Raw genomic sequence first — 144,179 nt, 5'->3', positions numbered from 1 at the left:
TAAGCAACTTAAAAAAATAAATCAATTAATTTACCTGCACGTGTTCACGGAGATGATTTGCTGCATCTAATTTTGCCGCCTCTGTCACAGCATCTACAACCTTGTGGCGTAAAAGTTCACACTTATGACAAACATCATCTTTTGGAGTCATTATTCTTATGTGCGGCACAACATTACTCCAAACGTTCTTAAACGATGACAATCCAATCTTTCTAACCTGAGACTCTATACAGGCTTGAGAATATAATGTGTGCAGACTACATTTTGTGAGATTAGATGGCAGCAATATAGGAGCTTCTCCGTCATGTCCTCTCGGAGCTGCAGGCATGGGTAAACCATGTATGTCGGCATACCATATCAACCAGTCAACACAAAACCTGATCTCATTGTATCCAAGAGCATGATGCGGTCTTCGTCCGGTGTTGCCATGGGTACGTGGTACTGCCCCATTCATACTAAAATGGTCAACGATGTTCCTCAACGATTTCTTTCCTATATCGTTTATATATAAAAACACGTCCTTGCACACCTTTTTTCCCTGAAACACGTACCTAAATCTTGTCCTTTTTCTACGTTTACCTTTCAAAGTTTCATCAGCACTTACTTGTTGAAGGCTTCCCATAATGAACATTTCCTTCTCACCCCTGTCCATTTCTCTAAGTGACAATATATGGTTATTAATTGTGTCTTCTTCAAAGCTATCCATGCAGTTAGATTTGCATTTACACAGTTTTATATTCTCACAGTTAGATGTATCGTTATCATTGGTGTTATTGTCGTCAAGCTCTGACCCTGATTGTTCAGAATAACAAGAGTGTGTGTTGCTCATATAGTCATGGACTCTTGACGAAATACTATTTTCTACATTTTCTAACGCATTTTCTAAATCTTCTTCTTCTTCTTCACTGTCCCACTCCTGACTAAGATTTCCGATCGCCTCATGATCATCGCTTTGTGACATAATTTCTGAAGCAACGCCAAATTCCTGAAACAACCCATCCAGCTCCTGAAAGTAAAAAAAAAAAAAATAAGCAATAAAAAAAAAAAATACTTCCCGGCCGAGGATTGAACCCTGACCGCGAGCATGCTACGCAAGGAGCTTAACCCCACGGCCACCACATCAACATTCAGAAAATTGTGTAAATTTTCTAGTGTATCTTGAACTCACCCAAAAAAATCGATAACAAGGGAGACTACCTAGTTGCTTAGCAGTATGACAACAAACAACTGTCAATAACATAATTTTCAAAGATCGATCAATAAAGGCTTCTAGGAGCATAAAAAAATAACTGAAGTTTATATCCGTACAAATCAATTGATTTGCTCGTTTTAAATACATTGATTTTTGTTTTAAATACAATCTTTTATGATGTTAAAAAAAATTCTCTGCGCACGGCAGACGAGTGGTTTAAAAGCAAGTTTTCTTCATTATATAAATTTATTTGTAACAATAACTGCATGTAATATATATATTACCTCAAATTCATCCATTTCTGATGGTAAAATACCCTCTAGGTTTAAAAATCACGACTTAAATCACCATTTAGCAACCTGTTGTAATGTTTACGGAAATAACGAAGCGGTCGTACTATTCCCGGACTTTTTCACGGTGCGTCAAAATTGCCCGAGTGCCCCTTTTCTCATGGCGGCGGTCAAATTATATTGATGATTTTTGGGGTTTTGAGTTTTTTTGTTGTTGTTTTATTTTTTCAAGTTCATTAAATTCAGTGTTGGACATATACGAACATAATATTCATGATATTTCTTGCCTACATCGGGCCTACATCAAAACAATAGCGGTGCGATGTCAGCCAACAGTAGAAAGAAATCGGCCCTACATCAATGATCCTTATGCTAGCATGTTGATGACATCTAGCAACAAGCATTTGGCATAACCTGCAATAACAAAAAAGAACCAATTATTTTACAAAATAAGATAATAAAGGCGAACATTTGAGTTTGATGTGCAAATGACTATCACTACTTTGATAATACATGTCGCGAAATCATGTGACAAATATTTTCAAACATAATTCTACATTTAAAAAAGAGACATACAAATAAATTGTATTTTTTCCAATCACTTAAAGCGTTAAAATCAAATTATTAACAGTGTTTATACATTTTTTGAATCAAAATTACATTTTTTTAAAAAAAGCATGCCTTTCTGTTAGCTTTGTTTGGCGCTTAATCTGTTAATTGTTGGACTGCAGAGAATATTTGCAAGTTGTTCATTTAAAATATAAAAGAGTGATTTTTATGTAGTCCAAAACATAAATATTGAATTTAATTACAAACCACATATCGGTTCAAAACTCAACTATAATTATTTTAGAAATTCATTTGCTGCATGATAATCAATTCAACAGAAATCGCAATATCATACCGATGTCAATCCGATAAACAAAATAATACACTGATAGATCATATTGGCGCGACGCAGACACGATTTATCGCTTTTGATGTAACACGAAATGTGGATAGTGTGGTTCTAGTAATTGGAATCATATATCGGACAATTTATTTACATTATTAAGTTAACAATGCCATTGCATTTAGAATTTATCAAAATAGTCAATATGTCCGCACTGCAACGGCTCGACATCGACCAAAGGTCGGCATAACTTGCCGACATGCCGACATTAATCATATGTCGGCCCGATATGGTCATGCTTGCTAGGTCATGTCTTCTTAAATTCTAACAAAAGACGAATCTGCATGTTCTGTTGCGAAATCTTTATGTTGTATCGCATTTCATAATTGACACAGGAACTCAGTAATTTTCTTTTCTTTCTGTTTTTGTCAACGAAAACTTGAGTCGATGTAAGTATTTGCCAGAATATTAGGATATTTGTTAAAAAACACACACACAACGTCAGTTAAGTACGGAGCCCCAAAGTTAATTTATCACACTTATTTCTTTATGTATTTTATTTAATAGGACAGACAGAAGAAAATTAAGTGTTTGTCATGAAGCAGTTGTTGAATTTCTGTAAGATTCACTGTCTTTAGATTCTGATAATGTCTGAATTTAAATGAGCACAACTGATATATATGTTTGAACAATATCATTTGTGATAAGTTCCTCTCAAAATTAGCCCTGTAGTTAATATAATACAATCTTTTAATCGCAATAAGTGGAATACTAATCGTCATTTATGCTCTCCCATGTGAAGGCAATAAAAACGTTTATCTACTGAAATAATGAAAGGCTATCAATATTATGTTAGATGAAAAATATAGAAGTTGTTTTCTTTTAGTTTTCAAGTTTTCATTTTGTAAGTGATGTCTCAATAAAAATTTATTACAAGTGAAACCTCTTCACATAATTGTTTTGTACTGAAATGTATCAATAAAATGAGATAAGAGAGTAGTTTAAGGCTTATATGATATCATATAATATAATATGATTTTTACACTGATACATTTGAATTCAGTACATTTATGCCTTGACTTTTTAATAGCATATCATGATTTCGTAAGATATACAGACAACTTTATGAAGTTTTATAAAGACATACTCAAGCGAACAAAAAGGTGTAATTATATTAACTATTGTCTATGCATATATGTTTTTAAATGTCTTTTAAAATCACAATTTAATCAATATTTTAGTCTTCATCAGTATCAGATTTTATAAGTGTAAATAAGCGCATTGGAATATGCATGCGTGTACCGACCAACATTACGTGAAGCAAAACAAAAACTATTTCCTAATAATTTTTACTATTTTTAGTTTAAAAGTTTCAATAAAGTATCGAATATAACAGATATACAATTGTAGGTTATTACAATCTGTTGTTTTGTGGTTATTACAATCTTTTGTTTTGTACATTTTCAAAATTCTACTAATTATCAAATTTCGCCCACTTCTTTGTAATCTATCTGTAATACTATTAATTTCCATTATGGAGATCATTGTTGTCTTTTTGTTTTGTTTTGTTTTTGTTTTCATTTTTAGCATAGAATTGTTATGTCTTTTTAAAATACTGATCGAAAATAACATATTTATGTTATGTACAAGTGTGAGGCGCATGCTATAGTAAAGTAGAAAATAAATACTTGCGAGATTAGTTCTACTTTCAGAAAATATTTTGAGTTTCACTTCTGGACATAACTCACAGTTTTGCTGATTATGACTTGATATTGACAGGTGGACAATATTTACCATCAGTGTTTAGCTAGTTAAACCTTTCAAATATGCATCTGTTTGTCTTCAACGCATTTTTTAAATAAACTGGGTTATTTTTAATTAAATGAATTCAGACAAACGCGTTTTAGGTGCAAAATTAATTACGATATTATGCTCCTTCACAACATTTTAATGCATGTTTTAATCGTTAAAACACATTTTCATTAGACACACCATGTAAGAATTAGTTCATACGACTGTTTTATGTGCAAACATATGCACCATTAACGTGTCAGAAATAATACAACGTTACTGCTTTGAACATAAAATGTATACATAGTTCTGTGCTCGTTGATAATTCTTAGAACTCACTCCTTGAATATTTTCCCGCTAAATATCTTCAATGATTTTTTTTCTAACCCAGATACATTTTGTGTATGTATGTTAGGGATATATAAATATTTATTAAAATAAATCATGAATCACAGATAGACTGAATAGCGAACAGTGCAGATCATGTTTAGTCGGCACGGATGTGCAGGCTGATCTTGGTCTGCATTAGCCGTAAATTACTCATATTTAATCAAAATGTAGTTACTTTAAACGAGAAAAAGTACTGAATTTTATTAGGTTTTATCTGTAAAAGAAATTTTCAATTTCTACAATGAAATCACAATCTTTTATAAATAATTAATTCATTTGACAAAAACAATAAGCATCTAAAATAGACACAGGCGCCTTGACTATATGCAAAATAGTTCTGTCTGGTTTATTAGTTACCCGAGTTAATAATTGCATCCGTTTGAAATATGTTGAAATCATTCAATTTATTAGTAAGGAAACAACAAAAACATGCAATGATTTGATGTTTTTCTGATGCATAAATCTAAAAAGTGCCAAAAACAGAAAGCGTACAAATACATTTTACAGCTCAATGAATCAATAAAAAAAGCTGACAGTTAAAAATATAAGATCCAAAATAATTATTTCCGCCAGCGAACATGTTTATAATCTGTTCGATTTGTGGTACGAAACAACTTTAAACATAATGATGTAGGCGCTATTGTTTAACATGTTCTTGCCACATGCTTCCTTGAAATCTAAGAAAAAATAATTTTAATATAGCATATTTGCTTAAGCTCAGAAGAAACAACAGCGATACACATTCATTTGTAGTCATTTTGCAAAAGTTATTTTATGTTTTCTTAAATGATTATCTTTTAATGATATGTTTAATAATTACGTTAATCGCTGTCCTTCTTTTTCTTACAACGAGAAGGCCTTTAATTTAGTATTTCTGAAACTCTGTTTCGGAACAACTATCTCAACTGTTGTTTTTTTAATACGTAAACGCCGCGTCTTATTGAAATAACGCACATGGAAATTTTTATTATCGACGCCGTTATTATATCCATATTTTTTTATAAATGATCTCATTTGTCCATTCTATTTTTTATTTTTTTTTGTGACTATCTTAAAAATGGCATCACGTTTCTTGTCTTCTTGATAATAAGCTGTTTGCTTTCCTAAACATTCGCATTTAAAATAGACGTTGCAAAATGTAGACAAAATGTAAAGGAATGTTCTATAATTTTTATTTTCTTTATGTATACATGTTTACAACATTGCCATAGTTCCACTTGATTATGTTGTCATGTTATTTTTTTTCACAATTCCAGTTGGCCAAAGTTATCAATAAAACCTTTATGAGTATTTTTGTTGTTGTTTGATTGTTTGTTTGTTGATGTTGTTGTTGTTGTTGTTTTTGGTGAGATATTAAAAAGTGGCATCACGTTTAATTTTCTTCTTGATAATAAGATGTTTGCTTTCCTAGACATTCGCATTCAAGAGAGACGTTGCAAAATGTAGCAAAAATGTAAAGGAAGCAATATAATGTTCTATATCTAGAAACTCTTTTTCTAGGAAGGATATAAAGATTACTTTTGTTATATCTTTCTGCAACACAAAAGCCTTCCCTATCAAGTTAAACATTTTAATGAAAGTTGTGAACATACGTATGTCACTTATTAGAAATGCGTTCAGGAGTAAATAAAAATTTGAGTCTTATAGTGTGACGTAGTCATTTGTTTTCCGAAAAGTAATTGAGAAATATCATCTGGATGACTGCATGAGCAAAGATGTAAACAAAAATCACTAGTTTGACACTGGCTTCTAGTAAAACATTATCTTAACAGACGGAATAGTGAAGAAAACATAAATGTTACACTGACTATGAATGAACAGCTTTGCTCGTGATGCTAAGTAATATTCATGTTGCTTAAAAAGTGATTAACAGTAAAATATATAGTTTGTTGATTTACACATCGGTGATGACATCACGAATCATTAAGCATGATACAAAATATAATATTTGGCTTGTATCCTTAATTCACGACTACCGAATGATGAGACTTTTCATCTCTGACGGCCTCTAGAATAGAGTTAATTTGTATTCAAAGTAACAATCTTGTATTTGAATGTCCCAACGGACATGAAATTAAAATAAAATAACCTGGTGAAAACAAGAGCAAACATTTTATCAACTTCAAGCAGAAAAATGAATTGATTGTATGAACTGCTAAGCATTATAAAAACACACACACACACGCACACACACATGCGCATGCACGCACGTACAGTCACGTTCTCTGCATTATTGTAGAAAAGTCTCGCCTGCATTATTCGTTATCCTTATTTATTAATGCATTCATAGAGGATACATTCTTGTAAAATAATGTTGAAAGTACTCAAAAAAGGCCATCATTCATCTAAAATGTTTCTGATGCATAAATCAAATTAGTTAGTGTCAAGTTTTTACAAACATTAACAACAAAAAACGATCAAGGATCTGTTTATATCATAACAGTATTTAGAACACCAGGAAACAAAATCAAATGGCTTGTGCATAGATATTGTAATCTCAATAAATTACTATGTACCAGACATTATAAAACACTAAATGTAAAAACACACTGCAAACTGATTGTTATGTGGAAATTTATATTTTCCATGTTATTCAGAATAGGTGTTTCACTTTCTTGATGCACAATCCGATATGTTACGATGGTCCTACAAAGAATTCTGCCATTGACATTTTAAACGCTTCGTTTTATCAATATTCAGAGTATTCCCTTGTTACCTTGTCCCAATACACTTTTTTTGATTTTTAATCGTTTAAAGGCATTGATAAACAGCACTGCAAATGGAACCTCTGGGCATAAATTCCTTTCCGAAACGCATTCCCTAAGCCGAGAAAATAAAAAGAATTCACAATGACTCGATTTATAGGTGTAAAGGTTGGTTTCCACCATTGTCAGAAATTATACAAGACGACAATTGCGCATTCTGATCGACCACAACTTTTACGACAGCGAAGTTTGTTTTAGTAATCATCTTCGTTCGGTAGTTTTAAAAGCCTGAACCTGTGTTCGCATTGAAATCAAACGTCATACATCTTATAGTGCGCCATTTCATGTCGCCCAGAATGTGAATTATTTTCAGCCGAAGCTTGGTCAGTTTTATGACTGCATGCATTTCAATTTGAAATAAATTTTCAACAATTGAAAGAAACTTGTAGATAAAAAGCAGCTATCGTTTGATGTTGGACACAATGTTCAAATGCACTGAAACATTTTAAAATGTTTTGGATGGGATTCTGGAAGCCAATTTATTACTTGAAAATATATGGTATGACTCTCGGTATATACTCTATTCTTGGGCAACCGAATTTCGTTTCGAATTTTTATTAAAACAACTTGTAATACAATGTAATCATAAAGGTCCCAAAAGGGGAATAAAAAACATTTACAAGATTGCAAATTGTCTTGTTCTTTATCAATTTAAAACTGAATGACCACCTGACTAGTACATATGGATAAACACAACACAATAGTGCATTTACCAATAATAGTTGAGATATAAGAATTGCAGCTTAATCGTAAAAGGCGACTAAATGCGTTTGAATAACTTGAGTCTATTCATATTTTTAGCTCCATGAGGTGATTATGTCCCCAGGCGTTGTTTTGAAGTTTCGGTGCCATATGATTTATGTTGTGTAAATGTACCGTAAACCCAAACATAACAAACATAATTTATATCATTGCAAGCATTTCTCCTTAATCCTCACACTGCTTAATATCTTAAATACGCTTATCCTTTTTTTCAAACTGAGCATTTTAGTGACAATTTGGAAACTGACTATATAGCGATCAGTGCAGGTCATGATTTAACGACACGGATGCGCTGTTTATTCTTGTCTCCATTCGGGGTATATATAATATCATTTTTTATTTCTTTTTTTAATATTATTATTATTTTTATTTTTTTATTATTTTTATTTATTTATTTATTTATTTATTTATTTATTTATTTATTTATTTATTTATTTATTCATATATTTATTTATTTATTAATTTATTTATTTATTTATTTATCTATTTGTTTCAAAATCCCATATCAAGTTGTTTTTGTTTTGTTTTTGTTATTTTTGTTGTTGATGTCTATCCCCGTTCCATTTTGACGTGAAACGCAAAAAGAAAACTGTGTACTATCAAAGTGGCGGGGATGAATAGAAATGAGGTTTTGCAAAGTACTGTTGCATATTCTTGGCATTGAAATATCTATACAAAACTTGTTTTAACAGACAGCTTAATCTTCCCTAAGAGCGTATTTAGTAAAGCAATTACAGCTGAGAAACATTTGATTGGTTTATGATGAGGAAGTAATTATAATGCCTTGTAAGTTAGGAGTGGAAAAGACAGGTTCTAGAGAAATAAATGACGGCAACACACCTATATTCTTTTTTAATTTTTTTACAAAATAGTTTCTATATTTAGAAACTCTATTCTCCTGATAAAATGAAAAATCACAAGAATCATATGCATAATTAAGGCAGCAGATGTGCTGAGTAAAATTGTTAGCAATTGTGTAATGTTTTGGAAACTATTGCGAAAATAGCATACAATATTACTTTCAAAGGTCTCAATTAATTTTCTTTACATTTTCATTCTTAAACATATAAAATGCATTTTATGATTAAAGATTCCTTGTAATTATTGATGTATATATGCTTTAAAATATTAAATTACGAAATGCGCAATAGATGCAATGCACGTAGCCTCTTATTATTACATATTTACCATTTTACATGTATATATACTTATCGCACTTAAAAATGTTTAATGGTAATTAAATTGAATTTCTTAGAGAAATAGCTATTTTGCATTTCTCCTCCACGCAGAACACGCATGCGCGAGATGTCTCATATATTGCTATGAAATAAGCGTATACATGTAGTAGAAAGGTACATCTAAATATTATTCCTTTCATCATTTTGCCGTTGAATAATGGACCGTTGATTCTAGTGCTTTCATGCGCTGCATTGGCCGGTACTAGAGGGTACTAAAAGATCACTTCCAAAATATCTAATTAATAAACTCATTGTAAACTATAATTATCAATTTTCATCTACAACAGTGTAATTTGTTTTGTTTGGATCAACCGCCATCATTTCCAAGCTCTATTATAGTCCACCTGAGGCATTGAAGGTACGGATCCCCAAAGGGATTGATCATTTCCATGGCTGAACCTCTTTCTCTATTAACATCTGTATCAATATATTTTAAAAAAACGTCATGACTTGTCGGTCTGTGGCATGACGTGTGACTAGTACTTGTGAATACATTAGCTGCCATCAATTTAAACTCCATAATAATTAGACTTTAATGTTGGAAAACAATCCTCGACTGAAACATGGATGTACAAATGTATTCTAAATACTGTTTCTGTTTTGCTTTAACCAGATTTTTTTACATTCGTCACATCATTTACGAGTTCCTCTTACTTGAACAACGAAATCTAACCAAGCTAAAGGAAATTGCGCATTTTTATGACAAGTACTTTGCGATAAGTATTTCACATGCATTTAAACTAGAATGATTCATTTATCTTTAAAATTAAACTAGCCTTACTAAACAAAACACGCACAGTTTCAGTATTTTACTAATGTTAAGGCTTACAAAATTGACGAAAACGTTTACACCGCAATTAACTAGCATTTCTAATGTAAACATTTGTGAAGACTGTTATAAGCTTATATCATTACAAGGTATTAAATCCTATCACGAGGAGTCGATAAGAACCTTATACCCAATCAACAATTATCTGTTTTACCCCAATTTAAAAAAAACGTTTCAGGGTGAATAAGTCTGGTCTGATTCTCAGATAAACTCAAAATCCAAATTATATAATTTTATGATTTTGCTATATCAAACTACGCTTTAACTGAAGTGAACGATTAACAAGGGGTTTTTGACACCAGGGAAACTGATTGTGGGTTTAGGATTTGTGTAGCATTTGACTTGTTAACAAACTTTCAGATAATTAGCTCTATCTGATTTTTCCAAATAATCATTTTTATTGCATGATATAAAGTTTGTAAACACAATTTGCCCAAAAATTGGCCATTAAGCGCAGAAGAAAAACTAGATTTCAATTTACTTGGAGTATATTTCTTTAATTACCTCTTACGTATTTTACGGTTTTAAGTGCCCCGGCCGTTCTTTGAGAGAATTTCAAATTACATTTTTAAGATTTTGGACCTCAGCAGAGCTGAGATGATCGTAGGCATCTGAAACCAACGCCCGAAACTGTGGAAGCATTCATCCCTTACATATTAATAGTTACGGCTAACTATTTCTTCTGTATAATTGTTTTGTTTTTAAGAGAGTATATAGGTACATTAAATCTTGTAGGCTTTGCAGATCGCAGTTTTTTAATTATACGAAATGTAAAGTATTTTAGTTCTACCTTTTTTAAATAATTCATTAAGAAGTCAAGCATTATTTGTGTTTTCTTATGAATTCCTATTTCATTGGAATTGATCCTCATCCAACATATCTGCCTTGGCAAAAGTTGTTTCTTATAGAGTATAATATTTGCATTATATATTTTACTAAATAAACAAAGAAAAAATGGTAAATTCAATTTTTTCTCTGCTTATTTTTTTAATTTCTCTTCCTTTCTGCACATGTGTTAAATGTTTCCGTGCGAACAGTTTTATAACTGCAATACCAGAAATATGCACAAATGTTTATGACTTTGTGTCAGGTGTTAAATTTCAAATAAGTAAGATTTATTGTCAAAAACCTACGAAATACAGTTCGTATCCATATTGAAGTGCTGCCGACGTTCCAGTTTATCTTTCATTTATTTTACATTTTAACGAAGATAGATAGAACTTTTGGCTTTTATATTTCAGCACATTCTATCGTATTTAACCTATAATTATAATTTAAATTACAGTATGCCTATCATTTAAGAAATGGAATGCAAGACGCAGACTGAAATAACTATATATTGATATAATCATTAATGCACAGGCATTCCAACTATCATAAAGCGGCTTTTTGTCAGTTTTTTTGAAAGGTATTGAACTGTACAAATAGAACTTTCTTGTCTGATCTATTGAGAAGGTTTAACACAGTTGTAGCATAACACATAAATTAAATTGTAAACTTGAAAATACTCTTCAATGGTTATAAATAAATAAATTAAACAGCAATGTTTTGTTCTTAAAAACATCTTCGAGAATATGATATTTGTTGGTATTTTGATTACTCTTTAAAGATATTGCTCCTTATCACCATACCTTAGTGGATATTGATCGAGTGTAGATTAAGCACTGAATTTAATGAACGAGTGGAATAAAATTATACTGTTGATTTTTTCATTTCCAAGAAGTTCATTAAATTCAGTGATGAGCATCAACGAACATAATATTCTATTAATCACAAACCCCAAAAAAGACTGTTTAAGGTAAAAATAATGTTGTTTTTTTTTATTGATGCGCCTCTAGTGTAACGCAAACATTAAGCGCGTCTTAACACTATGTTATGTACCACAAATGACCTTACGTCAGAATATATGCACAGTCAAACAATACCATTTCTTACGGAGTCGCGAAAGCGCCAAGGGTATGTAACTGATGTAGAAGATGTAATATAATACAATAATTTCGTTGTTTTTTCTTTTGTTGTTGTTTTTTTGTTGTTTCTTTTATGTTTTTTTTTGTTGTTTGTTTTGTTGTTGTTTTTTTTTCATAACAATAATTTCTTCTTTATTTCCTTAGTTCATAAAAAAGACGAATCTGCATGTTTTGCGAATTAAATCTTTATGTTGTATCCGTTTCAAAATTAAGACAACAACACATCTTTCTTTCTGCTTCTGTCAAAGAGTCGATATAAGTATTTGCCAGCATATTATTTATTAAAAGCGCACACACAGCATCAGGTAAGTACGGATCGAGCCCAAAAGTTATATTTGTCACAATTATTTAAATTTATAGGTAAATAAACGCATTGGAATATGCATGCGTGTATCGACGAAGTAAAACAAAAACTATTTCCTCTTTTCATTAAAACAGGTATACAAAAAGTAGGATATTACAATTTTTTGTTTTGTATATTTTCAAAATTCAACTGATAATATGATTTCGTCCACTTCTTTATATGGATTCTATCTGCAATACTATCTAATTTCTATTATGGAGTTATGATTGTGTTTCATTGTTGACTTTTTGTTTTGTGTTGTTACTGTTTTTACTTTTAAGCATAGCAATGTTATGTCTTTTTAAAATACTGATCGAAAGTAACATATGTATGTTATGTACTAGTGTAAGGTACATTTTATAGAAAAGAAGTAAAAAGACGATTGACAGGTGGAAGACATTTACGATCAGTGTTTAGCTAGTTAAACCTTTCAAAAATGCATCTGTTTCTCTTCAAAGCATTTTCTAATATACTTCATTATTCTAAATTATAAATTCAGACAATATCGGTTAAGTTGCAAAATTAATAACGGTACTTTTTTCCGTCACAACATTTTAATGCATGTTTAACCGTTAGACACATTTCCGTTACACCTACCATTCATACATCTGTTTTATGTGCAAACATATGTACCATTAACGTATCAGAAATAATTGCTGGTTTGAACATTAAATGTGTAAATAGTTCTTGGCTCGTTGATACTTCATAGTACACCCGCTAAATATCTTAAACTAGAACTATCACTAAATGTGATTAATACCCCCAAAAGACTGATTCAGAAATGAGGATGTTACTAGTAACAGAATACCTTGTAAAAGAATTGAAATATAGAGTTATGGTTGTGGGCAATTAAAGATAGTTGTGGTTCTTTTCCTTTCAATGTGGTTGGCCATTGATGAAGTTTTATTGAATTACTCTGTAATAAGTCCAGAAAGACAAGGAAAAGAAACAAAGGGCAATAACTCTATAAATACTGAAGATGGAGTTATAGTTCTTGTGCACTGCACTTCCTCTTATTGTGCTTGACCATTGTATGAAGTTGTTTTGAATTCCAACCAGTAGTTTTCATGTCATGCTCTGGACAAGGAAAAGTAACAAAGGGCAGTAACTCTGTAATAAGTCAAGATGGAGTTATGGTTCTTGTGCACTGCACTTCCTCTCAATGTGCTTGACCATTGTATGAAGTTATAATGAATTCCAACAATTAGTCTTCAAGTTATGGTCCGGACAAAAGAAAGCAATGGAAAAGTAACAAAGGGCAATAACTCTGTAATTACTTTAGATAGAGTTATGGTTCTTGTGCACTGCACTTCCCCTTATTGTGTTTGACAATTGTATGAAGTTGTTTTGAATTCCATCCAGTAGTTTTCAAGTTATGCCCCGGACAAGGAAAAGAAACAAAGGGCAATAACTCTATAATTAGTCAAGATAGAGTTATGGTTCTTGTGCACTGCACTTCCTCTCAATGTGCTTGACCATTGTATGTAGTTATATTGAATTCCAACCACTAGTCTTCAAGTTATGGTCGGGACAAAAGAAAGGAACGGAAAAGTAACAAAGGACAATAACTCTGTAATTACTTTAGATAAAGTTATGGTTCTTGTGCACTGCACTTTCCGTAATTGTGTTTGACAATTGTATGAAGTTGTTTTGAATTCCAACCAGTAGTTTTCAAGTTATGTCCCGGACACAGAAAAGTAACAAAGGGCAATAACTCTGTAATAAGTCAAGATGGAGTTATGGTTCTTGTGCACTGCACTTCCTCTCAATGTGCTTGACCATTGTGTTAAGTTATAATGAATTCCAACAATTAGTCTTTAAGTTATGGTCCGGACAAAAGAAAGCAATGGAAAAGTAACAAAGGACAATAACTCTGTAATTACTCTAGATAGAGTTATGGTTCTTGTGCACTGCACTTCCCCTTATTGTGTTTGACAATTGTATGAAGTTGTTTTGAATTCCATCCAGTAGTTTTCAAGTTATGCCCCGGACAAGGAAAAGAAACAAAGGGCAATAACTCTATAATTAGTCAAGATAGAGTTATGGTTCTTGTGCATTGCACTTTCTCTCAATGTGCTTGACCATTGTATGTAGTTATATTGAATTCCAACCATTAGTCTTCAAGTTATGGTCGGGACAAAAGAAAGGAACGGAAAAGTAACAAAGGGCAATTACTCTGTAATTACTTTAGATAGAGTTATGGTTCTTGTGCACTGCACTTCCCCTTATTGTGTTTGACAATTGTATGAAGTTGTTTTGAATTCCAACCAGTAGTTTTCAAGTTATGTCCCGGACTCAGAAAAGTAACAAAGGGCAATAACTCTGTAATAAGTCAAGATGTAGTTATGGTTCTTGTGCACTTCACTTCCTCTCAATGTGCTTGACCATTGTGTTAAGTTATAATGAATTCCAACAATTAGTCTTCAAGTTATGGTCCGGACAAAAGAAAGCAATGGAAAAGTAACAAAGGGCAATAACTCTGTAATTACTTTAGATAGAGTTATGGTTCTTGTGCACTGCACTTTCCCTTATTATGTTTGACAATTGTATGAAGTTGTTTTGAATTCCGTCTAGTAGTTTTCAAGTTATGCCCCGGACAAGGAAAAGAAACAAAGGGCAATAACTCTGTAATTAGTCAAGATGGAGTTATGGTTCTTGTGCACTTCACTTCCTCTCAATGTGCTTGACCATTGTATGTAGTTATATTGAATTCCAATAATTAGTCTTCAAGTTATGGTCCGGACAAAAGAAAACAATGGAAAAGTAACAAAGGGCAATAACTCTGTAATTACTTTAGATAGAGTTATGGTTCTTGTGCACTGCACGTTCCCTTATTGTGTTTGACAATTGAATGAAGTTGTTTTGAATTCCAACCAGTAGTTTTCAAGTTATGCCCCGGACAAGGAAAAGTAACAAAGGGCAATAACTCTGTAATTAGTCAAGATAGAGTTATGGTTCTTGTGCACTGCACTTCCTCTCAATGTGCTTGACCATTGTGTATAGTTATATTGAATTCCAATCATTAGTCTTCAAGTTATGCTCCGGACAAAGAAAATGCAACGGACGTCTGGACCGACCGACCGACCGACCGCCCGACCCACCATCCGACCGACCGACCACCGGGTGACACCTATATACCCCCCAAACTTTGTTTTTGGGGGTATAATGACTTTTTTCTTATTCGGATAACAACATCATTTTATCATTTTGTGTATGTATGTTAGCGATATATTTCAAAATATGTACTCACAGTCTGACGGAATAGCGAAAAGTGTTGACCATGTTTAGACGGCACGGATGTGCAGGCTGATCTTAGTCTTTTAGGGTTAAATTATCCAATTTTTTCTTATACTCCCTGCTTTTTCTGAAAATTTACCCCAACATTTAAGCCTTCTTAAGTACAAAAAGTACATATTGCTTTCAAACTGACTAGCTGTAATATGTAAATTTAATCACGAAGAATATAATAATAATAATGCACAAGCCATGTGTCAGAAATAACCTATGTTGCCGGATGGTTTATAATATCTAAATAAATGACTTAAACTGTACGTTTTGATCCAAAATTGCATACCGGAAATATTTCAATTGAAAAAGGTAATAAATGTAGTTACTTAATTAAAATTAGAAAGAGCACCGATTATATTAGTTTTTGTCTGTAAAGGTAATTTTGAATTTCTATAATGAAATATTTTATAAATAATTCATTGGACAAAACAATAAGCACTAAAATAGACACAGGCGCCTTGACTATATGCAAAATAGTTCTGTCTGGTTTATTCGTTACCCGAGTTAATAATTGCATCCGTTGTCAATACAACCTGTGAAATATGTTGAAAGCACTCAATTTATTAGGTAGGAAACAACAAAAACATGCAATCATTCAATGTTTTTCTGATGCATAAATCTAAAAAGTGCCACGTAGTCAAGAATCACCAATAAAAATCACGAAACTGTTTATATCATTACATTATTTATAACGACCGACAGGGAACAAAAACATAAGACATGCGATTACATTTTGCAGCTCAATGAATCATTAAACAAGCTGACATTTAAAAATGAAACTCCAAAATAATTATTTCCCCCGCAAACATGATTGTAATCTGTTCGATTTGTGGTACGTAATTACTTTAAACATAATGATGTTGGCGCGATTGTTTAACATGTTCTTGCAACATATATCGATCATATTCGAGTCTGTTTCATTGAAAACATATTAAAAATGATATTCATATAGCATATTTGCTTAAGCTGAGAAGATACCACAGCGATACACGTTCATTTGTAGCCATTTTGCATAAGTTATTTTAGGTATTCTTAAATAATTATCTTTTAATAATATATTATAATAATTTACGTTGATCGTTGACCTTCTTTTTCTTGCAATGAGAAGGTCTATATTTGAAGATTTCTGAAAGTCTATTTCGCAACAACTGTCTATTTTTCCATACGTTAACGCAGCGCACATGGAAATTTTGTTGCCGACTCCGTAATTATATCCATGGTAAGTATGATAAGTTTATTTAAATATTCCATTGGACCAAATGGTCCATGACTTACTTACTTAATGACTTACTAATTATTTGTGTATAATCTTTCTTTTCTTAGTGCAAAAGCATTGTTTACAAATATTCCTAATTTACGTAATGTGCATACATTTTCAGAATTTAATAATTCAATGAATTTTGGCATATAAGGACGTCTCCAGTAATATTGCGGTATCAGTTTTTTTCTTAAATTATTATATACATTGCATTCTAATATGAAATGGTATTCGTCTTTTAAAACATTACATGAAAAACATTTTCTATCATTTAAAGGTGTACTATTTGGTTTAATCTATGTGCAATCTATGAGATGATACTCTTAACCTAGAGAGATCTTTACAAAACCGTTCAACATTGATAATATTTAGATATGGTTGAAACTTAAAAACAGAAATATGTCTATAAAATAGAGCTCTACTAGAGTTATCTAATCTACTTGACAAGTGTTTTACAAATTGGTCTTTCAAACGTTGTTTCACATAATATAAAAAAGGTTAGTATTACCAACACTTTGCATGAACCAAGCATCATAAAAACCTAATGTACATAAAAGATTTTTCACTAATGAACACCAATTTGTTTTATTTGGGTAATTTTCACAATCAGTTTTTTAATTAATTATAAACTTTGTTGACCAACTTATTCTTATTTGTATATAATATTTTAACCCAGTATCTAATTATGTTATAGTATCGTTTTGTCTTGAAAGATAATCTACCGAGTTCACCATGTATAAAATCATTGTTTTTTTAACACCTAAACCTAACGTACGTTTACAAAATTGCATATGTACTCTTTCAATTGCATTACCATATATAAAACCCCAGACTTCGCTGCTATAATTGAGTATAGGAATAACTAGTTTATCAGAAAGATCAAATCTGTGTAAAGTAGAAATATTAACAAATTTATATAGGTACGGTATTTGTTCATTTTAAATGTTGCTTTCAACGCTTGTCCAGCAATGGTATCTTGAGCTTCTGCAAAGGACTCTCTGATGTGAAAACAATCCCTAAATACGTATATATGAATACAATTTTCTTTGTAATAAAAATTCAAATTTCTAGGCAATATCCGCCCTTTCTAAATATCATTATTTTCGTCAAAAATGTGTTCACTGAAACTTTCCATCTATCACAATAATCTGCTAAAACATTTAAACCTTTTTGTAGTTCGTCTTTACTTTTTGCAAGAACAACAATATCATCAGCATATAAGATTAAGAACATTTTAAACATATCAACATCAATACCTTCAATATCACTTTTTATAAATTCATCTTCAAGGTCATTCAGAAACATGGAAAAGAGAAAGGAAGATAAACACTCTCCTTGTTTTACACCAAGTAAACATTTGTATGGGCCACTTAATCTATTTTACCCTTGCTTTAACTGTTGTGTACATAGATTTTATAATATTTAGAATGTTTCCACGTAGTCCCAGTTTTATCAACTTATACCATAAATTATCATGAACAATATAGTCAAACGCTTTAGTAAAGTCTATGAAAGCACAAAAGAGTTGTCTGTCCTGATTAAGCATGTGAGAAATTAGGCCGTGCAGAACAAAAATAGTATCCGTAGTTCCAATATTTTGCCTAAAGCCTGCTTGCGCTTCTTCATATACACCATACATCTCAGCCCAACTATTCAACGTATTATTTAGTACACGAGTAAAATTTTACTTAAAACATTGAGTAAAGTTATACCTCTATAATTACAAACTTCGTTTACACTCCCTTTTTATGTAATGGTATAACGTATCCTTCAGACCAACTTTCCGGAAAATATCCCTGAGAGAAAATTTTATTGAATAGTGAAACTAAAGATGGCAAACGAATGTGTTTACCGTGTATAAAAAAATCATTCAGTAGTGCATCTTGACCGCCACTACGACCAGTCCTCAATTGCTTGATAGCTTTTAAAATTTCAAAATCAATAATAGGGGTATTCAGTTAACCAAACATAACTCTAAATTCATTATTTTCATATCGTTCTATAAATTATACAACATCTTTGTCTGGTGTGTAAAAATGACTTTGAGGATTATTAACAGCTTTATAATATTGTGCAAAAGTGTCTATGTGTACATTTGATTTTTTAATGCCAGCGCTAGCGCACTTTGTTTTAACATATTCCAATATTGTTTTGCATTATTATGTCTAGATTGAACAAGTTTAAAAGATTCCATTTTATCAAATTCAATTCTACTTTTTCTGATACATGTTTTATAAGTGGACCTTGCACGAATCAAATTAACTCTATTTTTATCGCATTTGTCCTGTCTATAAATATTCAGCATTTGATAAAAAATAGCTCTCTTTTCAAAACATTCTTCACTGAACCATTTGTTAGCGTTATTATTATCAGGAAAGATCTCATTATGTAATTTGTCATTCATTTGCTTCCTAAATAAAGGCGATGCAACATCTTCAATTAAATTAGAAAATTGACTGATACATTCGTCAATATCCTGTTTATTTTCCGCATGATGTACTTATTCAGAAAATATATTCAATTTCTCTAACATACAATTTGTTTGTAAACCCTCTATATAATCATCTTTCATATCATACCATACATACTTATATTTTACATAATCATAATCATTATCTATATCATTAATACATGGAAGAAAAATACAAAAATAAATACAAAAGAAAAAGAGACAATACAATGATCCGATAAAATATTTGGATCTGAAACGTCAAAACATTCAATATATTGAAACATATTTTGTGTACCAATTTCATAATCTACAAGAATGGAACTCTTGCTCCCAAATAAAGTGTATTTACCTGTATACATTGATGTTAATGAATAATCTTATTTGTCCATTCAAAAAGTGTTTAGGTTCTATCGTTTTAATTTTCTTTATGTGCACATGTTTACACCATCGCCATAGTTCCATTTAATTATGTTGTTATGTTGTTTTCGCACATTCCCAGTTGGCCAAAGTTATCAATAAACCTTTCTTGAATCTTTTGTGTTGTTGTTGTTATTTGTTGTTGTTGTTGTTGTTGTTGTTGTTATTCTTTTATGTGACTACCTTAAAAACGGCATTTCATTTTTTCTCTTCTTGATAATAAACTGTTTGCTTTCTTAGACATTCGCATTTACAAAAGACGCAAAATGTAGAAAAAAAACTTCAATGGAAACAATATTAGGTTCTTAGCTAGATTGCTGTACAAACATTTCTGTCTATATTTCTTAATCATTATTTTCTAGGAAGGATGTAAACATTTCTTTTTTATAAGTTTTTGCAACACAAAAGGCTGGCCTATCAAGTTGTACAAATTTAATGATCGTTGTGAACATATGTATGCCACATTTTAGAAATGTGTTTAGGAGTAAATAACAATATGGGTTTAAAGTGTGACGTATATAGTCATTTATTTGTTGTTTTGTTTTTCGAAAAGATATTGAGAACTATCGTTTGGATGAGCAAAGATGTAGTTTAAAATTAAAATCAGTAGTTTGACACTGATGTAAAGCAAAAAGAATGGATAACGCCATGTGGTGGCACGAAACCTATGTGATTTGTTTGGCAATATATAATTAAAACAGATTCAGCAAAAGAGACGTTGTTTGTGCAAACATAATTGCAAGAAATATGATCGTACATAATAATGAATTCAATTCTTTATCAAATGAGAACAATATTTGTTACATGAAACGGGTTGTTACAAATATTATGGTTTATACACAAACATATGGTATATAAACATGTCAAAAATAAAACAACATTGCTGCTTCGAACATTATCTGACAGACGGAATAGTAAAGAAAACATAAATTTTGCACTGACTATGAATGAGCAGCTTTGCTCGTTATGCGAGGTAATATTCATGTTGCTTGAAAAGTGATTAACAGTAAAATATATAGTTTGTTGATTTACACATCGGTGATGAAATCACGAATTATTTAGCATTATACAAAATATAATATTTGGCTTGTATCGTTAATTCACGACTACCGAATGATTAGACTTTTCATCTCTGACGGCCTCTAGAATAGAATTAATTTGTATTCAAAATAACAATCTTGTATTGAATATCCCAAAGGACCTGAAATTAAAATAAAATAACCTGGTGAAAACAAGAGCGAACATTTTATCAACTATAGGCACAAGAATTAATTGATTGTATGAACTGCTAAGCATTATAAAAACACACGCACACATGCACATGCACATACGCACGCACAGTCACGTTCTCTGCATTAGTGTAGGAAAGTCTCGCCTGCATTATTCGTTATCCTTATTTATTAATGCATTCATAGAGGATACATTCTTGTAAAATAATGTTGAAAGTACTCAATTTATTACAAAGAAAATACAAAAAAGGCCATCATTCATCTAAAATGTTTCTGATGCATAAATCAAATTAGTGTCAAGTTTTTACAAACATTAACAGCAAAAAAAGATCAAGGATCTGTTTATATCATAACAGTATTTATAACACCAGGAAACAAATCAAATGGGGTATGCAGCTATATTGTAATCTCAATAAATAACTATGTACCAGACATGATGAAACACTAAATGTAAAAAAACACTGCAAACTGATTGTTATGTGGAAATTTATATTGTCCATGTTATTCAGAATAGGCCGGTGTTACACTTTTTTATGCAAATCCGAAAGATTACGATGGTTCTACAAAGAATTCTGCCATTGGCATTTTAAACGCTTCGTTTTATCAATATTCAGAATATGCCCTTGTTACCTTGTCCTAATACAGATTTATAATCTTTTAGATGTATTTATAAACAGCACTGCAAATGGAACTTCTGGGCATCAATTCTTTTCCGAAACGCATTATTTCCTAAGAGAATTCCCAATGACTTGATTTATAGGTGTAAAGGGCGAATTGGTTAACACCATTGTTAGAATTATACAAGACGACAATTGTGCATTTTGATCGACCACAACTTTTAAGACAGCAAAGTTTGTTTTAGTAATCATCTTCGTTCGGTAGTTTTAAACTGAACCCATGTGCGCATTGAAATCAAACGTTATACATCTTAGTGCGCCATTTCATGTCGCTCAGAATGTGAATTATTTTTCAGCCATATCTTGGTCAATTTTATGACTGCATGTATTTCCATTTTGGAAGAAACTTGCAGGTAAAAAGCAGGTATCGTTGGCTGTTGGACACAATTTTCAAATGCACTGAAACATTTTAAAATGTTTTGGATGGGGTTCTGGAAGCCAGTTTATTACTGACAAAACTTTTGGCATGACTCTCGATATATACTCCCAAAAAGGGGAATAAAAAACATTTACAAGATTGCAAATTGTCTTGTTCTTTATCAATTTAAAACTAAATGACCACCTGACTAGTAAATTTGTACCATATGATTTAACAAAACACAATAGATCATGTATCCCTTGTGGCTGACGGCTTGCGCCGTTAATTCTTGCTCTGTGTTGGGGTTATATATAGTATCATGTTTTTTTCATTATTTTTATTATTATTATTTATTTCAAAATCTCATATTAAATTGTTTTTGTTTTGTTTTTGTTGTTTTTGTTGTTGATGTTTTTCCCCATTCCATTTTGATGTGAAACGCAAAAAGAATACTGTGTACTATCGATGTTGCTGGGATAAACAGAACTGAAGTTTTGCAAAGTACTGTTGCATATTCTTGGCATTGAAAATTCTGTACAACAGACACCTTAATCTTCCCTAAGAGCGTATTTAGTAAAGTAATTACAGCTGAGCAACATTTGATTGGTTTATAATGATGAAGTAATTATAATGCCTTGTATATTGGGAGTGGAAAAGACAGGTTCTAGAGAAATAAATGACGACATCACACCCATATTCTTTTTCTACTTCTTTACAAAAATAGTTTCTATATTTAGAAACTCTATTCTCCTGGTAAAATGAAAAACCACAAGAATCACATGCTTAATTAAGGCAGCAGATGTGCTGAGTTAAATTGTTAGCAATTGTGTGATGTTTTTGAAACTATTGCGAAAATTTCATACAATATTACTTTCAAAGGTTTCAATTAATTTTCTTAACATTTTCATTTTTAAAGATATAAAATACATTTTATGATTAAAGATTCCTTGTAATTATTAATGTATATATGCTTTAAATTACGGAATGCGCAATAGACGCAATGCACGTAGCGAGTTATTATTACATATTTACCATTTTACATGCATATATACTTATCGCACTTAGAAAATGTTTAATGCTAATTAAATTGAATTTCTGAGAGAAATAACTATTTTGCATTTCTCCTCCACGCAGAACATGCATGCGCGAGATGTCTCATATATTGCTATGAAATAAGCGTATAGTAGAAAGGTACATTTAAATATAAACGTTTATCTACTTGAATAATAAAAGGCTATCAATATATGTAAGATAAAATTTATAGAAGTTTTGTTTTTGTTTTCAAGTTTTCAATTTGTATGTGATATCTCAATAAAATTTTATTACAAGTAAATAAATTACTATGTACCAGACATTATAAAACACTGAATATAAAAACAACTAACGGATCGTTATGCGGAAATTTATATTTTCCACGTAATCAGAATAAGTGTTTCACTTTCTTGATGCACACTCCTTCAGATTACGATGCTTCTACAAAGATTTCTTCCATTGACATTTTAAACGCTTCTTTTTATCAAAATAGTTTCTGTTACAAATATTCAAAATAGTTTCATGTAACCTTGTCCTAAAACAGATATTCTTCTAATTGTATCTGGTGGAGGAATCTTTCAAACGTTATACATCTTAATGCGCCAGTTCATGTAGCTCAGAATGTAAATCCTCCTCAGTCTATCTATGACAGTAACTTGGTCGGTTTTATGACTACATGTATAATAAATTTTCAATAATTGAAAGAAACTTGCAGGTAATAAGCAAATATCTTTGGCTGCTGGAACCAATGTTCAAATGCTCAGAAACATTTTAAAATGTTTTGTATGGGAATCTGGAAGCTAATTTATTACTGACAAAACTTTTTACATGACTCTCGAAATATGATAGTAATCATAGTCTATACTTAGGCAATCGAAATTCGTTTCATTTTCTTATTACAACAACTTGTAATACATTGTTATCATAAAGGTCCCAATAACGGAATAAGACTGCAAATTCTCGTTCACGTTCTTTATCAATTTAAAAATGAATGGCCACCTGACTACTAGAAAGTTTGTACCATACGGTTTATCACAACACAAGAGCGCATTTTTCCCTTGTGGCTGAAGGGTTGCCAGTAATAGTTGTGGCATAAGAATTACAGCCACCGTTTATTTCTGCTTTAAGAGGTGACTTAAAAGGTTTGAATAATTGGAGTCTTTGCATCTCTTAGCTCCATTTAGTGAGAAGTGTATGACCCAAGGTGTTGCTTTGAAGTTTCGGCGCTATATGATTTTTGCTGTGTGGCGCGCCGTAAAATCAAACGTAACGAACAATATTTATATTTTATTAATAATATTACTCCTTATCCATAACAATGTTAAATATCTTAAATGCTCTTGTGTATTTTTTAATCTGATCTAAATCATTCATCAGTTTAGGGACAATTTGGAAACTGACTATATAGGGAGCAGTGCATGCCATGATTTTACACGGATACTCTTGGTCCTTACTTGGGTTAAATATAGTACCTATAGCTGCCAGCAGCCTTCTTGTTCCTTTTTTATTTAAAAATAAAAGACCACCTACCTTTTTTTTTTTGGTTTCAAAACCCCATTATTTTTATTTCACACCCACATATCAAGTTGCTTTTTATTTGTTTATGGTGTTGTTGTTGTTTTGTTGTGGATGTTTTTCCCACATTCTAATTAGATCACCCAATAATTGTATATTCAACGCAAAACGCCAACAAAATACTTTGTACTACCAAAGTGGCGGGGATGAATAGAACTGAGGTTTTGGAAAATATTGTTACATATTCTTGGCATTGAAATATCTATACAAAACTTGTTTTAACAGACAGCTTAATCTTCCCAAAGAGCGTATTTAGTAAAGCAATTACAGCTGAGAAACATTTGATTGGTTTATGATGAGGAAGTAATTATAATGCCTTGTAAGTTAGGAGTGGAAAAGACAGGTTCTAGAGAAATAAATGACGGCAACACACTATATTCTTTTTAAATTCTTTACAAAAAAATGTTTCTATATCTATAAACTCTATTTTCTTGATAAAATGCAAAAACAATCATGTGTATAATTATGGAAGCAGATGTGCTGAGTTAAATTGTTAGCAATTGTGTGATGTTTTGGAAACAATTGCGAAATTTGCATAAACAGATTACTTTTATGATTCTTATTAATTTTCATTTTGTAGATGTAAAATACATACATTTTATAATTAAAGATTCCTTGTAATAATTAATGTATTGACTAAAATAACGAAGTGCGCAATAGAGGCAATGCATGTAGCCTGTCGTTATTACATATTGAACTTTTTACATGTTTATATACTTATCGAACTTAGAAAACTTTTAATTCTAATTGAATTGACTCCACTCAGAACGCGCATGCGCGAGAGGTACTTGTCTTCTATATTGCTATGAAATAAGCCTATTGTAAAAATGGTACATTTAAATATCATTCCTTTCATCATTTTGTCGGTGCATAATGGACCATTGATTCTAACTCATTGTCAACTTATTATCAATTTTCAACTACAACAGTGTAGTTTGCATTGTATTATTGCTTTCGAGGGATCAACCATAATCTTTTCTAAGCTCTATGGTCCACCTCACGCATTGAAAGTACGGATTGCAAAGGGATCTATCATTTCCGTAGCAGAACCTGTCTCTATAAAAATCTGTATCAATAAATTAAAAAAAAAACGTCTGTGGCATGATGTGTGACTAGTATATTTGTGAATACATTTCGCTACGATCAATATTAAACTCCATAATGTTTCAGACTTGAATGTTGGAAAACTCGACTGAAACATTTATATAAAAATGTATTCTAAATGCTGTATCTGTTTTGCTTTAACAAGATCTTTTGCATTCGTTACATTATTTACTTTGTTACTTTAACAACGAACTCCAATCAAGCTAATGAAAATTGCGCATTTTCATGACAAGTACTTTGTGAAAAAGCATTTCACATACATTTAAACTAGAATGAATTATTTATCTCTAAAAACAAACTAGCCTAAACAGTTAAAGTTTCAGTATTTTACTTATGTAAAAGATTACAAAATTGATTAAATGTTTACACCTCAGTTACATTTGTTAAAATGATACGCCAGCAGTAGAATCAGGCAATAGCTTAGAAATATCTAAGGGATTTCTCGAATGCCCTGAAACAATTTTAACCAGCATTTCTAATGTAAACATTAACATACGATTGTGAAGACAGCTATAAGCTTATATGACTACAAGGCATTTTCATCCTATCACCCGGAGCCGATACATGGCCCATTCCAAATCTAAAATTGTCTCTTTTGCCCCTATTTCAAAAACTTGTGCAAAGTAGATAAGTGGTATCTGATTCTCTGATAAATTCAAATTTTAGATTGTATAACTTTATGATTTTGCTTAACTGAAGTGAATGATAATAAGGTTTTTTTTCTTCTTATTTTTTGACATAAGGATAATTGATTGTTTGTTTAAGATGTGTGTAGCGTTTGACCTGTTTTCAAAATTTCAGGTCATTCGCTCAATCTGATTATTCCAAAACAATCATTTTAATTTGCAAAATGACCTGATAATATAAAACTTGTATACACATTTTGCCCAAAATAGGCCATTAAGCGCACACAGAACTGTATTTCAATTTACTTGGAAGTATATTTCTTTATTACCTATTGCATATTTTACCGTCTTAAGTGCCCCAGCCGTTCTAAGTGAGAATTTCAGATTTCATTTTTAAGATTTTTGGACCTGGTGGAGCTTTTTAAAGTATGACAGCACAAGATGATCGCAGGCATCTTGAACCCAATGCATGAATCTGCGGATGCATTCATCCCTTACTGATTACTAGTTATGGCTAACTATTGCTTCTGTAATTTTTTTTATTTTTTTAAGAGAGTTTATAGGTACATTGTAGGCTTTGCAGATCGCAGTATAATAATTATACGCAATGTGATGTCTTTTAGAATTACCTTTATTAAATAATTCATTAAGAAGTCAAGCATTATTTGTGCTTTCTTATGAATTTCAATTTCATTGGAATAGATCATCATCCAACATATCTGCCTTGGCAAAAATTGTTTCTTATAGTGTATAGAGTATAGAGTATAATATTTGCAATATATATTTTCTTAGAATAAACCAGAGATGATAAATTCATTTTTTCCTCCTTCCTGCACATGTGCTAAATGGTTTCGTGTGAACAGTTTTATATTTTCCATTTATTTTACATTTTTAGCGAAGATAGATAAAACTTTTGGCACATTCTATCGTATTTTACCAATAATTATAATTTAAATTACAGCATGCCTATCAATTAAGAAATGGAATGTAAGACGCAGGCTGAAATAACCATACATTGTAAATTAATATAATCATTAACGCGCTGACATTCCAACTAGCAAAAAGGCGACTTTTTGCCAGTCTTTTTAAAAGGTATGTGACTGTACAAATAGAACTTTCTTGTCTGATCAATTAAGAAGGTTTAACACAGTTGTAGTGTAACACATACATTTAATTGTAAACTTGAAAATACTCTATAATTTTTCTAAATAAACAAATTAAATAAGTTTTGTTCTTAGAAACATCTTAGAGAATATTATATTTGTTGGTATTTTGATTTCTCTTAAAGATACTGCACCAAAAAATACATAGTGGATATTGATCGACAGTAGATTAAACACTGAATTTAATGAACGAGTGAAATAAAAATATTGTTGATTTTTTGTGTTTGTTGTTTTTTCCACAAGAAGTTCATTAAATTCAGCGATGAAAATATACGGACATAATATTCTATTTATCACACATCCAAATACACACTGTTTAAAGTGAAAAAAGAATCCTTTTTTCAATGACGTACCTCGAGTTGAACGCAAACATTATGTGCATCTTAACACTATGTATCACAAATGACTTCTCGTCAGAATATATGCACAGTCGTACAATACCATTTTAAGGAGTGCAAAAGCACCACGATCGAGTATCTGGTAAATTCATATATTGCAAAATGATAACTGTTGTAAAAACATGTCAGGTAATACACTCATTTCGTTTATTTACAATAATGTCTTCTTTATTTCATACAAAAGATGAATGCATGTTTTGCGAAATCTTTATGTTGTATTGACTTCAAAATTAACACAGAAACACATTGATCTTCTTTTCTTTCTTTCTGTTTTTGTCAACGAAAACTTGAGTCGATTTTAGTATTTGCCAGAATATTATTTATTAAAAGCACAAACACAGCATCAGGTAAGTACGGAGCCCAAACAATTATTTAATTAAGCGCATTGGAATATGTATGAAGTAGAATAAAAACTATTTCCTAATAACTTTTACTGCTTTTCAATATAACAGGTATACAAAAAATATGTTATTACAATCTTTTGTTTTTTTATATTTTCAAAATTCAACTGATAATAAGATTTCGTCCACTTCTATATATGAGTTCTATCTGCAATAATATTAATTTCTATGGAGTAGATTAATGCTTGTGTTTCATTGTTGACTTTTTTGTTTTGTGTTGTTGATGTTTTTACTTTTAAGCATAGCAATGTTATGCGTTTTACAATACTGATCGAAAATAAGATATTTATGTTATGTACAAGTGTAAGGTACATTTTATAGTAAAGAAGTAAAAAAGACGTTGGAGTTCAGAGAACTTTTTGAGTTTCACTTCTAGACATTATTCACAATTTTGCTGATTAGGACTAGATATTGACAGGTGGAAGACATTTACGATCAGTGTTTAGCTACTTAAACCTTTCAAATATGCATCTGTTTTTCGTAAAAGCATTTTCTAATATACTGCGCTATTCTAAATTATAAATTCAGACAATAGCGGTTTAGTACAAAATTAATAACGGTACTTTGTTCCGTCACAAAATTTTAATGCATGTTTTAACCGTTAGACACATTTTCATTACACCTACCATGTTACAGGTTATTCATACGACTGTTTTATGTGCAAACACATGTACCATTAACGTATCAGAAATAATATAACATTGCTGGTTTGAACATTAAATGTGTAAATAGTTCTTGGCTCGTTGATACTTTATAGTACACCCGCTAAATATCTTAAATGACTTTTTTCTTTTTCTGATAAAACCATCATTTTATCATTTTGTGTATGCATGTAAGCGATATATTTCAAAATTAGTACTCACAGTCTGACGGAATAGCGAACAGTGTTGACCATGTTTAGACGGTACGGATGTGCAGGCTGATCTTAGTCTGCAACAGAAGGCTTCATGTTAGGGTTAAATTATCCAGTTTTTTCTTATACTCCCTGCTTTTTCTGAAAATTTACCCCAACATTTAAGCCTTCTTAAGTACAAAAAGTACATATTGCTTTCAAACTGACTAGCTGTAATATGTAAATTTAATCACGAAGTATATAATAATAATAATGCACAAGCCATGTGTCAGAAATAACCTATGTTGCCGGATGATTTATAATATCTAAATAAATGACTTAAACTGTACGTTTTGCTCCCATATTGCATACCGGAAATATTTCAATTGAAAAAGGTAATAAATGTAGTTACTTAAAGTTAGAAAGAGCACCGATTATATTAGTTTCTGTCTGTAAAAGTAATTTTGAATTTCTACAATGAAATCTTGATACATAATTAATTTGACAAAAACAATAAGCACTGAAAAAGACAAAGGCGCCTTGACTATATGCAAAATAGTTTTGTCTGGTTAATTCGTTACCCGAGTTTATCATTACATCCGTTGTCAATACAACCTGTAATATATGTTGAAAGCACTCAATTTATTAGGTAGGAAACAACAAAAACATGCAATCATTCAATGTTTTTCTGATGCATAAATCTAAAAAGTGCCACATATGCAAGAATCACCAATAAATATTCACGAAGCTGTTTATATCATTACATTATTTAGAATGACCCACAGAGAACAAAAACAGAAAGCGTGCAAATACATTTTACAGCTCAATGAATCAATAAAAAAAGCTGACAGTTAAAAATATAAAATCCAAAATAATTATTTCCGCCAGCGAACATGATGATAATCTATTCGATTTGTGGTACGTAATTACTTGAAACATAATGATGTAGGCGCGATTATTGAACATGTTCTTGCCACATGCTTCCCTGAAAAGGTATGAAAAATAATATTCATATAGCATATTTGCTTAAGCTTAGAAGATACAACAGCGATACACATTCATTTGTAGTCATTTTGCAAAAGTTATTTTATGTATTCTTAAATGATTATCTTTTAATAATATGTTTAATAATTACGTTAATCGTTGTCCTTCTTTTTCATACAACGAGAAGGCCTTTAATTTAATATTTCTGAAAGTCTGTTTCGGAACAGCTGTCTATGTTTTCAATGCGTAAACGCCGCGTCTTTTTGAAATAACGCACATGGAAATTTTATTGTCGACTCCGTAATTTATTGTCGACTCCGTAATCTAGCTTTTTATACATTTTTGTTAATGAATGATCTTATTTGTCCATTTTAAAATTGTTAATGTTCTATCGTTTTATTTACTTGTTTTCTTTTTACAACATCGCTATAGTTCCACTTAATTATGTTGTTTTCTCACAATCCCAGTTGGCCAAAGTTATCAGTGAAACCTTTTTTGAGTGGTTTTTTGTGACTATCTTAAAATGACATCACGTTTCTTTTGTTCTTGATAATAAGCTATTTAGAAACTCTTCTTTCTAGGAAGGATATAAATATTAGTTTTGTTATAACTTTCTGCAACACAAAATCCTTCCCTATCAAGTTGTACATATTTTAATGAAAGTTGTGAACATACGTATGTCACATATTAGAAATGCGTTCAAGAGTAAATAACAATTTGAGTCTTTGGGGTGACGTATTTTCCATTTAAATTCCCGAAAATTTTTTTAAAATAAATTTAAAAATCATCTGGAGACTGCTTTTAAAAACCAGAGTAAAAAAAAATTCACATTTAGACACGGCTTCTATTTCCAAACTTTATCTTTACAGACGGAATAGTGAAAAAACCTTTGTTTCACTACTGATAAAAGCTTTCTCATGAGGGCTAGGTAAAAATTTCCGTTGTTAAAAAGTTTCTTAAAATATATAGTTTTTTGGGATTTCCCAAATGGGTGATGAAACAAAATTTTCTTTGAAAGGGGGAAAAAAATTATACAAAAATATTTTGGGCTTGAAATCTTTAAAATTCACGACTCCCCGGAATGAAAAAGACTTTTCATCTTGACGCCTCTAGAAAGAGTTAATTTATATTCAAAATAACAATCTTGTATTTGAATGTACCAACGGACATGAAATTAAAATACATTAACTTGGTAAAAACAAGAGCAAACATTTTATCATCTTCAGGCAGAAGAATTAATTAATTGTATGAACTGCTAAGCATTATAAAAACACACGCACACATGCACGCACGCACATTCACGTTTTCTGCATTATTGTAGGAAAGTCTCGCCTGCATTATTCGTTATCCTTATTTATGAATGCATTCATAGAGGATACATTCTTGTAAAATATTGTTGAAAGTACTCAATTTATTACATACAAAATACAAAAAGGCCATCATTCATCTAAAATGTTTCTTATGCATAAATCAAATTAGTGTCTAGTGTCAAGTTTTTACAAACATTAACAACAAAAAAACGATCAAGGATCTGTTTATATCATAACAGTATTTAGAACACCAGGAAACAAAATCAAATGGCTTGTGCATAGATATTGTAATCTCAATAAATAACTATGTAGCAGACATGATGAAACACTTAATGTAAAAAAAACAACTGCAAACTGATTGTTATGTGGGAATTTATAATTTCCATGTTATTCAGAATAGGTGTTTCACTTTCTTGAGATTACGATGGTCCTACATAGAATTCTGCCATTGACATTTTAAACGCTTCGTTTATCAATATTCAGAGTATTCCCTTGTTACCTTGTCCGAATACAGCTTTAAAGTCTTTTAGAGGCATTTATAAACAGCACTGCAAATGGAACATCTGGGCATAAATTCCTTCCGAAACTCATTTCCTAAGCCGAGAAAATAAAAAGAATTCACAATGACTCGATTTATATGTGAAAAGGGTGAAAAGGTTTACACCATTGTCAGAAATAATACAAGACGGCAACTGCGCATTCTGATTGACCACAACTTTTACGACAGCGAAGTTTGTTTAGTAATCATCTTCTTTCGGTAGTTTTTAACTGAATCTGTGTGCGCATTGAAATCAAACGTCATCCATGTTAGTGCGCCATTTCATGTCGCTCAGAATGTGAATTACTTTCAGCCGTATCTTGGTCAGTTTTATGACTGCATGTATTTCAATTTGACAATTGGAAGAAACTTGCAGGTAAAAAACAGGTATCGCTGGCTGTTGAACACAATGTTCAAATGCACTGAAACATTTTAAAATGTTTTGGGTGGGTTCTGGAAGCCAATTTATTACTGACAAAACTTTTGGCATGACTCTCGATATATACTATATTCTTAGGCAACAGAATTTTGTTTCGAATTTTTATTAAAACAACTTGTAATACAATGTAAGCATAAAGGTCCCAAAAGGGGAATAAAAAACATTTACAAGATTGCAAATTATCTTGTTCTTTATCAATCTAAAACTAAATGACCACCTGACTAGAAAATTTGTACACAACACAATAGTGTTTTTACCCCTTGTGGCTGAGGGCTTGCCAGTAATAGTTGAGATATAAGAATTGCAGCCACTATTTATCCCTGCTTGATCGTAAAAGGCGACTAAATGGGGTTGAATAACTGGAGTCTATTCATCTCTTAGCTCCATGTTATGCTTATGACCTCAGGCGTTGTTTTGAAGCTTCGGTGCCATATGATTTATGCTATGTAAATGTGCCGTAAACCCAAACCTAACAAGCACAATTTATATCAAGCATTACTTCTTAATCCTCAGACTGCTTAATATCTTAAAGGCGCTTATCCATTTTTCAAACTGAGCATTTTAGTGACAATTTGGAAACTGACTATATAGCGAGCAGTGCAGGTCATGATTTAACGACACGGATGCGCCGTTTATTCTTGTCTGTATTGGGGTTATATATAATATCATTTTTATTTCTTTTTTTTAATATTATTACAAATGTATTATTATTATTTATTTCAAAATCCCATATCAAGTTGTTTTTTTTTATGTTGTTGTTGTTTATGTTGTTGATGTTTATCCCCATTCCAATTTGACGTGAAACACAAAAAGAATACTGTGTACTATCGAAGTGGCTGGGATGAATAGAACAGAGGTTTTGCAAAGTACTGTTGCATATTCTTGGCATTGAAAATTCTGTACAACAGACACCTTAATCTTCCCTGAGAGCATATTTAGTAAAGCAATTACAGCTGAGAAACATTTGATTGGTTTATGATGAGGAAGTAATTATAATGACTTGTAAGTTAGGAGTGGAAAAGACAGGTTCTAGAGAAATAAATGACGGCAACACACCTATATTCTTTTTTTTTTCTTTTTTTTTACAAAAATTTGTTTCTGTATTTAGAAACAATTTTTCTTGATAAAATGCAAAAACAATCATGTGCATAGTTATCGCAGCAGATGTGCTGGGTTAACTTGTTAGCAATTGTGTAATGTTTTGAAAACTATTGCGACTTTGGAATACAAAATTATTTTTTAGATTTCAATTAATTTTCTTGCCACTTTCCTTTAATAGATGTAATATACATACATTTTATAATTAAAGATTCCTTGTAATAATTAATGTACATGTATTGCCTAAAATTACGAAGTGCGCAATAAATGCAATGCATGTGTAGCCTGTCATTATTGCATATTTACCACTTTACATGCCTATATACTTATCGTGGAACGCGCATGCGCGATATGTTATATATTGCTATGAACTAAGCGTATTGTTTTCATTGCTTTCGGGGATCAACCATTATCATTCCTAAGCTCTATTATGATCCACCTCAGGCACTGAAAGTACGGATCCCCAAAATGATCTATCATTTTCATGACTGAACCTCGTTCTGTATAAACATCTGTATCAATATATTTTAAACAACGTCATGACTTGTCGGTCTGTGACTGGTACTTGTGAATACATTAGCTGCCATCAATTTTAAACTCCATAATCTTCAGACTTTAATGTTGGAAAACATTTCTAGACTGAAACATTTATATAAAAATGTATTCTAAATACTGTATCTGTTTTGCTTTAACCAGATTCTTCGAATTCGTTACATCATTTATGAGTTCATGTTACTTAAACAACGAAATCCAATCAAGCTAATGGAAATTGCGCATTTACATGACAAGTACTTTGTGAAGAGCATTTCACATACATTTAAACTAGAATGATTTATTTGTCTCTAGAAACAAACTAGCCTAAACAAAACACGTTCAGTATTTTACTTATGTAAGGAGTTGCAAAATTGATTAAAAAGTTTATATTGTTGAAATGATACTCCAGTAGTAGAAACAGGCAATAGCTTAGAAATAACTTATTGGCATTTCCCGAATGCCCTGAAACAGTTTTAGCCGGTATTTGTAATGTAACCATTGTAAACATTTACACACGATTGTATATGATTACAGGGTGATGAATTTCACTACTTATTTGAATGTTCGTACTTTAATGACATAAGACGTAAATCTCTTCCTCCCCGGTTTTATATTCATCCCAATATTTTTAAACTTGACAGATTATTGAATAGTTGTGATAAAAAGATTCTACTAAAATTATCTTTATTTTGTAAAACAATTATGTTAAAATTTAGATAATTAATACTTCTCATTCTACGTTCCCATTTGTTAAAATGTAAAATACATGTTGTATTGAATTGAGTACTTGAAATGAAAAATATATGATCTCCCTTTTTTTGGTTTATTCAGCTAGTCATAATTGTATTCTTATATTGTGATATTAGTGATTTTTAACTGTTATTTTTCTGTTTGTTTGTTATAACCAGTTGCATATTATATGCCTTGGTTTAATAAAAACTGAAACTGAAACAAAATTAAGATACGATCATTTATCTGGCAGCAACACCTTATTTTTCTCCATGATGCATATAATGGTCTTATTGGCCTCCCGTGCATCAAAATAGTTAATATCACAAAATTCGACATGCATATATATTTATCATTCATTGAACAATTGAAATTCAAAATTTATAGGCTAATAATTACCTTTTACATACATACATACATACATACATACATACATACATACATACATGCATACATGCATGCATGCATGCATGCATGCATATGCATGCATACATACATACATACATACAGACAGACAGACAGACAGACAGACAGACAGACAGACAGACAGACAGACATACATACATACATACATACATACATACATACATACATACATACATACATACATACATACATACATACATACATACATACATACATACATACATACATACATACATACATAGCTTTATCCATTTCTTTTACAACATTTCAGTATAGGAAAGTACTTTAATAATTATATATATATATATATTGACTTTTGAAAGGTTACAGGGAGCAAGAGCGGTTAAATTAAGATATGCTGTGAGATATATACCGTTATAAGGGAAGATGACAACGATTACCTGAAAGAGGATTTAGACATGACCTAATTTAGGAAACCTAAACAAGTTTAACAAAATTTAGATAATTAAAAATGAGACGGAGAGGAGCTGGTATTGCTGCTATTAAAAACAAAAATTTAGCTCAGGTGCGTATTTTTAATCACTTAACGTCTTTTTCTATTCTACAAGTAACCACGTAATAAAATCTCCATGCAAGTAATTGATTTCGGATATGAATTTATTTCGGCTGGAAATGTTAAGATAGAAGCAGTGGATTTTATGTCAAAGATCTAAAGCTTGAAATTGATATAATAGAAAAACAGATGTTCATTAATAAGATATTGTAGTATTAAGACTCCAGATCTTAATTATATTTAAAATAAGATTGAAGTTCTTGACATGAGTACACTCATAACACTTGATTCCTATGAATGATATCACGAGTTCTATGGTATCACGGTATTTACATTTTCTGTGGCTGGTAGTAAAAGCAACACACAATGATGCTAATATTTTTTAAACTGGCACACTAAATTCATTTTCATCTGCCAATAAATTTAATTTTGTTTAATAATGAATGTATTCGTGGCAAGAAAACTATTTTATAAAATCTTCATATTTGACTATTCTAAGGCTTTTGATAAAGTGTCACATCAGAGACTCTCTGTGAAAATGCAATATTATGGTATACGTAATGAAACAAATTTGTGGATTGATGAATTTCTAATCGGTCGTTATCAACGAGTGGTAGTAGACGGAGAATCATCAAGACCGTCACTGGTAACATCTGATGTGCCTCAGGGAACCGTGCTTGGTCCTGCATTGTTTTTACTATATATTAATGACATAGCTTTGGATATTAAGTCATCAATTCGTCTATTTGCTGACGATTGTGTAATTTATAGACCCATACTCACCAGTGATGATCACAATATTTTACAAAAAGACCTGGACACTTTAGTTGATTGGAGTAATATCTGGCAAATGGAATTTAAAGTCGATAAATGTGCGACCATGTCAATAACAAATAAACGTAACAAATCTATGTTTGACTACAAAATGAAAAACCAATCACTACATGTTGTTAAAAACCATCCATATCTGGGAGTTGAACTAGCAGATACTCTGAAATATAACTTACACAACGATTCAATCACATCAAAAGCTTCTAGAACGGAACTTAAAACACTGTCCGACCACAGTAAAAGAAAGAGCTTATCAAACTTTGGTTTGACCTAAACTGGAATATGCGTCGCGATTTTGAAATCCTCAACAACTAAATTCATCAAAGAAAATCGAACAAATACAACGGAACGCGGCAAGATTCGTCATGAATAAGCCATACAACCGTAATAATCCGTCTAGCGTAACATCAATGCTACACAAACTAAAATTGCCAACACTTGAACAGTGTCGTCAGTGTGCAGACTAAATTCTCATGTATAAAGTGTTAAATAACCTGGTGGCTGTACCAGCTGAATACCATCCACAACTTTCAACAAGAAACACAAATTCGGTAAAGTTTGTCACTTACCACTGCAGACTTAATGCGAACAAACATTCATTCATTCCAAGAACTGTGCCTTATTGGAACAACCTACCAGCTAACATCACAACTGTGACAACCTGGGCAGTTTTAAGACTGCTGTTCAGTCTTACGTATTGGTGTAAATTAATAAACATCGTGTATAGTGTACATACATGTTTGGATTTTACTTCACGTCACGATTTTCATTATTTTAACTCCAACGCCTGGTGCCGCACATGGGGGACAGGTTTTAGCCCACGTTTTTAATGGAGCACATTTCACATCATCACTCGTTGCTGATGTCTGCACAGCGGATTTACAGATGAGACCAACTTAGAAGTAGAAGTAGACTACTATTTCCTTTAATTATTTTTACACAATCAATTAAAATATGTTATAATAACATATACTGACATATCGTCTGTTCATATAGTTTGAATTTTATAGCAAGTTAACTGTTGGAAGTTTTTCACAACTTAACTTGAAGATTTTGAACCATCTATCTTTCCATACTTGCATTTTTGGGGATTACCATGATACCATAGTTGAAAATAGTTTAAAAATGACATTTTAATTGGATTTTCAGAAATAAATTTTTGATAGACAGTCTTAGAAAAGGATCACTTATTAAATAGAAGAAAAATCTCATTCATGTAATGTATGATATTTATTTTTGAATATTTTCTGATAAACTGGTGATATCATAGAACAGCGGGCTACATTCAGATAATGGACGCATTTTATCTTTAAATTTTATTTCCTTTAAAATTCATGTTAAAGATATGCATGTATTTGATCAATACAATGATCAACAATTTCTGAAGTAGCTGACCTTACCAGTTGTGTTTTGAATGAAGATAACAGACTGAATATCTCTTTGTATAAATCATATGTAAAATGCCCAACAGGTGGTAAGATTAACAGTTTATATAATAACAATGAAGTAACTTTGGTGTCAAAACATAATGTTGAAGTATACACTGATACAAAGCTGAGATCACAAGGTTTTCAATGGTGTAAGAATTTTGAAAATCCGACAATTAATTGCAATAAACTTGAAGTGGCATATTGATTGAAATATGTGATGGTCAGCTATTGAAATATCAACTTTTGGCTTAAAGGATTTCAATTTCAAAATATATAAAGTGTGCAGCCAACAGAACAGAACCTTGGTAAACACCAATTTGATTGTTGAGTTAGGCCATGCATTATTTCATTTTTTTTTCCAGCTCAACAGAAATCAGTAACTTTTTTCTTTTTTTTAAAATGACTATATAATAAAATTATTTTGTTTGGTGCTTTACAGGCAAAGTACAAAGACAAAGGAAATGAGATTGCAGAAGATCAGTTTGCTCAGGTATTATTTTATTATTTAATTTTGTAAACTAGTTCAACATATAAAATAATGTAAATTTATTCACCAACTGCAAACTGCATGTAGACTGATGCTACCTTAGGCGGAAGGTATTAGAAAATTCCAACTGAACAAAAAACAAAACAAAACTTAACAGGATCATTTGAGCTCTTCAATTTATTAGACAAGAAATCAGTTCATTGTGAAAACTATCAGATTCAAGCCATAACACTAAATATTTAAAATGTTCTATATGTATATGTACTTGCACTTACATTAATTACAATTAATTTTAAAATATTGTTGCAGTCACATTCCAGTTACAAATGTCATTAATGAAGATGCCATTTTAAATCATTATTTTGTTATAAAAATACTATTTAAATTATAAAGATGAAAAACGTTTATAATAATATTTCATTGCTGTATATACCAGATGTCAAAACAGATGGAAACATTTAAAGGACATCTAGAAGATTTCACAGCTAAACATAAGGATGAGATCAGGAAAAGTCCAGAGTTCCGAGCTCAGTTCCAGGAAATGTGTGCATCAGTGGGTGTCGATCCTCTAGCTTGTATGTTATTGTTGTTTTAGTCTGCTCTTCCAAATATCACAAATTTAATTGTTACACTGACTCCATAACTAGATTAATTTTTCTTGTATATAAATTTGATGCCCCTGCTACATATGGAAAAGGCATATAGAATTTCCATTGTACATTCATCGTGTTGCCCAGCATCTACAGACTGACAAAACAGTGGATTTTGGGAGCACTTGTATGTTTGTACTATGGACACATTTCTAGTTTTTCCTGCTTCTCCATATTATGAAGAAAAACAAGAAAAAGTCAGAAAACTCAGTAGAACAATAAAAAACTCTTTATTGCTAGAAATGATAAAAAATAAATTTATAGTCAAACTTGTCATATGTGACTTTCCAGCAGAATACCATCCAAAAAATGTCACATCATTATGACACAGATAAAAATGTGTTTGTGAAATTTAGTTTTTCATTTGATTATGTTTAATTTTGTAATGTAAATCTAGATATATTTCTAACATTGAATTGACTGTAAAATATACAAGGGAAGACTAGAATATAATAGTAATTATCCTGTCGTTTCAGCAAGCAAAGGTTTCTGGGCAGAGATGCTGGGTGTAGGAGATTTCTACTATGAACTTGGGGTACAGATTATAGAAGTATGTCTAGCAACTAGCCACAGGAATGGGGGTATGATTGAATCAATTCCATCTGTTATATGAATAGTACACTGTTATATGAAGAGTACATCTGTTATATGAAGAGTACATCTGTTATATGAATAGTACATTTATTATAGGAATAGTACATCTGTTGTATGAATAATACATTGTTGTAATTATGTCTTGGATTATTAGATTAATGAGTTATTACATCTTTATTTAATAGCGAAACAAAAAAGTTGTCATGTCAGTGTCAGCCTATTTGTTAGTCTTAAGGACCCATTCTAAGACTTTAATGACTCATAATAAAAAAATAAGCTAGATTACCTTAGTATGCTACTTTCTGTTATAGTATACTATGCAGTTATTTTACTGAAACACAGTTAAACAAGAGCACCGCTAGGCGGAGCATTTATGCCCGAAAGTGTTTTTTTTTTAGTAAGGATGAAGCATTTGTAAGACATTACATAAATTAAATAAAGTATTACCTCCTCAAATAGCAATCCACCTATAAAGTTTAAATATTGTGGGCCAAATGGAACTTAAGTTATGCTCTGGAAACTGTTTTCAGTTTTAAGGTAATGGTGACCTTGACCTTTGAACTTCTGACCCCAAAATCAATAGGGGTCTTCTACCCAATATGGACAATCATCCTATGAAGTTTTAATAATGTGGGATACATGGAAGTGAAGTTATGCTCAGGCAACTGTTTTCAGTTTTAAAGTAATAATGACCTTGACCTTTGACTTTTTGACCCCAAAATCAATAGGGGTCTTCTACCCAATATGGACAATCATCCTATGAAGTTTGAACACTGTGGGACAAATGGAACTTAAGTTATGCTCCGGAAACCAAATTGCTAACGGACGGACAGACAGACAGACGTTCCAACATTTTGGTTTTAGGGGCTATTTTCTTTGTTATTTTCTTTGTTTTGTTAAGGGCTACTAGCCCATAAACCCTTTGATCATGGAATGTACCTATTGTTCTCTTTTGTTCTCTTTGCTGTTATATAGCCCCTAAACCCAAAATGTTTGCTCGGATAGACAGACAGACAGACGGACGGACGGGCATATAAAAAATTAAGATTAAAGAAAGTTTAAGCAAACAGAACAAAATACAATTTCTTAAATTCTCATTGCAACTAAAACAATGTTAACACAATAACCCCTTGTGACTGAGGGGTTGCCTGAGTAATGGTTGAGGCTGAGACTTGCAGTCACTATTTATCCCCTGTGTGATCATAATAGGCGACTAAATGGGTTTTAATATCTTGAGTCAATGCATCTCTAGGTGGTTTTGACACCTGGTGTTGCTTTGAAGTTTGTAATACCCCAGGTTAGCCAAGATCATCTTTCCTGTTTCAACGCCATACAACCTATACTTTGTTGGTATCGTAAAAAAAAAACCACAAACTAAATAGTAGTATTTAAGCATTACATAGCAAAATTTTGTGTGCCTTTAGGTATAAAATAATGCTGAATTTGTATAATAATCTTATTCCTCAGTTATGAATCAGAAACAGTCTTTTAGTAGTTTATGGATTTCAAAAATAACACATACAAAAATTAGGTATTCATCAGTTGAGAGTCTGGTTTGATTTTATGGAGGTGCAGGCTGTCTTGACTGTGAACACATTGGATCTGTCATTGTAGTCAAAATGGTTCAAATAGGCAATAAATCTAAATCTAGTTGTGGGCCTAAACTAATTCCACGGTTATAAATTTACTTAAATATTTTAGGTTTAATTAGTATAGAAGAATTGAAGGACAGATTAAAGAAATCTAGAAGCAAGAAAAGCCAGGATGTTAGTTTGTAAGTATAATTGTGTCATTTTGAGACTAGTACCAACAATGGTGGGATTGGGAACAGAGCCCTCAATTCATGATTTTCTATTTCTTTATCAATTCCCCTAAACAGAAAAAAAATTATCTGCCTAAAACAGGAGCTGTTAACAATTTTTCTGTTGATTTTGTTTTTTCTTAAAGAGATATAATAAATGATATTTGAAAATAAATTTGTTTTGGTGTGGAAAAAATTAACAGCCTTTGTGGTCAATTTCTACCCATCAAAACTCTAAACTGGTTTTAAATAGCAAATAAACACCACTGAGACCAATTTTATTCCTTAAATAACATTTGAGGATAATTGTTGGCAGACAAAAGGTAACTTTTTCTTCAAAACAATACAAAATTTAGAAAGTGCATGCATTTTGGTGATGTAAATGCCTACTTTTATCATAGTTATGTCTATGGGAAAGTTTGGGGAGGCTGTGAGATAACAATATTACCATAAAATGTGATATTAATTGTTATAAAAAGTACAAAGTCATTTTTCACCCAGGCATTTGTTACTTGAATCATTTCCTACAATATCAGGGAAATTTAGTGACTTTCTTTTTGCTGCTAAATAAATGAGATCATATGAAGCTTTTTGCAGATGAATGCTTCTACATCCTCACTCAAAGAACTTTGACAGTGGGATAGATTTTTTATACTATGTATTAAAATATATATATATTTATCTAATTTTACCATGAAATATGGTGCTATATCAGTCAAATATATTTCATATTTTTTAAAAATAAATATGAAATATAAATATGAAAGTGAGCGGAGTCAAGTTTTGTTTGAAAAATCTGATAAAAACAAAACTACTTTTTCTTGCATGATAGAAAATGGTCTAAGAAAATTAATCCGAACGCCAATATGTTTAATTCAGTATTTAACGCTGTACAGACGTTTAAAGAGTTGTTTACATGACGTCACAATGTAGCGCCAAACAGCGCGTGCTTATGCATAAATTACTGCGCGCTGTACAATTGCAGTTGGTAGCAAGCAAGGGGATTCGTTACCATTTTCTTTGATAATGAAATTAAATAAAAAGGTTATTTTTTCGTTTTTTTCGTGAAATATGGTATATATTTTCACTCAGCATGATAAAATGCCACATATTTTCACTCGCCGTACCGGCTTGTGAAAATATGTTGCATTTTATCATGTTTCGTGAAAATATATTTCATATTTCACGCAAACGAAAAAATATCCTCTTAGTATTAATATGTATATAATTAAGAAATAATATATCCCAAACAGTCATTTTATCGCTCAATAAAATCACTGTTTGGCGTTCTGATGTGAGGAATTTCATCACGAGGGCTACGCCCTTGTGATATAATGATGCCCAGCTGAATGACAAACAGTGATGTTATCAAGCGATAAAATCACCAATTGGATATATTATTTCGATTCTAACACAACATCAACAAATGAATGCTGTCGTACTTGATATTAAGCTAAATTGCGCTTGATTTGTTTCCGTACTTATTTTCAGCGTGTCACATTTTAAGTGGTTACATTACATGTTTAATGATCACGTCATATGTCTAAATATAGAACATCAACTGTGATTTTATTGCATAATAACACACACTTTCGGTTCTATGATCAATAGGGAAAAATGAGGGTCGTGCTAGAATCATGTATAATATATGTTGTGCTAAATTGTCATTTGACTTATATGCTGTTGTGCTTTAAGCTCACTACTAACACCTACCACTACTACTCTGATAAAAAAGACTATTAAGTCGATGATTGTATTAACAAGTATTTTCTGATTCAAACATTTATGCTTCTGTTATTTGGTCATATTAAAGTAATTTGGTCTTGTTTAAATAATTTAGTCTTGTTAAAGATTTAAACTTCTATGTATTTCAGAGATGATTTGTTGAGGGCTATAAAGAAACTTAAAGCATTAGGTAATGGTTTTACGGTGATACCTGTGGGAGGTACATACATGATACAGTCAGTGCCGGGAGAACTGAGTCTTGATCATACCGCAGTTATACAGGCTGCACAGGTATGTTTAGTGTGTCAAAATGAATTTACTACACTGTGAAGTTACCCTTGTGGATGAGGGGTGAGGCAAAAGAATTGCAACCACGGTTTAACCCTGTGTGATCATAACAGGCAATTAAATGGGTTCAAATAACTTGAGTCTATGCATCATTCTCTTAGCTCCAGCAGGTGAGGTGGTTTAACACCCAAGGTTAGCCATCTTTCCTGCAACATCATATGACCTATACTGTCTTGTGCACCGTAAAACCAAACAAAACAAACACTGTAAAGTAGTTCTATAAAAATTGTTACACTGTAAAGTATTTCCAAACCACTTGTTTTACCCATTGTAAATATTACAAAGAGATTATTTTTTTATGAAACTAAGTAGATTAAAGTATTTAAGAAACATTTCACATTGTGAAATGTCATCTCACTATTTCAGCCAGGTCAATTCTAGAACTCTTAATGCTCAAAATACAGAGAACATTAAATTGCACAGTTTCCTATCAAGCACTGTTCTAATTTTGGCAATATTTTTACAGAGTTCCTCTCATGTAACAAAGAGTTCCCTAATTAAAGAGCTGAAATGGGAAGAGGAGAGGGCTGCCAGAGCGTTGGTAAGATTTAACTTTTCTAATTTCACAATGTTTTGTATGGCCACCTTTAAACGCATCTTTGCAAATAAGAAACTATAAATGTAGTTCCTGAAATACAATGGTGATATGGCAATTGAAGTATATAATAATGTTTCTGACACTTCAGATGCACAGATAGAATTAGCCTTCCTATGCGATATATGTAAATGGACTGGTCCATCGTTCAATATGACAGCAATCTGACAATTGTGCAGATATTGTTATGCTTACATGCAGTTTTGATCATCAGTAACCCTGTTGCCTTCCAGTTGATTTGGATTTTCTGGTAAAGCTATTTTAGCCAACCAATCAAATAATCAGTTACAGAGAATCATTTACATTTTCAAGCCTCTTTATACTTAAAATTCAGTCATGGCTATTAAACTGAGGGTTAGCCTACACCTTTACATTTTCAAGCCTCATGACGATACTGACTATAATTTCCTTTATTTACAGATTTAAGATAGGGTTGTTTGTGCTCAAGTATTAAGGTAGTCTTACTGTAATGCTTTCCTGCCAAAAAAATCTAACATCCGCCAATATTGTAGCAAATTAGTTATTTCTGGAACGTTATTTTTTTCAAAATCTCGGGCATAAGGTTATTTACAATCACTCAACATTTATTGCTATGTACTAAATTCTGGTTATAAACAGTTAAGAAATTATTGAATTTTGAAGATTGTGCAAAATAATGTTCCAGAAATGACCGAATTATTATGATATTGGCTGATGTTAGAATTTTTTTGGGGGAAAAGCATTACAGTAGACTACCTGAACACAACTCTTTTGTTCGGTGTTAAATTTAGTTTAGTTATGGAGTTTTTGTTTTTCATTTCAGAATTACCTTGTTAAAGAAGGCCTAGTATGGGTTGATGACCAGGCTGGGTCAGAGAGAGAATACTGGTTCCCTAGTTTATTTACTGCCAATTTATCAGCTGGTTCCTGAACAAACTAGTGATTGATTTGACTGGTTCCTTAATTCCTTAAAGATGTACAGACTACAGTCCAGACAGTGCTGGTTCCTAAATTATATAACTTTTAATGTTTTGCACGGTTCCTGGTAAATCCAAATATGGAAGGCCCGATATCAGAGTTAAACCAGAGTTTACTTAGTTTTTGTACCTGTAAACAAAAAAATTTTATTTTTGATATTTAAATATTGGCAGACTCAAATAAAATTTGCTTGTCAACAAAATAATGGTGTTGATTTATAGTGTTGTTTGTCATAGTTTAGTAAAAAAAAATCTAAATAAAATATTTTATGTTATTTATGAGTGTCAAAACAGCTCTTTGTTCTTGTTACTATTCCATTGCTACTATTTCAAATCTATATAAACAAAATGATATGTCCGTGCTGGCTGATCATGGTGTGCACTGTTTGCATGGGCACAACCTGTTGCTGCCAGCAGGCTAAAAATTAATGAAAAAGCAAACAAGGATAGAGACAAAGTAAATAAAGCTACTGTACATGAGATAAGAAAGTAAAACTATTTTCAAGTACAAACTTTACAATGGTATAATGATTCTACACCTAAATGAATAGATTAAATGAACCAACACAATGCCAAAGTGAGATTAGTTTTAATATTCTATGTTTCTAATAACTATTATAATATCTGTCTAATTCTAATTATCAGATGAGTGGGTTACAGTAAGAATTTCATCACAACATATTTGTTAACAAATAGCACATGTCAATGTTTGTGGTTAAACTACAGTATTTTTAAATCAAATAATAGGCTCTTGTTTTATTATCATGCACTGAGAATAGTCTAAATCATCCTGTCCTACTGACAGCTCTTGTTAGCTCACCTGTCACAAAGTGACATGGTGACCTGTCACAAAGTGACAGGGTGAGCTTTTGTGATCGCTTTTCGTCTGGCGTACGTCCGCCTTTAAACTTTTACTTTAAATGACATCTCCTCATAAACCACTAAGCCAATTTAATCCAAACTTCACAGAAATGTTCCTTTGGTGGTCACCTTTTAAAATTGTTCAAAGAATTTAATTCCATGCAGAACATGGGTTGCCACACCAACCGAAAGAAAAAACTTTAAATATCTTCTTTTAATAAACCCTGAGAGCTAGAGGTTAGATATTTGGCATGAAACATCGTCTAGTGATTGTCTACCAAGTTTGTTCAAATAAAAGCCCTGGGGTCAAAATTGGCCCCGCCCCAGGGGGTCATTGATTTTCCCTATATGCATATAGTAAAAACTTAAAAGATCTTCTTTTAAAGAACTCAAAGCGCTAGAGCTAAGATATTAAGCATGAAACATGTTTCTAATGGGTGTCTACAAAGTTTGTTCAAATAAAAGCCCTGGGTCAAAATTGGCCCCGCCCCGGGGTCATTGATTTTCCTTATATGTGTATAGCAAAAACTTAAAAATCTTCTTTGAAAAAACCCAAATAGCTAGAGTTTAAATATTAAGCATGAAACATCTTTTAGTGAGTGTCTACAAAGTTTGTTCAAATTAAAGCCCTGGGGTCAAAATTGGCCCCGCCCCGGAGGTCATTGATTTTCCTTGTATGTGTATAGCAAAAACTTAAAAATCTTCTTTGAAAAAACCAAAATAGCTAGAGTTTAGATATTGAGCATGAAACATCTTCTAGTAAGTGTCTACAAAGTTTGTTCAAATAAAAGCCCTGGGGTCAAAACTGGCTCCGCCCCAGGGGTGTCATTGTTTTTAACTACTGTATATGTGTATAGTAAAAACTTAAAAAATCTTCTAATAAAAGCCCTTGGGTTAAAATTGGCCCTGCCGGGGCGGGGCGGGAAGCCTATCTACAGGTGAGCGACCTCAGGGCCATCATGGCCCTCTTGTTTTTACTATTAATTTTGTTTTTTTGTTTCTGGATGATCCTTTTATGATATTATCCTTTTATGATATTCAACTGTAAAATTAATGTAATTTCTGTCAAACTATATGTACTATGTTTAACTTTGTGTAATGTTTAGCTTTCATGTTCTACAGTTCTATTATCTTAATAAAATAAATGTTTTTAATTAGTTAAGTTTGTTTTGTTTTCATGTATTAAAGCAGCATGACTCCAGATTCATGCTAATTTTCATGAAAATTTTGAAAATGTATTTAAAAGTAAAATATTGTGAAGTGAATAAAGAAAGTAATTTACATATGGCAAACAGCACTTGCAATTCACATAAATTATCGCAAATTCACCAAAATATGCATAAATACTGCAAAATAAGTCATTAATCAAAGAAAACAAGTAAATTATCACTTTAATCTTGAATCATTTTTCTTTTCTTAAAATTTTAGTACATTTTTCTGAAGTTTGATATTCTTGAAATATCTGGCTCATCTGGAGGCATGTAGATTTAAAGTACCTGAGGTAATTGAAGGTGGAATGTCTGTATCAGAACTTCAAGAACATGGTCCCAAACCCAGGAAAATTTCCAAAAATTCTTTTTTTCCAGTAGTTTCCAATTTATTGTTGAAGGTCTGCTTTTAGTTGTGACAAATATTTTTTTTTTTTCAAGTGCAATTTGTTTTCCTTGACCCTTAAAGGCAACTTCTTGGCCACGATGTCGGGTCATAGAAAAACACCAAAAATAACATTTTGACTTATTAATAAAGTTTTCTTTTCCTACACTACATAGGAAGAAGGAAACATGTTTCTTATCTAGGTGCAAGAGAACCTACCTGTTGTATTACTGCATTAAATTTTAATTATGTCTGATGAAAAACGTCATAAAACTTTCTTACATAAACTGATGTATCTTAATTATCCTTGCATAACATCCTATTTCTTAAAAAATTAATCTGGCAGGTGCTTTTCTATTGAGTTCATTAGCGCAATTTTTGGCATGCTAGTAGTAATAATCATTAGTGTGGTCTAGAATTTTTAAAAAGTTAATTAAATTAATAATAAAAGTTCATTCAACTTCCAGTAATTGCTACATAGAATTAACACTTGATTGTTAATTAACTAGAGATAACCCATTTCATGTAAACAATTATATTTCGGAAAATTACAATTATCGAAAAATAATAAAACAAGTTATTTTGTCTAATTGAAATTAATAAAAAACTGTAGATGAAGTAAAATACAAAGGTTTAATGCAAAACTAACTTAATTGACTTAGTTTTTGTTGCTTCATTATCTCATAGAGGGTATTCCTGAGAACCGTTTTCATTTTAATAGAATAGACCAAGTTCCTGATGATAGTGTAATAAACCTGAATAAAACAGTATAATAAACCTGAATAAAACTTTTTAATAACTAATTAACATACTTCTATGCAGTAAAAATATGTTTATATATTTTGCTCATTTTGTATTATAAATGTTGTAAAATTATAAAAAGTTTCTTTTTCTCAGCCTCCAAGGAAGTGATTAACATATTTGAATGTTCTGGATTCAATTTATAGGCAATGATAAATTTACATAATAGTAATAAAAGCACTAATGAAGATTTTAAATCTTGTTTTTCAAACTATAAAACTACTTTTCTTGCCTTTTTTTTATTTGAAATGTGAGGCCCTAGAAGGTGGTCTCACTAATTTTTAAGAGGAACTTCTGAGATTCATGGTAGAGTAAGACCTTTGTTATCCCCTATACACAGAAATGCAGTCAAGAAAAATTTCCTATGTAGACTCATGAACCTTTATGTAAGCTTGAGTGGTTTGCCAAATGGTAGCATTAAACATCTCTGGCAAGTTTCTTACCTAGAATAAATATAGCTTTAGGCATTTGATTTTTTATTCTGAACAAAATATATATTGCATGTTATTATTATGTAAAGTTACTAGTATATTAAAATGATAGCTACATTAATGTTTTTTTCTCAATTACATAAGTTACTGGCAGATTTATAGGATTCATCATAGAAGTTATCAGAGCAAATTAACAATGTTGTACATGATTGTATGCTATGGTTAATTTGCCCTGATGATTAATAGAAACCAGTCAGAAAACTCAACTAATGTCAGTTACCCTTTTTTATGTATAATTTTCTCGTTCCAGCACTTTTTAGCTCACCTGTCACAAAGTGACAGGATGAGCTTTTGTGATCGCTTTTCGTCCGGCGTCCGTCCGTCCGTAAACTTTTACTTTAAATGACATCTCCTCATAAACCACTAAGGCCGCTATTCCATTTATACGTGATCAGTGGTCCGCGTCCGTCATCCGCATCTGTAACCGATTCGCTAATCAAAGAATACGTTGAATCTATTCCTTTTGTCCGTTTACCATCCGCTTCTGCGACGGCATCCGGGACGTTTCGCAGGATGAGCGATTTTTTACGGACGCGGACAGTCACTGACATGTCTCATCCCTACAAAATGCCTCGAACGAAATTAAATATTTTATCGATTTCGAAAGAAAATACTAAAGAAGTCATCAAAATAGTGTAGGAGAACTTATAAGTTTATGATGCAGCAATGACAGATTAAAAAAAAACAACATCTGGTCATCGGTTGCTAAAGAGATGTTATTTGAAAACCTAACTGATATTCAATGTTTGTTACCTAATTCTTTGATGTTACAACTGTTTTTGGTATTAGAATGAAATTATATCATATTCTACAAATAATTATCCTCTGTTCGCTATACTTTAATTAAAAGTATATAGAAAATAACGTACCTATGGAATAATACCCACGGACATGCCCGGACACGGATCACTGACGCGGACCACTGATCACGTATAAATGGAATAACGGCCTAAGCCAATTTCATCCAAACTTCACAGGTATGTTCCTTTGGTGGTCACTTTTAAAAATTGTTCAAAGAATTTAATTCCATGCAGAACTCTGGTTGCCATGGCAACCGAAAGAAAAAACTTTAAATATCTTCTTTTAAAAAACCGTAAGAGCTAGAGCTTAGATATTTGGCATGAAACATCTTCTAGTGAGTGTCTACCAAGATTGTTCAAATAAAAGCCCTGGGGTCAAAATTGGCCCCGCCCCAGGGGGTCATTCATTTTCCCTATATGCATTTAGTTAAAACTTAAAAATCTTCTTTTAAAGAACCCAAAGATCTAGAGCTAAGATATTTAGCATGAAATATCTTCTAATGAGTGTCTACCAAGTTTGTCCAAATAAAAGCCCCTGGGTCAAAATTGGGCCCGCCCCAGGGGGTCATTGATTTTCCCTATATGCATATAGTAAAAACTTAAAAAATCTTCTTTTAAAGAACTCAAACAGCTACAGCTAAGATATTTAGCATGAAACATGTTCTAATGGGTGTCTACCAAGTATGTTCAAATAAAAGCCCTGGGGTCAAAATTTGGACCGGCCCAGGGGTCATTGATTTTCCTTATATGTGTTTAGTAAAAACTTAAAAAATCTTCTTTGAAAAAACCCAAATAGCTAGAGTTTAGATATTAAGCATGAAACATCTTCTAGTAAGTGTCTACAAAGTTTGTTCAAATAAAAGCCTCGGGGTCAAAATTGGCCCTGCCCAGGGGGTCATTGATTTTCCTTATATGCATATAGTAAAAACTTAAAAAATCTTCTTTTAAAGAACTCAAAGAGCTTAGCATGAAAAATGTTCTAATGGGTGTCTACCAAGTATGTTTAAATAAAAGCCCTGGGGTCAAAATTGGCCCCACCCTGGGGGTCATTGATTTTCCTTATATGTGTAAAGCAAAAACTTAAAAATCTTCTTTGAAAAAACCCAAATAGCTAGAGTTTAGATATTAAGCATGAAACATCTTCTAGTAAGTGTCTACAAAGTTTGTTCAAATAAAAGCCCTGAAGTCAAAACTGGCCCAGCCCCAGGGTTGTCATTTATTAACTTTATGTGTATAGTAAAAAACTTAAAAAATCAACTTTTAAGAAACCCAATGAGCTAGAGCTTAGATGTTTAGCATGAAACATCTTCTTATGGGTGTCTACCAAGTTTGTTCATATAAAAGCCCTTGGGCTAAAATCAGCCCTGCCGGTGGAAGGGGGGGATGTGTGGGCGGTGAGGTGCTATATACAGGTGAGCGACTTCAGGGCCATCATGGCCCTCTTGTTCTATTGATTATACAGTTATGTATGTAATTGTATTTTGAGCTTATTATATACTGCATAGTTTATCTTCTGATGACTTTCAATTAATCAATGAAACTCCATAGGCCATTGTAATTGTATCACTGCATCCAAACAAGTAATGTGCAATTTTATCTGACAGTGCACTAAGCTTTTATCACACAATATATATGTTTACACTTAATGGCTAGAAAATAAATAAATAAGCAATAGCACCACCTGCGGTGTTAAAAAGGGGCATAACTCAAAAAGTAAAGCTTTCTGAGTTATGCCCTTGCTCCTTGTCCAGATAAGCAAGTATTCCAAGTTTCATGTTTGAATAACTGGCTACATTATTTATATCTGTCAAATATGTTTTAGGTCATATTCCATCATATTTTCAATAGTTTACCTTAATAAAACAATTTTTGTATGGAAATGTTTGTCATTACACCCGATACTATTTTCTTACAACAGCGTATGAAATTACAACTTCATTCATAAAGGCAAAATTACGTCATCCTAAACATGCAATTTTATAGCATGTGACTGATCTGGCACCCCCATGCCAGATGAAATTTCAGGCATGGGTAAAACTAACGGAAAACACAAATCTGATATGCCAGAATAAAGTCTTTGCATGATGACGACCAAGCAATCATACATGCTCCATTTTTTCTTTGAAACAGCATCTTATAATGACAACAGAACGCAATTTGCTGATCCCTTTTACTCATTAATAGACATAGCATTTATAATTGACACTGTAAGTTAAGTCTATGTGCAAATAAAATATATATATAACATTCATTCAAAAACAACTTTTACAAACTTTACCAACAACAACGAAAATATCTGCGGTAGGCAACAGAAAAAAAACAACTTCTATGTTAACATATTGAGGAAGAGATATAGATAACATGCCATCTTCATTTCACGTGTGTATAGTGATCTATCAATACAAACATTGATTCAGCTGGAAATTTTACATCTGTTTCCATTCCTTTAATACACCCCCAAAAAACTATACAAAATTTGTTGGCAGTTACTTTTTACATGCTACACATTGTATACAAAAAAAAAAATATTTTTTCTCACTTTGACAAACCAGCCTAAAATAAGTATTTTCTACCTTCAAAAATTATAGTTGAGAAATTATCTTTTGAGATGTTTCTTCAATGGTTAAAGAAAAAAAATCGAAAGTAAAATAAATTACAGATGTAAAACTGAATAAAAGGTAAAGATAATAAATAGTTTCTGTCACTGTTTTGAAGATAAAGATTGGTTTACCAATATACAAAGGCAAGAAAAATAATGTTCACATTCACAGCCTCGTCATTCTTTATCAAGAAGTACATTTGTCAAGTTAACAGTACAAGAATTTTTTTTACATTCAATGATAATTTTAGACCAGGAATTTCCAACTAAGCAACAGCTGCTAACCTAACTGATTCTTTTAAAATGTTTTTTTTTAGTTTTTGTTATATCGCTTGTACTTTTAAGGGTTTTAAGAATAACTTCTCGTCTTGTCCTGACCTCTGGTTGAATTATCTTTTTTAAATGTCCTTAAATTTTTATTTTCTTTATTTTAGCCTAATAATCAAATTTTTTAAAACTGCAAAGTTGATCTCAAAAAATCTATGACCTTAATGGCCTACAATTATTATTATCATTTTGTTGAGGTGTGTGTATCTAATGTATAATTTGTCTTAAAATCTTTCTTTTAAATAATCTTTGTACATGGTTACAAGTATAGTTCATGTTAATATTATTTATGTCACCTCTGTATTAAGGGTATTGAAAAAGAAATCCATTTTATATAATTGAGTTATTTTGCCATCACAACAGGTAGATTCTATCTCTATACACTACTATACATTCACACTTTTTTACTTTCTCCAAAGATAGGATAAAATTGCACATGGGGGTTATATCTATATTGTATACATAAAATAAACAAGTAAATAAAACACTAAATAATCTCTAACAATAATGAAATAAATGAAGCAAACACATTACAATGTATTGTAAATCTATCGGCACTCAGCACTCAATCAATACCTATATTAAGCCAACTCTCAGGGACTAAAGGGATTTGCTTGTGCAACTGTAAACTATTTTGTCTCTTAACTACTATATAATTATTCACTCTTACAGTGACAGGGCTACTTTAATGCAAGGGATGTAATCAAACATATTAACTAAAATATTTTCACTATTAATGTATGGAGAGCTGCTTTAATGCAAGGGAGATAATCATTTATCCTACTTTTTAACTATTGTTTTAAGAGAACTGCTTTAATGCAAAGGGAGGTAATCTTTAGTCCTTCATTTCAGCTCTTGCTTTAAGACTTATAGAGCTGCTTCAATGCAAAGGGAGATAATCATTATCCAAAATTATAACATATTGATTTTGTTATGAGAGAGCTGCTTTAATGCAATGGGAAAATCATTCATAATAAATTTAATCAGAACAAAAAATCTTATGCACATTGTATTTTTTACATCAGCAAACTGTCAAACAGAATGAATACAACATTTACATATATTACAACATACAACAAGACAAAAATGCCAAAATAATATGAATAACATATACAACTCCAGTCTGGAATTCTTGGAACAAATTTTTTTGTTACTGAATACATATCACAAAAAAAGAAGATATAAATAAGTTAAAGCAAGGTCAGTCATGCGGTGAAGGTATATGTGTATACCATTATAACAGTACAGAATTCAGAGAGAGAAAAAAATAAAATAAAAACAAGAAGTCTGAATGAACACAGCATAAAAAACCATTAAAACCCAATAGCAAAGTCCTTCAAAAACATAAGCAACTTACAATGTAACTGATTGGGCTTTAGTGTAAAATAAGTCCCTTTGAAGATAAAGAGTTGGGAACTTTATAAAACAGAGTTGATTGGGAACTTTATAAAACAGAGTTGTTTTTTAAAATACACTATTTTGTCTCTGTTGTTTATGTACATGTATCTTACAATTGTATTTTTTATTTATAAGGTCTCACAAAGTTATTATTACCAAAATTATTGTCTAAGGGAAACAACTCTTATAAGTCTTAAATACAACAGTAAATCATAGTAGTCTAACTTAATTAAAATAGACTGTATGCTAAGAACTGCATTCCACGTTTTAATTGTCAAAATTGTTATCTAAGGGAAACAAGTCTTACATGCATTAAATACATTAGTAAATCATAGTAGTTTAACTTTACTGTATGCTAAGAACATTAATTTTTCTCATATAAATTGTGTAATAACTTAAGCCAAATACATTCATATAAACACTTAGTTTAAAGCACAATTTCGTTCTTTGGAGCTGTTACTATAAAATACATATTTTAATAATTTTGCCTCATTATTTTTTTCAGTTTTAGATAACAGAGTATAAATAAATTAAGGAATACATAAACTTGTTTATACACAATGAACTTATAAAGTAAAACTTGAAATTTTGACTTCTAAACATGCTTTTTTCAAATACCAATATTACATAATGATGAATGGGAAAATATTTTTATGATAATGTACAACAGATTTTACAGATAAAAAACACTGTTTTAAGGTTGCTATAATTACCAATTTTATCAAAAGATGGTCTATAGTGTTCTGAAGTTTTACACATGAAATAATGATGTCATAAGAAAATGTGTAATACACACATGCTGAATGTGGAAAGGCGTTACTTTTAGCACATAAAAAGCTCAAATTTCAGAGCAAGAATTTCTTGAATATTTTTTTTCAACGCTTAATTATTTCACAGTTCATAAAACTCATTAGTACATTGACCATTACCTATAATATTAGTTGTTCAAATGGTCACTACAGTATGTGCATATATTTATTTCATTTACAATAACAATAGCCTTTCTCTGAGGCAGAGTTAAAACTATATCTACGCACAACCCAAAACAACTTCTATAATAAATGTCAAAACTCTAAAAATGGACTAAAAGACCTTCTTGTGGAAAGATCTTCATCAGACACTTCAAAAACCAGACTGTGTCATTTTGTTCTAACACTCATTGGACTTAAAAGTCCAAAAACATTTTGGACACAGTCTGCATGATTGCTCAGATTTTTACTCCAGTTAATTAGAATATAACTACAACACAACAATGTTCATTTTTTGTTTGTTTTCTCCAGTATATTTTTTTTCTATCTTTAACATCCTTCCCTGTTACACTTGTGACCATTTTTTGTACGACCATTATACGTAATGAGGTTAGCTACGAGGAAATGAAATGGAACGAAAAAGAAATGCACAAAATGTCTTAACAACACCCGCCGCTTTGACCTGCTGCCCCACCACCAGAGGGCATGCTGGGATTGCTTGGCGAGTGCTGTGGTCCTATCTTTATACCGTTTGCCTGAAAAATACAAAAAACACAGTGTTAAAAAAACTTAAATTAACACAATATTGAGGGTTGACCATGACAGTGACATCTTGCTTGGTTGTTATTTAATGTCTATTGAGATGAAATTGTGCAATGCTTAAATTTTTTTTTTTGGCAGGATATTACATTGCACCAACACAGTATAGGTCATATGCCGATTTCCCAGCTTTACTGGTGAAGGAAGACCTCAGGTGCCCCTCTGTGCATTATTTCAAGCATGTGAGACACCTGACTACAACCATTGAATCTGTAAGCTAGCTGGATAGCTTCTTCATATGAATGAATCCAAAGTTCCTGGCAGAATTCAAACCTACAGCAGTAAGGTGCAAAAGGTTTAAAGTCAACAACCTTAACCACTGACGCCCATGGAAATACTTTATACCACATCATCTAAACCAGTTTGTAACTATAAACAGCAATACAGAGGGTAAATATTACACATCTTAAATGCATAATGAAAAAAATAAGGTGACTGAACGTGCAAGATCAAAGTTTAAGCTTGAGTTACTTATGACTAAATTAGCAAAAAAAATTTGCTTTAGAAAATTACAATGGCGAGTAGTTAGAAACGACGATGACTTGAAAATCCTCAAATCTTTATGATATAATTTCCCATAGGATATGGATATCTCCCACATCCCACTGTTTTGTCAGAGAAAGTCAAATCCACACGCTTAGTAGTGGGGGCATAAAAATGTAAATTACTAAGTTTCAAAGTAACTAAATATTCTTTTAAATAAAAACAATATAGAAAATATATTGACAGTCTTTTACCTCATTGTTAATATCAAATACACCATCTTGTATCTTCTGGTAGATTTCCTTTGCTGTATTTATAAAAGCCTGTTTAAAAAAAACAACAAAATATTAAATAATAACATGCTATTTCAAAGCTAAATACTTCAAAATTTTGTTTTGGATGCGTTTTAGTAACCCATCCAGTTTGTATTGTTCTAATGGAAGAGGGGGCCCCTCCTTGACCATTCTACTCACTTTCCAACTCCCCTTATGCCTTAAATAATGTATGGAGGGGTAAAGCAGAAAATCTAAGCCATATGAAATTAATCTTTTATCACCTCATTTCTACCTGCAACAACACTAATAGATACGGTTATTTATATCTGTAGAATTTCTTTTTTGATTGTCTGTATGATAATTATAGTAGTAATTCTGTAAAATAAGTCTGTACAGGCCAAGAGACAACCTGAGCAATACAGTTAATTTGATTTTACGGCCACTGTTATACTTGTGCTTAATTTTCATTAAATTTATAAAGCATGAATCCACAGGCCTGCTGCTTTAAACATGATATTAAAATAATAACTACCTCTTCTACATTGGCCGCAGTTTTAGCCGAGGTTTCCATGAAAATAAGACCATGTTCACGGGCAAATGCCTCACCTTCTTCCTTCTTCACATCTCTTCTTGCCTCCAGATCACTAAAATTAGAGATTATAAACTGTTCATACATGCAGGTGTCTCATTAAGTTTGAAAGAAGTGGATAAAAATACAAGTACCAGCAAGAATATCATGTAAACTTAAGATTGAATAAACATAAATAGCAATTGGTAAAGTTTGTTAATGAAATCTGTACGCAAAAAAACAAACAACAATGAAAGAATTGTAACCAATTGATTCTCATTATTTGTTTCCGCATTCAACATAATTAGTCTGACAAATGTACATTTCTTATAAATATATGCTTTTACTTAAATTTTGTAACCAAGATTTTCTAAATGATCAAAATTTGTAGCGGAGATTTTATTTTCATCGTCAAACTTTTACATTGACATTGGCATACATTAATCTATCCTGTCTATATGTCTTATTCTTATCTGAAACCAGTAGCTGTTTTTCCAACAAAAAATCTTCAGTAAAGATGTTCATACTCAATATGTGATGAATTTAAAGGAATTGCAAGAATCCTTCAGAATCCAAGTAAATAAATTGTTACAGTAATAAATCAATAAGTAATGTGAAAACATCAGTCCTTTATATGTGTCAGTTCACAAGTTAATTATTAGTTCTAACAGGCTTTCATTCAGACACCAATGAAGAAAAAATTTGGACGTATTCAATGGAATTGTTCATATGGCAATATCTTTGTTCATATGGCAATATCTTAGAGAACAAAATACAACACTTGCAACAAATACCAAGTTTTTCTATACAGACACCACAAAATTTTGTAAAATGGATTTTCCCTTCTTTACATATTGATCAGTACCATATCAATTTATTTGGTGGAAATAATCAAAACACTGATCAGAATAGCCAAAAGAACAACACAATATTTATTAAAATATAAGATCAATAAGTACCTACCTTTTGTTACCTATTAACATTATAACCATATTAGAGTTGGAATGTTGCCTGGCATCTTCTAGCCATGTGGTCAAATGATTGAATGTGTCACGTCTGTCAAATAAAACAATAACAGTGTGTGCAAGGGTATAAACATACACAAATTTGAATTTTATTCATCAATAAACACAAGAGTATTTGAATACAAAGCTGATGTATGTGGCTCGAACAAGAAAACTCCTTACTAATAATTAAATAAAATTGTGCAAAGTTTACAAGAAATTGTATTAAACTTAATTTATCCAGCTTTGTATTGATTTTAGATCATAGTCCAATTAGTAATTCAGGTTTAAGAAAAAAACTTTTGTTTTATTTTTTGAAATTTAGGGAGAAATGATTTTAGCATGTCATAACATATCAAATCCAACTTATGATAAGTGTTTGGCTATAGACATGTTTCGGAGCATTTGCATTTATTCGGTTCACATAGCTTAATCTGCCTTCAGTGGAAGATCTTAGTCTTCTGCCAAAAGTTTTAGCCTAATTTCCCTGTATTAAGTATAATTATCTCTTTAACTTTGGTACTAAATACAAACATAAGCAAATGCACCCACCTTGTGATGTCGTACACTAAAAGTGCCCCAGCTGCTCCTCTGTAGTAAGACCTTGTGATAGAACGAAATGATTCTTGTCCAGCCTAGAAATAAAAAATTTTGATGAATGAATGAATGACCTCAGTTTCGCCACAATTTACAATTTTATACAACTAGGATCAATCAAACTAAATCGAAACATATCATAACTATGTTTTAAGCAATAACCTTAGATTACTAGACTTTTCAAGTTTAAAATGTATTAATTTCAAAAGAAGGGAACTGCCTAGAAAATCAATGACTTTAGATATCGTGGTCATATTTCAATAATGCAAAGTCATGAAACTTTCTTCAGAAGTAAATACAATGTACACAAGAATGTCTAAATATGACAGCTCTTGCTGATATACTGAGAATGCTTCAGCTAATTTATAAGTAGTCTAAAGCTAAGTTTTAAGTAGTCTGCAGACATACAAGACAAAATATCATACTCCAGTCTACAATCTATAAAATTAATGCAGAGGTATTCAAATCATGGATTTTCAACATCAAATATATACTTTTGCGAAACAGTTCGTCAGGAAACTGCACAATATCCCTTCCCATTTAGAACTTTAAAGTCAGTAAACCGATCACTATCTCTAACAGGCTTAATTCTCTTTGTGATGTTATTTATCAGAAATCATAAAATGCTCTTTCATTCTTAAATAATATAATGAAGCTCTGGCATTAAAACCCTTATCACTCTAAATATCTTAAATAAACTTGTCCATCTTTCTGGGCAAAAACCTTTTTTTATCATTTTAATGGAAGATTTTAAAATACATGCTGACTGAAGAGCAAACAGGGCAGACCATAATCAGAGGGCAAGGACATACCCTCTAATCTTGGTCTGCACTGGTGGTATGCATAGAATCTGTAGCTACAAGCAGAGTAACTAAGGGTTTAAAAAATATTCATTTTTTATATCCATTTGCCATAGAATTTTATAGAAAATGTAAAATATTCATTTCTTTAAATACTGCTATTAAAAGAACTAAATTTTCATATAAGTATTTAAAGAAATGAATATTTCACATCTTCCCTAAAATTGCTATGGCAAATGACTATAAAATGAATAATTTTTTCAAGATGAAAATTTGGAAGTTAAAATATTATAGCATAAATTACTGTAAAAGAAAAGAGCATAAATTACTGTAAAAGAAAAGCTATCAAGTAGTAATTTAGAACTTAAACCTTATCCTTAATAAATAATATTATCTATAATGGATTTTCTTATAAAAAAAGAAAACAATACTTTTTGACTTGGTTTGTCCCAAATTCAGTTATATACCTGTATGCAATTACTTAACTTGTGCTCCTGGACTCTAGTCCGTGGAGCTGCTTGTGTCGTAAGACTCAAACCTACAGACCAAAATCCATGGAAGTAGCTCTCTTCCAAGTCATTTGGATAATTTTGCAAGTAAGATAATATCTACAACACAAATTTAAGATGGCATTAAAACATTACTTACAGTATCCCATATCTGTAGTTTGATTTGTTTACCATCTATAGAGATCATACGTGCTCCAAACTCCACACCTGTAATAAAAATACAACATAACTTCATTTAACTCTAACACTTTACCTGATACAAAAAGTCATAAATTAACCTATGCTGCAGGAAAAAATTTAAACCAACCTAAACATATATGCAGTCTGACTAGGCTCAATTTTATAAATGATAAATTAGTTTGTTTCTGGTAACAAAATCTGGCAGAAATTTAGGTAGAAAGTACACATTGACAAATATTAAGAATTTCTTTCCTTAATAACTATGGATTTTTTGTCTTACCTTATTTTATTTCTTCCTTGTAAAATGTAAAGAAGAAAGCAAAAGTAACAAGAACCGGTTGAACCGGGTGATGCTCCCCGAGAAGGTTCTGGACACAGGAAAGTATAAAAAAAATGAACAAAGGGCAAAAACTCCAAAATTAGGCAAAGCGGAGTTATGTTTTTTTGCACTGCACTTCTATTCAATGAGATCTATCTATCTATAAAGTTTCCTGATGATATCAGAATTATGTCCCAGGTAAAAGTCAAAGTGTAAAAATGAACAAAGGGCAATAACTCCAAAATTAGACCAGACTTTGTTTAGGTTCTTTAAGCATTGCAATTCTATCCAATTATATCTAGCTACCTACAAAGTTTCATGTTGATATCTCTAATAGTTTTAAAGTATTGTCCAGGACAAAGTCAAAAAGTAAAAATAAACAAAGGGCAATTACTTCAAAATAAGGCAAGGCAGAGTTACGGTTCTTGTGCACTGCACTTCCACCCAATGAGACCTATCTATCTACAAAGTTTCATGTTGATATCTCTTATAATTTTAGAGTAATGTCCCAGACAAAGTCAAAGTGTCAAAATGAACAAAGGGCAATAACTCCAAAAGTAGGCAAGGCAGAGTTACCGTTCTTGTGCACTGCACACCTACTCAATGAGATCTATCTACCTACAAAGTTACATGTTGATACCTCTTATACTTTTAGAGTTATGTCCCGGACAAAGATCAAAGTGTAAAATAAACAAAGGGGGATAATTCAAAAATAAGACAAGGCAGAGTTACGGTTCTTGTGCACTGCACACCTACTCACTGAGATCTATCTACCTACAAAGTTTCATGTTGATACCTCTTATACTTTTAGAGTTATGTCCGGACAAATTTCAAAGTGTAAAATAAACAAAGGGGGGTAATTCAAAAATTAGGCAAGGCAGAGTTACGGTTCTTGTGCACTGCACACCTACTCAATGAGATCTATCTACCTACAAAGTTTCATGTTGATACCTCTTATACTTTTAGAGTTATGTCCCGGACAAAGTTCAAAGTGTAAAATAAACAAAGGGGGATAATTCAAAAATTAGGCAAGGCAGAGTTATGGTTCTTGTGCACTGCACACCTACTCAATGAGATCTATCTACCTACAAAGTTTCATGTTGATACCTCTTATACTTTTCGAGTTATGTCCCGGACAAAGTTCAAAGTGTAAAAATAAACAAAGGGGAATAATTCAAAAATTAGGCAAGGCAGAGTTACGGTTCTTGTGCACTGCACACTTACTCAATGAGATCTATCTACCTACAAAGTTTCATGTTGATACCTCTTGTTGTTTCAAAGTTATGTCCCGGACAAGAAAAGGGGACGGACGGACGGACGGAAAGACGGACGGACGGATGGACGGACGGACGAGGCGGCGACTATATGCTCCCCCGAAATTTTTTCGGGGAGCATAAAAATGCTATAAGGAAATCTCTTTCAGCGCTTAAACTTTTTAAAGGATTAGGTTCATTTTTTTTTATGTGTACCTATATTTAGTTATAGGGATCACACTGGCAGGAGCCAGTTAAGTAACTGTTAAATCAAAAATCATTGGCCTGTGTGAGTGTCCAAAAACATATGAAAAATTCCTTTCGAAATACACATGTGTACTATGCAATTTCAGTAAATTAAAGAAAAGATGCCCACATTTATGTGTAATTCCAATTAATTCAGGACATGTATAAATACATGTATACAATCAATCTTACCTATAGTTAAGTCATGCACAGGTTGAAATCTTTTGTCTGTAAACTGTAGAAGAAGACATGATTTTCCTACACCTGTGAAATAGAAACATATAGCTTTACCAATTAAGTAAATTAAGATACATGTAGTCAAAATATGTATGCAAAGATATTAGACTGGCATTTAATTTCAAACAGATCTTTTAATAAGTACTTAAATGCCGACTATGACCCAGATTTTTTTTTCAATTCTTCAAATCCTTTTTATTGGTTGCCCTGTTATATATACAAGTTTCCAACAAGTTACTAAATGCCATAACCTGAGCCATCTTTTTGCTTCTGTTGCTTTTTTGGCAGTTATGACAGAAAACTGTTATAGAGATTTTATTTTTTATATGGATATCAAAATACTAATTTTTTTATACATTTTACAACTTTTGTAAACAAATCAGTTTATGTTCAGCTGTAACTACTTTTTTCAGCATTAAGCCATTTATTTAGAAAGTTATAAAACTCACAATACCTTTTATACAGAATTATATAATATTTGTTTCTGAGGCATAATGTGCCTCAAAATGACAGATATGATAGGGTTTTTTAAAGACAGTATAAGTTTAATACAGCACTCAGTAAATGCCTATTTGATATACATTTAACTATTTATTAATACTAATGGGGTCTTTGCTGGCATATTGACTCCTACAATACAATTATTACACACACACCTTAATACACACATTCATATACATGTGCGGGAAGTGAGTGGTTTAGGTCACTTGCCCCTCACCACATTGGGTTTGAATCCAACTTTAAACAAACTTTTTTATAACAACGAGAATTTGTTCAAAATTTCATTTCTTGCTAAAGCAAGTTATCAAATTTAACTTCAAATATATATTAACAAAATGAATGTATATCAGACAACAAAACCCTCATATTTGAGAATCATATATGGAAATATATAATCAACAAAATTAATCTACTACCACTGACTAAAATATCAAATCATCAATAAATATAAATTTTCTATTATTCAAACAAATACAATTGATTAAACACTATTGTCATTATTGCAACTGTGTGCTGACAGCCACAGTGTCCAATAAATCAATATTGTATAATCAATGACAGCTGATCGTAACATATTTCCCATTCAGTTACACAACACCTCAGAATTTTAATTTTCCTGTAAAAGGCCTGCAACATGCAACCATGTAACGTCCCACTTACACAGATACAAAACAAACAAAAAACACCCTAATAAAGGCTAGCTTTGACAGTCTTAAACAAAAAATTTCAAAAATTAATGGGCTATATTTTTTCATTTAACATACTTATAATGAAACAATTTTTTTTTTGAAAAGGACTTTAAACAGATATGACATAAAAAGACATGAATTACAATTTAAAATTCCCTATTGAAATTAAATATCAAATACAAACCCTTAATACAAGTACTTTATTTGTATTTATTTTAAAATTTAAAAATAATTATACTGTGCAGTATCCCCTAAAAAGGATTAATACTTTTAAATTTCAAAAAATTTAAAAAAAATTTGGAAAAACCAATAATAAACTTTCTTTAAATAAAAAACATGAAAAAATTTGTTTTAAATGCTGATTTTTAATACTATTACTGTGCAAGTTAAGGTCCTTTCATAGTTAAAAAAATACCCACAACAAACTGCCAGAAACTGGCAATAAATATTCAGATATGATTAAATACATAACTAATCCTGTATCTCAAAATGACCAAACTACAAATGAACATTTAAAATAGTTTTTAATACATGATTTTGAATACATCCATAATATTATCTCAAATATGTTTACACTGTAAAATCTCTCAAGTTGCTTTATTTTATAAAATTTCATTAAGCAAAATTAAAACAAATTGTTAATTTAGCTCTTTTATAAATAATTACTTCATATAATATTTTACGATGCTATCATATAGTGCTTTTTGAATGCTATAATATTTTACATCAATTTAACATAATATAAGGGGATTAAAATTGGTTGACAGTGACGGAAAAAGTCATAACTGGCAAAAAAAAACAACATTTCAGTGTGCCCATCAGGCCCAAGAAAAATTATTTGTCAGACAACCTGTTATCTTTCTTCTTAGAACTAATGAACAGACAGTCTTAAAAACAGCTTTGCATTAATTTTTTACTCTCTTTTTTCAGAATAATTGCATGACATTGATAATAGAAATTTCATGCCAGCCAACTTTCAATTGAGTATCAATTTTACAAAACCAACAACAAGCTTAACCTATTACAAGTTGACAATCTCTTTAAATGATTGCCATTTAATTTAAAAAAAAAAAAAAAAAAAAAAATTAAACCCTATAGGAAATATTCGTATTTATTAATCCGATATCTATTGTGTCGTTTTTATATTTTGATGCTTTGTTTGGTGCACTTATCTCTTTTATCATGAATTGGAATTGTTCGTATTTGTTCGTTTTTCCGCTAAAGTGGGCGTGACGTTAATTGTAAAATTACGACGTCACGTCCGTTGATATTATTATTATTTATTTACCTTGAAAAAGGCATACATTTGCCGAAACGTTGGAAAAATAAAAAATGATATTATACGTGTTATTGCTGTGACTTTATTATTTTCCATTTAATTTAATAATCATGAATTACCAATCAACAGCAACATTCTTGGTCACAAATATCTCAATCTGAGGTAAGCAATACTAATTTGGCCAAAGCTTAGTGCTGTGGAACACCTGAATTTGTGTGCCGACATATTAAATATAAGCTATAATGACTTAATGATATCCGATTGACTTTGATGTCGGGTTATGATTATAATCTAATGTTGGCAAATGTAGTTACATTTGTTTACCATTAATTGTGTCTAAACTTTCTTGGGCAAAATTAAGCGAGCTTTGAAATCTACACTTCTAGTACTAATGAATATTTATATGCATATCAGGATGCCTGATCATGCATCAAGTAGAACCCTGTGCACATTTGGAACCCTGTGCACATATTTCTTACCTCAAACAAAAATAATAAGAACATAGAAAAGAAATGCATCATCTTCTTTAGTTATCAATGTGCAAATATGCAATAATACATCAGTCAGAAGTACCCCTCCTACATGTTTCAAAGTTCTGATACTTCAGCATTACCTAGAGTGTTGAGTCCATGGCAACACCCGACTGTGTTAAAACCAGAAAGTGTCAGCATAACAAAAACAAAGAAACTAAGTACTGTAAATAACATCACATATTAAATTGTATTGAATAGTTTGAAAACTGTGTTGAATAATTGTAATTTAACTATGAATCAGAGTAGCGTATAAGAACCTTACCATTTTTTATTGGTTGGGAAATATGATTCATAGCCACAAGACCTAAAACCCAACGTCCCAAGTTAGTTTCTATGTTTGAATCCTAAACTAATGTCAAGTCTAGTGTATGTATGGTACCATTTTGTAATCGCGTTGGCTCCCAAGAGAATGCATAACTAAAGCATACTGTATCATTCACTCTTTATAGCACAATAAAAAAAAAAACATAAACTAGACTAGCCCAAAGTCCCCAACAACAACAAAATTATTTTTTATTAAAAAACTGGTCCCCATTTTTACATGTGTAAAAAAAAAACAAAAATTTTTTTCAGCAGAAAAGTTGCAAACAACGATAGAAAATATAAAGGGTATGTTTTAAATTTTAAAATAAAAAAATTATAAAGTTCTAAAAAATTATACTTGTGTTTTCCACATTATGATATATTTAAACAAATAAGCGTACGACATCTTTTTACTGAATCTTCTCTTCTATTTGGTGATGTCAAACGATGAACCGGATATTAAACCAAAAGGTCGATTTTGGATAAACGCCACCTGCTGGTTCCCGAAGCGAACGGTAACTCTTCAGAGAAAACGAAAACGCCGAAAACGAAAGTAGCATTGACGAAACTATAGTCAGTGTACCGGGTTTCCGCAGAGACCCGGGTTCCGCACAACTTTCCCATTTTTTTTCATTTTTTCCCTTGAAAATTCAAATGGAATTTATTTCAGTTTCATTTGGTTTTACTGAACTGGGCAATTTTCAACCAGGATATGAACATAATCTGGGATCTTGCACCCCGCCTTTCCCTAAAAGAGTGCAGAGCAAAAAAATGTAAATACATGTACATGGCTGTGTAGGTCACACCATAAAAACATCTTTTTCAGCAATTAAACCATTGCTAATTTTCCTATTTCAATGTTAAGATATTTAAATAAAAAATAATATATTTGAAAATAAATGTATGTTTTTGTTTTGGCAAATTTGCTGTTAGTTATGAAATATATGCAACATGATTTAACTTCTCCCAATAACCAAACGTCAAGTTCATTTCACTTTGATTCTTTTGTTTAAAATGATACCAAACTCTTAATCGAACAAGTCATAACTAAACAGATGAAAAAAACCTTCAATAATAATGTTTTATGTCTGTGTTACTACCCTACAAGTGGTAAAAAAGTATCTTTCAATTGCTGTTACAAGATGTTTCCTATGTGCTACTATGCTTGGAAATAAATTTTGTATTACTGTAGTAAGATGTGCTTTAAATTTTATTTTAAACTCCTGAAAATTTGCAAAACAATATAACTTATCTGGACTTAGAGATGTTAAATAATTTATAAAACATGTTTTAAGATGTCATACAATAACCTTTCAGTATAAAAGTGGCCTTGTGTGCGGAACCGAGTCCACTATTTATCATATTTGGCCAATACCTGTTGCTATAAAATCAAGTGCGCCTAGAAAAGTATGACCTACATAAAGATAGAAACGTTTTTGGTCATCAGTTTTTATGGGCAAAGGATGTAATTTTCAAAATAAGTATCAATTAAAGAAGAATTTTTAAACTATAAGATAATTTTTATTCCTTAAAAAAGTGTACGACTCCGGTACACGATCTAGACGAGTGAGAAGAATGCTTTTCCGACACATGCAAGAAACATGCGGGTTTTTATCAATCGATTGTCTATAGATAAGGTTTTATAGAAGCGGTAAAGAGTGGGTTAAGGTAAAGTAATAATCAATAATCTTGACAATGGCTAATAATGGCGAATTACGGTTTCAAGATCCATTTCGTATTTCTGAATGGAATGAATTAGTTGGCTGGTTGTACGAAAATTTCACTGAGGAACAACTTACAAACGTGGTGTTTCATCTTAAAGATGATGAGTCAATGGAAGTGGATGATGAAGATAATGCAAAAACTTTCGACAAAGTCTTCTATGATACTGTTGATGGAGGTAAATTGTAGATTTATTCAGTATGTACACATTCAAATTTCAAAGGTTGCAAATGATGGGAGTACAGGCATACTGTATATATAATAAAATTATACTGTAAATTTATACACAAACACTTGTACGTCAGAATCTTAGATATGTCCTAAAAACAACCCTTGTATCCCTGTATCCCATGTGATGAGGGGGTGAAAAAGAATTGTGTTTTTGTGCCATATATGCAGAATCTTGCCCCCAAAGTGATACACCCCTGTAAACACTATCAACAATATTTTAGTATTTTAACCCTTTACTTCATATACAGTTGAGTGAGTTCACACTAAAGGTTACACAAAGTGCACTAGTTAAGTGCACTTCATAAGTGCACTTTGTAGTGCACCAGACCTTTTTATATGTATTAAGCAGGGGCCGGTCTAAAACGCAGACGCTTATGCAGACAATATAGAATATATAGTAAAACGTAGACAATATAGATATAGAGTGTTTTTCACAAAACGCAGACGATATAGAAATAGAAGGTGTGAATTAGACTCTTAACAGCTTGTCACCACTTTTTTTTTTCAGATTAACTTTATAAAATAAGAGATTTATAAGAATTATTTATTTGATACAAAAATAACATTTTAATTAGAGATTAGAAATGTTTTTTATTTAAATGTTTTATTAGTATTCATAATATCAACAATAAATATATAAATAGAAAATATAAGAAAGGGTTTTTTTATTCTATGTTAGATTTTAATTAAATTAATTTGAAATAAAATATTTAATACTAGCTTTTGCATAATTTGTAACAATAAAAAGAAATGTGGAACAAGAAAGTAATATATTAATGGCTACAGTAATGCTTTTTGGCTGTCTCCTCCTATACTGTACTATATATCTATAGTGTCCCTGCATTTTACTATATATCTATATTGTCTGCGTTTTACTATATATTTCATATTGTCTGCATTTATCAAAAGTTGTACTATATATCTATAGTGTCTGCATTTTACTATATATCTATATTGTCTGCGTTTTACTATATGTTTCATATTGTCTGCATTTATCCAAAAGTTGTACTATATATCTATAGTGTCTGCATTTTACTATATATCTAATATTGTCTGCGTTTTACTATATGTTTCATATTGTCTGCATTTATCAAAAGTTGTACTATATATCTATAGTGTCTGCCTCATTTTAACAAAATGAATTTAATCTTAAACAAATATGTTCTCTATTATATCTATAGTGTCTGCATTTTACTATATGTTTCATATTGGGCTGCATTTACTATATATCTATATTGTCTGCCTTTTTGGTATATGTTTCATATTGTCTGCAATTATCAAAAAGTTGTACTATATATCTATAGTGTCTGCATTTTACAAAATGAATTTAATCTTAAACAAATATGTTCTCTATTATATCTATAGTGTCTGCATTTTACTATATGTTTCATATTGGCTGCATTTACTATATATCTATAGTGTCTGCATTTTACTATATATCTATATTGTCTGTGTTTTACTAATGTGTTTCATATTGTCTGCATTTATCAAAAGTTGTACCTATATATCTATAGTGTCTGCATTTTAACAAAATGAAATTTAATCTTAAACAAAATATGTTCTCTATTATATCTATAGTGTCTGCATTTTACTATATGTTTTCATATTGGCTGCATTTAACTATATATCTATATTGTCTGCCTTTTACTATATGGTTTCATATTGGTCTGCATTTACTATATATCTATAGTGTCTGCATTTTACTATATATCTATATTGTCTGCGTTTTACTATATATTTCATATTGTCTGCATTTATCAAAAGTTGTACTATATACAGTCAGGACTCAATACATCGGAATCCATTAAACTGACAAATTCAAATAACGACAGTGGATTGGTGGGAACCAATTTTTTGCAACGTTATTATAATCCTTTATAACGGAAAATTCGTATTCCGACTCCAACACAATAAAAATTGGAAACCAAACATGTTATTTTCTATACAATCAGTACCCGTTAAACTGACACTTGGTTTAGTCAAGCTCGCATATAAAACAAAAAGCCGCAAGGTGTTAAAACAGGTAAATTGTAGCTTGGTCAGTTGATTGTTACACCCTTATTACAATACCAACATGTTGTTGTTAGCTGAATTCTGTTACACTTGCCAACTTATGACAACAAACAGTGTGCATTCAATTTTTAAATGTTTAATTTTTAAAACTCCTATCATTGTATGTGCTTTTTATTTTATAAAGTTTAATCATTTTCATAAAAATCTTTAACTATTTAAGCTGTTATTATTTTAATGAAGTAGTTGTATTATGTGTATGATATGTAATGTGTGTAATGAAGTGAAGAAATAAACAATTAGATGTTTATTATAGATCTAAATACATAATGTTCAGATACCAGTGAATAAGCATATCATTACATGATGAATGATGAAATTCAATATACTGACAAATTCGATATACTGACATATCCTTTGGGAACCAACAGTGTCGTTGTAATGAGTCCTGACTGTATCAATAGTGTCTGCATTTTACAAAATGAATTTAATCTTAAACAAATATGTTCTCTATTATATCTATAGTGTCTGCATTTTACTATATGTTTCATATTGTCTGCATTTACTATAATTATATCTATAGTGTCTGCATTTTACTATAGGTTTCATATTGTCTGCATTTACTATATATCTATAGTGTCTGCATTTTACTGTTTTACTTTTAACAAAATGAATTTTTTTTTTCTTTATTATATCTATAGTGTCTGTGTTTTACTATAAGACTTTTTTTATATGCTACTGTAAATTAGATGTAAATTAAAAACCCTTTATTGTAGGATACATTTATAGGCCCCCATCATCGCTAGCTTCTTGGAATGACCAGATTGAAAATATTTTAGATACACTTTATGTTGAAAATAAAGAAATTATTCTATTAGGAGACTTAATCTACAATTTTATAAATTTAAGCCCACTTAATTCTAAATGGAAAAAAATAATCAATACTTTCAACTTACAACAACTTATAACACAAACCCACTAGAGTCACAAAAAAAAAACACAAACATCGTCCCTTCCCCCCCATTATATAGACCCACATATACACCAATCAAATCCACAGAATAATAAGCCTACACAGTTGTTCCAGTAATGTCTATTAGTGACCACTACCGGCTATTTTTTTTACAAGGAAAACTAATGCAAAAAATCAAAAAGGCCCATTACAATATAACTATAAACTACAGGTTATTTAAAAAAAAATTCAATGCAGGGAAACTTTTTTAGTTGACTTATCAAATTTCAACCATGGGTCATTAATTGATGTGTTTTTACAGAACCTGATGATCCCTTGACACTTTCTACGATTTATTTCTAAAAAGTTTTAGAATATACATGCTCCATATAAACAAAAAAGGGTAAAAACGGCAAAAACCAAAATGAAATGGTTCACAGATGAAATAGCTAATGCAATAAAAAGAACGAGAATTTTGCAAAAAAAGAAAATAACATTGAGGAATTTAAATACTGGAGATCGCAAGTCAAGGTGCTTTCTCAACAGATTCAAAAAAAGAAATTCTTTAATCAAGAGATATCTTCAAACAAAAAAAAAATCCTAAAAAGCTATGAAAAATCTAAAAGACTTGAGTGGAAAAGCTGAAAACCACCAAACCCTAATTACATTAATGACGACAGTGGAAAAATCCAGTCTATGACCCTAAACAGACAGCAGAAATTTTTAAATACATTTTTTTTCAAAATCTATTCAAAAAAACGCAAGAAAATATTACAAAACTAATAAGTGCAAATGAATACATACTCAAAGAAATGTTAAACACAGCAAAATTGACCAAATACACCAAAATTTGATATTCCACCTATAGATCCAAAGCCAAGTCAAACAAGGCATTAGATTCTCTTGATGTTACAAAAGGCTAACTGGACTTGAGGCATTAGTGCTAAATTTCTAAAAACTGCATCCCCTGTTTATATGTAAGATACCGATTTTTCTAACTATTATAATATGAGTATCACAACAGGTAAATTTCCTGAAAAAGTTAAAAACAGTCTAAGGTCACACCATTCTTTTCTTAAAAAAAAAAAAGGACACAATCAGATAAGAATAATTATAGACCTATATCTGTTCTTCCAATACTTTTCTAAAATATTTGGGAAAAACATGTGTCTGATCATTTAAAACAATTCCTAGAATTGTATAATTTCATTTTCAAACACCCAATCAGGATTTAGAACAAAACATTCATGTGAAACTGCATTGACAAATATTGTTTGACAACTGGATTAAGGCAATAAATGATGGGAAAGCTAATTGGCACAATCTTTCTTGACTTGTCAAAGGCAATTTGACCTTGTAAATCATAAGTTACTCATCCATAAACTTTTATTACTATCATATTTCTTCTGGTGCAATTACCTGGTTTACATCATATCTTTTGAAAATAGAACACAGAAGGTCACTGTATCTGGCAACCCTATCAAAATCAGCAACAGGTCATATCAAGGGGTAACCTCAAGGATCTGTCCTTGGACCTCTGCTTTTCATCAATGGTACATAAATGATCTACCACTCCATTTGAAAACCTCAGAGGCAGATCTTTTTTGCTGATGACACTAACTCAGCCAGCTTTAGGTCTCTCTTACACAAGATTTAACATAATAAACTTCAAACTGACCTTGACAATATTAATATTTGGTGCAAAACAAAATGCAAATGATGCTAAATGCCCAGAAAACAAAAGCCCAATGAAACCTGTCATCCAATAGAAATAAAAACAATTACAACCATTACATCTGCAAGGACATGAAATTTGAATTTTTCTGAGACAGAAAAGTTACTAGGTATTCATGTTGAAAATAATCTTAAGTGGAAAACCCAAGTATACAAGACATTAAAGAAATGCAATACCACAGTTGTACCTTCTTCTCCGAATTAACAATACCTTTGATGTAAATGCAAGAAAACTGTTCTTTAATGCTTATATCTTAACCACATTTAGATTATTGTTGTACAGTCTGGGTAATTGTAACAATGAACAGATATTATGGATATCATAAAATTTCAGAAAAGAGCTGCAAGAATCATTCTTGACAAAAGCTACGATGCTCCATCTGCTGAGTTATTTTAATGAATTAAATTGGATAAAATTTGATGAAAGAATAAGATACAAAAAAGCTGTCATTATGTATAAATCTTTAAACAATGCCTCATTTCCACAGTACATGAAAAACAAATTTCAATTTATTCATCAAAGACATGAGCATAAACCTTAGGTCAGCAAAAAACTCAGATTTATTTGTGCCACAACCTAAAAAAGAAATTTTTAGAAAATCTCTGACATATTCAGGCCCTAAACTATGGAACAATATCCCTCATTCTATTCGTAAATCTGAAACTATTGGAAAATTCCAAGCTTCCTATATCAGTTGGAATTTCACATAAGTACCTTGGTCTTGCATAGATTAAGTATTAAGTAATATATGTACATGCATTGTGTTTTGAATATGTATTTTGTTTGAATGTACATTGTTTTTGTTGTGTTTTTATTTATATATTATGCATTTTGTGTCTTCATGTATGTTATTTGAAAATTTGCTGTATAACCATTATGTAAATTATGTATATTTTATGTATATTTATGTTTTGAGGCCCACATGGAAGATTGGGAAACCAAATGTGTAGCCTCAGTAAATAAAGACTTTACTTACTTACTTACTTACTTACTTACTTACTAAATTAAGATATTTATACTTAAAGTGGTTGGAAGTTTTCAATAATCATACTTTTTTAACATAATTGTATCAAATTATGTGTTTCTCAGCAGAAACAAAGAGACACAAACATTTAAATTAAGTGGCAATATACTAATACACAGGATGTGGTCACACTTTCCTTATCAACAGGGGACAAACTGTGGGGGTAACTCTAATCCCTTTGGCTATAGGCAATTAATTATGCACATGTGAAGTGACACTAATCTAATCAATTTCAAACAATCATCAACAACTTTATGCAATCATGAAGCATGACATAATTAGGCCATGTCTGCAAAATTCATTTTACTACATGTTCTCCACTGTTAATTAAAGAAATATAACGAAGACGATATAGAGTATATAGTAATTGCAAAGAAACGCAAACAATATAGATTAGTAAAATGAATTTTGCAGATATGTTTTTCCTTTATTAACATTAAAGAACATGTAGTAAAATGCAGACGATATAGAGTATATAGTGATATGATATGATAAACAAGTGTTTTTTTTTAATTACATTTATAATTTTACATCACATTGTTTTTTTTTGTGTAATAATTATAAATGCTTTATAACATTGTTTTTTCTTTAACTATTTGATGATTACTTTGTAGATGGACTAAGTATAAAAATCAAATAAAATATGTTCTGTTCTTTAAATTTATTTTGACATTTACTTTATTGTCCCAATTAAGATTCTCCCCATTAAAGTTTACAAAACTTATATTAGACATTTAACTTACAATAATAAAAGTTTATTCAAATCAAGCATAGAATGTCAAAAAAGACAAAAACAACACCTTTTTATATCACTATTTATTATTTCTTACCAAAAAATCATAAAATATATTTCATCTTTAAAATTCTAATTCATTATTTTAATATCAATACCTATAAATCTCTAATATCTGAACATTTTGATCTTAAAACTACAAATCTAAACAGCTTTGAAGGGTGTAATTTACCCCTTCTTATTCTATATTGTCTGCGTTTTGTGAATACACTCTATATCTATATAATGTCTGCGTTTTACTATATATCCTATATTGTCTGCATAAACGTCTGCATTTTAGCCTGTGCCATTAAGCAGTTACCTTTTATATCAATGAATAGCAATTTGACTTTTATAAATATAGATATCTGTATAATAGTTTTTCATAATAAATTTGAAGTTGTGACTTTCGGATTTTGTAAAATATGGCGTAGAATATTAGAACAATAATTTTTCAAAGTCATTAATTTTACTGATTTTGTACTTTAAAACATAATTGTTAGAATAAGTAAATATAAATAATTATAACTTTAATGTGCATAAATAAACAAAATTAATTGATATTTAATATGATTCTATTTTATTATAATCTGGTAATGAAATATGAAACATTGAAATTCTAATTAAACAAAATTCAGTCACTTCTTTGGGGGGTGGGGGTGGGGGGCAAATTATACCAATTAGTTATATTTGATATTAACTTATGGTTGTTTTAGTTAAAGGTTATTATTTTAAGCATTAATAGCCTTTAATACATTAAAGAATTAATATGTTTATAATTGGCCTAAATTTTGTCAATTTTATCTCTCTAACCTTCTCAAACTGAGATTTACCTAAGATTAATATAAATGATATATATTATTCTATATATAATGGTGGTATATATGAAATGTGGATTAAGTATTGATATGTGTGGATTAAGTATTGATATGTGTGGATTAAGTAATGATATGTACCTGTGGGGCACTAGTATACTTTAACTGAAATGGATATTAACAAAAAGATTAAAAAATCTTTCAATTCCATTTTTTGAGATGACACCAATCTTTTTTTCTTTTTTTTTCATGCATTGTAACATAATTATGCAATATGATTATTTTTATGAGTTTATTATAAAATGCAAAAATATCTCAGTTTTCTCCTTTATTTTGTACCACTTGTAATGAAATTTATTTGCACCAAAACATCCAGAGAATACAGAATTGACATTACGCCAGAGAAGAGATTGCTCCACCCACTGATTGACGTGACCCGGTCATTCAGAACCTTAGACAAAAGACGGTACCGACGTTTACGCGAAACTGTCATGCCACTTAAGTGACTAATGAATTTACCTTATATCATTTGGTATATATAAAATTTTAATGCTTTTATTGAATAGTTAAATGTATTATGGTTTTTAAAAAAGTAACAAATAACTGCATTCACGCATTAATGATGAATAAAACGTTTGGCAAAGATCTTGTTATTTCTTGCTGACATCAAGGAAGATGTTACTGACAAAATATCATTTTAGTTTACAAATTCAAAGATAGTTAAAATTGATGTACATTGTAGTGGAACAAATAATAGTAATTTTTTTTTTCATTTTATTTGCAAGTACTTTTTGTGTCGCCTCTACGGAGTAGTGGCGACATATAGGGATCACTTCTCAATGTCTGTCCGTCCGTCCGGCCGTCCGTCGGTCGTTTTTTTCTTGTCCGCCCAATAACTTAAGATTCCTTTGACCCTTAGTCTTCATATTTGGCATGGAGGTTAGTCATGATTAGTAGATGACCCCTATTGATTTTGAGGTCACTAGGTCAAAGGTCAAGGTCACAGGGGCCTTGACTTCAAAATGCTTGTCCGCCCAATAACGTAAGATTCCTTTGACCTACAGTCGTCATATTTGGCATGGAGGTTAGTCATAATAAGTAGATGACCCCTATTGATTTTGAGGTCACTAGGTCAAAGGTCAAGGTCACAGGGACCTTGACTTCAAAACACTTGTCCGCCCAATAACTTAAGATTTCTTTGACCCACAGTCTTCATATTTGGCATGGAGGCAAGTCATGATTAGTAGATGACCCCTATTGACTTTGAGGTCACCAGGTCAAAGGTCAAGGTCACAGGGGCCTTGACTTCAAAAAGCTTGTCCGCCCAATAACTTAAGATTCCTTTGACCCACAGTCTTCATATTTGGCATGGAGGCTAGTCATGATTAGTAGATGACCCCTATTGACTTTGAGGTCACCAGGTCAAAGGTCAAGGTCACAGTGGCCTTGACTTCAAAAAGCTTGTCCGCCCAATAACTTAAGATTCCTTTGACCCACAGTCTTCATATTTGGCATGGAGGTTAGTCATGATTAGTAGATGACCCCTATTGACTTTGAGGTCACCAGGTCAAAGGTCAAGGTCACAGGGGCCTTGACTTCAAAAAGCTTGTCCGCCCTATAACTTAAGATTCCTATGACCCACAGTCTTCATATTTTGCATGGAGGTTAGTCATGATTAGTAGATGACCCCTATTGATTTTGAGGTCACCAGGTCAAAGGTCAAGGTCACAGGGACTTTGACTTCAAAAAGTTTGTCTGCCCAATAACTTTAGATTCCTTTGACCCACAGTCTTCATACTTGGCATGGATGTTGTTCATGATTAGTAGATGACCCCTTATGATTTTGAGGTCACTGGATCAAAGGTCAAGGTCATAGGGACTTTGACTTCAAAAGTTTGTCCACCCATTAACTTAAGATTCCTTTGACCCACAGTCTTCATATTTGGCATGGATGTTGATCATGACTATAAGGTGACCCCTATTGATTTTGAGGTCACTGGGTCAAAGGTCAAGGTCACAGGGACCTTGACAAAAAAAAAGCTTTTCTTCTTAATTGCTAAAGAATGTCCTGTCTGCAATGTATTGATTTTGACATTTTCACATTTGAAGCATGTACAATACATAACTTAGCAATGCACTGGCTAAGTAACCTCAGATTTGGCAGGGAGGTTGTCCTTGAGCTCTAAATGGCCACTGTTGATTCTGACAAAGTGGTATGCGGGGGTATTCATGCCATGATAGTGGCAGTTCTAGTTTACATTTGATTATACAAAATTTATAGTCATTTATTGTTTGGTTTTATTAACCTGTCAATTACATACTGATTACACGGTCGATGCACACAGTATATATCTTCCGTAGACGGTAGATTTTCGGTAAAGTTCCGTGAGATGTACGCTGTATGATGGAATTTAATTTAATTTGTATCTCTCAACTAAGTGCACTCAGCGTTATAGCGCAATAGGGTAAAGCACAAGTTTATAATCTAAGTGCCACACATATTTTAAGATTGAGACAGCGTTGGTCCATGGTTTTTTTTCTTATTAATACTTTCCACATTATTGAAGCTATATATGATTATTTTATGTTGTTCGTTTTGTTTTATTATGTTTTACTTATTTTTGTTATGTCTATACTCATTTTAAATAACATGTTTTAAGAATTCATATGTTTAAAATTAAATGGATTAAATCAATAAATGTCTTTTCAATGCCGTAAAACACACTACAAATCTGTTCAATTAAAATATACTGCAAAAATAAAGAAAGAGTACTAAAACAATGGCAACAGTAAGGATCGAAGCACAGACCTCTCAATTATCAGGCATTCTCTTAACCGACCGTACTATTGTGAATTAACAAAAACCTTCACATTAAGCTGGCGTGACTTTCAATCCATGACTAATATACTCCACATTAATTCTCGTAAACTACACGGACAAAACCGAAGTGAGATCGAATATTTAAATGAGTTCTATAATGTATGCATAATTGACAGGTCAATAAAATCAGACTGTATCTATGTCTTACATGTATTTTGGAGGAGAAAAAAACTGGAAATTTTAAATAAATATTGCATACATCTGCATTTTTGTTATTTACCCTGAGGCCCTAGCTCTTATCAGCGGGAGACCAGTGTAATGAAAACAGTCACTCTCAATACCAATACACAGCATGACTTGAGTCTGAGACTTTCCTCTTGTATAAAAGCATTCCCTTTATACATTAAATTTTTAATATAGAAATCTTGAATAAAGTTATCAATTTTATTTATTTCATGGAAACATTTTATTTATTTATATCTTTAAAAAGTATACAAGCATTTCATATGAAGGTTGAAAAACATGATTTAACACGGTGTATGGATTGTATTAAAATCAATGAATTAATATTCTCTTTCAATCTTGAACATGAGGAATTGCCTCTTAACCTTTTACCCCATGAGCATATTGCGAAAAATGGCCGTTTTCATTGAAAAGCCTCCTGTAACAAGTTCAAACTTCTATGAAACTATGAAAAATGCTTCAATACTGATAAAACCTGGCACAAATGTTGACTACACCATAGCCTCTGTAACAGCATGCTCAATCGTAAATTTCCTGTTACCATGGCAACGGGGGAACGTCTCAAAATTGCCAAAAATCACTATTTTGCATTGTTTTTTTTTCCTTCAAAACTGATTTCAAAGTGCTGCAACTTCTCAATGAATTGAGATAGAGTAAAAAGCTTGTCAGCGTCGGTTACTAGTTACCCTAAGATCCACCTGAGGCCATTTTTAGCCTGTCACATGTCCAAAATTTTCTTGGCGATGAGGGGGACTCCGCCCCCTTCAAACCCCCCAAACAGAAGGGGGGCACATCCCCCTTCTGGCAACCCCCTGATGTAACATTTGGATGGGGGACGGCGCCGAAAAAGTGGTCACTTTTTTTGAACAACATTTCTCAAACGAATTCCAGTGTTTGGGGCCTAAATAGGGCATTTTTTCACTGTTTGGGGCCTTAAAAAAGGGGGGGGGGGGCAAAAAGCCGTCGAAACACACTTATATAAGGGAAAAGGTTAAGTTATATATTATTATGCAGAATGGCAAGAAATGTGGATAAATGGATAAATGTAGAAAATTCCTCTTTAGAGACAATGATATCTTATATGCATTTATGCCATTATGATTTTTTCTGTATTTTTCATATGTTCATTTATCTATATGACTAACTGGCCTGAGTGCCTGAGCAGGCTTATTTCTAACATGCATTTTGAGAAAACCAGGGAATTTCAATGCATACTTAAAATCTGCAAAATTGACTGTTCTTTGTTATTTACCCTGAGGCCCTCTTATCATCAGGAGAGTGGTATAATGAAAACAGTCCCTCTCAGAAAATACCAATACACAGCATGACTTGAGATTTTCCTCTTCAATAAAAGTATTCCCTTAATACATTAAATTTTTAATATTGAAATCATGAATAAAGTTATCAAATTTATTAATTTTATGGATAATATTTCAATTATTTATATCTTTAAAACATATGCAAGCATTACACAGTTGAATACTTAATTATCACAGTAAATTGATTGTTTTAAAATTAATGTATTATTAATATTTTCTTTCAATATTGAACACGAGGAATTGTCTCTGACAATATATTATATATATGGTATATATTATAGAAACAATATTTTAGCTTAAATATAAACCTTTCCTTGATTTGTTTGAGCTTATGAAAAAAAAAGTTTATGTTTTTGAGGGGTATTATTTTACACTTATAGTTAAATACTGGTTAAAAAAAATATGATTACAATAAATAAAAAAAATAATTTTAAGCTTTAACATGATATCACCTAAAATGTTAAAACTGCTGATTTTAAAATTTACTTATTTATATTCATGAATAGGCCATATATTCCCAAAGTTTTTTTCTTTCTTACAGCAGCTTAACAATGGATGCCCCCTGTCACTTGATATGCAATTATCCAATAAACCATTTAGGTGTCACCTTCCCTGGCCAGCCTGGTATTATGGTCTAGTGCACTACAAGTGCACACGGTGTGCACTTCTAGTTCAGCTCTAGTGCACTAGAAGTGCACAAAGGTGGGAAGTTTAGTGTGAACTCAACTGTAGCACGTTTTGACGGATTTTCAGCCACTCCCCTTTTTTAAGGCCTCAAACAGTGAAAAATTATACTATATAGGCCTCAAACACTGTTTTTTGTTGGGAAATGTTGCTGAAAAAGTGATCACTTTTCGGCCCCATCCCCTATCAAAAAGAAACATCAGGGGGTTGCCAGAAGGGGGATGTGCCCCCTTCTGTTTGGGGCGGTTTGAAGGGGGGGGGCTGGTAGTCCCCCTCATCTCCAAGAAAATTTTGTACTTCTGAGAGGCTAAAAATGACCCCAGGTCGATCGTAAGGTAATGTGTAACCAATGCTATAAAGCTCTTGACTCTATCTCAATCCATTCAGAAGTTGCAGCACTTTGAAATCAATTTTGATGGAAAAAATCAACCCAAAATAGTGATTTTGGGCAATTTTGACTTTTTGAGATATCCCCTTGTTGCCATGGTAACAGAAAGTTTAAAACTGAGCATGTAAATGTTGTCACAAAGGCAATGGTTCTGTCAAAATTTGTGCCAAGTTTGATTAAACATTAATTAATGTTGTTATAATTCTTTATTTTTACCTGATAATTATAAATGAACAATAATACCAGTCATCATATTTAGCACTTCATAATTAAGCTTAATTATCAATTGATCAGAGACATTAAACACATCGCCGTTGTTCGTTTCAGAAACAAAAATATTTTGGTTGATTCGGTTCCATGGAACTATTTTGACAACGTACACGTCATGATATCTTAATTTTTTTAACTTTTTGGATTAGAATACTTGTATGTGAACAGCAGTAAAATTTAAAAAATTGTGATCTTATATTTTGTATATAATAATACATGTAATTTTATATAAATGGTAAACTGTCCAAAGCCACATTGATATCAACTAATGTCATTTAAGATAACTTCACCCTTGACTTCATAGTAACCCTACATGTAGTTGTCTGTATATTAATTACCGCGCCTTGCATAAGGGGCCAGTTAAGTGTCAAATTGCTAATCAGCTAGGCATATTTTTGTTTTTGATATTTTTTTGTTGTTATTTTGTCCTGCTATTTGGCCAAAATATTGGTCTGGCCAAGGCTGAACCGACCGGACCCTTCAACATTACAGCCCTGAACGTTTGGTTCATCAGCAGGTAGTTTTAATATTTAGACTATAAGGCTGACTGATTTTACAAACTCAAATCAAAACTTATATATTTTTGTTGGTAAACAAATAACAAGAGCCAGTTGAACTGGGTGATGCTTCCCGAATAGGTTTTGAACACAGAAAATTATACCTCTTGTAGTGTCAGAGTTATGTCTCTGACAAAGTTCATAGTGTAAAAATGAACAAAGGGCAATAACTATAAAATTAGGCAAGGCAGAGTTATGGTTCTTTTGCACTGCACATCTATCTAATAAGATCCATCTACCTACAGGTGTCTTGTTCATATCTATTATACTTTCAGAACTATGTCCTGGACAATGTTCAAAGTGTAAAAATGAACAAAAGGCAATAACTCCAAAATAAAGCTAAGCAGATTTACTGTTTTTTTTTGCACTGCACTTCTATTTAATGAGATCCATCTACCTACAAAGTTTTTTATTGATACTTCTTATGGTTTCGGACAAAGTTCACAGTGAAAAAATGAACAAAGGGCAATTACTCCAAAATTTGGCAAGGCAGAGTTATGGTTCTTTTGCACAGCACTTCTAACCAATGAGATCTATCTACCTATAAATTTTAGTTTCATGTTGATATCTCTTATAGTTTTAGAGTTTAATTTCCCAAACAAAAAAAGTGTAAAAATGAACAAAGGGCAATAACTCCAAAATTAGGCAGGGCAGAGTTATGGTTCTTCTACTTGCCTACAAAGTTTCATGTTGATATCTTTTATAGTTTTAGAGTTATGTCCCGGACAAAGTTTAAAGTATAAAAATGAACAAAGGGCAATAACTCCAAAGTTAGGCAAGACAGAGTTACTGATCTTTTACAGTGCACTTCTACCCAATAAGGTCTATCTACCTACAAAGTTTCATGTTAATTTATATCTCTTACAGTTTAAGATAAATATATATATTTATCTATTTTTCAAAAAGACGTCCTGTCGGTAGATTTTTTTTAATTGATAAGACAAAAGTTTATAAAACGGATAGTCAGACACAAGGGTAGTTGATAAAAAACATATTTTTGCCATCAAGTGCCTATGGTAGTATTATAACTAGTTTAAGAGCGTCCGGTGGTATTATTGTGTATATAAGAAATAAGTATGTGTCTAACATCGTAAAACACTTGTTTTCAAAAGTAAGGATTGATATTCACAGTATACAAAAATTGAAGGTTGTAAATTGTCCTTAATGAACGATCTGTTTATTTGTGTGCCTGACAATAGTAAGCAGGCAGTCAACAATAAATTCTTATATTTTTGATAGACTTATTGATTTTATCACTAGTTAAGATGCAAAATATAAAAATAATTTAAATCTTTTATTTTGTCAAATTTACTCAATGATTTAAATCAAACTTAATTACACTTTCTATAGCCAAGTTAAACATACAACTAATGGTTATGTTTTGATTCAGCAAGAATATCATACATGTACTCGAATAAGTATGTATATAAATTTATACAATAAATTTTTTATAAATACATGTATTTTGTCAGGTTCATTCAATATAAATTATAAAGTTTACATTTCCGTAAGTTTTGCTAGACAGTGGTAATTATACCCCCGCACAAGAAAGTTGTAAGGGGGGTATACTGGAATCAGCTCGTCCGGCCGTCCGTCCGGCTGTCCGTCGGTTTTTTCTTGTCCGCCCAATAACTTAAGATTCCTTTGACCCTTAGTCTTCATATTTGGCATGGAGGTTAGTCATGATTAGTAGATGACCCCTATTGATTTTGAGGTCACTAGGTCAAAGGGCAAGGTCACAGGGGCCTTGACTTCAAAAAGCTTGTCCGCCCAATAACTTAAGATTCCTTTGATAGGCAGTCGTCATATTTGGCATGGAGGTTAGTCATGATTAGTAGATGACCCCTAATGATTTTGAGGTCACCAGGTCAAAGGTCACAGGGGCCTTGACTTCAAAAAGCTTGTCCGCCCAATAACTTAAGATTCCTGTGACCCAAAGTCTTCATATTTGGCATGGAGGTTAGTCATGATTAGTAGATGACCCCTATTGATTTTGAGGTCACCAGGTCAAAGGTCAAGGTCACAGGGGCCTTGACTTCAAAAAGCTTGTCCGCCCAGTAACTTAAGATTCCTTTGATCCATAGTCTTCATATTTGGCATTGAGGTTAGACATGATTAGTAGATGACCCCTATTGATTTTTAGGTCAAAGGTCAAGGTCACAGGGGCCTTGACTTCAAAAAGCTTGTCCGCCAAATAACTTAAGATTCCTTTGACCCAAAGTCTTCATATTTGGCATTGAGGTTAGTCATGATTAGTAGATGACCCCTATTGACTTTGAGGTCACACGGTCAAAGGTCACAGGGGCCTTGACTTCAAAAAGCTTGTCCGCCAAATAACTTAAGATTCCTTTGACCCACAGTCTTCATATTTGGCATTGAGGTTAGTCATGATTAGTAGATGACCCCTATTGACTTTGAGGTCAAAGGTCACAGGGGCCTTGACTTCAAAAAGCTTGTCAGACCAATAACTTAAGATTCCTTTGACCCACAGTCTTCATATTTGGCATGGAGGCTAGTCATGATAAGTAGATGACCCCTATTGACTTTGAGGTCACCAGGTCAAAGGTCAAGGTCACAGGGGCCTTGACTTCAAAAAGCTGTCCGCCCAATAACTTAAAATTCCTTTGACCCACAGTCTTCATATTAGGAATGGAGGTTAGTCATGATTAGTAGATGACCCCTTTTGATTTTGAGGTCACTGGATCAAAGGTCAAGGTCATAGGGACTTTGACTTTAAAAAGTTTGTCCACCCATTAACTTAAGATTCCTTAGACCCACAGTCTTCATATTTGGCATGGATGTTGATCATGACTATAAGGTGACCTCTATTGATTTTGAGGTCACTGGGTCAAAGGTCAAGGTCACAAGGACCTTGACAAAAAAAAAGCTTTTCTTCTCAATTGCTAAAGAATGTCCTGTCCGCAATGTATTGATTTTGACATTTTCACATTTGAAGCATGTAGAATACATAACTTAGCAATGCACTGGCTTAGTAACCTCAGATTTGGCAGGGAGGTTGTCCTTGAGCTCTAAATAGCCACTGTTGATTCTGACAAAGTGGTATGCGGGGGTATTCACGCCATGATAGTGGCAGTTCTAGTTTATTCAGCATTATGTGTCCTTTGTTCTGATATGTATGTTCAATAATGATATACAATTTTTGAATAGAGCAACGTAGAGTATCATCAACAGGTTTAATATCATTTGATAATAACTGAATCTACCTTATCCACTTACACATGTTATTGTATATATATGCTGTTCACTGTCATGCCATTTATTATGCGTTTGTTTAACCTCTTGGACCATTTGTTCCAATGGAATATTAAGAAATAAACTTTATACAAACTTTATCCAAGTTTATATAATGTATTCTTTTACTTTTATAGACAAATTATAAAATACATGTATATCAGGCAATTTTGGTATTCCTTTTCTTGATAATAAGTCTATTGTGTCATTAGATCGCTGCAGGCATACAATCCCTGTTGGTCTGTCCTGTGAAACCCTGTTATTTAAATTTTTCCTTTAACCCCTGACCTGAATCTTTAAAGACCACATGGATCAATTTACATATGATTATACTCAAAATTAGCCGCAGAGCAAGGTTCTTAATAGAGCTGCTTTGTAACAGTATAATTTATATATATTATACCTATTCATTCTATCCATTTATCAAATGTAAACAGTTCTTCTATTACATAAAAAATCCTTTATTTTTATCAGAAGTGGAAATACGTCATTGATTAATCAATTTATTTTAAATATTTTATATTCATAGATGAAGATAAACTGCAGGCAGCTTTAAAATTACAACAAGTTTTTAAGAATTTGCAACTTCATCATGAGCTGGGTGAAAATGTCACAGATAAGATACAGACGTTTATTGGCCGTCTGAGAAAGTATCTAAAAGGTTTTGAGGTGGAAACAAAACAGCTGTTTATTGGAAGGGAAACTGAATTGAAGCTTTTGATAGACTTGATAAACAACAAGGACAATGATAATAAGCACCTCTTTGGTAAATATTCACTTAAACTTTAGTCTTTTGGTAAATATTCACTTAAACTTTAGTCTTTTGGTAAATATTCACTTTATTCTTTTGATAAATAATCACTTTAGTCTTTGGTAAATTATCACTTTAGTCTCTGGTAAATATTGTAAATATTCACTTAAACTTTAGTCTTTGGTAAATATTCACTTTATTCTTTTGGTAAATATTCACTTTAGTCTTTGGTAAAAATTCACTTTAGTCTCTGGTAAATATTGTTAATATTCGCTTTAGTCTTTGGTAAAAATTCACTTTAGTCTTTGAGCTCAAGTTTAGAGAGCTCTGTTATTGTATGAAAAAAATGTTTTATACTTTTAAAAATAAGATACTAGAAATAAAACTGGAATCTTATAAGAAGCTTATGTCTTTAAACATGAAGCAGAAAATTAAATGATGAATTAATAAGTTTCTTTGGGAAAGAAAACTAATTGAAAAGAACAGTTATTTTAAAGTTCAGGGGTCCATAAAATAGATTCATTGACCTAAAAGAGATTAGGGTGTACTCATTCTGATTATGGTCACTTTAAGTCAGTATACCTCTAATTAACCACTATCATCTGATATATTGCCTTAAACTTTTGACCTTGACCTTGAACATACTGTATGTTTCATTGAATCTTAATACATTTTTAATAAATTGTAAATAAATCATCAAAACATATTAATTGTAATGCAGCTGTTTCCATATGTGGTATTGGTGGACAAGGTAAAAGCTTACTAGCAAGACAGGTTTGCTGGAAGCTCAGCCAGGCAGATGGCATTTCTCCATGGTATGTGGTCAAGGCTGATTTAAGGTAAATCTTTTTTATATTCCACAAAATATTTTGGAAATTTAATCTCTCATGACTGTCTGATAATGTATTACCTTTATTGTTTTGGTACTGTCCGTCGGTCATTCAGTCCTTCGGCCTGCCTGTTGGTGGACCAAATGGTTTCTTCTGATTAAAATGAAAACTGCTTATTACAAAGTCTTCATATTTCACATATTGAATGGACATAACTAGTAGATGACCCCTTTAGATTTTGGGGTCACTAGGTCAAAGGTTACAAAGTCTTAATTATTTTTAGCTCACCTGTCACAAAGTGACATGATGAGCTTTTGTGATCGCTTTTCATCCAGCGTCCCTTGAAACTTTTACTTTAAATGACATCTCCTAATAAACCACTTAGCCAATTTCATTCAAACTTCACAGGAATGATCCTTTTGTAGTCAACAATAAAATTGTTCAAAAAATTTAATTCCAAGCAGAACTCTAGAATACCAAAACATTCGAAGTAAGAATGACGTATGGATGAATCAGTGCCCCTGATCCCGAAAGAAAAAACTTAAAATATCTTCTTTTAGAAAACCGTAAGAGCTAGAGCTAAAATATATGGCATGAAACATCATATAGACAGTGTCTACCAAGTTTGTTCAAATAAATGCCCTGCCCTTGCAGAAATTACTGATAATTTACCAGGATTTTACTAGGATTTTACTGGGAAATCCCAGGAATATTTACAGGGATAATTCCTAGGAAATGCAAGGAAATCTGAGGAATTTCCAGTTACTGGCTGGCGGTAATTGGAACGACTGAAAACTACTGGTAATAACTAGAAAAAAAATATGAAACCAGGAATGCCTTAGATCGACTTGTACTGGAAAATCCTAATTACTGAGAATGACCTGCCCACGGTATTTGGAACATTTTTCTAGTCAATCCCAGGCATTTCAAAGACCTATGATAATACCAGTAACTCCTGGTATTTTTATAATCTTAGGAATGACTGAGAATGACCTGCCCACGGTATTTGGAACATTTTTTCTAGTAATTCCTTGGCATTTCAAAGAACTTGGATATCCCAGACGTTCCTGGTATTTCCATGATCTAAGGAATGGCTGGAATAGCCTAGGATTGCATTGTACTGGAAATTCCTAGCAACTGGGTATGACTGGACCACAGCTGAATTACTGTTACTAGGGCCACCAAAGGATCATTACGATTAAAATCAAATAATCAGTTTTGTAGAAGATATCATTACAAGAAATTGCTGACAATACAAGATGCCATTGGACACAGGGCAATCACATTACTTCACATAAGCACATTGTACTGATGTGAACTAAAATGTGCACTTTTAAATCCAGTTAAATGACAAGCAGTTCAACATCAGTCATAAGCAAACTATTAAATTTAATAAAAAGCATGATTGCATATGAAACAAAGTATTTTCCTTACAGTTTAATTGTTTTTGTATTGTTTAGACACACTTCTTTAGATATATCATTGTAGTTACTGGAATGCAATGAGCTTTGGCAATAACACTTGACTTAAGATTCCTTTTTTTAAAACAGTGTAACATGTGACACCTCTTTGAATTTAGCACTAAAAGTTAAAACATTAATTTATAATACTTGACTAGGTCACTCCTAGATTTTAATTTGCTTTCATCATTTTCTTAACTGATTGAATGAGGGACATCACTTAAAGAGTCTAAGAAACGTCACTTAAACAGTACAAAACATGACGCAAGAAACCTTCAGTATTACATGCAACTCCTACATTTTCTATTGCTGTCTTCTGAAATGAGTAAATCCTTGCTGTAAGATCCAATTTTTGCCGGTTTAATAATTTTCTTGTCATCAAATCTTCCATACTGAGAATCTTAGTAATCCACTGAATTGATGATCTCTGGTAATCAAATGAAATGTTGATCTTTGGTAATCCAACGACTTCTTTGCATTTTCACAGATATATATATATATATATATATATATATATATATATATATACAACAGATAGGAAGCTCTAAAAATAGATAATACCGGTAGTTAGATTCAGACCCACAATCCTTTGCAGGCTTCGGTGATAATTGGGTTTTCTCAATAGTCTCCAATTTTCGCACTCTCAAACTTGGACGATATCCATGAATTATTGTTTACATACCCCGACATAGATTTTCATCAGAGAAATATTTGTATAGAAAAGTGTGTATAGTACCTTTTACAATAAATAACTATTGCTTCTTATTTAAGCAAAAAAATGTTTTATCTACCTCCGGGAATTCAATATGACGGTGTTTTGGCTATTTTTACCCAGGATGCATCAAATCTCTGAAAATCCCAAAACATATGATAACTTATCAGAACACAATTCTGCCAATACTGAATTTAACTGTGTGACATCACAGTTTCTTCTCCATGTATATTTAGCTCCATGGCATTTTGTACAACTTGCCCTCTTTCAATTAACTGAAGATTTTATAGTTTCTATATCAAAAGTTTTTGACCCATTTTATAGATTTAAGCTCTCACTCTCCTCAGCTTGGAACATCATCCACAAGTTAGTTGAACTCCTCACTTTGTGGCCTTGTGGTACCAATTCTTATCTGAAATCAAACAAATACATTTCTCTACATATGGAAATATACCAAGATATTTGAATACGAAATAAATACAAATCACTTGGCAGGACGTGAAGTTGATGCACACTTGGTTCAAGCGAGTAAAATCATTGCAAACTTGACAAAATGGTTTCTGTGTCTTAAATATTTACAAAACTCTCACATATTTTTTCAAGTAAGTGGGTTTGTATGTTATTTGATTTTTTTTTTTTTTTAATGGCCATTCATGCAGGAAGTGTTTATGACACACTCTGTTCTGGGCCTCAGATTTGTAGCTTTTGGTTATAGTTATAAACTGGTCATGTACATATTTTGAAATTTGATAAGTGAAAATCCAGGGCGGTTTTTATGCTCATTTATTCACTTATGTAAGTTTTGAAGTTCACCAAAAAAGGCAAACTAATGAAAATATACTGTGTATTTTTTTTTATTATTATTTATTATCATTGTTATTCCTGTAATTTAGTGATGTTGATCATTATTTCTGTAAAGTTGGTTGATTCTAACTCAAGCACTCAAGGAACAAATAACACAACATAATGAAATGGTTTTTACGAAGTCAAGGGAAATAACTCTACAAATACGGGATAAATCCACAAGAGGAACCCAAGGTGCACAACTACATATGCTGACCGACCTTCCCGTAAGGTTTAATGACTCTATGTCAAATCCTTTTTGATTTACATGCGACACAAGTTGAAAATTGCAAAAATTTTCTAAGTCAAGGTCAATAACTCTAAAAAATAAAATAAATCCACACGAAAATATCCAGTGCACAACTTCACATGCTGATCAACATTCCTGCAAAGTTTCATGACTATGTCAAACCAATTTTGAGTTACATGCGACACAAGTTGAAAATTGCAAAATTTTACTAAGTCAAGGGCAATAACTCTAAAAATACTATATAAATTCAGACAAAAATACCCAGGTGCACAACTACACATGCTGATCAACATTCCTGTAAAGTTTCATGACTCTAGGTCAAATACTTTTTGAGTTATATCCGACACAAAAGAGAACGGACGGACAAGGGTAAATCTAAATGCCCGCCACTAAAAATATCTTGTTCAAGCGTGTTCAACCACTTCACGTCCTGCCCTCTAATACAATAACAGATTACAGTCATCGAATTTAGCACTGGCCTGGTGGCCCATGACCAGTGTAAATTTTAAGAGAATTTAGTTAAATATATAGTAAATAAATTCAAAACTGGAATTCGGACGAGTAACTTAAAGATCAATGTATACAAAAACTGAGACTCATGGATCCCAGAAAGTATTGTCAGTACCCACAAATGAATGACATCATCATCGGTAGGGCAGGTGTACTAAAGCTCCTCGCCAACCTCAATGCCAACAAAGCTGCCGGCCCTGACAACATTAGACCAATTGTCCTGAAGGAGCTGAGAGAAGAGATTGCTGACATCGTTGCAGTTCTTTTCCAAAAATCCCTGACCACCGGTAATATTCCCAATGACTGGACCCGTGCAAACGTATGCCCTGTCTACAAAAAAGGTGATACAAGTGATCCAGCAAACTATCGCCCAATTTCCCTTACATGCATCCTCTGTAAAACACTCGAACATATAGTTGCCTCTCAACTATCCTCTCACTTTACCACCCACAACATACTCTTTGATCTTCAGCATGGATTCAGAGAAAGACGATCATGTGAGACACAACTCATTGAACTTACTGATTACTTTGTGAACAACCTTTCAAATGGCAAACAAACAGATCTTATACTCCTTGACTTCTCCAAAGCTTTTGATAAAGTAAACCATCTTAAACTCTTAGATACCCTGCAAGAACATGGTGTTTGTCCTCAAATTCTAAACTGGATACAGTCATTCCTTATTGGCCGTAGACAGACAGTAGTTGTGGATAGTGACTGCTCATCTGAAGTCCCAGTTACCTCTGGAGTGCCCCAAGGCTCGGTCCTAGGGCCCCTCTGTTTCCTTCTATATATCAACAAGTTACCATCTTCTGTCCTCAAATCCCAAGTCAGATTATTTGCAGACGACACTGCTGTATACCTAACCATCAATTCCTCCTCAGACCCCCCAACTCTCCAACATGATCTAGACAATATGGTTCTGTGGAGAAGCAGTGGACATGGAGTTTAACCCTTCAAAATGCCAAGTCATCCATATCACCAAAAAATAAGACCATAATTAAACACAAATATATGCTCCATGGCCAAATCCTAGAGTCTGTTACAAATGCTAAATATCTCGGACTAGATCTATCTGCTGACCTTAAATTTAATACACATATATCTCGAATAACTTCCAATGCAAACAGATCCCTTGGCTTTATTAAAAGAAATGTCATCACTAAAAATGAGAAAGTAAAAGAACTAGCATACAAGTCCCTGGTCCGCCCACAGGTTGAATATGCCTCATCTATTTGGTCTCCTTATACTAAAACCAATATTGACAAAGTTGAGATGATCCAGAGACGTGCAATAAGATGGGTTAAAAGGGATTACTCCCCTCACTCTAGTGTCACAGCCATGCAGGAAGAACTGGGCTGGCGATCCCTTGAACATCGCAGACTGGACTGTAGACTGATAATGTTTATAAGATATACTATAACCTAGTTGCAATTAATCTCCCAACTTATGTTCAAACCCCACATAGATTAACCAGACATATGCATCCCTTATCCCTACGTCAAATACAGGTATCCTCCGACTACCATAAATACTCTTTCTTCCCTCATAGCATTATACTATGGAATAAACTTCCTAGTAACATTGCCACCCTGCCCAACCTGAGTCAGTTCAAACAGGCAGTGGTGGGTTTGCAGTACTAGTCTTACTCCCAGTGTTTTTAAACTATTTTATCTCTTATCATCTTGTTTCACTATTAACATTTTAACCATGACTAGAATACATTTTCAGTCTCACCTTCCAAGCATGTCAATGTTTGGACTTTTCTTTTTAGCTTTTCTCTTCACCTTTTACTAACAATCCGACGTGCACTAAATTCCTGCCTTTAACACTCGTAAGAGGGGTTGGCAGTATCCAGAGATAGATAGAGAGTATATTCAAAAATCTTAAATTCAATGACTGAGATTAAGGCAATGTATTCAGGTTAGTGCTTAAAGAATGACACTGTTTGTGCTATTTTTGTTCTTTGCAAATCATCATGTGGGATTTATTTTAATGGACCAGTATTCAGATTCTCTAGTATAGGCTTAGGCAGTGTCAAAGACAAACCATTTTAGCTAGGCTGTCACCTGGACCACTGCATACTAGGGTATTGAACTGTCTGGGGGTAAAAAAAACTTGCTACCATGCATTTTTCAAAACAATATTTTAAACTTTTAGAGGGCATAAGCAAATAATTTCCTGCAGGGAAGCACAACCATCTTCAACGATGCTTTGTTTTTTATTCATTATTATTATATCTTTCCTGTTCAACAAAGAAATAAATAAAAACAGGTCGCGAAAATATGTGACAAATGTCCGTTTACGCATTTTTTCCAGTAAGGTTTAAGTATCTTAACTGTAACTAGGAATAAGCTGGAAATACAATTATTATTTCTATTGTTACAGTCGGCAAATTGTTACAAAATAATGCTTTTAGAAGTGAAAAAAAGGTCATTAAAATAATCTCTAGACTCTTCATTTTTTCTAGGGGTCATAAACACGCCGGCTCTATTTGGGAAAAAAATCAGTGCATTTATGATAATACTCACAGTGAATTGCAGCTTTGAAGGTCTACTTCTGATAATTTGCTTGAGCAATTTCACCTTCCTCGTTGTATGTCTTTATTGGGGAGACGATATCAGTTCACTGTCGATATGAGACGAAGTGTCTGCCATCTTTGAATATTGCGCGCACAATAAACCTGTGTTCTACGTAATAAACCTGTGTACTACGTCAGTAACATGTGCTTGATTCGCAAAATTTCGTGTAGTTCCGTTGTTTTTTGCCGTCAATACAATGACTGAATAATTTCAATTATATCGTTGAATTTTATTTCACAAATCTATTATTTTAAGCCCAACAAGCGCTTGAATTTCATACGAAAGCTGCAGTAGTTTCCAAAACAATTGTGTTGCTACGTCATCAGTATACGTATCCAATACGTCATGAAATTATGCTCGTCTTGGTTAGCGTAAATATACGGATATTGCTCGAGTATAATCGTAAAGGTTCGCTGGTTAAGTAAAGACTAGGTTATCATCGTTAATTTCCGTCAGCATAAATATGACCTGCCACATATAGGCCTACTTTAATTCAGAACTCTCGATTGACGCGGGGATTCGGGTTTTGACTCGTGAAAATTTGGAAATGCACAAATTTGACACGTGAAAAAATCTGCACAAGAGTCAATTTGCCACATGGGATTTTCAACTATGCAATAATAATCACCTTAAATCCACCCCTAATTAGATCTACATATGTTCACATCACACTCAATAAAATGTCAACAGGCAGTATAAGCCGTGTATAGAGTGGTTTATACACACAGCCTGTGCACTGAAGCATGACATCAGTGGATGCAATTTTACAGCGCTAAAAATAGCTCTACACAACTGATAAAAATTACATACTTCAGATGCCTGTACATTTGTTATTTCTTTTTGGATTATATATTCCTATTATCTATTAATTAAATGGCCAATGATAAAATTGTCATAAATGCAGGTTGACCATCATACTTAAGGTCAATTGATTATTAAATTTCAATTAAATAATAATAATAATAGTAATCCTAGAAAAAATATTATTAAATAGATCTAGATCTAGATCAGTATGTTGTTTTATTTAAAAAAAAGAAAGAAAACATTTTTATTTTCAATTTTATTGACTTCCTTCTTTATTTACTTGTTTACTTTCAACAAAGAGAATTCCTAGTCTTTAGGAATTTATGTAAGATTCAAGGAATTTAGCACAGATGTTAAGGATTTTGTTCTACAAGATAAATTCTAAGTAATTCCTAAAGACTAGGAATTTTGCAAAATCTTAAGTCTTAGAAATCTCAGAAAATAAATTACAATTCCTAGTATAACTTAGAAATTGATGAGTTGTTTAAAAATTATTAGAAATGCCTAGTTCTCAGTAACTGGTATTTCCTAGGCCATACTAGAATAGCCGAGACTGGTTTTAACATTCTGGAATTTTCTAGGATAATAACTGGGAAATACTGGGACTTTTTAAATACCAGTATATATTTCTGCAAGGGTGGGGTCAAAATTGGCCTCGTCCTGGTGGGGTCATTGATTTTCCTAATTTATATCTAGTAAAAACTTAAAAAATCTTGTTTGAAAAAACCCAAATAGCTAGAGCATAGGCATGAAACATCTTCTAGTGGGTGTCTACCAAGTCTGTTCAAATAAAAGCTCTGGGGTCAAAATTGGCCCCGCCCCAGGGGGTCATTGTTTTTCCCTTTATGTATATAGTAAAAACTTTAAAAAAATCTTCTTTTAAAAAAACTTTTAGAGCTAGAGCAAAGATATTTAGCATGAAACATCTTCTAATGGGTGTCTACCATTTTTGTTCAAATAAGGGCCCTTGGGTTAAAATTGGCCCGCCCTGGGGATCATTGATTTTCCTTATATGTATAATAAGTAAAAACTTAAAAAATCTTCTGTTGAAAAACCCAAAGAGCTAGAGTTTAGATATTAAGCATGAATTATCTTCTAGTGAGTGTCTAGCAAGTTTGTTCAAATAAAAGCCCTGGGGACAAAATTGTTTTTTCCCTATATGTGAATAGTAAAAATTTGAAAAATATTCTTAGAGCTAGAGCTTAGATATTTATCATGAAACATCTTCAAATGGATGTCTACCAAGTTTGTTCAAATAAAAGCCCCTGAGTTAAAATTGGCCCCATCCCGGGGCCAATATACAGGTGAGCTGTGGTTTAGAAGGTATATCAACTTTAAGACCTTTCGTAAACCTGTTTATCATGTTAGTCGTTTCAAGACATAAAGGATTAAAAAATTGTTTCACTTTTTATATGCCTGAAAGAATTTGGGCATATTAATTGTTAAACCCCCTGACGTCCGTCTGTTAGCAATTTGGTTTCCGGAGCATAACTTAAATTCCATTTGGCCCACAATATTCAAACTTCATAGGATGATTGTCCATATTGGGTAGAAGAACTGTTTTGATTTTGGGGTCAAAGCTCAAGGTCACTATTACCTTAAAACTGAAATCAGTTTCCGGAGCATAACTTAAGTTCCATTTGGCCCACAATATTCAAACTTCATAGGATGATTGTCCATATTGGGTAGAAGACCCCTATTGATTTTGGGTCACAAGGTCAAAGGTCAAGGTCACTATTACCTTAAAACTGAAAACAGTTTCTGGAGCATAACTTAAGTTCCATTTGGCCCACAGTGTTCAAACTTCATAGGATGATTGTCAATATTGGGTAGAAGATCCCTATTGATATTGGGGTCACAAGGTCAAAGGTCAAGGTCACTATTACTTTAAAACAGGAAATAGTTTCTGGAGCATTACTTAAGTTCCATTCGGCCCACAATATTCAAATTTCATAGGATGATTGTGCATATTGGGAGGAAGACCCTATTGATTTTGGGGTCACAAGGTCAAAGGTCAAGGTCACTATAACCTTAAAACTGAAAACAGTTTCCAGAGCATAACCTAAGTTCCATGTGGCCCACAATATTCAAACTTCATTGGAGGATTGCTATTTGAAGGACGTTATACTTTATTTAATTCCCATGTCTTTCAAATGCTTCATCTTCATTAAAAATAAATCACTTTTGGTTAATAATGCTTCGCCTAGCGGTGCTCTTGTTTTTTCCTTTCCTACATGTTTTGGCTAAGGCCTTCGTGTATATAAAACTCAACTTGACCTTAGCTGACATTGACTTTGAAGGTTATATTATTGAATGTTCACAGATTTTTGCTATTATAATTGACTGTAACTTAGTAACTAATAATGGATAATTATCATCATAGTTTGACAAAACAACTCTTTGGACAAGATCTTCTTAAAGGTTGAACTGACCTTGAGCTTTAGCCTTCTTCAAGGTCATGTTATTGTATTTTGGTTAAGTTGTCATAATATTGTTATTTATGTAAATCTTTGATTAACACAATGACAAAGCACTTGTGACCAAGAAATTAGGGTCAGTGGTTTTGTAAACCATTGAATTTAAAAGTTCTAAATGAGAATAGGGGAGTGAGCCACTCTGATTGGACAGTTGTAATTTTGTATGTTATAAGATTATGGCAATTATCTGGGGTATTCCTTAAATGCACTTGTTCAGCTTCCACTTTCATAACTGTCAGTCATATCAACTCTTGGGATATCAAGTTGGTAAGTATTACAGCCTGTACAGGCTGGCCAGTGAGTCTATACTGGGGACAAAGGCTATTGTAATCACTTTTGGTTCCAACTGATAAAGTGTTAAACATGGCATGCCTCTTTTATCAGTTTTACCAGCTCTCCAGCTTATTGAATTGAAATGCATGATGAAGAGTTAAATTTCAGTAAACTGTTGTAAGCCACAATTGAAATGTTTAGATTTGTCCAGTTATGCTCTGTGTGTTAGTAGAACAAGTGGAAGCCATAAAACATGTGTGGTATGAACACAAAGTAGAATTTTTCTTGATGCAGTGACATTAAGTAACATTAGATATAAAAAAATTTTTTGGTCAAAAATGAATATTTGATCTGTGAATGTCATAGATGTTTTGTAGCATAAGGTGCAAAGTTGAATAAAGTACAAGTAATTGATTGGATGTCTAAGTTACTTATAATGTGAAAACAATAATTGTAAAATGCCATGATTTAGATTTAGAGTATTGTTGATCTTATAGTTACATAATTAACATTTGACCTCCTTTTTAATAGAAACAAAAGATCAACAATAGATGTGATAAAATCATTGCTGGCAGATGATAATGGGAATTTTCCGATGTACGGTGAACAAGAACAACTACAGAATGTATTGATACAGGCTATTCATCGCATTAACTCAGGTTTATATTTTAATGTGATATCCTTCATTATTTCTAATGATTGTGAATAGAAAATTTGTTTGTTTGTGTTTTTGGTTTTTACGCTGATTTCAATACGTTTTTAGTTAAACTTCTCTACAAGAAGAAAAGAAGAATTGTCATGACCCGTTGGTATAGTTTTCATTAATGGTGACATTAACTACAATTCTTATACAGGTATAACATTGAAACTTTATTATGGATACACCTTGATGAGTTCTACAGTCACACTGATTTGTGTTCTAAAGGTCAAATAGGTTAAAGGTTAAGGTCTATTTTCTCAGAAACTATTAAACTGACTTTACTGTAAACTTGGTCTACTTGTTCACTGTCATCATAAGATACCTTAAACCCCTGTCACTCTACTCAGCCTGGCAGCATTCTTGCGGTGTCCAAATAAAATTGAGATGGCTGAAGTGAGACTTTACGGCACTGTCACAGGGACCTTTGCGCTCTCAAGGTGATTCTACTGCATCCATCTGAAATTGCAGACTACAGTATATATTAAAGGTGTTAAAACTGATGCAGACATGAGTAATCGCTGGTATTATGATGCACAGTGGAAGCATAAAGAACATGAAGAACGCAGACATTTTAATTGCCAATTAAAACCCTGTAAGAATGCATTACAATGCTGTGGAAGCTTAGCAATGCCATGTAGTCTCCATGTCATCAAAAATATCAGATTCTTCTTGCGATCTTGTGGTGCTTTGTTAAATATAACAACACCGTGCAAATGCAGTGACTGTGAAAGCGCAGTCTAGTATTACAGGGCCTTTCATTTGAGCTGATAATAATTTTATGCCCTGATTTATTTTTTTGCACTCATTAACCTGTTTCTTAATGTTAATTTCTCACAAGCTATCAAAGATATTCACTTTAAACTTGGAATACTTATGTACTATAAAGATTGGAATGCATTAAAAAGAACAAAAAACAAAAACAGATAACCCTGAAAGGCATTTTTGCTAAATTACATTTTTTTCATTTTTTATAATTTTCTCACTTAGCATAAAAAATTTTTCTTGAAACTTTAAATACTTGGTGAATATATAGTCAAAGTTCATAAAAATTATATCCCCTTCTACTCTAATGCTTTCATCATACTATCAGCTGCTGAGAAAAGTGAAATATGCTGCTGCCAGGATAACTCTTGCATTTTTTTGTCAAATCTCCGCAGTTGATCTGCCTAACTGGCTTTCTTGGATAACCTAAAAGTAATTACCAATTTCTCAACCAGTAACTGATTACAAATCTCACTGAATTAAGACTTACAAGACAAATGAGTATTTAAAATTCAATGTCCGACATCAATTGTCACGGAGAAATTACACCTTGGAGAAGATCAACCCCTGGATTATTACATGTAATTCAATGCTCTCTGTATTGAACTAAGTCGACGAACTTGTGAATATAACAGCCTATATGCACCTCAAGTTTAGTCCACTTTTTTGATATGGAAATCCATGAAAGAATGAGTTGTCATCAAGTGCCCAAGTCAGGTGTACATTATGAATGTAAGGATTTTTGATTTGATCATTATTGACAATTATGGTTATTTTGGGTATTACCACTTTAATATCTAAGTTTTACTGAAAACTTGGTTTTGTCATATATTTCATTAATGCATCATATTTTATAAGTCATTTTATTTGCTGATCGTTATTTTTTTTTCAGACATTTTGTTTTGTTTAGATGATTGCGACCAAGTATTAAAGTATGAAAGTGAACAGTTTATAAAGTTCCTGAATGTTTTGGGAAAAGAAAGTAGCAATACAGACCATAAGGTATAAACTTGGATATATTAATGAGATATTATTCATATCACATTGTCTGAAATTGAGTGAAATATGAGCCGCGTCACGACAAAACCAACATAGTGGGTTTGCGACCAGCATGGATCCAGACCAGCCTGCGCATCCGCCCAGTCTGATCAGGATCCATGCTGTTCGCTATCAGTTTCACTACTTGTAATAGAGTTGGTAAGCGAACTGCATGGATCCTGATCAGATAGTGCGGATGCGCAGGCTGGTCTAGATCCATGCTGGTCGCAAACCCACTATGTTGGTTTTGTCGTGACACAGCTCATATTTAGTGTATTTGGTTTGGTTAAACATTGATTGACATAGCAAAGTAGTTTGTAAAACTAGAAAATTATCAACTGCATATTCAGTGTCATTTTGTGCAGTGTTTCGACAAAAACTTAAAGGCATAACTAAAATAGTGAAAATCTGGTGAATTACCCGAAAGACTGCAGAATCATATTGTTTTCTTGGTCATATCTAAAGAGAGACTCAGTCCTAACAAATTTTATATCTCATAATTATTTCTTATCTGGGGAGATGATTTTAACAAATGTTTTATTTCTCATAATTATTTTTTGTCTGGGGAGGTTTTAACATATTTTATATCTCATAATTATTTCTTATCTGGGGAGGTTTTAACATATTTTATATCTCATAATTATTTCTTATCTGGGGAGGTTTTAACATTTTATATTGCATAAATATTTAATATCTGGGGAGGTTTTAACATATTTTATATCTCATAATTATTTCTTATCTGGGAAGATGATTTTAACAAATGTTTTATTTCTCATAATTATTCTTATCTGGGGAGGTTTTAACATATTTTATATCTCATAATTATTTCTTATCTGGGGAATTCTAACATATTTTATATCTCATAATTATTTCTTATCTGGGGAGGTTTTAACATATTTTATATCTCATAATTATTTCTTATCTGGGGAGGTTTAAACATATTTTATATCTCACAATTATTTCTTATCTGGGGAGGTTTTAACAAATTTTATATCTCATAATTATTTCTTATCTGGGGAGGTTTTAACATTTTATATTGCATAAATATTTAATATCTGGGGAGGTTTTAACATATTTTATATCTCACAATTATTTCTTATCTGGGGAGCTTTTAACATATTTTATATCTCATAGTTATTTAATATCTGGGGAGGTTTTAACATATTTCATATCTCATAATTATTTCTTATCTGGGGAGGTTTTAACATTATCATATTTGCAGAGATGGTTTCAACACATTATATTGTCTGAGTTATTTAATGATTTTGGAAAATGTAAGAAAACAAAATTTTGATGTTAGGTTTAGCCTGGTTTAGCACATGCACAGCTGATTTTACTAGAAATTAACAAACATTATGTTTTCAATTTAGGCACCAATTGGTATGATTTTTTGTTAATATTAAAAAAAAACAAAAACAACAAATATTTTACATTTAATGTACTTGCAGACAGCTCTATGTAGTAGTATACCCTTTATTGATTGTTATTTCTTATAATTTATAACATCTTATCTTAAAGCCATTAAAATTATTACAGTGCAACCTCTTCAGAGAAGTTGCCTCTGTAGAGCTATCACCTCTTTAAAGCCATTGTCAATTCTTCCCAAAGAAAACTCCCCAATGAATTTTACCTCTATACAGCATCACCTGTCAGAAACAGTCTTTGTCTTCAAGGGTGTTGCTCTGCAGAAGTTGATCTGTACTACAATTCTCCTATTTCTAGATGTATCAATTTTCCAGCTGTATTATTTGTTTTATTTATTTTACTTACATGTTTACATAGATAAGACTGCTGCTAACAACACGTGAGAAACTGCCAGGAAATGGCACAAAAATGGACAAATATACTCTCAAACTATCACAGACATTAGCAGAAGTGGAATTGTGTGAACTTGAGCAGGCAGATGCAGTAGAGTTGCTAAAAGCTTGTTCAAATAATCAGGTAGCTAGATTTTTATACGCCTGTTTGAAAACAGGTCTTATCATGGGGGGCTGCGTCCAATTTTTGTCCGGATCATATCTCCTACACGCATAGAGGAATTTTAATGTATTCGGACCATTTAGTCAACATTTATTGAGGGATTGAAACACAAATGGTCATTATCATGACTATAGGTGTGAAACATGTAATTTATGTTAATATATGCAAGGTCAAGGTCACTAAAGATGATAAAATTAGAGATTTGTCCAGAGCATATCGCCTACACACATAGAGGGATTCTAATGAAACTAAATAGATTAATGTTTGCAACTGTAAGAAGCAGTGTCATGCACATGAACCAGGTCAAAGTTTAAGGTCACACTTTATGGTCATTGAAAATGCTTGTCCAAACCAAAACTTCTACATTCATAAAGGCAATTCAATATAACTTGGCACAAATGTTCACCATTGTAAGGCAGAGTGCCACATGCAAAATTTAGGTTCCTGCGGCCAAGGTCAAGGTCACACGTTGAGACCAAAGTGCAGATGAAAACGTCTATTAGGACCATTTAGTCCTCATTTATTGAGCGATTGAAACACAAATGGTCATTATCGTGACTACAGGTGTAAAACATGTAACTTAAGTTAATATATGAAAGGTCAAGGTCATCAAAGATGATAAAATATAGATATTTTGTCCAGAGCATATCTCCTGCATGCATGGAGTGATTCTAATGAAACTTCATAGAAATGTTTGCAACTATGAGAAGTAGTGTCATGCACATAAACCAGGTCTCAAGGTCAAAGGTCACGCTTAGAGGTTATTGAAAAATGCTTGTCCAGAGCAAAGTTTTACATGCATCAAGGGATTTCAATATAACTTGGCACAAATTTCCACCATTGTAAGGCAATGTGTCGCATGAAAAATTCATGTCCCTGCAGCCAAGGTCAAGGTCACACATAGAGATCAAAGTCAGATGAAGTTTTTAAAATGTGTATTTGGCCATTTAGTCATCATTTATTGAGGGATTGAAACACAAATGATCATTATCATGACTACAGGTGTGTAGCATGTGATTAAGGTTAATATATGCAAGATCAAGGTATAAAAGGATGCTAAAATATAGAGATTTTGCCCAGAGCATATCTTCTACACACATGGTGAGATTCTAATGAGAAGCAGTGTCATGGGCATGAACCAGGTCTGTAGGATAAAAGTTAAGGTCACACTTAGTATTGAATAATGCTTATTGTCTTATTTCATTGTAGGAAATTGAATCAAAAATTGCTGAAGCCATAGTGAAGGACTGTGCATGCTCACCATTGGCTGTTTCAGTTGTTGCTGAACTGATAAAAATTGGAAAATTTACTCCGGAACGTCTAGCATTCCATCTTACTATTGATAAGAAGAATGTAACGAAAGCACTTAAAGTTGATAAGTGTATCAAGGAAGCAATAGATAATTTAGATGAAGAACACCAGAATGCACTCGTTTCTCTGTCAGTGTTTCAGTCGACACCATTTGATCTTGATGCTGCAAGCATAATCATTGGAATTACGGACACTCCTATCAAAAACCTACTGCAAGATATGTATAATTGTCATCTATTGGAGGCAGAAGAACACCCTAGAAGATCTAAAAATGGTATCTATAAGGAACCAGATGTTACATACTCACTGCATCCTCTTGTATATCGGTTTATATCGGAATGGAAGAAGCCGGAGCACTTGAAACCTGCTTACCAGAAATTTGTGTCTTATTACCAGAGATTCATCAATACAGTTGTCAGGTTACTTGAATCCAGATACTGGAAGGGACAACAGAAGCTCGAAAAACATAAAGTGCATATTCTCAAATTCTATGAAATAATGTCTGAGCAACCCCAGTTGTTGAAAAGGCATCCCAAAGAGACTGACAACAATGGTGTTTTGTCTAAGAAAAGGATATCTGATTTGGCAGACATTCTACTTTGCCTAGTGCAAAACCGTCGAATGTTTCAGGTATGTATATATATATATATATAAAGGCATGCTTTAAGCTCAAATACATCTGTAAAATTGTATGTTTCTGTTTGAGCTTAAGTTATCGATAGAATACAGCATATCATAATTTTATTATATTATTAACAAAATATACTTTACTGAAATCATAAAAAATAGATGCGAAAGTGAAATATAGATAAATAATACTAGAAATATCAATTGTTGGTTTTGAATGAAGAGTTTATTATACATTGTTGAGTACAATGCAGAATTCTATTAGATGAGTACAGTATATACCTGTTAAACGTAAATAGGATGAGGATCAGTTGGAGTCCAATATAGGTGTTGCAACTGATTACAATTCCAATAGATTCAGTATGGTACTCCAAAATGTATGATAAACTCTTTATTTCACATCACCAATTTTTAAGGAGGAAACACATGTAATAAAAGTAAAACACTCAATATCTACAGTGTTTTTAGTCCCCTACCGGTTTACCGGAGGGGACTTTAGGTTTACCCTCCGTCCGTCCGTCCGTCCGTCCGTCCGTCCGTCCGTCAGTCCGTCCGTCAGTCCGTCCGTCCACAAAACTGGATCCCACAATAACGCAAAAAGTACTGAAGATATTTTAATGAAACTTGATATATGGATAGATGGCAGTATGGAGATTATGCACGTCTTTTTCTTTTCTTCCTATGTTGAAAATTCTGGTTGCTATGGCAACAAATAGACTGAAAATATGGCAAATTTTACACATAACCTGGATCCCGCGATAACGCAAAAAGTACTGAAAATATTTTAATGAAACTTGATATATGGATAGATGGCAGTATGGAGATTATGCACGTTTTTTTTCTTTTCTTCCTATGTTGAAAATTCTGGTTGCTATGGCAACACATAGACTGAAAATATGGCAAATTTTACACATAACCTGGATCCAGTGATAACACAAAAAGTCCTGAAAATATGTTTATGAAACTTGACATATGGGTAGATGGCAGTATGGAAATTATGCACATCCTTTTTTATCTTCCTATGTTGAAAATTCTGGTTGCTATGGCAACAAATGGACTGAATTTCAAGATTTCTGATTCTAGTTTTTAAGTTTTTTCACTATAAGTTCTTTATTTCTTAAGGTATTTTCTTCAAACTTTAAATATAAGTTGCTTGTCATCAACCACATCATATGTGACAAGGTTTACAACTCTAGCACAAAATTTATCAGAATTACCTCCCTTGAACTTAAAATTTTCATGAAAAAAACTTTGTTTTTTTTTTAATAACTTCTTTTTCTGAATGTATCTACTTCAAACTTCATATAAATGTTTCTTATTGTCACTCAACATTTGTGAGTGTTCAATACTCTAGCAAGACTATTTCCAGAACTATGCCCCTTTTGAACTTAGACTTTTTTTGAGAAATTGGTAATTTTTACTCCAACTTCTTCAATCATGATAGGATTTTAAAAATGTTATATTTTGATAACAGGGATGTTTAAAAAATAACTTTAGAGTGTCCTTCAGTCCGTCTGTCTGTACATAAAAACTGTTTCCTGTGATCATTTTTAAAGAACTTTTTCAACAAATTTACTTAGAATAGGAACCTAAGTGAATGGCCAATGGCCCTTCAGAATGTTGCTTGGGCTCTTACCGGTAGGGGACTTATGGATTGCTTGCAATACTATGATAATTGCTTGTTCATATTAAAGTTAAATTACATTGTACTTCAGGTACAATATGGATTTGATATGGAACATTTGAACTAAGAAAATGAAAACCTGACTAGATAGAGTAACATATGTATTTTGATATGGAATTTTGGATTTGAAAAATAAAAATGATCACTGGAATGATGGAGTACAATTTGCATTTGATATGGATTTATGGACTTGGGAGAAATAAAAAGGAAGCTAAGTTGATTAGATTACATCCAATGATAATTTACATTGGAACATGACATGGTGAAAATGCTGGAAGCCCATTGGCTAGATTTTTTAAGTTGTGAAATAAATTTGTACATAAAAAGTCATTAATGGGAAATTATACTTAGGAAAGTCATGAATCAAATATTGTATCTCTTGCATTTTAGTCTGAAGCAGACAGAGCATTAAAGTCTGATAACAAGGCAATGTATATATTCTGGATGGTAGAAAAAGCTGATGTTTTCTTGATGCTGCATGACAAAGTAGATATTGCCCTGGAAATTCTGAATGAGTTGGCGGATAAATATCCAGGTTTGTTTGTTTGTTTGATTTGGTTTTACATCGCACCGACACAGAATAGGTCATATGGCAACGTTCTGGCTATACTGGTGGAGGAGTATCTCAGTAGAACCACCGATGTTCGTAAGCTTACTGGATAGCTTCTTCACATTAAAGAATCGAAAGTCGCTATTGTGCACCTGGGAATTTTTGTATAGATATTTTTAGTATTTTTAGTTATTGCCCTTGACTTAGTAAATATTTCCAATATTCAACTTGTGTCGCATGTAACTAAAAAAGTATTTGACGTAGAGTTATGAAACCTTATAAGAATGTTGCTCAGCATGTGTAGTTGTGCACCTGGGTATTTTTCGTGTGGATATTTTTAGTATTTCTAGAGTTATTGCCCTTGACTTAAGTAAAAATTTGTCATTTTCAAGTTGTGTTGCATGTAACTCAAAAAGTATTTGACCTTTTGGCCTGAAAGTTTACAAGAATATTGGTCAGCATGTGTACTTATGCAACATGGGGTTTTGTTCTGGATTTATTCAGTATTTTTAGTATTTGCCCTTATAAAATACTTAATAAAAGATTTTTAGTTTTCAACTTGGGCACATGTAGCCAAAAAAATATTTGACCTAGAGACATAAGATTGACAAATCGGTGGAGTGTGGGGGTACCCGTGTCCTATGAACACATTTCTAGTGTTTTTGCTGATTTTTACAAATTTTTGTGTAACTTTCTAGTTTTTGCTGATTTTTACTAAAAAATGGTAAGTTGATATCAAAATCTTAGAGGAGTTTCACAAGCTAGTCTAACCCTGCCTATGGATTCACATATATATCTTGGGTATTTTCAAAATTTATCAGATTGGTATAGCAGTTATTCTTTTGTTCTTATTTTTGTGCATGTATATTTGAAGCACTTCGAGATTTTCGTGAAAAACCAGATCACCTTGCATTTGTACATGGAATGTTCCACAAAGTGAAGGGATTATGCCGATGGAAGGAACGCTCATATGAGTCATCTCTCAATCACCTTCATCTGGCCATAAGGTTTTTTGATAAGGTGTGTTGTCAGTATCACAGTGGAAGGCATAATGACAAAACACCATGTGATATCTTTGTAGCAAGGGTAAAATGTTACATTGGCCAGGTGTTCATAGACAGTGGGGACTACAACAAAGCTGACCAATTTTTAAGAGAAGGTAACAATTCATTATCAGCATGTTTATTTCATTGTTTTAGAATCTCATATGTAATTTTTTCACCCCTAAATACAGTCATGTGAAATGTGCATTAAACGAAATAAGGCCACATTTAGCTTTATGTTGTGTCTGTCATATCATTTATATGGTTAACTTGGTGTTAAAAAAAAATACTTTGTAATACTCAAACATTCTTTTGTACCCGTTTTGTCCTTATTTGCCCCCAGAATAGCTGAATGCTATGTAATATAAATACATGTATATTTATTTTGTTTATTCATAAAAAAAGGTCACTCGCTGGTTAGAAGCATGGTACCGTCTAAACATGGAGAAGAGGATGAGTTGACTAAGGATTTGCACTGGGATATACCAAGGTATTACACGCACTATGCCAGGATTAAGCTTCTAAAGGCAAAGACAACTGATGACAAACAAACCAGGGATTATCTGCTAGATAAAGCTCTAGAAGATTTAGAGAGAGGTTTGTACAAGAAATACACTGTGTGTACCTTGTTTGATTTTAGCTCACCTAATCAGGTGAGGTACTGTCTTAGCTCACCTAATTAGGTGAGGTACTGTCTTAGCTCACCTAATCAGGTGTGGTACTGTCTTAGCTCACCTAATCAGGTGAGGTACTGTCTTAGCTCACCTAATCAGGTGCGGTACTGTCCTGCATTTGGCATTTATTGTCAACTTTCTGCAATTCAGGAACGTTTTTGAGAAATTTTATATAGACATATAGGCAGAAATAAAACTGTTCAATAGAATTTCTATATCTTTTATTAGAGTTTTTTGATTACATAAAAACTCTGTATAAAGTCATTAAAACATTAATACATCCTCTTATACCAATAGCCAGTGGGGATGAATTATTACAGGATATGATCATTGGATGATAGTCAACAAATATAGCAAATATTGTTCCAGAACAAAAGATAGCTTTGTAAGCTAAATACAGAATTAAGGTATAAATGACATCTTCTTCTTAACTAATCAGCAGATTTTAATGAAACTCAGCAAGAATAATCCCCTTCAAAAGTTTATAATGTTGTGCATGCTTTATCGGAAATTTACATACATTGTATCAGTTTAAGCATACACAAACCCCATGATAATGGTGACTCCATGGTACCTGTATATTCATACATGTATCTCACAAATTAATCATCATAACAATAACTGCTGACATGTCCTAATGTCATACATCCCAGCATTAAATGTCACATGATTCCTTGACATCATATTTTGGCGGGAAAAAATTAATCTATGGAAAGCCACCAGTGAAATATTTTGTAAAAATTGTAAAGTCATTTTGTTGACTCTTTTTATGGGAGTTCATGTAAAGTGCAGAACTAAAACTTAATCTTCATCACATAGAAAAAAATTAAGAGTCAATGATACAGAAGGAAACAAAATACTTCACTAAAATTGAGGACATGGGAATTTTTGACTCCAGCCACATGGGGGACACTCATAATACACCTGTAATCGGGAGTATAAGAATCTAAAACTGAGATCCTTTGAGAGTAATAAAAGATGAACAAAAAATGATTGAAAGTTCAAACACACCTATTTATGTTGTCTTGAACTTTAAATATCTCAGGTATGAATACAGGAATACTAAAATGATGTTTTTACTGTTAAAACTGCAGTGGCTTGCCATATAAATAACATTTCAACCAGTGCAGCGGTAACATGAAGTCTGTTTATCTATGTCATATAAAGTGGTCGACCATTGTTTACATGCATAGTGCTTGAGAATGGCTGAGTAACAGAATTTGGTAATGCATTTGTGACAATATAAGATGTTAAAGAAAATTTTTATTCTTTTTATTCAGATGAATAAAAGTTTATCTGTAAAACACTTTGTTTATAATATTTTCATTTGTATTGTTGAGACCTGTCTAGTTTGATATGATTTTCATAAACATGCAGACTTAAATATATACAAACATTTTGGGAAGTAAAATTATATACACTGTAGCGTCATGTCCTTAAAATATTTTCCTTTTTTACTTTTTTCATGTAGGAATTAAGTTAGATGAACAGTTGAAACTGGATTATTTAGATGGATATCTGGCGAAATTTAAACTAAAGGCTGATGTCAACATAGAGAAGGGACTTTTGATGGAAGCATTACGCGACGCAAATGATGTGCTAGATAAACGTCGTGAAATCCTTCAGCCGCCGCATACACACTACACAGAAAGTGTCTACCAGGTTGGAAGGATCTATATGCTGCTTGGAAATGATTATGACAAGAAAGGCGAAAAAGGTAAGTAGTTATAATAACCCTTGAAATGTTATTTAAATCTTTACCCTGCTGGCTTCTTCTTATGAACCATTTTTATATGCCCGAAAGAATTTCGGCCATATTATGTTATACCCCCTGGCGTCTGTCCGTACATACCAAGAGGTACTTGTGTGACTTGGAGAACAATGGGTAACAGTAAATTCTCTTTGATCCTATTCATTCAGTTTTTACTTGTGTGTCTTTTTTTAAGCCTTATGTGACTAAAAATGGCCAAAAAGATCAAAGGAAAAGTCACATAAGTACCATTTTGTGAGTACGTCTGTCCGCACTCACAGGACAGTAATTATGTGGCAAGAGGGACAATAGGTAACTGTTCTTTCTAATTTCCTCAAAAGAAAAATAAAGAGAACAGTAGAGTAGCCACATAATTACTGTCCTGTGAGAACCTCGTCCGTCCATCTGTTAGCAATTTGGTTTCCCGAGCATAACTTGAGTTCCATTTGGCCCACAGTATTCAAACTTCATAGGATGATTGTCCGTATTTGGGTAGAAGGACCCTATTGATTTTGGGGTTACAAGGTCAAAGGTCAAGGTCACTATTACCTTAAAACTGAAAATAGTTTCCGGAGAATAACTTAAGTGCCATTTGGCCCACAGTATTCGATGATTGTCCATATTGGGTAGAAGACCCCTATTGATTTTAGGGTCACAAGGTCAAATGGTTAAGGTCACGGTCACTATTACCCTGTAACTGAAAATGGTTTCCGGAGCATAACTTAAGTTCCATTTGGCCCACAGTATTCAAACTTCATAGGATGATTGTCCATATTTGGTAGAAGACCCCTATTGATTTTGGGGTCACAAGGTCAAAGGTCAAGGTCACTATTACCTTAAAACCGAAAACAGTTTCCGCTCAATAACTTGAGTATTAATGAACCTACACCTAAAGTTCCATAAGGCTTACAGTGTTCGAACTTCAAAGGATGATTGCCTTTATAGAATAAAAGGTCCATATCTATATTGGGGTCACAAGATCAAAGGTCAATATCAAATGACCTTAATATTATTAACAGTTTTACAACTATCAAACTTCATAGGATGATCACTTATATTGTCAATACATTAATTATATGCCATAAAAAATTTGCTTATATTATGTTATACCCGTGGTGTCTTTCTGTCCAACCGTAGTAGCATTTTAACTTACAAGATAACAATTTGATGGTGGCAAATGTATACTTAAAAGGTTCTTCAGCCGTAAAGGAGGATTGCTTTTTGAAGGAGGTAATACTTTATTTAATTCCCATGTCTTACAAATGCTTCAAACCACCTGCCCCTCACCGCTGTGGGTTCAAATCCCGACAGGGACTTTGGATTCTTTCATGTGAGGAAGCTATCCAGCTAGCTTACGGAACGTCGGTGGTTCTACTTAGGTGCCCGTTCGTGCCTGAAATAATGCACGGAAGGGCACCTGAGGTCTTCCTCCACCAGTAAAGCTGGAACGTCGCAATATGACCTATACTCTGTCAATGTGACGTAAAACCCAAAACAAAACAAAAATCAAATGCTTTATTCGTGCTAAAAAAACTCTTTAGGGCATATAATGCTCTGCCTAGTGGTGCTCTTGTTACAATTTAATTTTATTCAAAACAATAAACTACAGTTCATGAACTTATATATTTAAAGTTATACTTAATAATTTGCTGAATATGGAGTTATGAAAGAGTTATGTGCCCCAGGGTGATATATGAAATATTCCCCAGGGAATAAATCCTAGAAGGGTGATATTCAATCAGAACACATAATTGGCCTATGGGAGTTTTACATTGAAGGATATATTGAGGTATATTAAATATTATTATTGTTAAATTGTTACATACTGTGTATCCGAGGTATATATATTTTAGAGAGTGCTAAGAGTCACTGGAACTGTTCAAGTGATTATTTCAAGGAGCTAAAGGATTGTCACTTGAAAGATGGTGGGATTTCTATAGACAACCCAGTATTTCAAGATATAAAGAGGGATCATATACAAGTTATGATGCTAACAGGAACCAATCGTAATGTCAGACAGATTCAGCGCTTCTACAATGTGAGTACAGAAATTCAAACGACTTGATCTTCGGTGACATTGTACTTTATTATTAAGATTAGTTGAATATTGAAGTTCAACAGGAACTGTTTTGCTTGCATAGGCAGCAACTTTTGTCCTTATATAAAAAAACAAATTTACTTCTCCTATTACCATAAATTGTATTTTTTCTGTTTGATTGCTTAATATAGACATTTTTGTATTATTATTCTTGTAAGAAGTTAGTACCAAAATACAGACATAATTCTATAAAAAAAATGAATTATTATCATACTTTATTTTAAAATCACAGATCTTGATTAGTATTGCCAGATATTGAAATTCTTGCATTTAATAAATAATCATATAAACATTTAGTACTGGTTGTGTAAATGCATGTACTTGAATCAAAATAGACATACTAAGTATTACATAGACTACTCAGCAAGGAATATATTTGTATAATTCTGTATGTTGCAGGATGTTGAGACAGGTGCGTATGACCCAGAAAAAAAATCTAGTATCAAGTCAATGAAGAATATGATGTGGACACCATTCGAAATGTTGAAAAACTATCTTGGTGGTGGTGGGAAGGAATTTGGTGCCAATGATGATAAAATAACGGTAAACCATATTTGATTCAAATAACACTGATACTCTACTGTACTGGTTAAATATGGTCAGATTTTAATTCTATTTGTCCTGAATGCCCTGGGGCTCTGTACAAAGGGCCTTAGAGGTCTCTCTGGCAGATCTTGTCAATGTATAATTTCAATTAATTTAATAATTTAATTTAATCATTAATGATAAAAGATTACCTATTTTTTTACAATTAGGGCGTTATTTCAAGCATTTCCAGGAATTCTAAATGACCAACTGATTTTTCTATAGTTAGCTTCCCTGTTGGGAATCAAACCTAAAGTTGTGAGGTGATTTTACATTGGAGCCTTAATCAATCAGCCTTGGAGGTCCATGATATCAGGTTCTGTAGTATATGAAAATACAGATAGGAACATAAATATAGTACAATATTATATAAATGAAATCAAACTGAGTAGTTATATTTTGTTAATTTTTGACAATAAATGATTTTCCAGCAAATGGAAAATCTTGCAAGAGACCAACAAGCCAGGATGATACGTGGCGAACCCAGTGGTGGTGCTCGGAGAGATTCAGGCATGGGACATAGTAGTAGTGATTTGGGTGATAGCTTTTCATCAGGGAGTGGAAGCATGTCTGCCCACATGGAGAGGATGCATCTCGAAAAATCTCTATCTTTAGAAGATGATGTATTCCAAAGTAAGTTAAACAAAACTTTTAAAATATTTATTTAAAATGCTTAAAAGATGGTAATTGTAAAGTAAAATCATTTTATATTCTGTGTGGGCATGTCAACCAACTTCATAGCTCTAGCTCACTTACAGAAGGCAGGTGGTTTTACTTATGTGCCCACTCATGCCTGAAATAATGCAAGAAAGGGCAACTTAGGTCTCCCCCCTCTAGTAAAGCTGCCAAGTCTCATTGTGACATTTACATACCAAAATTTCTGAATCCTTCTTGGTAGACGTTCACTAGGCCTACAACTGTCTACATTGTTGCAGAATATAATTATTACTGCAGTGACAGTGATACATTCACACTGTGATGAAGGGAAGTATTGTTGGGTAGAAAGATACACTGGCTAACATCTTGATATGACATATAGATAGATTGATTTGTTGGTTTTAGTCACATTGACCACGTAAGGGTCATATGGTAACTTACCCAGTTTTATTGATGGAGGAAGACCTATCAGGGCCCAATAGTGTTAATACGGATTTAACATTTTTAAGAGATAAATTTGTTTGCCAAATTATGATTATTAGATCTTTTTTTGTGAATATTTTTGATCAAACAACTTGTTCTTATGTGTACTTACATTAATACAGATGTTACAAACCATCAATAGATTTCAATACTGTTTTTATGCTTTAACAATCTTCTTACAGATTCTGGTGAACATGAAACTGTTGATGATAAAAGAAAAAGGTTGTCAAAGAAACGTCAAAAAACAATTGATGAAGATAGAGAACCGTAACAGGACTATATCAGTGTTGATATTACATTTTAATTTTGACTTACTGTGATGAATATCACTTCAGAATGACAGATTAAGATCAACATTTTTGTGTCTTGGTCACCATTGTTGTGTTAGTGGGGTGTACATGCTCTAAACACCATTTTCTAAAGGCTGAGGAAAACGGTCTCAAAGTTTCATAAAATTGAAAGTTTTCTGATTTTGAAAATGAATTTCTTTTGTTATATTTGTTTCCAAGGTTTAGCTTGTTTGCATTTTTTATATAGAGACAAGAGCAAAACTGTTTTATTTTTATAGTTATATCAATTTTTGTAGACACCTTCTGCTTTATATGCACTTTTACACCAGAAGATATTGATGAAACACTTGATATTGATATAGAGAATTATCAAATACTTGTGCCTTGACTCGGATATGTAATACATATTAAATTCATGACGATTTGCTGGCTTCATAAACTTGTTCAATTTATTCAAAACGAAATCCTCACTCATTTAATATACTATTTTTATTTAAGGGTAATATTTAAAACCAGGGACATCATGACTTTGATTGTTATAAAATGTATATTTTGGATGCTGCAGGGAGGGGGTTAGGACTAAACTACGATTTTAAGGTCCAGACTTTGATTTTAGTATAGTCGTGTATGTACATTTTAATGTTAGGTTTTTGTTAATGTCAGTATGTCAATATGTCTTTTTGTTTGTTTTTTTCTTTTATTCAAATTTATGCTAGTGTGAATTTTATGATTATGCTTAGTTGAATGATGACGCAAGCATAGATTGTTAATTAATGTATGTAAAGGCTAAAATAGCTTGGAATTTTTTTTTTTCAATTTCATATAGGTTGTCAAAATATATCATTTATGCTATAATAGATTACCAAGTTAATACTATTTTAAATACATTCAGGTTGTACTTAAATATATTTATGCAAATAGAGGATGTCAAATTTAAACATAAGTGAAAGTTTATAATGATTGTATAATTATGCTTAATACGTAAGTGAAAGTTTATAATGATAGTATAATTATGCTTAGTATGTAAGTGAAAGTTTATAATGATAGTATAATTATGCTTAGTTTATAATGATAGTATAATTATAATTATGTCATATACAAGTATTATGTTCTAAAATGTTCATAACAAAAAAAAAAAAGATTTATTGTCAATGTTAATGAATAATAGAATGGATTGTCATACTAATGTTTCGATACATTGAGTTTATTCTTGTATACACATGCAAGTTAGAATGTCAAGAATGTGCTCAATGCTCTAATGGAATACCAAATTTATGCAGGTATATATTTAGAATTTACTTTAAATGTTCATGTAGGTACTTGTTTGATTGATAGTATTTTATGCTGATTTGTATGATAGTATTTTATGCTGATTTGTATGATAGTATTTTATGCTGATTTGTATGATAGTATTTTATGCTGATTTGTATGATAGTATTTTATGCTGATTTGTATGATAGTATTTTATGCTTATTTGTATGATAGTATTTTATGCTGATTTGTATGATAGTATTTTATGCTGATTTGTATGATAGTATTTTATGCTGATTTTAAAATCGTGATGGTTGATCCACCTGACATACGTTCCTTGATAACTAACCAGTAATTATAACTGACCAGTAATTACTAATTTCTTTGCAAGTGACTGACTACTAATCCTACATTATTACTAAATCAGCGGTGAGAGACAAAATCACCATGAGAATCAATGTCTGAGATCAATATTAAATGGTAAATTTGAGCCGCGTCATGACAAAACCAACATAATGGGTTTGCGACCAGCATGGATCCAGACCAGCCTGTGCATCCGCGCATTCTGATCAGGATCCATGCTGTTCACTATCAGTTTCTCTACTTGTTATAGAGTTTGTAAGTGAACAGCATGGATCCTGATCAGACTGCGCGGAATCGCAGGCTGGTCTGGATCCATGCTGGTCGCAAACGCACTATGTTGGTTTTGTCAGGACGCAGCTCATTTATGCTTTTAAAGTGTCATATTTACATTTGATGTCAATGCTTGTAGAACTTTTTTATTTTCCACCTTTTAATGACTGTTTCTCAGAATCTACTGACTGGATTACATTGAAACTTTGTAGGAACATTCAATGCGAATATGAAATACTCATATCGTTTGCATGTCTTGGTCGGACCATTCATCACAGGAGTTATGGCCACTCATTTATTATACAGAGTTACATTCATATCTGTGCTATTTCTCGGCTAAGCTCTGCTTCCTTAAATCTTTGTGTGAATGTTCAATACCATTATCATTTGCCTGTCTTATTAATAAATTGACTGTCCCTATGCTTTGACACAACTTTTAGGATAAGTCCTTCAAGAAGAAAACTTGTCCTTGACTCTTAAATGACCTTGACTGAAGATTAAATGATTGTGTTTTTCCCGGTTTTTGGTTATAACTTTGTAACTACTGAATACACTGTCTCCATACTTGGACACAACACTCCTAAGGATTGGTTGCTTGAAATGTGACCTTTACTTTTAAATGCTCTAAATGTTTAATGTCAAGTTATTGGATTTAGCTAAAATTACCAATAACTTTGGCATTTGTTTAAGGATTTCATTTATACTTGGACAAAACAACATTTGTGACCAAATTAACATGTTGATTAATAGAAATATGTCCTTGACCTTTAAATGACCTAGAACATCAAATTATTGTTAAAAACTTCATTACTTTGATATTTATTTATGGATTTGATCCATCCTTGGTCAAAACAATATCTCGCAATTGACATTGCCATATAAATAACAGTTTATATTAACGTTATGTTCATTCCTGGTCTGATTGGATAAAGTAAAGTTGAGCATAAATGTGCATACTTTTAAAGCTACATGCCTCCAGTTGGGTCAAAATATTTCAATAGTATCAAACTTCAGAAAAATGTACCAATATGTAAGGCAAAGTAAAAAATTTCAAGATGTAAGTAATATTTTACATATTATGTGCAATTAAAGACTGATTTTTCAGTATTTACAACTATATTTCTACTGCATTACTAACACAGTAAAGGCTATTTATGCATATTTTGACAACCTTTTGGTAATTTACGTGGTTTGTTATTGCCATTGATAATGTGTAAATTGATTCCTTTTGGTTACTTCACAATATAACACATTCAAATACATTTTCAAAATTTTCATTAAAATTAGCATGAATCTGGAGGCGTGCTGCTTGAAATTCTATAATTATACATGTAATTGTTAGTTAAAAATGACCTTTCAAAGAATTCTCAAAAGCCTAATTTATCATTTTCTACTAGAGCTTAATTTGCTTAATAATTTTTCAATATTATAGGGTTATAATCATTGTATTGATACCAAATTTTTACTACTATTATGTACCTCAGAATACTGAAAGGCTTCATGTGATTTTTTATCATACAACGGGGAATATCAATTCAACCAATTTGCATTCTCATTCCTATGTTTAACTTACATAGATAGCATTGAGCACAATTTGACATTCCTTACAAAATTGCAAATTTATGCTCCATGTTAATGCTATTGTGTTCACTTCATCCTGCCTGTATCTTGGTAAAAAAGAATCTCAGCTTAACCACTATTTCACTGAGCATTCAATTTCCATGAGAGTTTTTGTAAACTTGCTTTAAGTTGGTATATCAACTGCTATCATAATTTGTTGTACTACTTTACTTATAGAAGCAATCCAATTTAGTAATATTAGTGACTTGTTGCATTTTATAAACTATTTTACATTACAATTCTATATTTAGTGCCATAGATTTACTTTTGATACACAATTTTTGTTATAAAAATAAATGCACACCTTAAAACTGTATCTTCTTTTTTGTTTCATGTCATCTAGGCACTGTTAATTGTGTACATGTATTACAAAATAGGGAAAAAAAAAGATTCCTAAAGAACAACAAAAACAGCGAAGTTGAAAATGTTGCAGGCTAAATTTGGTCAATTATGTTATATGTATGTAATGGAAAAAGCAAGCTAACATCCATGCCCCCTAGCACCTACTTAAACAATGTTCGACAAAGCTTTTACATGTTGAGAAAGACTTGTTTGCATTTTATCGGTCACAAAGGAGGAACCTTCAGATAACTGGCAACAAAATAGCTTTGTTGCATAAAAGCAAGGTTCAAATTTCAAATTCTCTGAAGTACAAGTTTGAGGCAATCTGACTTAAGTTCACATCTACTTATTTCCTTCATGTAGATCAGATGAGAACTGTATAGTTATGTTTCGGCTTCTTTATAATTCAGATTTCCCCGAGAAAGCTGTTTTTAGCCATGCAATCACTGGTTTTACATATAGGCATCAAAAATTGTTTGAAGTAATTTTCAACAAATTAACTTGAAATAATAGTGTCAATTTTTAATGGGCAAGATTGTTTTGCCAGTTTACCTGTCAGCTATATGTACAAGACCACGTTTGTTCTCAAAATTGTGAAAATTACCTAATCAGTATTGGTTTTCGTATGGTTAAAATTAGAAACCTCATCGATTTCAATTTTATGAAAGCTCACCGATGATTGGCTGTCAGTAGACTTCGTATTTGGTCATGGTCAGATCTAAAAGCAGAGGGTTATTTAGAGCTGACTAATCAGATTGAAGTTAGAGGCTAACTATTTGAAAGGTAAAATCTTAACCCCAATAACTCTCCATATTCTTTGAAAAAATCTAGCTTAATATTGTTATCCATCAAGACAAGTTTATGTTGTATCAGCATAGGCTACAATACAACAAGTGGGTTTATCACATCATAAGGATAGATATTCATATATTAAAAGCAGGTAATAAAATATCTGTTCCTATTCCTTTAAATTACTTTTTTGTAAGGCAATTATAATGAAACTGTTATCAATGTAGTATCTGGATTTATTGTATTTAGTTATTACTACAGCAGATCACAAAGCTGATTGTACTCTGTGCTTCCTAGATTTGTGTACACTCCACTCAAGCCAGATACAAGCTCCAGGAGAACATCTATATTATATATAGGATAAAGTGTATAAAGCTATATAACTGGTACAAAAATTATTACATTTGGACTTTAAAAAATAACACTGCCAAAATGTTTGTAAGAAATACATAGGGTAATTAGTTGCCTTAAAGCGAGCGACACATGCACAAAATCATTGCTAAACAGATAAAACCCTACTTAAAATAGCAAACCTGAAAATTTTATTGTTCTAAATTATTCATGTGTGTTAAATAATAGAGACATTCTATGTAACAACTTTTTAGGGAATTAACCATATAATAATGGCACCAATATAATTTTACTGTTATATGATAAATTTTATAAAAATATTTCATAAGATAAAGATCAATTTTATACCCTTTAAAATAAGAAATTAAATGTAACATAAAGTCATCAGACATGTTTGAATACAAAAATGCTAACATCAACTTAGTTTTTCATAAAATCTTTATTCATATCATAAATGTGAAAACAAATTGTAATTAAAGGGAATGACAATAAAATATTTCAAACATAAATTGTATAGACTTAGGCCAAGGTTCAAATGAAACATGTATCCTGTCATCCAAGAGAAGTCAAAAATCCACTGAACCAATTACTTAAAACATTTCATACACATGTACAAATTTTATTTAATAATAGTTCAAAGACAACTGTTAACAAGATACAAGAAGTATATTTTTTTAAAAGAACCCTGAAAATAACAATACCTGTATATATGCTTAACTTGGCCAACACCAAACAATATCTCAGCATCAGTATACAACTTTTTTTATCATTTTCAAATTAATACTCAATTTTTTTAATGCATTTCAAGACACTTTGCATGTCAACAGGTGGATTTTCCAGCTACACTGATGGATAAGACTGCGGCTGCCAGACACCCCTGCTCATCCAACCATGAAAGAAGTTATTGCCCTTTCAAGAATTATATTTATATGCCTTGAATAAAATCATATTCTCCATATAACATATGCCATTAAGTAACACATGTCCTACAAAAATATCCATAAAAAATCATTTCATCATGATCTTTGATTCTTCAACAGTTTTATGATAATATGGCACCATTTCAGCTTTGCTTTTGGAATATAACCCACTAGATGCTTATCTGTGCCCTCAATTTGACACCTGAGTACAAACACTAACCAGACAGTTAACTTTTTAAAAGTAAACTAGCAGACAACATGCAATATAGAAAGACTTGCCACTGGTGTGTTTAGTTGCTCTTTCTTGTAATGTTTGAATGAATATTCCAACAATAATCTATCAAGTAGTTTCAAGCAACCAAAATAGTGTGATAAATAACTTGACAAATGCATTGCTTATAAAAACGTATAACAAAATAGTAAAACATGAGTAAAAGTCATAAAATTATTTCATTGATATTGCTTTGATGATTTCATGTCACATTAACAGTGAGGTAAAAATTCAATTTAAGTTCCCCTAAAAAATTGCCATTTTCATGAAATCTTGACAACACTTGCTGCCTGAAACTTCTGCCCAGCAGAAATAATTTTTTGAACATTATTTCCAATCAATATCCATCCTTTTCTCTTTAATCAAGCATTATGCATGAATAAATTTCAACGAAAACTTTCAAGAGTGCATTTGAATTTCATGGTATCACACAACTGTAAAATTCCCAAATAATTTAGAGGGTCAATAATAAAAGTTTCTTTGATGCCTAAAAACTAAAATTTCATCGTTGTTGTCGTTTTAGTTTTCTGTCCATTTTTTTCTGCTTCTTTTCGTCAACTTCCGGAGCTTCTTGGAAGAACCATGGGGATAATATATTAACCCAAAGTAAATAAAATGCTCTGCCAGGTGCCTGCAATTAAACATTTATAAATCATTATTATTATACAGTACAAAATCTAAAGAGCACCTCCTATTGAAGGGCAAAGAGTTTGGTTGTTGCTGAGGTGTTTTGGACAGTTGTACACATTCAACTCAAATTTGACATACGGATACATCAAAGGAATGCCCAGGTCAAGTTCGAATTTGGTCATGGTTCGATGATTTTTAGCAGAGCTATGCCCCTTTAACTTTGAAGAAAAAGAAGAAATTTTCTGTTTCCGTTCTGAATATTATCTCTCCAACAGTTGACCTGGAGAGGTTAAATTCAGTGTTAAATCTTAATATGGGAAGATCTTATTCCATTGTTGTACAGAGGTTACTGCTCTACAGGTGGCCATTCTGTACAGGTTACACTGTATATCTTAATGTTATAATGCATTCTACTAGAATGATTAGTCTTGGCCTCAAATATTCTACATGTAATTTATTCAGGGCCACCTATCATGCAAATCTGCAGAGGCTCTTTACTGTTGGTAGCTCAATTTTTGTATTAAAATTATTTTGATATTGAAATCCCCACTCAGTTTTGAATGTACTGTTCCAAACTAAAAGGCAATTCCATTACATAAAGTCAGCTTCATCACTGTCAGTTGAATTGTTCCTTTTATTTGTCAGTTAATTCAATTCGTCCAATCATATTCTCTGTTAAGTAACATGTATAAATAATTTCTTAAAAAATATTCTAACATGCTTCACATATTCTCCATTCAAACAGATAAAAAATGCTTACATATCAAATGACATCAATAAAACAAATGATCTCCAACATTTTATCAATTTAAAAAAAAAACAAAAAAAACCATGTTAAAATGGCTAAAGAGATTATTATTATTTTTTCAACTGTTTTGTAATTCATTAAACTTATAAGCCTTTGTGCATTCGAACTCAAGCCATGCATTATGCATTATTTTACAACAATGCACTTATTATTGATTACTATTTCCTAAACAAAATAATTTCCTAATTATACAAATGTAGCATGGGATAGACACATGAATGGACATGCCACTTATATGGTCTGCAGTGCTATTTCTTTTGTTATTATTCTTTCTGGTACAAAGGGCCATGACCCCATATATTATTAAAAACAAAACAAAGGTTTTTTTTTTAAAAAAAACAATACTTACAACAAACCAAAATAACCAGAAATAATTTGAGATCAATGCTAAGGTTTCAACAATGGCTGTCAATAATAACACATCTTTTGCATGCCTGTAAATATAACAAAAGATACTCGTATGTAACATTATTACATGCTGTATACAAAAAAATCTTCAAAAATCTTCATGAAATTCTTATGACTTTCAAGGGACTCCACAGACAGTTAGGTTTTTTAACATAGCGAGACTGGAAATTATTTTTAGAAATGAATGTTTTGTTTGATGAAGGTCCACACCAATAACTTGTGTCCAAAATTTCAGATCATTGGCTCTCTCTGTTTTTCCAGAATAATTAATCTGTGAAAAATTACCCATAATTGAAGTGTTGCAATGCTTTTTACCTAAATAGGTTAAGAATAGCATAAAAATATGATTTTCAATTTATCTCTGAGCATACATTACTGTATTTCTTTATCATCTTTTGCATGTCTTTCTTATTTAAGTGTCCCAGTTAATATATGTAAGTAATTCAGAATTTATGTTTTTAGGCTTTTGAACCTCAAAGGAGTTCCTTTAAGAAAATAAAGCAATCTTACAAAAGCAAAATATCTATGTAAAAATCAGAAAAAAGGTAATTTTACAATGGCAAAATAAGTATCATTTGTTTCTTGCATGAAAATGCAAGCAATCTGCATTTCTACAGATTATCTACATATTTTGTACATTAAAAAAATAAATAAAGTGCAAAAAAATCTTATTTGACATCTATAGTCAGAAAGGAGTAACATAAATAGAATGGACACTTGAATACACAACTTACTCTGCCATTCCAGATTCCATATTTATGTCTATTCCCTGTCCAGCCATACTGCTCATGAACTTGTAACAACCTCCATAAACACATAGTGCCAACAATGATAATACCTGTAATGTTAGTTTAAAAGAAATATATTTGAGTCTTTTATTTATGTGAGAAAAATGAGCAACCTAACCAGGACTCTATCCCAGGACCTTAAGGTACAATATCTCTTCTTCATGACTGTGCTATCTAGCCACTAATACATTATCTCTTCTTATTAGTGCACAGTTTTAAACCATCAAACACTCCCCAACTATATTGTCATTCCTCCACAAATTTCCTGTGGGCTTTGAAGCGATCCTGATTATGGTCCCTCCATGGATGCCAAATATCAAAGAGTGAGTAAATGTTTAGCTTGACCTGGACTCACACCACTATTTTTTCAAATAGACAAAATCATTCATCATTTTAAGGAAAAATCTTTAAAATAGTAAGTACTGACTGAATAGCAAACTGTGCAGACCTTGATCTGACAGTAGTCATGGCAAGGATTTACCAGCTGATCTTGTTTTGTTTGTTTGTTTGTTTCATTTTACGCCTTTTTCAACAGTATTTCAGTCATATAGGCGGGTAGTTTCCTAACCATCGTTCCTGGAGAGTTACACCAGTACTAGACAACCTTCCTCCGCGCTAAACTACCAAAGCATCTCCCAGGGATCGAACCCATGCCAGAGAGGTAACTGGATTAGAAGTCATCGACTCTAACCCCTCGACCACGGAGGCAGTTCCATCTGATCTTGGTCTGCACTAGTTGCAAGGGGAAAATCAACTGATGTCAGCAGGCTGAGGGGGTAAGGGTTATTGTACTAAATCTTGTCCTGTATAGAACTGGGAACAATCTATAATAAAAGAAATTTCATTACCAAAATACTTAAGTTGTGTATTTGTTTGTTTCATTTTATGCCTTTTCCCCAACAGTTTTTCAGTCATATAGGTGGGTAGTTTCATAACCATTGTTCCTGGAGAGTTACACCAGTACTAGACTACCTTCCTTAGCACTAAACTACCAAATCATCTCCTGGGATCGAACCCACGCCAGAGAGGTAACTAGATTAGAAGTCATCAACTCTAACCCCTCAACCACGAAGACGGTCTTAGTTGTGTATAGAACTATATATTAATGAAATAACCATGGGATTTAAAATACACATAATATTAATATGGCTTTTGATTGTTCATCACATTGAAGACCAATCAAAACATATTTACAGCAATACAAAACAAATGTGCCAGATTGAATCTAATTTAAATAAAATTTAAATAATAAACATTTTATTCTATTTAGTGACTTTATCAATAATCACATTTATATACAGTACTTACAATGTAAAATGTTGTAAATGATTCGCTGAATAGGATATACTGGACACCATAAAATAATACCTGAAAATAATATAAAATTAACTTTTTAATGTCAAATGGAAACAAAATAAATCAAAATCTAAACAGTATAATACTTTTTTATTATCAATAATATCAATATACTATATAAAACATTATTTTAACATGAAAAGCTGTTATAATAACGAAATGACTTCCAGTTGATATAATCACTGATTTTGTTGTTTGTTTGGTTTTATGGCGCATAAACATAATCTATGTCCTATGGCCCTGAAACAGGAAAAATGTTTTGGCTAACCTTGGGTGTTATAAACTTAAAGCAACACCAGGGGTCAAAGCAACTTCTCCTGCTGGAGCTAAGAGATTTATAGACAGTAATAATTCAAACACAGTTAGTCCCCTCTTACAATCATTTAGGGATAAATGGTGGCTTCAATTCTGGTGTCTTAACTCTTTAAGGCAGCCCCTCAACCACTGTGAGCCACAAGGTGCTATTATCAATGTAATTTTTTTTAAGAAAGACTATAGAAAAAAAATTGTTTGTGAAATTCTAACTGACATAATTATTTCAATACTTCAATTTGCTTGAGATGGAACTTCTAAATTCAAAAGCAATATGTTTTCATTTTCTCACTTTTTCACTGATGTCAAATATTTTGATACTTACATTTACACAAAGAACAATGTACATGTAAAATGACAATGTCTGTTTGTTCTCTGTTTCAATCTGTTTTTGCCCCTTAGTTCCTTGTTTTCCTTTTGGCTGAGAATATAAAATAAAAATAATGCTTATTCCACAAATATAAATATACATAATAAGTATGATCTCTCAATATATTTTAATCTTCAGTATGCTTTGAAGAACAGACTTTTTCTGTTTTTAACTTGAAAATAATCATCATTAATTTCAGTCTTAAAGGGTTTCAAAATCAAAATACTAAAAAGGAAACAGACACATTATTGTGAAGAAGACAGTTAAAGATAAGATGTGTCACGATTCCTTCATATGCATTAAAAATCAGGTCTGCTGGCCCCATATCAATTTATGATGTCAACTATAATTTTGATCTGATTAACAACAAAAAATAAACTCGGAAAATATGCAAGTTTTACTCCCAAGACCCTCTCTGACTAGTCTACTGCTTTATTATGTTAATACATACGATTTGTTAATTTATCTTGGTCATCTAATCAGTAATCTTGACTGTAGTGTTGTATTTTCAGTAAGCAAATCAGAATGGTTTCAAACATCAAAGTAAAAAAATATCCTCCAACAAAACTTAAATGAAGGGTGTAGGAATGCATCAGATTTCGCCAGAGTATGAAACTTACAGATCAACATTTAAGATATGTTATGTGGGCGTGTCATGTCTGAAGTAAAATAAATACAACTAACTTGATGCAACAAAGGAAAAGAATGCGTGTTGATGCGTTTAAAAAAACCTAGATTAAGTTGGGAAAAATATCAGATCTGTAACAGTAAGTGTACTAGTCATAGTACTACGATAGTCTGAATGAAATTGTTTTCAAAATAGATCAATTTCTATTTTCATGACCTACCATAAATAAAAAGTTAAGATAATGTTTATATCGTGAATACAAAATATTACAATATTTTAGCTGTTTAGTTATCTAGAATCTTGATAAGCAAAATAAGTTAAAAGACACTATTTTACCATACGTAAATTATTTTTCATTAACATGGAATCTTATTAACCTAAAAGAAGACATTACTTTTCAAAACTTACCGGCATATTGTCTGTACAATTGTCAGTTTTGGGTAAAATACTTCACACTGCCTGTCAAAAAATTGCCACATCTAACTTCCCAAATGCCGGCTAAATTCTCCTTTGAAGAGAGTATTTTAGCAAGGGCGACAATCATAGTTTTGAACCCAAAGAGAGAAAAATTCCAAAGAAAAAATTTAGTTGCCAAAAAATGTTGCTCTCTATAAATTAATAGAAATCATAACCTATTGAAATTCCAAATAATGTTTTATCATTTGTTAATCAGAATGATAAGTTGTCTAAATTAATTTACAATCTGAAATCAAAAGACACGGAAATATCGTTGTTGACTGTTTATTATATATATGAATGTATACACTATCGATTTCTTAATTGACTGCATGTGTATTTCTTAATTGACTGTGTTAAAAATTCTATTTATTTATTTATTTATTTTGCATTGGTTAAAATGATCTGTATATCTAATGTATTCTATTCTGTTTTCTAAAGTCAAAACATCCACCAGATCATGGTCTGCACGGCGTATTAATACAGTATGCTATAACATACAGTGACGTTTTTCTCTTAAATGATTGTTTTGCCTATTATTGTTGTATGATTGGTAGATATAAAAAAATTATGACGATCGTTGGCATAGGTCACATATTGTAAACAAAATATAGCTGATGAAACATTGAATTGAATCTGTATTGTACACATTAAATATTGGTGAATATATGACCATTTATCGTTGAAGTACTGTAATAAGTCTTTAAACTCCTGGAACCTTGCAAGACGGACATGCTTTCAACAAACACATTCTTGAAAGGAAACAAAATAACAAATAATAGTACTTGTGAAGTAACACATTTTGGCTACTCTTGCAATTTAGTACTCATATTTTTCTCAGTTTTGAGAATTGAGTACCGCTCAAGCCGGTGCTAGGGGGCGTGAGGGATGTTGCACGTATTCATTATCCCTCATGTACAGACTCAATCAAACCGAGTCTGCAATTCTCTTGTAATTTTGTTGTGATTAATGCTTCCGAGGGATCACTTTGTTTCCTAATCTTTATACTTCACAACAGCAGGTGTCAAGTTCTGTGTGGCAGCTGTAAAAAGTTGCCCCGTACTTCACTTAGTGTTGTTATATTTTTCTGGTCCTTCGGGATCATTGATGCCAGCACTATTAAGTGTTGAGAATTGAGTACCGCTCAAGCCGGTGCTAGGGGGCATGAGGGATGTTGCACGTATTCATTATCCCTCATGTACAGACTCAATCAAACCGAGTCTGCAATTCTCTTGTAATTTTGTTGTGATTAATGCTTCCGAGGGATCACTTTGTTTCCAGATTTTTATCTATTCATGCAGGCACCTTGAAATTGTTTCAGATATAGCAGTGAATAGATGTGTTTCTTTTTCGGGTGTTGTTCCATGGTTACATATAATGATGATGTTGGGAGTTTTGTCGTGCAGGATATTTATAATGTGTAGGTCCCCGTACATAAACCTTGCTTTTAATTTTCGGTGACCGTTGTTTGTTTTCGGGTACCGATCGATGAATATTTTTACATCGGTAGGTATTGTCTCGTTAACTAAAAAGTACCCGTTGAGTCCAACAAGCAGTTCCAAGGAACAATATTCCCAACCACCGTAAAAAGTGGTAAACTACCGAACCAGTGGTCATTCGTTCGAGTCATTTTATTTCTTCCCATCTGTTTTTCTAATCAACATGTCATTTATGAGCAGTTGGGTATACTTGAAGTATCTGCAATATGTCTGTTGATTTGACCTACTTGTGTAGCTATAAGCATAAAGGCTATTCTTTATGTTTTGTTTTAGATTTTAAAGTACGGGTATATATATATTCTAATACTTAGAATGAAAATGAGAAGAATTAATGACATTTTAAAGGGGCTTTTTGTATATACATGTATTTGGTTACAATAATTGTTCAAAGAGAAGGTCCAAAATGTTTAAATCTCAAGGGATTAAATATTTATTATCATGCTTATGCACATTTAAGCAGCACGACTCCAGATTTATGTCTCCTGGTCGTGTATTGAAAAATTACTTAAAAAAGAGACAAAAACCAAAAACCTCACTTTTAGATGAAGATAATTAAAAAGTAAAAGCATTGCTGCATGGTGAGCCGGAAGATTTGTATTTTTTTAATCAATGAGTCTTTTTAATCATGCAAAGATTGTGAAAATCCTGCAGGTGAGTTTGAATTTTCCTTCTTTCCTTTTAATGAAACAATGCTCTACATCCTCAAACTCTTTAAACTTTCCAATGCACAATTTATGGTCTTGTATGACTTACATTCTGAACTTACACAGCAATTATATTCTGTGGGAAGAGGATAATATGTTTCTTTAAATAAAATGTCAAGTTGTTTGCTTTGCCATAGAAAACAATCATTTTTTCATATAGAATATCTGATGGGCTTTAAACCGTATTTGGTTTATAGTCAAGACGAATCTTTAGAAAATTCTTAGCGATAGCGATATGAACATAAATTAATATCATCATTGTTTTTTAAAAAAATATTTGATGCTATAATTCAGAGATGTTCCTGGCATTAAAACCTAATACATTTACCCATAAAAAGTTAAATTGTTTGCAACTTCCTATTTCTTGTTATTTGTACACAACTGCGCCTACAGATTAATAGAATGTACATGTAAGATGCTTACAACATAAAGCAAGTGAAATTGCTAGTCATAAAACTAGCAAAAATGACACAAAGTGATATTTTGGCTTTTGTATACCAAGACAACCAAGACACTACAATTAATAATGTACTGATTGCAAAAAAGTAAAATAATCAAAATATGGACAATAAGTAGCGGTATTGGAAACTGTTACTGAACACAAACAATAGAAAGCTTTGTGAAAATTTTAAACGCTAGCATTTTAAACACTAACTGTCTTTATTTAATTGATAGCAGAGGAGATGAATTATCAAATATAAAATTGTAAAGGCACAGCTTGAAGACAAAACAGAGATAACATAAATAACAGCGATATAAAACATATAATTAAAGTCGAGACGAAGTGATATAAAAAGAAAGAAACACTGCAATGAAGATAATGAATAAATAGCACTGCTCATGCATTAACATTAGATAAAAAAAGTTATTTTCTCAGATAGCTTAGCAATATTGTTGCAACGAATGAACAATAGAATGCCACTTGTTGATCAAATGAAAACATTTAAATAAATGACTGCATATAATGAGCGATATGTAGCCTAGAAAATTACACATTTGTTAAATAAAACTTCATTACATGAAATGACTGTCACAATATACAGATATCAGATAAACATTTGCAACTTTATTCCATGCAATATGGAAATAAATATTATGGCATGACACAAATAATGATATACAAGGACGTGCAACAAAGGTGTTTGAGCACATCTGCAAATATTATGCTGATTGATTTGTGGAAAATAATATTTTGAAATGAATAAAAACGACAAAGGAACCAAAACTGTTGTCCCTTAACGTGTAAGCACTAAGCACACATCTTAAAAGCGTCTTTTGACAGTGATCTAGCTCCATTTCCGGGTGGGTCGGAGTTAATGGCGACTCTCAGAGAACCAGAGTATCATGTCATACACCGGACACATCGATATAATTTATTGACTGTTTATGACACTGTCTTGGAGTAGATGAACATAACAGGCCTGAAGCGAACTTAGTTGAGAATTTATCCCTACCCTTGTCAGAGGTCGATGTCGATCGTGGATTGCTTTGACCCGGAAAGGATTGTTTATAACTATTTCTCATTGATAACTTATCATTTTCCTCATCTATATCATGACACGATTTGCTTTTCATGTAGTTTAACGTTGGTTTAAACGTGTATTTCCCTAAACCATCGGCTCTAAATTCGCTGTTGATATCTGTGTTATATATTTCAACATCAGAATTTATGGCCATGTTTCTACCCTTGACGCAAACGTTTCCAGGATCTGCGGACGAATGACTATCCGCTAAGAAAATATCGCCATCGTCATTCACCTCATGAATATTCACCTGGTAGTCTGACTGAAAATCATTGACGTTCACGGGTAAATAATTTGAACGATCCAACCTGGTAGGACGGTATGCTCTTCGTTTAAAGGTCCCTCTGGATTGATCTGACGAGTCCGCATCTTCAACATTTCCTGTCATGTAGCTCTTCTGAAGTGGCTCTGATGCTGTTAGAAAATTTAACAAAATGAAAAAGAAAATGTCATACAGAATAATGATATCATTTTTCATAATTATATTAGATTATGACCGAATTTTTACTGACTACATTCACACATAATCATAACATTATAAAGCTACGCCTTCAGCATATCTCTTTCAATAAACGTACAAATACCTCAAAGCTGTGTGTGTTTGACATTCCACGTTAGCGCAATAATACAACCAGCAAAAAAAGGAAGCTTGATGTTCGAGTTTGATTTTGATAAAAGTGTTATGAACAATAAGAGATATACTTAGACCTATTTTCAGCTCATCCAATATGGTCTCACGACCGTGTTTACTCGTCCAGATATACATAATTATTCTCGTATTGTACAGTTCAACACTAAATAACCTATAATTATTTATAATACCTGACTGTGATTCTTTGGACGTGTCCTTTTTCTGTCTACTTGTGATATAGAAACATAGAAGAATGAACAAAAGAATTATAATGAACACGGAAAAAGACACAACAGTGACCATCACTGGTAAAGACAACCCCTCATCTGAAGTCGTCGGCTCTGGTTTATAGCTATCTGTTACCTCAACCTTTGGTATCTCCGTCACTAGAATGATAAACAATTTATTATACCTGTTAAAAGCTTTGAATACTTTACCTGAGATGTACGAGCTAGGGCTGTTCAATAAATACGTGGAAAAGTATCTGGGCAATTCCTGGTTTCTAAAGTACATCATATTAAGTCCATTGTATATAAATCAACATTACTGTATAGCTAATGTGTATAATTATGTATTACTGAGAAGCATAAGCATGCCCAACTGGTCCAACTTATACATGTTATGTGTGAGTGAACCTTCGAAGCTTAATTGTACTTTAGAATCTTTCGCTATCTTTATGTTTAACTAAGCATGACCATAGGTGTGCTCTATGTAAAAATACGTGGATAGAGGTCTAAAAGGTCTTAACAAATTAATATTTATAAAAACCTGACAGCTCCTCAGTTACCTCATTGTAAAATCATATTACAGAAACATCGTGCTGATAAGCCCACCTTCAGTTGTATTTGTCAAATGACAGTTTTCTTCATCTTCACCATACATACATTGCTGTAGCCCATCACACTTTAACTTTAGAGGAATACAATTTCCCAGAGAACATTGAAATTCTGAATCCGCATTACATGCTGAAAACAAAAATGACAAAGTGAATACAAAAATATTTGCGGTTTGTGGAAGTTATAGTGCAATTAGCGATCTGATAGACAAATTAAGTGATTGTTTGTGCGTAAATTTTACGAAGAGGCGTATTCACTCTTCATGTGTAAATGGTCAAATGGTTTTGAAATGCCGATTTGCCACTAAATGAAAAAAAATTAAATATTAATGGGTCTCAAACCAAACAATTCACAGTACTTATATATCAATTTAAACTAGAAATGTTTTTAATATTCAATTATTAGCAGTAATTCAACGTTAAAATGAAATAGAGAAATTTTCACTCACGGCACTTTTGTTGCCATGGTATACACTTGACTTTGTTACAAAGTTTATAAAGATGTGGGTGAGTGTAACAGAGTTCTACCAATGCCTCCGCCATTTTACAATGTCAAATCATTCTGAAAAAAAAGTGGTTTCACCATTTTATAATGTCAAAACATTGGGGAAGACAATCCTACAGGTGCACAATGTCAAATCATTCTAACAATCAATGCTTTACCATTTTTCTGTGGCAAAACAGTCTGAAATGGACAATGTTCTACTTAAACTGACAAACAACAAATTGTACGGTAAAACACCGAGATTAATTATGATGAATATAGTAAAATGATGAATGCAAGAAAAAGGTGAAAGAGAATGTAATGTATGATAAAACATCTGATATGAACATATGATGAAAATCATTCTAAGCAACTCAACTGAAGATCACACGATCTTAAAACAAAACGCTTGGATTTCTTACAAAGCATTAACTGCTTTTAAAACGAAGAGTTATGCAAATGAAAATAAAAAACTGCTCAAAGTATACATACATAATTAAAAATCGTATTTTATTTTACTTTCTTATCTGATTTGAGTTTTATGTGTTAAACGTTTTTCAGTTTCAGTTATGTTTTTACAATTAAAATAATTATTCTGAAAAAAGAGTGTGACTGGATGATTTGTGTACAAGTTATTGATCCAGACCAACATCAAATGGTACATTAAATCAGGAAAAAATATTTCAAATCTCGCCATGTCGAAAAAACCCTTTTAATGTTATTATGTTATGTTATTAGTGTTTTTTTTTTAATAAATAGTTCTGAGGTTAAATCCAACCAATCCAACTAAAACAATCATATTAATAAGATTAATTTTTCCGGTAAATAGTGAAGTGTTCATACACAATTGTAGACGGTTATTCTATATTTTATCCAGTCATGCAATGATCAGCAAATTATATAAAAAGCTCAATTTAAACTAATGTCTTTTTAGTGTTTGTACCACGTGATAATATTATGAGGTTATTAAACATTGTTTAGTACATTACTGAATTCTAATGAACGAGAGTACAAACTATATCAAACGATATATTAGCCGAGTCTGATTTAAGTTTTGCAACTGTACGAGCTAGTCTATTCATTTTCGGATTCTCAAAAAATGAAAACAAAACGAGCCTAGATTGGTGCGATATGGATTTAATATGAAACTTTTTGAATTTGGAAACGAGAAGAAGATGGTGTGAAATTGAAATTATTTATTCTTTAGATTTTATAAATTTCGTTTTAATTTCCAAATTCCTACAAATTCATAATTAATCCTTTTTTGTACTTTAAGTGACAAAGCTCTGCCAAAATGTCAAAAATGGATGTGTGTAATAAAAATATCACAATGCATTGTTTAAAACAATATTGATTCAGTTGGATTCGGCTAGCTCCTCGTGCAATATAGGTTTGACAGGTGTGTACCCGTCCAGTAGAATTCAGTATTATTTGTACTCAACTTTACATCATCAGCTGTCATAGTCATATGTTTTACAAGTAAAAGCTCACCTAGATATATCAATAATCCAAATATATGTTTTCCACTAATATAAAATGTTGAATGTACCTTTACTTAGTTTTCCTTTCTCTTTTATACAATTTGTCAAATTTGATTAATGCGTTTCGACCAAAGAATGAAGTTTACAGCTTCCGTTATAACCACTATGTAATAAATAAATGTGTTTATAATGCAAAGTACAGATAATTATATGCAGTGAATCAATCTCTGATCAAAGAATCATTTATTAAACTGTAACATTTTATGAAGCAGAACTATATAAGCACAGACTTGTTTCGATATTTTAGTTAAATATACATACATGTACAGAGAGTATGACTGTAACATAAACACCACGATGTGAAGTTGGAACATTTTCAATGTTTTATTTCATTCGATACCAATTAAACCGAATAAACCGTTGCTCCTTAATTCTATAACGTGACAGACCAGTACATTCCATGCATTGATCACTGTAGTTAGTATTCAATATATTCTACATGAATAAAGCAGTTCTATGCAAAGTACCTTAACCGCTTTCCATCTCTAAATGTCGTGAAAAAGGACTAAACAAACAAACAAAGAAACCAAAAGCAAAACGAAAAATAAAGATAAAAAAGGAAAGAAAATTAGGGAAAAGGTTAAATTAAGTAGGCACATATTGCCAGGAAAATAGTTGTTGTTGTCATTTTAAATTAAACAACAACTATTTTACCTTTCTCAACTGTAACGGTGTTCAAAACTGCACAAAAAAAAACGTATTAGAATTCCTTGTAAAGCAGCATGCCAACAAAAGGCGAACGCATGCACACGAACACGCAGACACACACGCACACGCACGCACACACACGCACACACGCACGCACACACGCACACGCACACACACAAAAAAATAAAACTAACTAAAAAACGACAAAGTAGGACAAATTTGTGACTTCGTCGTACAATCATGTTTTCACCGTGTGCCCCGCGTGGCGAAAATACAATAAACTGTATATATTGTCGTATTTCGTATTTTCGTCCGATGCCCCGCGTAAATTAGCCATCAGACTATAATAAAACTAAAATCCGGTAGTAACAGGAAAGATAACTAATCAACTTAAACAAACAGTTTCCCCAATTCATTTAGAATAAAGTATAAAGATTATGACATGGATTTTAGATATCTATTCATTTCTCAAATAATGTAAGTGTTTGAGTTAAATATGTAAAACCGGTTTATGATAAACACGACCACATGCTGTGTTAACGGTATTTACAGTTGAGGTCATATTTAAACAAGCATATATATAAATGTTCAGCTATAGACGTGAGTTCATTATCTAGGTTGTCGATATTGTGCACATTTACATCGTTTCCTTTATATAAAAATGGATATATCAGTATCTGTAAGTGGTATTCTACTGGGTTTCATTACACTGAGTTTGGCTGCATGGTGGGCAAAGTGGTTCAATAAAAAACGGTACCCCCCTGGACCTTGGGGATTTCCTATCTTTGGACACCTGCCTTTATTAAGTAACAAACCCGAGCAAAAATATTCAAAATGGCGGCAGAAATACGGAGATATTTTCAGCATCCGCTTTGGTAGTTGGAATACAATTATTGTCAATGGGTACGAAGCCATTAAAGATGCAGCAGAGCGAAAGGATGATGTCTTTTCTGGTAGACCTGAATTTGCTACGGAAATTGCGATAAGGGAAGCATTCGATGGTCTTGAAAGCTTATCTTTTTGTAATTTTTCTCCAAAGTATCTTCAACTTAGAAAACGGACAACTATGGCCATGAGAAAATACACGAAAAACTGCGATTATTCTCCAAATGAATTGTTTCGGGACGAAGCTGAAAAACTGGCGGAAAAGCTGTTGAGATATCAAACCGATGAACCCGTATCCATCAATTTAGATATTCAATTGACTGTCATAAGTGCAATATACCAAATGCTGTTTGGAAGAGGAAAAGAAGATGAAATTAAACCACATTTAAACTTAATAATTGAATCAACTGAAACCTTTAACAAATTTGCATCCAGTGGTAATCTAGTTGACGTTATTCCATGGTTAAGGTATTTCTTTAAAGCAGAAGTGGATAAAGTAAAAGAGGCCATGACAGCAACTGACTGGATAACAAAATCTAAGATATCTGAACATAGGATTTCATTTCAAGATGGACAGACCAGGGATATTTTGGATGCATTATGTGATCTGTCAAGCGACCTGCCCGATCAGGACAGCAGTGGTAATATATCAGCAACACTTTTACAATTTCAAATTTCGACATTGCAAGTTGCTGGTTTCGATACAACAAGTAATACACTCATGTTTATTATTCTATACTTAATAATGTTTCCAGATGTCCAAAAGCGTGCTCAGGAAGAAGTTGACAAAGAACTAGGCAGCAACAGGAATATTTCTGGTAACGACCAAGCTAACCTACCATACGTAATGGCTACTATCCTGGAAGTTTTGAGAAAAACAAGCATTGTTCCTTTCGCCATCCCTCATATCACTCTTCATGACACAAAATTGCAAGGGTATGACATTGACAAAGATACTGTGGTTTTCTTCAACCTTCATTCAGTAGCAAATGATGAGTCATATTGGGGAGATCCGGAAAACTTTAGGCCAGAAAGGCTTCTTGATGATTCTGGAAAACTTGACAAGGAAAAGTGCTCTCATATAATGGCATTTGGTGCGGGTAGACGCCAATGCCCAGGCGAAACTATGGCAAAAATGAACATATTTATTGTGATTGTAACGTTATTACAGCGTTACTCACTTCAGAAGGCTGATGGGTCTGACCTTGATCTTGATCCTATTTGGGGACTTATACTCTCACCAAAACCATTTAAAGTTATTGTAAAAAGAAGGTTGTAAGCATCGTCTGGAATAACGAGGTTGATACATCAAAAAGTAGGGCCGTAAAGTGATAGTCTAAAATAAGTTTTCTTAGTCTGTTAGTTCTCCTAAAAATCATCTTGTGTTCATTTCAAATTATTTCATTTGCAAATTACAAACAGTAAATAGATGTTTCCTAAAGTTTTAAATTGTTATGCTCATTTAATACCAAAAAGGCAAATATATACATTTGACCCATCCGGACAAAATAATTTTTAACCAAGTGTAAATATAAACCATTATGTCTGCTGCAAAACATATCATTCTAATTTGCATGAAAAAATATATGTTTGCTTACTTCCTTATAAGCGAAAGGTACATGCATTTAATCATAGCAAAGTGATTAAAACTCTACTTCGAAGAAAGTATATTATTTTAGTCCATAACACTGTATTCATTTTACAAGCAATAATCATATGTACTAATAACTTTCCATTCCGATAATCGACCAGAAGATTACAAAACCAACGTACATAACTTTACTGTTAAGCAAATGTCAACACATTATGACTGACGTAATCAAACACATTTTTCTATCGCGAAGGTACCAACTTTTAACTTGGCCTCTAATTACAACCGCCTTTTCAAGTTTGACATCAATGATTTTATATATTGTTTATTAGATATCAAACTTATACTCAATCGACAGTTAATGCTTCCATCGCAAACATATATTTGTGGAGATTGTTAGATAATACCTTACAAATATATTTACAAGACAGGGGATAAAAAGAGCTGGTATTTAAGTAGTAAATGAATTATATCGTTAATGTTACAAATGGTACAAATACACTGATAAGCCGATTATAATTTAAAACCTAAATAAACGTTGTTCGTACAGACAACCAAACTTACACACAGGGTGTGTTTACATAACATTCGGAATCTTTTTCTTAAATGGACATTTATTTCATTAGGAACTGACTTTAATTTACAAATTAAACTAAGCGTTAATATACATACTTGCTGATATACATATATGCTGTAATAAAAAACTTATTTGTGACGCTTGGACAGGTCATAAATATGTAGATACTCTGATTCTTCTTTGTGAGTGACCTTGTGATGTATTAACATGTATTTGCAATGTCTTGCAATGCAATTTTGTGACGGGATTAAACTATGACAATTCTTGCAAACTAAGGTTCTTTTGGGTCATTAAAACTGTACATTAAAATATAGTCCTTATATGTGATATACAGCATGCCAAACCATATGTATATCATTTGTATTAAATTATAAATGATTTCAAACCAACTATATATTTAACAAGGAAAGTAATAGCCAATATGTAGTAGATCTAGGCATGAAGTAAATCATATAAAGAATATAAGACATTTTAGCAAGACAAATAGACTGTGGAACCTACTTGAGAATTAAATTAGTCACATTTGTATATCAACTTAGTGGCTCCAATGAGATTCGGGATCCTGAAATTATGATTTAACTAGAAAACGAAATATATAACGCCCCACGCGCCGATGTATTCAGTATTCAATTTCCAAAATTGAATGTGTGTAATGCAATGATCAAATGACATTGATGCTTAGAAAGAGGACTTGTCACAGCTACCACATGACCACTTGACACATACAATTAGAAAAAAATGGAAAAAAGGGGTGATAGCAGACTAAATTAGTTCTTTTGCAAAAAAAAAGTGAAAACATAACAAAATCAAAGGTTGCTGAAGATTTGAAAAAAAATGTTAATTTGACCACCTTTTGGTTTTTGTTATTATAAATTAAGGACATGTCATGCTACTAATGACATTTGAGAGTTATGTACGTGCCTATGCTATTGTATTTATATATTCACTACGTTTGACCCTACTTTTATTTACCGTTATAACGTGATATTACATGCTGATAATACATAAATGCTTACAAACATCATTCGATTTTAGGAATAAAACTTAGACATGGTGAAATATTTAACATCGTGTACCTAACTGGAAACATGATACAAATGTCATTCATTTGAAAATTCAAATAGATATTTTTTTGCATGATAATGAAGTGATTTAAGAATACAGTATCCTTGTAAGATATCTCTTATAACATCTACGTAAATAATTAAGATTTTGTTAAATATTCAAACAAAATTTCAAACAAAATTTCGTATGAAAAGATGCTATACTTCAATAATAAATTTACTGAAATACTTTGGATAATTTGGAACAACACAGAATATTGTTTTCCAGCAAAAATAATAACTTAAGAGAATATTTGGACAAAAGAAGAGACCAGCTATCTCAAAAGGGGTAGAAATAACAAAGCAAACACTTCGCAAACATCCAGCTATTTGCTGTCTTTTGTAACACTTGTTGTTATCCTATTTTAAACTTTAAATTTGATTTTTTTTTCAGAGTGAACAAAGCAAAAATGAGAAAATAACCTCGCAATGTCATTTTGACATAAGTTCATTTACTTTGTGTGTAAATGTACACACACAAAATGACATCATGATAGAAAATTATATACATGGTCTTTCCTTCATTATTCTTTCTACTTAAAATGTCATGCGCTAAGTGACTTGTTTTAATAATTAACTTGCGAAACTTGTGCTAATAAGCATGCTGTTACTTTAATGATTATGCTAATTACATGCAATAAAAGAGGACAATTTTCTGTTCAGACCAGATAGTGCAAAGCTGAAATTACTAGCAAACAATTTTCAAACCCAGTCCTGTCGCATGAATTTTGAGATCATTGAAATCATTTAAATATCAACCTACGCAATAAACCTAGTCGATTCAGTACCACGACATTGAATTCTCTTAATGCATTTCTCGCATGAATAATGGTTGGAAAAAAAGATTTTTTTTATAAATAACACACTATGATGAAAAATGTTACTGTGCACTGATTACATAAGAAAACGTATTAATAATATAGTATTACATTAAATTTCAATCTTGTTTGGATTTCATATAAAATATAATCCAAAATATAAATTAAAATAAACAGATATACTGTTACCATATTTAATATCCGCTCTGGCAAAATAATAATTAAACATTGAGAGAAAGAGACAATTTGCGGCCTATCTACCATAGCAACTGTTAATTTTATCGTCTGCAACATAAGTGACTTTAACGCGTGCTTTTATTGAGGTCGACGTACATGACAAGCAAACAGCTGGTGGTGATATATGCAAAAGTCAGTTTAAAAATGTGTATTATATATCTAAAGGGTTATCTTGGTATCTTACTTAACTAATTACATTAACATTTTAGCCACATCTTTGTTTTGACAATGGTAAAAATGCATACATCTTTGGACAAACGGTCTGACACACTTTGTCTTAATTAAGATATTACCTAAACGAAATCCGTAGGATCAACATCTAGCAATGACCAGTAAACGGTTAAATCCAAGATACAAATTAGTCTTAATTTTCTTTATATAATCTTTTACCATTTGTCGATTATTTGCATCAAACAATTGAGAGTTCTTGTCGTTTTCCACATTTTTCAAATCGTGATATCACACTTATAAAAATAAAACAAAGGCTTTAATTTTACCATCATCTTTAAAACATTATAACATTTACCATCGCGCAATATATAAATTACCGTGTGTAATATAAGTGTTTAAAGCTTTAAAGTAAAATATAATCAAATATACATGTACATTGTCGTAAGAAATTATGAACAAAAATAAATAACTTTAAGCAATTAAAAACCAGTTAATGGAACTTATGCTGATATTAAACTAAATATAGAAAAGCATATAAAAAACTGAAAAATAAAGAAAATTATGAATTTCTTTTAACCTTTGAACTATCCTTTCTGAATTACCGGTTACACAAACGTGTGTAAATAGAATCTATGAACATATTTTCAAAAGGTCCTTTTGCCAGAGATAATGTCATTTTTTTAGAAATGAGTTGCGTAACCAAACTGGGTAAACAAATGGCCTTTATTTGGATAAGAAAAGATGATCACATTATACAATACCTCTGATGTTGTATTTCAAGATTTAAGAACGACTATATTAACACATATTTTTAAATTAAACGTTTTATAAAGGTACATTTAATACTTAGCAAATATAGTCATAAACATACAGTATTTATTTTGTAACAGTTATTTTAAATATGTGAACTTACCAAACCTTTGAATGAAAACACGAAATGGTACATATTTTTTACGTGTTTTTCTTATAATCAATCATACTCATGTTAAAAACCGTTTTAATCCAAATCCATAACGTGCCTTTGTATAATGTTCATTTAATCTATTTTTTAATATTGTATACTCTTACAAAAAAGTTTCCTCAAATTGTTAACAAGTATAAGAGCAACTAGATTTTCTATTCTATCCAACAATCTACGCGTCTTTCATAGTCATAGTAACAAAATGTTGCATCTGCCAAGCTTGATGTATAATATACTCTCTTCTCCGCTAGAAAAGTGATGTTAACTGTTTCCGATATAGAAACGTTATGGCAAAGATAGGATGTTATAATGTAAAAATTCAGTAAAAGAATCAATTTCACATTAATCGTCCTGTCATACGAATATAACTTTAATGGAACAGAATAATATAAATATATTTTAAAATCTTTACAGCTTTCAATGTGGAATGTAATAAAGAATAAAGTAAAACTTGTCTATACGGTCATGTCGGTTATAATAATGATGAGTAGTCGGATTTGACATGTTCTGGATATTGCAAAGATACTGTTGCGTATATTCACAAGAAAAACTAAAATTATGAAGCATCTCAACGTGCATGCAATTGATAATAATATCGCATTTTTTAAGTTCAGTTATGTTTTTATATTGAAGCCTATAATATATCTCCCAAAGTCAATTTACACTCCTATTCCGGACATTTGTTACGAGTAAGTTTATACTTGTGCCGGATTTTTTTTCATTTATGAGTTTTAAAAGTAATATCTGTTTTAAAAGTAATATCTGTCTCAATTTGATTGGCGTTAAAACCTTTAATGAAAATGAAAATATCATGAAAGAAGGTACAGTAAAGACTGTCTTAGCGACCCCCTGTATATAGCGACGTTCTGTCTTTAGTGACCATAGGTAGGTGCGCCGAACAGTATTTACTATATAAATGGTCTGTATGTAGCGACTCCCTGTCTAGTCCGTACAACGACCATGATTTAGTCACCCGTTACGGTATTTGAGCCGTGAACAGCGACTTTTGCAAGGGGAGCAAGGCTTGAACTAGGTGACGACTTTGGGGAAGAAGTCGCCTTCGGATTAGCGACTTTGCTTTGAAGTCGCCCGATTTTTTCCGTCATACTTATTTACGCGGCTAGGTCTGTTAATAATTTGTTTACCTCTCAATTACAACCAACTACCGTTAATCCGCTAATTAAGAACGCGTGTCAATTTCAATAAAGTTCAATACACGCCGCAAGGCAAGAGTTCACTATGTTAACTTTCTCATTACGTATTCATGCAATTGACGAATCAGAACGCGCGTTGTATCTACGGCAGTTTGCATTGACACGCTAATACACTGTGGCTGTTTGTTGACAATTACACAAAATTGCGACAGATTCAATCAATTTTCGCCGATAAAATGATTAAAGACATCTGCATATACATAATTGCTGCGGTGTTTTGGCGAGTAAAGATAAACAATGCCAAACGTCTTAAAGGTGTGGTTATGTTTGAAACCTCGATTGTTAATTTTTTTTCGGAGCACTTATCTGTACAAAATTATGTGGAGATTTGTATCTAATGTTTTATTAATACATTGAACTCCGTAAAGTAAACGGGCTGATTATACAAAATTAAATGTCTGTACAGTAACATCTCATTAGTAAAATTGAAATTAAACATTTTTTACAAACATATTTATCAATATAAATTACATTTTAATGAATATGTAACTTTTAAATACTAATGTTATGGTGTAGTTTATAATCTTAACCAATTATACATGCAATTTTAATACTCTCTTGTTTTTTATAAATGATATTTGATATGTTTAATATCAATAAAAATATAATAAAACCCTTAGTATGGTACTATCCTGCTTTTCAACAAAATATTGGTCTGATATGTTCATATATCCGAATTATGTAGAGACTGTCCACAGTGACTCCCTGTCTATAATGACCTTTTCTCTTTTCTCCCATCGAAGGTCACTGTAAACAGTCTTTACTGTACACCCTATATTAAAAAAAAAACAAACAAAACAAAACAATAACAAACAAACAAAACCTAATATGTCTACTTATCTTTATTGCAATAAACGTTTTCGAAGTGATTGATGAAATTAATAAAATATTATCCATATTCGATTAAATTAATAACGGAAAGCTAAATGTTACTCTGCATGAAAATTCATGTTTATACTATTAACATTTTTGAATAGAAAGTGTCAACACGCCTATATACCAGACTTAAAGGCTCTTAAGATACAGCTGGTTACAGTAAAATGCACAAAATTCATTCGGAATACATCTGTTTATGTCGAGAAATGGCCATTTGTGAACATAAGACATTCATATTTTTAAAACAATCAACAAAATCAATTAAATTCAAATGTATCTTCCCAGGATAACTATGTTAACTCAATATAATATAGATTTAGTACGTTTAAAACATTAAACTTTTTCTTAAACTGATAAATTGAATAAAATTAAGATTATGTAAAAAGGTATTTCCTCACATGTTTAGAATATGTGTAACATACGTTGCCAAAACAACGGTGTTACTATCAAATGAAGATGAAATTAGTGAAATCGAAATGAACATAATATCTGTGAAATAATTTCCGAATCATTTGCTTTATGAATGTGCTTTATTTTTTTATGTTTTAATCTCTCATATTATATAAATTAAATATACACGCAAATGATTCCTACACAACCTACAGGGATTGCGTCATTAACAATAAAATGTTTAAGAGATACATCAAAGACATTTGTAAGAACAAATCATATTCCAATTTGAGTTAAATTTAAATTTAATATCACATTTTATTTTATTGTCAAATTAAAATGTCATGTTTTAATATCACCGTGTTTGATTAATGTAACTGTAATAATGACTGTAACTTGTTTTTATATTTCATGCCATTTTTTACTTATACAAAAAGAAAGAGTTTTAAACTTCTACCTAACGCTGCATCATTCAATTACACATTCACAACATGCAAATCATTTTAAAAATGTTCATCAGAATAGCAATAAATGCTATACAAGTATCTGTCAACAAACCATTGAAATTACTTTATATAGTTAAGGAAAAAAAATGATGTTGCTCTGCATAATATGCTTACAACATTCATATCTTTAATGGAAAGGAAAGGAATAGATAAGACCATATATAAGTTTACATCATTTGATTTTTTTAAGACAAGGCATAAAAGTTGAAAAAATGATTTAAAGTTAACATCAAATTTTGATCTTTTTAAACATTTTTTATTGCAAACTGCCTTGGATTATGAGATGGCATCGACGAACATACATTGTAAAACAATTTACCTTATACATAAAGTCAAGTGAAAATACAAGGACTTAGGATATTTCCCTTTGAACAGCAATTTATTTATACTTTTATAATTAAGCACCGTTTCAATGTAAATCCCAATTTGGTTTTAAAGTTAATATAGTTGTCATTTGTTAAAAGTAATTTTCAAGGAAATGTAAACGGAGCACGTTTTAGCATCAATCTATGCTTAATTATATTTGAATGCTTGTTAGATAGTATAGAAGAAGTGGTGAGGTTTAAAGTTATACTTAAGATTTGTATGTGTGATAAATAGAACATTGTGCCTCTTATTCTTAGATAATATCTGTGACAAAAGGTAGCAAATGGTACAACAAATTGTCATATTATCATCACAGCTTGCTATAATTTGAAAACAACTTTTATTATTTTATTATCTGTTTTTTGTAGCCTTTTGAGACAAAATACTTGAACATATTTTCTTATCAAAGACTACAGAAATGTTCAGTTTAAATAGTTTTAATCAAGCAAACAGTTAATTTAAAATGTACAATAATATGTTTTTTTTTCTAATTCTATTAGGTGATTAATTCATTAACAAAATAGAATTTGTTAAGAGTTGTCATCTGGAAATTTTGGATTATTTACACGATTAGAATTATCAGTCTGAAAAAAAAAACCCGAAAAACACGGAGAAAGCGAATGATCTGAAATTTACAAGCTATTTGTCTAGACCTACACACACACACCTAAGCAAAGACATATAAGGTTTTTTTCTTATCTTCCGGATGTGAATCTTTTCATCGATTTCAACACATGACTTTTATGCAACTGTAACGTCATTAATAAAAGTGAATGAAATACTTTAAAACATGACTTCGATATTTTTCTTATCTAAAACAATAACAATAAAGATAAGAACCCCCGGGAGATGCTTTGGTAGTTTAGCGCGGAGGAAGGTAGTCTTGTACTGGTGTAACTCTTTAGGAACGATGGTTAGGAAACTACCCGCCTATATGACTGAAAAAACTGTTGAAAAAGACGTAAAATGAAACAAACAAACAAAACAAACAAACAAACAAAAGATAAGAACAAAAATCTATTCTTTATGGACTTCCTAAAACAGCAAGGTATTAATCTTAAACATACAACCTCTTTGAATTTATGTTTCCACACAAATGTACTCCTCTCTATACAAGTTCGCTTATTTACGAACCATAGTTACGAGTAGTCCTATATTAATACAATGTATGACGTTTCCTTGAGATAGATTTATATTATATACTATAACAAACCCTTAACATCTAATATATATTAGACTAAGTAACTGGATTCGTTATCTGACAAAAAAAAAGAAAGAATACACAACATACTTGAAAGATTTACCATAGCAATCATATGACTTTTATCGTCTGCAACATAAGTTACCGTAAATGACATAAAGTATTTTCTGTAACCTGTGTCAGATTTAGCTATGTGTAGAAATATTATGTAATATTTAAAAGGTTATTATGTCGTTTAAAAGAAAGAGGAACGTTTAGATTTCAAATAAATAGGAAAACACCTAACACATTGGTATTAACTCCTCTTTTGTTCATAATAGAGTCATACTTGCACTATTTCAATGATATTTCCTCGTTTTAAATGATTAGATATATAATGATATCATATCATAATCATTTTTATAATAGTTTAAGATATTTATTTATATTGTTGAAAACCCTCAAACAACAAGCTGCATATGATAAGATGAAAGTATATAAATATAAGGAAAACACACTTTAAAGTTTGTATATAACAACTTTGTATGTATACATGTACTTCTTACTTTAGTCGACCAATAATCTATCTTTCTCGCCTAATAGTACTAGACACTAAGTTTAGTAAAAACAGTTTCTAAGATTGTAACTATAGAACAAAGAAAATGCTATGAAACAATAATTATTTGGAATATAAACAACTTTTGTCGCATGTTACATGTTTGTTCACATTACAGGAGACAAAATATATTGATCATTATCTACATTCGAAGCTTATGTTTTTGAGCATATTTATTTGCCTATATATTTCAAAAACCAACAAAGAACAGCGTGAAATGGTACATACATTTAAAAAATTACTTCTTGTTTGTAATTTATTTTGTGTTTATTATTTTTTTACCCTCAGTAAGAAACACATTTAACTTAAAAGCGCACTTCAACGTTCAAAATTTAAATAAGAAATAGAAATACTCTTGAATTTTTATATTATCGTTTGAATGTTTTTCGGACGTTAAATTTGAAAATACTTTATAATTAATTATTAACTATTTGAGTTGCTACAAATATAAATGATAATAATGTAGAAAGTGTAAATTATCCGCAAATGTAAGAGTGAGTCCCAAAACTGATAACTTGAGTAAAAACAACATGAAACAACATAAAATTTACTTAAACCATTTTTTTTTAATAATTATAAACATGGCATGTGGACTATAGTGCAACAGTTGTTCATACAAGACTTATATAATGCCATTGCTATAACCGTCTAACATAATCTCAAGACAAATGTGTCACGTTTCTTTGGTGTTCTTTCTTTTTTCTCTCAGAAAATGACAATTTATGACAAGTCGGACAAAGTGAATGTTATTTGATATTTCATAAATGTCATCATAAAATAAACACAAAAATGTGAAAGCGAATATACGCTGGAAAAAACTAGATGAAATCAATATTGTTTTACAAATTTCTCATTATGGAACTCATATTTAGACTTTTATTTTATTTCCTTATAATTAA

General features: G+C 31.9%; 7 protein-coding genes across 7 annotated transcripts in view; 3 read left to right on the top strand and 4 right to left on the bottom strand.

The window, feature by feature from the left end:
• The window catches only part of LOC132733416 (uncharacterized), a 4,310-nt gene extending 2,949 nt beyond the window's left edge, over window positions 1–1,361 (bottom strand). The window contains exon 1 of the mRNA XM_060720064.1: window positions 35–1,361. Coding sequence (XP_060576047.1) covers window positions 35–961 — 927 coding nt within the window. The 5' untranslated portion in view covers window positions 962–1,361. The remainder of the gene's footprint in view (window positions 1–34) is intronic.
• A 34,355-nt stretch (window positions 1,362–35,716) lies between these two features.
• On the top strand, window positions 35,717–45,469 carry LOC132733417 (vacuolar-sorting protein SNF8-like). The gene is made up of 8 exons (XM_060720065.1): window positions 35,717–35,853; window positions 38,542–38,592; window positions 39,026–39,164; window positions 39,716–39,820; window positions 41,535–41,607; window positions 43,509–43,650; window positions 44,174–44,248; window positions 45,105–45,469. Exons 1-8 carry the CDS (start codon window positions 35,800–35,802, stop codon window positions 45,210–45,212), a joined length of 747 nt encoding a protein of 248 aa, XP_060576048.1. The 5' UTR covers window positions 35,717–35,799; the 3' UTR covers window positions 45,213–45,469.
• A 6,491-nt stretch (window positions 45,470–51,960) lies between these two features.
• LOC132733419 (ras-related protein Rab-2-like) lies at window positions 51,961–62,253 on the bottom strand. The gene is made up of 7 exons (XM_060720067.1): window positions 62,123–62,253; window positions 60,072–60,139; window positions 58,579–58,661; window positions 57,986–58,078; window positions 56,987–57,098; window positions 56,434–56,502; window positions 51,961–55,632 (listed from the first exon to the last, which is right to left on the bottom strand). The coding sequence occupies exons 2-7, from the start codon at window positions 60,117–60,119 to the stop codon at window positions 55,537–55,539; spliced, it is 501 nt and encodes a 166-aa protein (XP_060576050.1). The 5' UTR covers window positions 60,120–60,139; window positions 62,123–62,253; the 3' UTR covers window positions 51,961–55,536.
• Window positions 62,254–67,102: 4,849 nt separating this feature from the next.
• On the top strand, window positions 67,103–112,766 carry LOC132733413 (uncharacterized). The gene is made up of 15 exons (XM_060720060.1): window positions 67,103–67,372; window positions 84,797–85,033; window positions 85,740–85,857; window positions 96,291–96,418; window positions 98,114–98,223; window positions 100,042–100,200; window positions 101,449–102,180; window positions 104,252–104,396; window positions 105,286–105,570; window positions 105,860–106,051; window positions 107,600–107,845; window positions 109,732–109,916; window positions 110,376–110,519; window positions 110,993–111,194; window positions 111,884–112,766. The coding sequence occupies exons 1-15, from the start codon at window positions 67,168–67,170 to the stop codon at window positions 111,970–111,972; spliced, it is 3,177 nt and encodes a 1,058-aa protein (XP_060576043.1). The 5' UTR covers window positions 67,103–67,167; the 3' UTR covers window positions 111,973–112,766.
• Window positions 112,767–117,397: 4,631 nt separating this feature from the next.
• LOC132733418 (transmembrane protein 208-like) lies at window positions 117,398–124,020 on the bottom strand. The gene is made up of 6 exons (XM_060720066.1): window positions 123,877–124,020; window positions 122,796–122,891; window positions 122,111–122,170; window positions 120,749–120,852; window positions 119,956–120,040; window positions 117,398–118,799 (listed from the first exon to the last, which is right to left on the bottom strand). Exons 1-6 carry the CDS (start codon window positions 123,880–123,882, stop codon window positions 118,671–118,673), a joined length of 480 nt encoding a protein of 159 aa, XP_060576049.1. The 5' UTR covers window positions 123,883–124,020; the 3' UTR covers window positions 117,398–118,670.
• A 2,466-nt stretch (window positions 124,021–126,486) lies between these two features.
• Window positions 126,487–131,229, bottom strand: LOC132733415 (uncharacterized). Its single transcript, XM_060720062.1, has 5 exons — window positions 131,092–131,229; window positions 129,566–129,678; window positions 129,115–129,246; window positions 128,473–128,667; window positions 126,487–128,064 (listed from the first exon to the last, which is right to left on the bottom strand). Exons 2-5 carry the CDS (start codon window positions 129,657–129,659, stop codon window positions 127,475–127,477), a joined length of 1,011 nt encoding a protein of 336 aa, XP_060576045.1. The 5' UTR covers window positions 129,660–129,678; window positions 131,092–131,229; the 3' UTR covers window positions 126,487–127,474.
• Window positions 131,230–132,387: 1,158 nt separating this feature from the next.
• LOC132733414 (cytochrome P450 1A1-like) lies at window positions 132,388–134,116 on the top strand. Its single transcript, XM_060720061.1, has one exon. The coding sequence runs from the start codon at window positions 132,451–132,453 to the stop codon at window positions 133,951–133,953; it is 1,503 nt and encodes a 500-aa protein (XP_060576044.1). The 5' UTR covers window positions 132,388–132,450; the 3' UTR covers window positions 133,954–134,116.
• Window positions 134,117–144,179: the final 10,063 nt, after the last annotated feature.

This window comes from Ruditapes philippinarum, unplaced genomic scaffold (assembly GCF_026571515.1).
Source record: "Ruditapes philippinarum isolate M1 unplaced genomic scaffold, ASM2657151v2 ctg572_1_1_1_1, whole genome shotgun sequence".
Taxonomy (NCBI): Eukaryota; Metazoa; Mollusca; class Bivalvia; order Venerida; family Veneridae; genus Ruditapes; species Ruditapes philippinarum.
This window is presented reverse-complemented; position numbering and strand designations above follow the sequence as displayed.

What these genes read in the sequence shown, in the direction of transcription:
- LOC132733417 (XM_060720065.1), top strand. Translation starts at nt 35,800, where the DNA reads ATGAGACGGAGAGGAGCTGGTATTGCTGCTATTAAAAACAAAAATTTA. An exon ending in AAAAGCCAGGATGTTAGTTT is followed by an intron (nt 41,608 to 43,508) that starts GTAAGTATAATT and finishes TATGTATTTCAG; the next exon opens with AGATGATTTGTTGAGGGCTA. An exon ending in AGAGGGCTGCCAGAGCGTTG is followed by an intron (nt 44,249 to 45,104) that starts GTAAGATTTAAC and finishes TTTTCATTTCAG; the next exon opens with AATTACCTTGTTAAAGAAGG.
- LOC132733419 (XM_060720067.1), bottom strand. Translation starts at nt 60,119, where the DNA reads ATGATCTCTATAGATGGTAAACAAATCAAACTACAGATATGGGATACT. An exon ending in TTAGTGTACGACATCACAAG is followed by an intron (nt 58,079 to 58,578) that starts GTGGGTGCATTT and finishes TTTATTTGACAG; the next exon opens with ACGTGACACATTCAATCATT. An exon ending in CTGCGGCCAATGTAGAAGAG is followed by an intron (nt 56,503 to 56,986) that starts GTAGTTATTATT and finishes TTTTTTAAACAG; the next exon opens with GCTTTTATAAATACAGCAAA.
- LOC132733413 (XM_060720060.1), top strand. Translation starts at nt 67,168, where the DNA reads ATGGCTAATAATGGCGAATTACGGTTTCAAGATCCATTTCGTATTTCT. An exon ending in AAAACCGTCGAATGTTTCAG is followed by an intron (nt 102,181 to 104,251) that starts GTATGTATATAT and finishes CTTGCATTTTAG; the next exon opens with TCTGAAGCAGACAGAGCATT. An exon ending in AGAAGATGATGTATTCCAAA is followed by an intron (nt 111,195 to 111,883) that starts GTAAGTTAAACA and finishes ATCTTCTTACAG; the next exon opens with ATTCTGGTGAACATGAAACT.
- LOC132733418 (XM_060720066.1), bottom strand. An exon ending in ACATTGTTCTTTGTGTAAAT is followed by an intron (nt 122,171 to 122,795) that starts GTAAGTATCAAA and finishes TATTATTTTCAG; the next exon opens with GTATTATTTTATGGTGTCCA. An exon ending in CATTTACAACATTTTACATT is followed by an intron (nt 120,853 to 122,110) that starts GTAAGTACTGTA and finishes CTAACATTACAG; the next exon opens with GTATTATCATTGTTGGCACT.
- LOC132733415 (XM_060720062.1), bottom strand. Translation starts at nt 129,659, where the DNA reads ATGGCGGAGGCATTGGTAGAACTCTGTTACACTCACCCACATCTTTAT. An exon ending in ACCATGGCAACAAAAGTGCC is followed by an intron (nt 129,247 to 129,565) that starts GTGAGTGAAAAT and finishes TTTTGTTTTCAG; the next exon opens with CATGTAATGCGGATTCAGAA. An exon ending in GTCCAAAGAATCACAGTCAG is followed by an intron (nt 128,065 to 128,472) that starts GTATTATAAATA and finishes ATTTTCTAACAG; the next exon opens with CATCAGAGCCACTTCAGAAG.
- LOC132733414 (XM_060720061.1), top strand. Translation starts at nt 132,451, where the DNA reads ATGGATATATCAGTATCTGTAAGTGGTATTCTACTGGGTTTCATTACA.